At 42.3% G+C, this 144,179-nt stretch overlaps 4 protein-coding genes across 5 annotated transcripts; all 4 read left to right on the forward strand.

The window, feature by feature from the left end:
- The first annotated feature begins 13,878 nt into the window (after positions 1 to 13,878).
- Positions 13,879 to 66,767, forward strand: LOC136956938 (contactin-associated protein-like 5). Its single transcript, XM_067250991.1, has 24 exons — positions 13,879 to 13,963; positions 22,620 to 22,730; positions 23,721 to 23,914; positions 32,719 to 32,866; positions 35,897 to 36,100; positions 36,497 to 36,681; positions 36,932 to 37,075; positions 38,127 to 38,394; positions 39,306 to 39,449; positions 39,791 to 39,962; positions 41,855 to 41,961; positions 42,875 to 42,994; positions 44,082 to 44,282; positions 56,027 to 56,183; positions 57,107 to 57,234; positions 57,446 to 57,616; positions 59,017 to 59,235; positions 59,377 to 59,616; positions 60,985 to 61,209; positions 61,557 to 61,690; positions 62,320 to 62,407; positions 64,301 to 64,504; positions 64,978 to 65,052; positions 65,586 to 66,767. The coding sequence occupies exons 1-24, from the start codon at positions 13,879 to 13,881 to the stop codon at positions 65,786 to 65,788; spliced, it is 3,927 nt and encodes a 1,308-aa protein (XP_067107092.1). The 3' UTR covers positions 65,789 to 66,767.
- Positions 66,768 to 67,645: 878 nt separating this feature from the next.
- On the forward strand, positions 67,646 to 91,522 carry LOC136959321 (trophoblast glycoprotein-like). The gene is made up of 7 exons (XM_067253630.1): positions 67,646 to 67,785; positions 68,903 to 69,013; positions 69,239 to 69,358; positions 70,359 to 70,586; positions 70,812 to 70,917; positions 89,921 to 89,991; positions 90,517 to 91,522. Exons 1-7 carry the CDS (start codon positions 67,646 to 67,648, stop codon positions 91,520 to 91,522), a joined length of 1,782 nt encoding a protein of 593 aa, XP_067109731.1.
- A 10,362-nt stretch (positions 91,523 to 101,884) lies between these two features.
- Positions 101,885 to 124,015, forward strand: LOC136962141 (SH3 domain-binding protein 4). 2 transcript variants are annotated; one of them, XM_067255810.1, is made up of 5 exons: positions 101,885 to 101,985; positions 110,387 to 110,600; positions 110,744 to 113,106; positions 122,219 to 122,407; positions 122,877 to 124,015. In XM_067255810.1, the coding sequence occupies exons 2-5, from the start codon at positions 110,477 to 110,479 to the stop codon at positions 123,099 to 123,101; spliced, it is 2,901 nt and encodes a 966-aa protein (XP_067111911.1). In that variant the 5' UTR covers positions 101,885 to 101,985; positions 110,387 to 110,476; the 3' UTR covers positions 123,102 to 124,015. The 2 variants fall into 2 exon arrangements, with proteins under 2 accessions (XP_067111911.1, XP_067111918.1); XM_067255817.1 differs by lacking the exon at positions 122,877 to 124,015 and adding an exon at positions 122,590 to 122,819.
- A 13,201-nt stretch (positions 124,016 to 137,216) lies between these two features.
- Positions 137,217 to 139,185, forward strand: arl4cb (ADP-ribosylation factor-like 4Cb). Its single transcript, XM_067258789.1, has one exon. It carries the CDS (start codon positions 137,842 to 137,844, stop codon positions 138,418 to 138,420), a length of 579 nt encoding a protein of 192 aa, XP_067114890.1. The 5' UTR covers positions 137,217 to 137,841; the 3' UTR covers positions 138,421 to 139,185.
- The last annotated feature ends 4,994 nt before the right edge of the window (positions 139,186 to 144,179 follow it).

A 144,179-nucleotide genomic window follows, 5' to 3' on the forward strand; every position in this document is an offset into this window, starting at 1 on the left:
TAAATAGTAAAGGAGGAAGTGGTCACTGGTTGTAAGAGTCAGAGCGGCATGCCAGGAAAGAACTCTCAGTTCTCATTAGCGCACTTCTTAACCACCTGGTGTCCCTGACAGGCGTCAGATTGATAATGATCGCATCCCTAAAGACATTCACACAGTTGATAAAGGAGTTTGGGTTTGCGGCCTCCATCTGTGAAGGAATTTGTAACATTAACGTGTTTCTCCAAACGTAACTAAATAAGATTTTATCTGAATTAATGGAGTACGGCCATAATTGACTGAACCCTTTGTTTGTACCGTACAGTATATTTACATTTAGTCATTTAGCAGACGCTCTTATCCAGAGCGACTTACATTAAGTACAGGGACATTCCCCCGAGGCAAGTAGGGTGAAGTGCCTTGCCCAAGGACACAACGTCAGTTGGCATGACCGGGAATCGAACTGGCAACCTTCGGATTACTAGTCCGACTCCCTCACCGCTCAGCCACCTGACTCCCAATATATATAGTATATGCTTTCACAGATCTAAAGCACAAAGATAGTAAAGTGTTTATTGTACGTGATGCCAATCACAGCTAGCTTCATTCTCAAGTGCCGGAATTCATACAGGGTAATGTTATTTCATTTCAGTGGTATTAGGCTGCTCTTCTTCTATTGTATTTTCCCATCTATCTCTTCATGAGGAGAGGAAAGTGGAGGGTCATATAGAGTGCACTCTGCCCATGGCTTGACTATTAAAGTCTCCATGCAGACTGTCTCCTGATTCTACTGGAGCCATGGAAGGGTTCTGTTGTGGATTTAATTGAGAGGAGGCTAAGCTTCCCATTGGGAGTTAAACACTGGAGCCAGCTGACACTGTCAACTTATAGTCCCTCCTTGTAATTGAAACTCACTTTTTGCTGAGACTAAACCAAAAGGGTTTACAATTATGCTTAGATTACACAGCCCCTTGATCCTAAATGGGTTCATATTGTCTGTGTATATTTTATAACTTCCAATCAAAATATAAAGACAAACAGTAATAACTGTCTTTTTGAAAAATAAAATTACGTAACCCCAAAGAGGAAGCATTTGTAGCCTGGTGTCCACATTATAGACATCACAGAAGTTACATCAAATGTATTGTTTAGAGAGGAACGCATTGGATGGTATGGTTTGGTGGTTCCTTAATGGTCTGTGACTGCAGTTCAGTGAGGCCTCTGCTTGAGAATGCTCTCCTCTCAAATGATCCAGCTTTCCTCCCTGGGACACAGAATCATGGTTTGTTCCTGGTTTTGAGTGTAAATAGTGTCCAGAGTATTGTTTTCATATACTTTGTGAGTGCTTGCAATGGGTTAAATTTTTTGGATTCAGGTTTATTTATTAGATGATGGGTCAGATCAGTATTGTTTGGCATTTTTGAAAATTTCACAAATGCACACCCATGCAGAAAAACACATACACACTCGCACACACATTTCTGCTTCACACTTGGTAAATGTGGGATTGTAGGACATGACCACGAAGAATAGTACATTTCTCTGTATTTGACAGGGAGCGCCATTGGTGAGTAAAGGCTTTGACAGTGGGGGAATGTATTTGGCCGGCTGTAGTATTATGACAAATCTCCTTGAGAATGGCTATGCGTGGAGCGATACATCAGAATGGCAGAGAGGAGGAGGAGCTCCTCAGTGATTCCAGCCACCTGCAACAATATCTTTTCCTCATCATTTGGAGGAGGCAGACACACTGCTTTAGAGGCAAACACAGCCAAAAATTCAATTTTCTCTGACTGGAAAGATTTCTGTCATTCACCTGTGAGGAGGAGACATATGCATGTTAAACAGAAGGGTTTCCAAAAGAAGTCCGTTCCAGCAGTGGTAGATCCTTCAGGATGTACCTAGGAATAGCATGATTTTTAAATCCTATTAGTTACACATTAAACAACTCATAAACATGGGTGGCTGCAAAGTAGGAGAATGCTAATCCAAAGCATGCCATTTTTAGTTATCAGTCATGGATCAGCTCCAGCTATCTAGCCTTGAAAAAAATCTTCTGTTTAAAGAATGATGAATTGATCCTGACAGGGCAATTTACTAATTTCTATTTTTAATCATATCTCAGGAAGAGTATTATTTTATTATTCTGCATCTAACCTTTTTCAATAACAATCCAATCAGCCATGGGTTATGTGCTCCGCTATTGCCCTCATTCTCAATAAACACAACAGCCCACAGAGAGATGGTTTGTCTGAAATACAAATACAGCCCAAATCTGAATGTGTGTGCGTGTGCCTATATGTGTGGATATAAAACTGATGTAAAATGTTATAACCGTTTTGGACACATTAGAATATGTGAGCAGAAGTGTTTAATTAGTCCTTTATCACTATAAATGCTGCCAGCTTTTCTGATTTTATAATTCACTTTTTGGCAAACACCCGCATTCTGCATAATAGATCTGTCAGATTGTGTTAATGCAGAGAGGACTGCTGGGAGTCCAGTCATTCAGGAGGACATTTAAGAGTGCCAGGCTCAACATTCATCAGCACATTGATTTTACGCCCTCAAACGATAGCTTTATGACTGTGTGTACTTTCACATGCAGTACAGGAGCTGTGATTGTGAAACTGAACAGTTGCTGCACTTCTTCAACGACAACAAAAGGGTGCATGTTGAATTTTTCGACATTTTCTTTAGCTGTTGCAGGATAACCTTTTTGGGACTATCCTCAATTCATGTGGTTCTTTTAATTCTTCTGTTTTGAGTTGGAAAGCAAGGTTTTCAAAGGAAAATGCATTAATAAAATAAGAATTTGGCCCATTTTCTCATCAAATGTTTGCTTCAAAAAAGAAGGGCAAAGTCACATTGCCCTGTGATTCAAATGCACCTTGTGTTAGCAGACTGCCATTTACAGCATAAAAAACTTCTGCACATTCATCTCAGCCTTCTATTGAAGATACTCCAGTTTTTGCCCAGTTCCCTAGATCATTGGGATGGTTTTCTGGACAATTTAGCAAAGGCGGCACATCCCTGGCGTGATGCGCATAAAGTAGGAATTCATTCCATGGTCATAGCATTTAATTCAGGTTTTACACTGCAAAATGACTGATCTTATCTGTAACAGAAGCTGGAGCCTCTCATCACTGTCTGTCTGTAGCCTGGCAATGGATGATGAGACAGCATCACTATGGAAATTTCTCCTAGCAACCTGTTAGAGGAAGAGAGGCTCAATTTTAGTAATGGACTGAACTGGATAACTTTTCTCTGAAAGTGTTTCTTAGGGTAGCGAAAATAGCATTAAAAAAAGTCCAAAATACTGTGTATATATAACAGACAGCTTATAGTACAGACAATTATGAGGATTAAAGGTATTATTATAAGTTAATGGTCGATATGATTTACATGCAAATGAATGACTCCAGTGAGGATATAGATGAAACCGCCCATAATGGGTCACATTTGACAAGGATTCACTCAGGAGTTTGTGTTCATATGAAGTATAAAGCAGATGGATGTTTTGGAATTTACTATTTCTGCAATGCCATTACAGTTGTCATAATAATGTGTTTTCCTCGTGATAAAAGGTTACACAAAGAACATACATACAAAAAAATATTTTTGAAGCCAACGCATATTCAAACTAAAAATTTATTTTCACCATTGACCTGTATGTTTGACAAGAGAACAGGACTGTTGTATTATCTATCTCAGAGTAAAAACTGTGAAAGATTTACAGTGCATGGAGCCTTTAAATGCTACACTAACACTCTGAAGGAAGGGTCTGGAGTAGAACACCACTTCTCCTGGGGCCTATTAAAGATTTGGAGTGACAACCTGTTCCAAGTTGCAGGTTGGAAATAATGAGACAGACCAATAGATAGAATGGCATACTGGCCTCTGCTCAACGGCATCATGTTTATGTTATTAGCCATTGCTTTGGAGAAAAGTGCATTATGAGCTGTGTGATTGACCACTGTATTTGGTAAGCATTTAAAAAATATATTGTGTTTACCTAGTGTGTGTGTGTGGGGGGAGGGGGGGGGGAGCAAAAAAGCTCTTATGGAAGGAGATCAGAAGTCACAAATGTTCAGATTCAAGTCGTAGCTAGTACACAAATAAATGGACACATCTGGAAAAATAGACACATCTGAAATAAAAAAATCTAATCAAACATAGAGGTGAAGACATTTGTCTGTTTCACCAACTATACAAACGTACTGTAACTTTGGGGGCTGAAGGTATGTGTAATTGTAGCAGTAAGCCAGTTTAAATATGCCCCCCAAAACGTAAATAAGCTTGAAATGTATTCCTGGACACTGGCTAAAATAAGTAACAAGTAACAAACTAGAACTAAACCATTTCCCCAATTTCTGGGGAAATGGTGAATATCAACACCCTGTTGCTTTGTACGCCCTTCTCCTGGTTAGCTCCTGCGATTCCCACACAACAGAATTCTAGTAATTAGCTAGCTCTACAATTTACAGGGGCTAAGTCGGAATCTAGGAGCAAAACGGAGCACAGCTAGGGTTGGGTATTGTTTGGATTTTTACGATTACGATGATGAATCGGTACTTTTAAAATGATTTCGATTCTTGAAACACTGAAAAATGACATCAAAGAATGGTTCTTTTATAGAGTTGAAAAAAAATAGAAAATTATTAAAATTTTACAATATATTAACGTTTTAAAGTAGCCTACTTAAAGATCCTGTAAAGTGGAATTAAAAACAAGTTTCAAGTTCACCACACCACAGAATAATGTGTTATTAACTACCCATCCAAATTCGAATGAAAAAAACACACCAACAAGTATGTTAAATTAGGCTTTGAAATCATAAGAAAATCATCAGTCTGCTCTGTTCGAGACTGGGGGGGCGTGTCGCTTGAAGGAGCTGAAGCTCGGCCCCAGATAATGGATGCTACGTCAAGCCGAACAAAACAGTATAGAATTAGAATGTATTTGTTCAATGAGTGAAACATACAGATGCATATAAATGAAATATTCCCCTGAGCTGTAACACAGGAGTAAACATTTACAGCAGAGACAGCAGACAGTGAGCTCTCCAACTACTTCTAGCACATTAGCTACCATTTCACCAAAATACTATAATTCTACACCGAGTAGCCTAATATCAAGTTAGCGGTTTGCACTAATTATAGGAAAAGTTATCTAGAATAATTATACCAAACACACAGAACTGAGTGATGAACTGCTGGCGGTGGTGGATGGTCCAGGTGCGACCGGAGGATGAACGGCCAGGGGGCGATGCTCGGTACGGCTCTGCGCTGCAAGAGAAGCCGTTGGTGAACCCCGTCTGTCTCTGGTCCATGTTAAAACTGTCCGCCGTGAAATGGTCAGTGGCGCAGAGGCGGCTGTTGGAGTTTATCTGAAGCTTTCCACGTGGCTCTTCACAAAACCTATCCACCTATTTTTCCTTTCATTATCAACAGGGAACTTAAATGGCGTTGCAGCGCAGCTGGAGTTCTTGCATCCAGGGAAGATGCAGTTGCGGGTGGTGGGAGACATCCTGAAGCTAGCTAGCTAGCTGATGTAAGCTACAATAACAGTACAGCAGGAGGAGCCATTCAGTGATCTGACGTAGATGGGGCGAAATGACGTAGATAGGGCATTTTTTGACTCCGCCCATTAAAACCTGATCTGAAAACGGAAGAGAAACTGTTCTTCGGTCTAACTCCACATTTCAGTGCGACAAAGTTTTAGCGCTTTGCACATGCTTTCAGGAACTCATTTCACACGTATATAATGTACTTAGAAGCAAAACATGGAATTTACTTTACAGGATCTTTAAATAAATATTAAGTAAACCCAAGTCACCTAACACACAACTACGATAAATAACAGTTACACTATTAACAAGTAACAACAAAAGTTGTTGAGTTGGTATGCTAACTAAACCAGCTTCAAACTTTAGCAGTTCTTTTGCAGAAAAATTACCATATCTTGGTAATTTTTCACTGGCAAGATACGACACCTCTCCTGACTTATGGCATGTCCTGGACAGGATTAAACTCTCTCAGATGGTGTCTAAGAGGCCTGTAAACACAGGTATGAGTTTGAAAGGGCAGACAAATTGGGGAGGCTGTCCCAGGACCAGGGACTGATGTCCGCAAGCTGTCGAACACGGTGCATCCCTCTGCTTTAGGAAGTATCCTGTGTGTCGGTAGCCTGGTCCTAACCAGACCCTCGCACATTTTATTTGTACAGATGGTCTGGGATCGCTCCATTGACAAGCGTTAACTTCCTTGAAGGCTTAGGCGGGTACTCTGTTGAAGTTTAAAACTATTGGATCTGCCCAGAGACACTCTGATCTGCCACAACCAATCGCTAGCGTTCGCCTTAGCCAACTCCTTCACCACTAGTGTAACGGAGCTAGCTGCCGTAGCTGGAAAATCAAACTTTTCCCGAACCATGTGGGGAGGAGGGCCACAACATCATGGCCAAACTAGCGCACAACATCAATGTCATTGTTCTCAGCCACTCCCTCTGTTCGCTGATTGGACCTACAATTTTTTTTTCTGGAAAACCGACGGATGCACTGAAATCCCAGACCTAGTACAGAAGCAAAATCCAAATTGAGCGGAAGTACGTATAGGGGGGCAGAGCCAGGCTAGTGTGTCGGCGCATGTTTCAATAAATTCGACGTCCTTCCCCCTTTGAACGTAATCGTTTTGAAACATTTGTTGCATTTTGCAATGTCGGAATCCTTGGCTGTGAAATACAGCCACACTTTCGACCGCTTCGCTTTAGCGCATTTTAAAAGAACTACAAGCTAGCTAGCTAACGATAGACTAGCGATCACATGAAGTGAATGGTTAATATGCTTTTCCGTCCGTTTTGTTGAGCCCAGATATGGATGATTATAGGGGCCAAAACTAAACAAATAAATAATTAAATAATTGAATGGTTAAATACTTATATAATACAAAGCTAAAATAAATGACTAATTATATAATTTAATCCCTAATTGACATACAAAATGTATAAATTACAAATAAAATGACACTAAATATATAAATGTTACATGTATTTGTGTGTATATATATAGATCATGTGTTCACATTTATTTATTTATACTTTCATTTATCCACGGTGTAACTTGTTGTAGCAAAATAAATCTGTCATCCCCCCTCAAAAGTCAGGGGGCAGGTTAAAGTCTCTGATTGGTGAATGAACAGTATTACACACCAGGCAGGCTCATCAAGCTCTCTTTGATCCAGAGGGATCCTCTATCGTCTCACGCTGCAGCCTAAATAGGGGTGTGCGATACGGCAAAATGTGGTATCGATCCGATACCAAGTAAATACAGGGCCAGTATTGCCCTGAGGCAAACCTCAGGCAAGAAAAAACTTGAAACTTCTATTATATGGTAAACCACTTTTCAAGTTGTGTATCGATTAGGGGGATTGGAGGGGTTAAAGATCCTGTAAAGTAAATTCCATGTTTTGCTTCTAAGTATATTATATACTTGTGAATTGAGTTCCTGAAAGCATGTGCAAAGCGCTAAAACGTTGTTGTACTGAAATGTTGAGTTAGACCGAAGAACAGTTTCTCTTCCGTTTTCAGATCAGGTTTTAATGGGCGGAGCCAAAAATGGCCCTATCTACGTCATTTCGCCCCATCTAAGTCAGATCACTGAATGGCTCCTCCTGCTGTAGCCTACTGTTATTGTAGCTTACATCAGCCAACTAGCTAGCTTCAGGATGTCTCCCACCACCCGCAACTGCATCTTCCTAATAAACTGTAAGTGTGAATGTAATTACATTCACACTTACAGTTTAGTGCAGTGTATGTTCGCCGTGATAATTAAATGCTAGTGTGATAATAAATGACCAAATCATACAAACTGTCATGATACATTATTTTTATGCAGGAATATCCTTTAAAATAGTATCTGCTGGTGCACATGTCATGCACTAACCTACATGACAATATGATACGTGTTTGCAGTGGACGGATAGCCCCCCCCCCCCCCCCCCCCCCCAGTTGAAATGAACGAATGACTCGAAAAAAGATTCGTTCATTTTACTGAACGAGATTCAAAGAACCGAATCAGTAAAATGATCCGAACTTTCCATCACTAGTCCTTGTATTGGGGGAGGTGAGCAAGTCATCCTATTTGGGGGGAGTTGACTCGTATTTGGGGGGAGTTTTTTCATTTGGGGGATGCACTCATGTTAGTGGGTGTGATTTGCACTTCAGGGCCACCGTACAGCTGTATGTTTCATTGAACAAATACATTCTAATTCTAGACTGTTTTGTTCGGCTTGATGTAGTGTCCATTATCTGGGGTCGTAGGTAGCTTGAGAGAGGCGGCGCCTTCCAGCGTGGGGGCCGACCTTCGGCTCCTTCAGGCGACACGCCCCCCTAGTCTCGAACAGAGAAGACTGCAGATTTTTTACGATTTCAAAGCCTAATTTAACATACTTGGTGTTTTTTTTTCATTCGAATTTGGATGGGTAGTTAATAACACATTATTCTGTGGTGTGGTGAACTTGAAACTCGTTTTTAATTCCACTTTACAGCATCTTTTGTGTGCTGCTGAGTCGTGTTTCTGCACCTGCACGCCGGTGTTGGACCGAATTCTCACTCCCCTGCAGAATTCCACTCCCCTACGCGTGAATGCGCACTGCCTTCCTAGCGTATTGCTAGTTGTAGTTTGACGAACCGAGGCGATTTTTACAAGCCATGTAGCCAGCAAACGTGGCACATTGTAAATGCAACGCTGCAAAGTAAACGACTGAGAGCAAAGCAATAGCCAAGATAACCAGACGTATTGTACAAAAGCATCGACTTATTTTTGGCACAAATGGTACGCTGCAAATCACAAGAACTGCTGCGAAGTAAACGACTGAGAGCAAAGCAATCGCCAAGATCCATTGTACAAAAACATCAACTTTTTTTGGCACAAATGGAACCCCATAGTACACAGGGCGACAGTGCAGATGTTACCAGCTATATTTTCTGCGATACCACCACCCTGGGCTGTATTCATCTTTTTGGTCAGCTGTAACTACCTATTCAAGTAGCAACATGACTTAGACTTAACGTTCACTGAGTCGGTCTCCAGCTTGTATTAATTGAGGCCTTGTTATGAACGCAAGCACGCGTCGTGTGACGTCCTGACGTTTCTGACTGTGGTTAGCTTGTTAGCTACCGTTGGCTTCACTTTCTTCACAAAAACCCAAATTATGGATGTTCATGGAGATACAAGCAACTCAATCGGAATCGGGACAAAGACGAACATTTTGACACAGACGTTCTCTATTTAGTGCAAGTAAGTTTTTTTATGGTTGGGAAAATAATAATAATAGCTATGTGAGCTAATATGAGAGAGAATAGAGGTTGTGACCGACTCAATAATGTATTCAGTTTGCAGACCTTTATTGGGTGTGCTTGCCTTCGGCAAGAGCACAACCTTTGTTCTCTCACATAACCTATATATTTATAATTTCTTTTCCCACCCCTAAGTCTTCATCAATATTTGGACTACATAGACAACCTAGGTGTCAAAAGTTTCGTTTTGGTAGCGATTGAGTTGCTTGTATTTGTATTTACGTTCCGTTGCACGGTTTAAGTAGAAATTACATTTTTGTGGTGAAAAGTGAAGCTAACGGTGGCTAAATTGCTAGCCACAGTCAATGACGCTACTTACGTCACTAACGTCACAAACTCGCTTGACTACCTCTAGCAGAACATTAGTTTAGCAGCTCGTTAACTTCTGGGAGATAGCTAAGCTAACTGCTTTACTGCAAGGCAGCTGCAGAAACGCCACAAGCAAAGAGGCCAGGGTGATAACTATTTACAAATTTGACTTTGTGATATGACACACAATTGTGATGTGTAATGTACAATATAAGCTGATATTATTAAGAAAGTACATCTACTTTCGGAAACAGTAGTCTACTATTTCACTGAAGTATTAGCAGCATGACGTTAGCCTCTGTTGCCCGGGAAACACATACTACAGCGGTCTATGATGCATCTGTTTTCAATCAATAAAATAAACATTCCTCACAAATACATTTTCGTTGTAAGATTTATTATGACATTAGATTACAAGTAAACAATTTGTGGGTGAAATTATCATTACCTGTGGTTTCAAACCAGTGTAGTTCATTGCAACGCTGTAGCCTACGCGAGACACTACAAAAACATCTAACTACACAGCTGTTTTAGGAAGTCAAACGGCGAAAGAACATGTTCAGCACTCCCCTCACTTAAATCAAAAGTCTATCTAACTACTAACCTGAACTTCATTGCCACAGCCTAAACTTTGTCAATCTGTTCATGAAAATAATTTATTTCAGCCTAAACCGTACAATGGAACGTTAAATCCAATTCAACCAACGCAATCGCTACCAAAACGAACACATCAGTAGTCTAGTAGCCTACTGTACTGTAGTAGTACAATTTACCGGGGCAGCTTCACACAGGGCTATATCGCATTTTACATTGTTACTGACAATGATCGCTACCAGTGAGCTTTTTATGAATGACCGATTTTCCACTAAATAAATGTCAATCTTATTTACGTTTTGGGGGGCATATTTTCCGTTAGCAGATGGTAGGACTACTGTTTGAATCGCGATTCCATCTTCTACTGCCGGTAACGTCGTAGAATAATCTTCAAATCTTCTTTATTCATGAATGAATGCAATGAGTAGGCTAAATGCCTGAAAATATTACGAGAAGGGAAAAACTTAAAAGGACGTTTAAATAGAGATTAGGTCCATTTTTACACCGGTCTGCCAAATTTATTCGTTTTGATTCATCGATGAGGCTGCCTCTTGCAGGGGAAATTAGAAGCCATCTATTTCATTCTACACTTCACTCGTATTTGACATAGATTGTCAAATCTATGTAATCTTTATAAATAATAAGTAGGCCTATGCATTTTTATATAAAATATACAGAAATGTCAGTTGTAAAAATTTCATTCAAAAACGGACCCCTGTGCAACCGACGCAAGCAAGCACACCCTACAATTTCCCCAGACATTGTACCCTCTCTAGTTTTTCAAGGTGATATAGGCCTACAGGGAGCTGCAACCTCTAGCGTTAATACCCATTCAGACACAAGATTGCGTTCAAATCAATTACAATGTTCTCAATAAATGTCTAACAGCCTCTGCTTGGTTTTGTTAATTTCCATTCAAACTAGCCTCTTTGGATTAACAGTGAACAGTGGACTGATTTGCCTTTAGCCAAGCTGTCAAATGTATGTTCATGCAGTTCTAATTGTCAAAAACTTTCTTTTGAGTGGATAATGTTATAACAGATATGATAGCCTACGAATGGGCACATTTGAGATATGGTAGGCTATGTTTGGACTCTGTTAGTAGTAGTAGTAGTAGTAGTTTATTTTGAACATGTAAAAAAAATATAAAATAAAAATGTATATATACAGACATGCATACATATATAAAATTTAAATGACAGCTTAATAAGGTCATGTACTTCTCAGCATAATCTTCCAGAATTATTGTAAGGACTCTGCTGACATGCTGTAGGCCCCCTATACGACTTAAAACAAGCATAACATGAATAGAATCTTTTGATACTTAAGGTTTGCAAGCAATATATTCCAGTTAATCTGTTAACCACTCAATGCATTTTTTCTTACGTATCCTCAAATTGTACAGAATAAAAATTTTTAAATGAATAAAAACATATATGTAATGTAATGTTACATAAAAAGCCAGAGTCAACAACAGTTGGTGAATCACATGAAACACATGCAGGTCTCCATGCCGCGGAGATTTATCATTGATTTACTCACACACCATCATATATTCCACTCAGTCATGTTAAGAATTTCCGGATTTCCCATTTGGGCATTTGCCTTCTAGTAAATGGAGGGAGCTATGAGATTCAGATGAAAGCCAGGAGGAAATGAATAGGCTTTTCATCAGGAGACAAGCTGCATGAGAGTAATAAAGAAGGGTTGGACTTGAAAAGGCAATGGAACAAGAAACATTATCTTAGGAAACGAGCCCCATAATCCATGCAATTAAAATGAAATGGCTGACAATGACAGTTAGCAGTTTTTTTCTTCCTTTTTGGTTGTTCCACTGTAGCCCTGTTCTTTGAGTCTTCCAGCTACTACAATCTTTCCTTTGATCTTTAATAGGTTGCTCTGCAACACCATCCAGAAAATGAAAATGAGGAAGACTTTAGTTTTGCAACTGGAAGCAGGGTGTAGACAAAAAAAGTCACAATGGTATTGTGCCCCAGAACAAGATACAAAAAACTAAAACTCGAAATTGTACACCTCAAAAAACAACCATTGGTTTGGAATGTATCTGACCAACACCGAATTTGGTTGATTACGTGAGGTTGTCAGGTGGGAAATGCTGCAGTAAGCTACTAAGAGCTGCACACTGGAGATGGCCTAGGAGTCACATTTCACCTGAGTGTCAGACACCTCTGTGATTGCTGCCTTCTCAGGATCTCCTCTCTGGGACATTACTCTCATGAGAACATCCTGAGACGCAGCCACTGTGGAGAATTTAATTTGGGAAACGGAGAAGCTGCTGAGAGTTTCATCATATGGATGATGGATGAGCTGGAGCTTTCAGATGCAAAGAACTCTCCCACCCAGGGCCAAGCAGTCTCTGCTGATGACGCCCTTGAAATATCGTTCTGTCTCACAATCACAGGGCCCAGGGAACCAGAAAACTCTCTGTGTTAGCTCAGGGTAAAGGTACCTTTGTGAGAGTCCCATTAAGTTCCTGTGGCCTTGCATTTGTCATGCATATTTTTGTTACTGTAGTGGTAGTTTGTCTGGTGTTGGTTCTGTTTGCCATCCGTTGGTGTAAAAAGTTTAATCAAGAGACAGCTCATCTTGTTATTGTTTCTATTCATTAGACAAATATTTTATGTGATTATAAGCTTGTCTTAATCCACCAATGAGACACAATGTTACCTCTCCCTCAAATCCAGCTTAACTAATGAGATACCTTTTGTTCTGTCTACTAATCTAACATGTGGCATTTGACCTCAAAGCTCCATACTTGCAGTGGATGTTATACTCTTGTTTTCCTATGAAAGTACATTTCCATTTACTCAGCCAGTGACAGAACGGTAAACAAACACATAATATGATCTTGGCAATGGATATGTCCTTAGAGTGTTCCTCCAGAAGTTATTCAGTTTCATATCTCGCTTTAAGGTCCATTGTTTTCTCCCTGGCTGTGTTTCTTGCCATGGTTTTGAGACAATATAATGACTCATCTTGAATGTCTTCCAAACGTGGTTGAGAGATTTGAAATCTAATCATTTCTGCATTTTCCTTTTGCTTATTAGCTCTGTTGCTACCCCTTCTCTTCTCCCTAATATGGACATGTGGCAAACCTAATTAAGTAGCGAGGTAGGCCTTCCATGTGGCAGTGCATTGCTAATACATTTTTGCTAAAAGCACTGTTCAGTCTAATAAATATATTGTATACTAGGAAGGAATAGTGAGTTTAAAAATTAATTCTAAAGAAAATCTGCCAATTTAAAACGGGAATGCCTTGACAGGAGGAGCTGTCCAGTACAAAATGCGTAATGCATCAGAGCGCTCTCTCTCTCTCTCTCTCTCTCTCTCTCTCTCTCTCTCTCTCTCTCTCTCTCTCTCTCTCTCTCTCTCTCTCTCTCCCTCTCTTTCTCTCTGTCACACACACAATTGTACTCTGTCTCTCGTCCCTTCTGTCGCTCGCATTGTCTCTCCGTCTACCTCTCTCTATACCTTTTTGGCTCTTTGGAGGAGTGTTCGTAGCAGCACTCTCTTACGGCGGGCATCACGCTGAGTGCATGGTTTCATCCACGCTGGATGCAAAACGAGATATTGTAGGAGACATACTCCGTTGCCACATAAGGATTTAACTATTTAGGCACGATGGAGATGCAGAAGTTGTTTCAGCTTTACATAAATGCCTTTTGTTTATTGAGCGTCACCCACACAGTATTTGCAGCCAGTCAATGTGAGTATGGATGCTTGCTTTATGAAAGACTTACATCGTTATAGGACAGTATTGTCACTTTACTGTATCCTATTTTGCAGAAATTGGTTAAGATAAATATGTGAATTAATATGTTTCCGGACAAATAATCTTGTTGTAAACAACGGCGACATTGTGAATAAAATGTGACTTTTGGCATGATAAGCTATTCAGCCCTAAATGCAGAAGCTTATTTACAGTATTGCGAACATAATCATGTTTGAATATAGCTGTTATGGATCCAGTTTAATATCTTCTGTCGTATGAATTGAAACAGAAATCGCACGCCAAATTAAATTGATACACAACACATACACACGGTGTCTGATTGTATGTGGCAACATGATGAAGTTACGGAATAACTTGAATCATTTGCTGTCACTAGAGGTCGTCGTTCCATACTAGACATTGTACATACGTATCTTGATGTACTGCAGGTGAGGTACAGACAATAACTTGTCTGTACAAGTTATGCAAATGCCGTCGTACTCCAGGCAGTAGCCTACAGCTTTAGTGTTCTGTCGGTAGCGCGCTATGGTGAAACCGGAATCGGTTTGATCAGAACAACAAATGTATAAATAACATACACGAAATACCTCTATCCAAAATCGGCCTTGCTGAATATGTCTGTCATGGTTCAAATCTACTACTGATAAAACCTGCCTTGTTATCCCACCCAGGCTTAGAGGTGGCAGGTCCCTCTCAGCCAGAGCCTGGACCACCCGGGTTTTGCCTATCCTATAAGCAGTTTAGTCCAGCGGTGTAACCCTCTGAAGTGAGCTAAACTGACAGCTGCATTATTCATTTATGACCTTCTTGTGGTTCTCATATGTATCCAATGATCAGGATTGACATGCTGCTCTAGAGATGAAACGTCTAGATTCTCCAAGAGGACAAGCAAATGGCTGTTCTCATATTTACCTTTGAGAAACAAAAGAAGAGGCCAGAGATCAATCATGGCTGGTTTGTGCGGCCCCTGTGTCAGGTGACAGAGATAATGGCAGCCACATCCTCTCAGAGGACCATGTCCTTATGCATCTCTCTCTTTCTATGTCTGCCTTTCTGTCTCTCTGTCTTTCTCTCTATTTCTTTCTTTGTCTGCCTCTTTCTCTCTGTCTTTCCATCTATTTGTCTCGCTCTCCCACAGACATCAAAGGGTATCTTTGCCCCAGTGACCTGTGAAAGCTATTCTATCACTTTTCATGAGGACATTCCTACTCCCTACGATTTGTGTACAGCCACAGACCTAAAGCAACTGCTTTTATCCCTGTGATTGGCAGCATACATTGCAGACCAGATAATCCTAGTGCTTTTTTGGGCCTTCTGTATAATTTAGTTTATCATATTTTTATTAAGGCCAAAGTGTGGGTGCTTTAAAAGGGAAAGTTCCCCACTGGGAGGGAAAGAGGGATTTTGAAGGCTGCCTTTGGCTGGAACAGCAGGGGCTTTCATTACCAGTGCTGTCTCTGATATGACACACTTCACCGTGGGGTTGTGGGTGGAAGGCTGCTCCACTTTCACTGACTCTATCTGCCATAGCCCACACCTTAGACCTACAGAACCTTCCAGTGATTACTTTGAGAACGTTCCATCCCATGTCGTATCCTGCACATGTTCCTCAGCTGTCTCCATTCATCTGCATACTTCAGTTCTATAACATGGCCTGCTTCAATGCACCCCTCTTTGCAGACAATGACGTCCTTGCCAATCCACTTACTGCCTTTAGAGGGACACCATCACACAATGCAATGTGCACTGTAGATGACAGCCTCCCATTGTGGATGCGGGTGCCAGAGTGATGCTTGCTATTTTCCCAGTAGTATGCTGAATTTAAAATGAGCAGTACAGGAACTCACTGAGACTCAACTACAGACTGATACTAATCCAATATATTTCAAGTATATTCTGAGTCATGTTGTGATAGACATGAGATGTCAGTGAAGTAGCAGTTTCTATATGCACTACATCCCTTGTTCGGAGACAGGAAAACCCGCCTAGTTACAAATGACTAGTTCACTTTAGCTAAAGATAATGCATGCCCAAACACACATCACACCTATTAGGTCAACATCAAATATGACTCGGTGATCAAAGCCCCAATGCCACTGGAAAGAAGGCTGATAATTTCACAGTTTAAAATGATCCAATCGCTTTCTTCTATCTCCTGCCTTTCATCACTGCATAGAGGAAATAATGATTTCCATAATTCCGAACCCACACAGACTAACCATAATGCTGCACTACCAGAAGTGATCTTGCTAGGTGATGAAGACTAGCCTATGTATTGAGTGAGTGAACATGATGAGAATGATTATATATGTTTCAGTGAGCTGTGGTGATTACAATACACTGACACAAAAGCAATGAAAAGGATAATCACAGCCAAATCATCCTCATTAATATAACTAATGTATATTATGAGGGTTATTAGGACTGATAAATCAAAAAACATTAAGCTGTTCTAAGTAGTAAGGTGTCATGACTAATATAAAACTCCAGTCAAGTAATGTGTTATACCAAAAACACATTCTCTTTAATACGATGAATATCACTTCAAGTGAGATTATAAGAGATAACTTTGTGAAGCAGGCATGGTGTTTAGGTGGTGTGGCGGGGCCATGCTGATTCTATCCTCAGGCCTGTGTGACTCTGGCCGTGGTTGCCCACATCTTATTTCTTAAACTGTCACAGCCGATACATCACAACTGCTGGACTGGGACCCGCCATGTTGATTACAATTGATTTCCGTCTTTTGAAAGGGTTATTCATGTAGGTGCTTACATGGTCCCCAAAGAGTTCAATTACAGGGGCTTTAATGAAACGATGCAAGACTGACTTGGCTTACTTTTGTTCTGTGGAGGGCGGATGGTTTCTGTGTCTCTCATGTCTACAGGGGCTGTTCTGTCCAGCTTTATGGGAAACCAGGTTTTGTTTCTCTGTAGATACTTATCACATTGGAAAGTGATTTCATGTTGTTTGCAGGCACCTTGTTTAATACGGGAAACAACAAGTAATATTAGTAACACTAAACCTGGATAGTAGCATGTTACCAACATTGGAGTTACATATGAAGGGTTATGTAATTACATGTTTGGGCAGTTTGGAAGCTTGGAATATTCTCCATATGTGTGAAAATGCATGAAGTCTAGCAACAGATCATATACATATTTTCTGGTTTGTACTGTTCAAAACGCAATCAATACATTTGAAAACAGGCAGCAACATTTGGTGTATAAGAGATCAATTTATGGTAAGAAATTCTAATATCAGACATCTAGCAACCGCTAGAAACATACAGTACCTCTTGTTGCTATGGACACAGCACAGAATGTGGCTCCCTTAATTTTTTTTCTTCCTTGTTTGGTTGTATAGCCTAGTGGAATCATACTTTTTCATTTTATCTCCCCACTGTCAAAGAGACCTGTCTTGTGAATACCTAGAACGAGGTCTAATTTATCACAAAAAACACCCCTAACAGATCTCTCTTTTTTTGTATCTATTTTGTATCTCCACCATCTCTCTCTCTTTCCCTCTCTGTATTTCTCTCTCTTCTCACTCCACCATCAGATTACAGAATAGAACAAGCCAGCAGTTGGCCGTAATGAATAAAACAAATGCAAAAACAGCAATGGATATATGATATAACACTGTTTAGAGCAATCATTTCTGCTTGGGCTCTCGGGAATGAGACAAAATCTATTTTGATGAATGTGGCGCCAGTGCCGGCTTTGCATTTCCAATGGCATTGCTCTCACACTGATGGTCCACCATTGGTGATCTATAAAGGCCAATGAATATTCTGCAGATAGTGGTACAGAGAGTAAGTTTCACCCTCTTTCTATTCCTGTTATTACTGGCACAGGACTCAGAAGGATTAACGACACCCACTTCTTATTGAGCGTTCCAGTCAGACAGCGAGGGCTAAGTGAGGCACCAGGCTTGACAACAACAACAACAAGAAGATAATGATTTTGAACTTTTCATCCCCAAAATAGACTGAACCGACAGTGAGGGTTGGGTTCTGGGACTGCCGCTGGTCATTATCAGTCCATTTAGATTCATCTCTGTTGTGTTCTACCATGAAAAGGTTCATACTCAAGAAGGGTTTTGATTGTTTTGATTGTAAAGAACAATGTGTGAGACCGGTCTCTTTACAGCAGCCAGGAATTGTTTCACGATAAAGAGTTGGCTTTAACATCTCAGATTCAGGAGATCAACAAACAGTTAAACGAATGGGTAATACCTCTGCAGTGTGTAATATTCTAACACTGTGTTTGTGTTTAGCGTCAGCTTGTATTTATGCCCCTCCATTATAACAGTTGGTGTTGTTTTCCGTGGCATTGTAGCTGCTATTCCTTGGCCATCATGGCGGTGAGCCAACAAAGCCAAGCTCTGTATTCAAATGTGAGTGGGTTGTGTGTGACATTTCTAGAGAGGCAGAAGTGAAGATGCCCAGATCGGAGCCAGCATCAGGGGCTGCTGACAAATGGAGGCCGAGCTGTCAGTCCACCTCAAATGGGAAGCCTCCTCTACTGTACTATTCACAAGGGGCCAATCAGAACTAACCTCTGGTCTCTTTGCATAGGGACACACAGTGTCGGCTAATGATGCGCTCAGTGTGGGTTGTCTAGCAGAGGTTACACAGGCGTTAGAATAACAGGACAGAGAGATGATGTGTGTAATAGCTTGCCACTACATAGCAAACCCTTCATCACATTCATAAGGAAACAGTGAATTCAATGGTAGACTGACTACATTTAGTCATTTAGCAGACGCTCTTATCCAGACTACTGTTTCACAAAATGGTACGTTATTCAGCCCAGCGAGCTTCCAAAGATAAAGCGTTTTTTTACCCACGGAAGACTACATATCAACTACCTATCCACAAGTAAACAATGCTAGCTTTCTCAGTATATGAAGAACTCTATCTCTTTGATCTCTGTTAGAGTGGGCTATCGAATGCTTTATTGGAAATGAAGTGCTACAGTACAGGACTGTGTTTCTCAATCACTCGTATTGACCTGCGCTTCCTCGAATTCAGCCTGCGTCTGGAGCTAACTGTCAGCCGATACCTGAACCCAGCTCAAGGTCTGCCAGAGCAGAGATATAGGTCTGAAGTCTAGCGGTCCTTGGGAGGTATCGTATATGTGGCTTTATCAATACTCTCCGGAGGCATAGACAGATCCACAACTGGATCACATTGTTGCCGCGACAAGATTGCCCTGGGAGCAAGGCTAGATGAGACAGCATTGTAGGATAGAAGGTTGCTCTTACAGCCCCCCCTCCACAAGTCTACAGCTCTTCTCTCTATTGACCACCCTCCCCTGGCTGGTGTGGTCTGCCTGCTCCCAGGATTCCCTCTGAGCTGGTCCCAAGGTGCTGCCAGTTCATATCTCATCTCCACTGAGTTTCTGTAGAGAGGCTGGGAGAGAGAGGGAGCACCTCCCATACACCTCTGAGGCTTGTTCAGATGATGGGATCTCAGCAAGCAGCTCAGGCTCTCACCACTCTGCTGCAGGTGCACTCAGGCTTGCGCACAGAGCTAAAAATACTCCTCACTGCAAATCATACACCCGTCAGTTTGTTGCGGTAATTGGGCTCGATTTCTTCCGTGGGCCGTTGTTTATTTAGTTTAGCAAGATTAAGAGAGGCTTGCTAATGAGAGTGAGGGAGGTGGGTGGGGGACTTTGAGGAGGTAGGGCACTTCTGAGAAAAGTTTTTTTGAATAGGATGAAGTACACACTAAACTAGCATTGCTAACAGGTTTATGGCATCTGCTTGAATCACCCTCACTATCCTCACACTATTTCAGAGATACTGTTGTTATTAATTTCACATCGCAACTGTCGCGAATCCTGATGATGAAGTAAACAACTTCCAAATCTAGAACCTAAGTACAGCTTTTGAAATCACAACTCCTCACCTCATTTTTCCAACACACTCTTACTGTCATTGGTTTGCTAGGAACATTAGTTGTGGGTCACTGTTTTACATGACAAATATGTTCTTCATGGAGCAAGTTATTAATTGGTGTACATCGTTTAGGGCGGGGAGGGAACAGAGAACTCACACTCTGAATATAACTGTGTTCACACTCATCCATCTTACCATGCATCACTGCATGACGACACACCTTAGGGAACAGGGAGGAGAGCTGCATCTCGTATTTTTATCCCAAACACAATCACTGATAACCTCTAGCGGTCTTATATTAGCCTGGGGGTGTCAGGATGCTTCTGTCGTGGAGGCCTGCCATGTTGACTAGGCTGACTAAAATACCTCAGCATAGCAGCCACATGGCTGCACTGTTCAGACTTCGTATTAGAAAAGGTTGCTTTTAGTTATATTTTTTGTCCTTGTGTTTGAGGTGAGAGAGAGAGAAATAAAGAGAGAGAGAAATTTAGGAAGGGAAAAATGTGTGTGTGGGTGTGTGTGCATTAGTGTGATTTAAGTCCCCACACTTTGCATAGTGAGTGTGTGGTGGCACGATCACATTCATAGCTTCGAAGGATTTTCAATTATCCTACAGGGCAGGAAGGCACGGAGCAGTGCAGCTTTGCAGACAAATCATCCCTGGCTCGTAAGTCTTTGTGATTGACAGGCCGGCATTTGGCTTGCCGCCAAATAAATAGAGGGAGACTATAAACAAAAATACAGTTCATAAAATACACATTTTCTAAGTGGAGGTATGAGATTGTCTCCATTTTCACAAGCCCTGAGAGTTATGTCAGTTCTGTATGCTGTTGACATAAATGGTTATAGGTGTACCCTCTCTTCTGTGTCAAGGTCTTGAGTGCCCTGTGTTTAGGTCCAGGTCTCAAATGGAGAGGGGGGCTGTCATTCCATCAAGTAGAGAGAGGCCTTCAGGGTATTTTACAGAGGTGAGAGTCTACAACTTGACATTTATATGGATGCTGCAGATTCCTGGGTTAGGTGAAAGCTATTCAGATCAAAGGTAGGCTGGGAGGTATTGAGGGGTTGCACGATCTTCAGTGTGATGGATTGTGTGAGAGATAAAAAGAGATAGATTGATACACTGTAGATGAGTGTGTGAGAGAGAAACAGAGAGAGAGAGAAAGAGAGAGGGAGGAGGGAATGGAGGGAGTAATGGCTGCAGGATTTAAATGTAGGTAGGTGCTTTATTGATCGCCAAGGGGAAACTGTGACGTTGCAGAAGGCCAGAAGAGGAAATAAGAATTGGAAATAAAAATAGAAATAAAAATATTATATAATAATAATATACGCAATATACAAAGGACCCAATACCAAGTACACAGGGCTGTACACAGTGTAAAACACAGGGTTAAATCACAGAGAGATTCACATGTACCAAAGGAAGGTTAAGTAAAGTAAGGTTCTACGGTTATACAGTTACAGTCAACAGATACGTAGCTCGTTGTTGGTTTTAGTAACAGTGCTGTTATGAACCTGGTCTGAAAGCCTCTGGAGGAAAGTCTGCTGGTGGAGACAATTTTTTCTATGAATTACGGCTTTAAAAAATGCCTGCTCATACGTGGGTCTTTAAAAAACAGCTTGATCCACTTCACTTCAACAGAAGAAACATCTGCTGGTGAGTGATCTGAGTAAATCAGGTCAAAGACAATCCAGTCAGCTGGCCTGAAAGCCTTATAAAAAAACAGTCAACATGAAAAAAAATATATATATTACAGGACTCCACTACCAACCAACATGCTGTGCTGTTAGCTATGTGTAGTCATTAGCCATCACCGATGTGCAGAGGACATCTCTAAGTTCGAGTGTTTGCCATCCAAAATAAGAAGCCTCTTGTAACAAAGAAGAATGAATGGATCCCTAATGGAGAGAGTACAGTAGTCAATGTAATCAAGCTGCTGGCAGTTCCTATTATGTCCTCAGATTGTCCTCAGCTGCTTTCACTCACTCACTCACACACACACACACACACACATACACACACACACACACACACACACATACTTGTACACACTCACACACACACTTGCACACACATACATGCACACACACACACACACACACTCACACACACAACTCTGCTCAATGGCATCAACAAAGCCTGCTCCTGCAGTAAGTGGAGGAGCTCCACCCCACCTCACTGCTCTTCTTGTCCTGGCAGGGCTGGATCAGGGGAAGAGGAGTCTGACACGCTCAGATCACTGGCCTCTTAATCTCCTCCTGCCTGTTGGAAGTGCTCTAATCTCACACTGCTGGATTAAAAGGAACACACACACATGCAGCCTCTCTGTCACATACACACACAAACACGCAGGGTTACAGAAGGAACTGTGGACTCGACTGTCCTCTCTTAAAGGGTCACTAGTAGAGTTAATAGCCTGTAGAGTGGAGATTTGTGGAGTGGATAAGTGAGCCTGGCCTGGTATTTTAGCAATACCTTGTTCAATACAACACTGAAGTTGGAAAAACTTATATTCTCCAGGTTTTAAGATGATGTTGTAGCATTTCTTTGGTGTTAATCATGGTGTGTTTATGTAGGCATTAACTAATAAACGGTTTAATAATTGATGATGGGGATCTAATAACTCAAATCCTACAATCTTACTCCAGTCCTGAAAACTTTTTAATCCTCTCTAATCTTCGTTTTTGGAGGTTTATAGGTATTGGGTTTGTGTTGATTTTCCAGATCACTGCAACATTCCCCTGGTATCTCTGCTGCCTCAAGTTTCCTTCCAGAGCTCCTCTCAATCCTCCACCAACAGCGCGCCACATTTTGCCAAACTCAACAGGAGAGATGGTGAGTACACCCACAACCACCAGCGACAACGCAACAACTGAACACTGTAAGCCGTGAAATATAGGATTTTAAACAAGAATGGGGGAAAAGAAGATCCTGAGACACACCCACAGGCACACGCCCGACGCATACAGACTCACAGAGACACACACACACATGCACACATTTACAGACACAGACACACACTCCATGCATACACACTGACAGACACACCATAAATTCACACTCACAGGGACACACACAAACACAGAACTTGATCCGATACAGTCGAATTATATAGCTTATGTGAGGTGTTGTGTATGCGAGGTATCTCCCAACCTGAAGTTATTCTTAGTGGTAGCCAACCTCTGCTACATGTACCTGTAACAACAGCACAATTCCACTCCCTGGGGGGCTCCGTAAACGATGCTTCCTCCGTGGTGGAGACTCTGGTTTGATATTCTGCACTCATCTGCTGCCATGGTGTTGTGTCCCAGCCCACAGCGTCTGAATAATGAACCTTCCTGCCAGAGCTGACCTGTATCCTCAGCTTGTTGGGTCTTCTCCTCATTGGACTGAACATCACGCCAACACACGTTTACACCACTTTCTCTACACCGGGCCACAGCACATTCTAAGGTTTAATGTGTATTTGGTCAATGGTGCTTTCAGCACATCAAACACCTCTTAGACTTGGTCTAGGAAACTTTGTCGGTTCACATTTGATGTCAGACAGCCTTGTTTCACCAAAGAGGTGTTAGATATTTCCTAGCCTTTACTAACCAATGACACAAACAACAAACTTATTTTCACACAAACACACGTACACACACACAACAAAGTGAGCACAGGATACTCCCAGAGCAAGCTGCAATGCAGGGTTTTAGCCATTGCAAGTGGAGCCCACAGGCAAAGGCTTAGCTAGACTGGGCAAAAACCACAATTTGATCCGGAGTGCATCGGCTGCTTGCTGAAAGGGATATTTTTTTCTCCCTTGTGTGCTCTACCCAGGAGCGGGAGGCTGGTCTCCCCTGGTGCTGGACAGGCAGCCCTGGCTGCAGGTGGATCTGAGAGACAGGATGGAGGTGACGGCCGTGGCCACACAAGGGCGCTACGGCAGCTCTGACTGGCTCAGCAGCTTCCTGCTTCTCTACAGTGACACGGGCCGGGCCTGGCAGCAGTACCGGCAGGACCACGGAGTTGGGGTGAGTCTTGTTTGGGGGGATCAGTGTCAACTATACAGTGCAAAAAGCCACAGCACATTGATCATGATGATCAAGCCACAGCTCATGAGGTATTAGTCAGTCTGCTTGTGAAAGAAAAGGTTTTGAATAAATGACTCAAGGGACTGCAGCAACTAAAATCAGACAGTTGGATACCTGAGCAACACAAGGTCTGTGGGAGCTGTCTGCCAGTCTGCATGACTTTCAGGCTGTAGAAGAAGCGACATTCACATCTGGAACTCTCTAACTATTCATCCTCGTTCATTTCAAGACGAGACAATCATCAAGTTCTACCTCAGTCTAAGGTTCAGGCTCTGCTTTTCATGATGATGAAAGTGGATCCGTGTTCATATGAAGTCAGTATATGAGATTTTTCCACACACAAGACTAAAGATGAAATTGAGGTCTTCCTCTCGTGTCAGGGACACAGTCACGAGCCTCTAGTGACTTCTAGAAAGCGAAACTACTCTTTCATTTCCTCTCCCGTCTCGATGGACACAGATACAGAACACACGCTCTCCGACACCGTGACAAGTCATCTTCCTAGCTCCTCTCTCAAGTGATGGAGACCGTTTAGTAGAAGGCGATAGAGAGCGCGTGAACTCTCTGCTTTCAGAATACAGACCACGTCCCTCCACTGTGATGTCATAGCTTGGTGCTGCTCAGGAACGTCTGCATAATTGAGTTAAAGTCTAAGAAAAAAGGGCCTGTTTGTTCCAGCTGATGTTGATGTGCACATAAATTCTTTATCGCCCATTGTGTTCGGCCCAGTTATGTCAGGTTTCTAAACAAAAATCTTCAAATTGGTTAAAATAAAAACTGCGAAAGGGTTGGATATGAGAATGGATGCTCTGGACCAGGGAGACAGTTACTGCATGCTGGAGTGTTGGGTGTTGTGGTGTTTTTGCGGTGTATAATTAACTTCACAGCAGGTACCATACTGGAGCCAGTGCTGTACCCTTTATTCAATTATTAACACCATTGTAAAAATAGATTATTTACTCTGGGCTGTACAGGAATCTAGGGATGGGGAGGACAAATGTTCTTATTGTAAGTCACTATGCATAGAGTCAGCTGAAGCACTTACATTTAATATGAATGCAAAACGTTAATAGTGTTTTAGCTTGGAAATGGCCTGGATCACACCTCGTGACCAGATACGCAGAGTTAATGTGCTCTCAGCTGGTTGGGTGGCCTGTTTCAAATATGAATGAAGGATGATTTTTTTTATGCACATATCGTTATGGAAAAAACAGTTTAATGGAACAAATAGTTAATGTTTATTACATTTACTAATAATTCATTTAAACAAATACTATAATTTTTAAATCGATTAATCACTGTTATGTTATCACTATTCCTTTCAGACTATCATTCATCCACCGTCATTGTGGGGACTAAAGCAAACATGTAGCTTTCACATTCAACCCTGTTAAAATGCTTGCACAATTCTTTATACAAACACAGTAACACACCTTTGATTAGAAGCACAACTCTGCTTTCGACTCTAATTGAATTGCCTGTCTAGATCAAAGCCCTATCTATGACATTGAATTTATTTACCTAAAATTAAATAGGAAATTGTTTGTAGAATTACAAACATCGATGGCGTTACATTTGATTTATACTGTATATATTTATTTTTTCTAAATGCTAGGCTCTTTAGTAAAAATGAACACAATCACAACAGAATAGACTAGCCTATCTTCATGAGAGAAATCACACTGTGCTTAATGACCCCATGAGAAACTGTGGTCTAACCCATGTTGAGACCTTGGTGATGGGAGAGTGTGATGATCTATACGGCAGGTATAAATGCCAACAGCCCCCCTCTCTCTGACCCACCTTCCACCGCTCCCTCTCTCTCTCTCTCTGATTGGAATGTAAACAAACTCTTCTGTGGCCGAGCATTCCGCCTTTGTCTGCAACCTTCCTCCAACCACACGGCTCCACAACACTGTGTCCTGTCATGTGGTCTCCTATTGAACAGTGGATGTGGATGGTATTAGGTGTTGAGGTAGGATAGCAGGGGATGTGCTTCTAATTTGAGTTTTTACTCAAATAGTTGAACAGACGTGTTTTGACACAGCCTGCCAGGAGATGTTTGTAATGCATCCCTGCCTACTTGTTCATTCCCTGAGTTACTGTGACTTTCATTTGCATGGCTTCAATTTCCTGTACCAACCAATTACAATGTGTTTAAGGTAATGTTGCCCTAGGCACCACCTATCCGCGCTCTGTCAATTAAAACAATGACGAACATGGATGTCGGGGCTTCGTTGTTGCCAATCACGGACACAGCACCTAGCCTGTTGGATAGTCAGGCCATAACTATGCAAGTAGACAGCAGATGTCATATGAAGCAACCACTGTGCATGACTGACAGCTAATTAGCCAAAGTCTGCCCTTAATGAAGCAACTCCAAAGGTGGCTAACCACAGTTTGAACCTATGACGTTTGGAGGTATTAATTGACGTCTGCCTGGCTTCTGAACGAGTGAGGTTCATAGGTAACGACCTGCTGGATTTCCTGCAGCCTGAGGGGTTGATGAGAGAGCTGAGGTGACTGCTATAACCTGGACTTTCTGCCACTTTGCTCCTGGACCACTGGCATCTCCAGGAACCAAGAAAAAAACTGCCATAAGTTTTATTTTTTATTATTAATATATATTTTTGTAATCATCATCTCTAAACATTGTGGATGTCCCTGCTCATGTCCACTCGCCATTTATTTTCTCACTTTCTTATCTTATGGTAATACCCCCCTTTATCTCTCTCTCTCACACTCACACACATACACACACTAAACTTTACAAGCACAGCTGCAGTCTTTTTTTTATCTCTGCTTTGTGTCGAACCAGGTCACAGGGGCAACATAATTATCTATTCTTGCGGCTCTCCTTCGTCTTAGTCTATGGGAGTCAGAGAGGCTGGGCTGGAACAGCACTACAGGGAGTGAGCTGCTCATATGACAAACAACAGGATGGCACTCCTAGACAAGCCTCTAATGACCCAATTAGTCCAAATCCAGGAAAATGACTGATATATGTGGGTGTCCACTGTCCAGCTGTTTTTGACTTTTGGGAGGCAACAGAATGTCCAAGTATGAACACAAACTTGATTATGAAATACATAAAGATAATAAACAAGATTTTACAAATATTATAATGAGCCATCCATATGTGTGTCAGAATATAACATTTCACCATTAGCTGAGGCAAACCTCAGGCAAGAAAAAACTTGAAACTTCTATTATATGGTAAACCACTTTTCAAGTTGTGAATCGATTAGGGGGATTGGAGGGGTTAAAGATCCTGTAAAGTAAATTCCATGTTTTGCTTCTAAGTACATTATATACGTGTGAAATGAGTTCCTGAAAGCATGTGCAAAGCGCTAAAACCTTGTCGCACTGAAATGTGGAGTTAGACCGAAGAACAGTTTCTCTTCCGTTTTCAGATCAGGTTTTAATGGGCGGAGCCAAAAAATGCCCTATCTACGTCATTTCGCCCCATCTTTGTGAGATCACTGAATGGCTCCTCCTGCTGTACTGTTATTGTAGCTTACATCAGCTAGCAAGCTAGCTTCAGGATGTCTCCCACCACCCGCAACTGCATCTTCCCTGGATGCAAGAACTCCAGCTGCGCTGCAACGCCATTTAAGTTGATAATGAAAGGAAAAATAGGTTAATAGATTTTGTGAAGAGCCACGCTCATGGAAAGCTTCGGATAAACTCCAACAGCCGCCTCTGCGCCACTGACCATTTCACGCCGGACAGTTTTAACATGGACCAGAGACAGACGGGGTTCACCAACACACGGCTTCTCTTGCAGCGCGGAGCCGTACCGAGCATCGCCCCCCCGGCCGTTCATCCTCCGGTCGCACCTGGACCATCCACCGCCGCCAGCAGTTCATCACTCAGTTCTGTGTGCTTGTTATAATTATACTAGATAACTTTTCCAGAGGTATCTCTGCTATAATTAGTGCAAACCGCTAACTTGATATTAGGCTACTCGGTGTAGAATGATGGTATTTTGGTGAAATGGTAGCTAATGTGCTAGAAGTAGTTGGAGAGCTCACTGTCTGCTGTCTGCTGTAAATGTTTACTCCTGTGTTACAGCTCAGGGGAATATTTCATTTATATGCATCTGTATGTTTCACTCATTGAACAAATACATTCTAATTCTATACTGTTTTGTTCGGCTTGACGTAGCGTCCATTATCTGGGTCGTAGGTAGCTTACTTGAGAGAGGCGGCGCCTTCCAGCGAGGGGGCCGAGCTTCAGCTCCTTCAGGCGACACGCCCCCCCAGTCTCGAACAGAGAAGACTGCTGATTTTGTTGCGATTTCAAAGCCTAATTGAACATACTTGTCGGGGTTTTTTTTCATTCGAATTTGGATGGGTAGTTTATAACACATTATTCTGTGGTGTGGTGAACTTGAAACTCGTTTTTAATTCCACTTTACAGGATCTTTAATATACTGCTGTGAGATTCAAGGTTCAATAGTTCCATTGTTGGCTTGGCAAACACATACCTCAGTGAAGACAGTGACAGTGACACACCTACATTTACATTACATTTATGCATTTAGCAGATTCTTTTATCCAAAACGACTTCCAAGAGAGAGCTTTACAAAAGTGCATAGGTCACTGATCATAACAAAGAGATAGCCCCAAACATTGCGAGCAGCCAAAACATGAAGCATACAATGTGAAAAACCAAATAAGTGCCAAAGGGAAGAACCATAAGAACATGCAGTTAAACAAGTTACAATTAAACAACATGAAACTCAGAAAGTGCAAGAGTGTACCTGTAGAAAAACAATCAACAGTAAAATATTTCATAGCGAGTACAAGAATTTAAATCCATTACAACTAACCAACAAGAGCAACAAGTCTCTCATATGTCAGCAATCTGGACTCTCACTCAGACCCAGCAACCCTCTGGTCCTAATGGAAGCCTCCAAGAAGAGATAAAAGACGACAAGAGAACAAGAGGGAAACAGTAAACACAGACATGTATAATTATTGGAACATAAAGTGCCTACTCCTTCCAACTTATTTAGGGCAGTAGGTGTGCCGGCGTTACATACTAAACAATCCCTTTGGTTTCAAGCCTTTCTACTAGTGAGTAGAACTCAAAATTGTTTCTTTCCTTTGTTAATAATATATTTGTAGTGGGCCACAACATAAAGAAAACTTGTTTCTAGAATGTCTGTCTGCTTCATCTCATTAGAGAGAAGCCTTACAGGGAAGAAACTCCATCCTGAACAGTCATTACAGTGTTTTTACTTTTCCTTAATTTTTTTAATACTTGCATTTATTTATGTATTTTATTTTTTCACTATAACAGCAAGTGATGAAGTTGCGAGGGAACTTTGACCCCGTTTAAGATATTTGTTCAGTTTTTTTGTTTTATTTGATTTTCTTCTAAACTAAAGAGCAGAGTTGCAGAAGAGAGCCTTCTCCTCGAGGGGTAAGGGTCGTTTTCACCCACTGGATTTGGCTTTCATGTTGTCTGGAGTATCCGGCAGGGCAGGGTTTGGCTTTTTATAAGATTGGTCCTGTCTGCTCTTCCCACACATACACCAACGCAACTCCAGAACCTCCGCTCCAGGGTTGCCATGACTTTACGTGTCGTGCCGTTTATTGTTTATTGTCTGCAGATACCATTTTTCAGAAGAGCTACAAGATTCCTTTACATTTCCTAAACTTTTCCATAAAATAGACATGTTGTAAAAGGACCGTGAAGAAAGAAGTGTCAATGTTGTTTTCTTTTCCACTCCAGCTGTTTAGGTCCAGTGATCCACTTTAGTGTCCGTACTAATGTGAAGAAATCACTGAAAAGCCTCCACCAATAATTAGCAGTAGAGCAGGGTTGGAAGCTGAAAAAACATTTCCTTACAATGTTTAAATCAAACCTCATCCTTGGTTCAGAGAATATGTCTCATTATTATATATGTCTTATTATTTTCCAAACTACTCACTGTCTGTAACATTAATGTGAGTTCAGTTATTTGCTGTAACAACTGGCCTTACAAATGTTACTTAATTACATTTACATGTTCTAAATCTCCACAATCTGTAGAGATTTGTTTTCTGAAGTCTGCCTGTGTGTGACCAGCTATGTCTCAGGGCTCCCTTGGTTGGAGACACCCACCTTCTAATGCTGTCCCCACAAACAACAGCAACAAACACTCATTACTGCGACAGCATTTAACAGCGAGAATATTATTCCATTTCAACACTGCAACCCTAAACCTATCTCTTCAACGCTGATCTATATTTCCAAGAGTCAGAGAGGATGTGCTCAGACTGTGTCGGTGCCATCAGGCAACTCATCACAGGAGAGGAGGAAAAAAGAGCTCTAATGACAGAGGAGGGAGGCTGTTCAGGAGTCGATACAAGAATATAAATAATGAAGGTTTGGAGAATTTTATGTGGACAGTGACTAACCTGTTTACATGGACAGTTTACATAGACAGTGACTAACCTGTTTATGTGAACAGTGACTACCCTGTTCATGTTGACAGTGACTAACCTGAGCTCTGGGTTTCTTCAGGATCATCTTTTTTGACACATAAAGACGTGGACTCATGTCTTGTAGAGCCTGGGGAGGGTGGGGAGATGTACATGCATGATACAGTATGACACATCACAGCAGTTTGCACCAGGTAGTTGATCGTCGTGAATTAACTAACTTACTAATGACTGGCATCCATTTCACTACACTTTCTTAGCCTTTTTCTGACCCCCATAATCTACACACTTCATATTAAACCATACACATTGTGAATGTCTATGTGATTTAGTTCCTAGCTCTTTTGAGATGATCTGATTGTAAGATTTTGATATCAGAGTTCATATACAGAATATTTTTTGTAGCATTGTATGAGTGCAGTGCTATCCTTGGCAATGAAGCAAATCCCTTCATTGCCCAGTTTGCTGCATTAAATGTATAACTGCTTTTTGGCATTTTAAGGGACCACCCGGACCAGTACATTGAGCAGAAATATCAGAGTACTTGCTGTCCTGGATGTTATTGTCTAAAAGGAGTACTCATCTTGCATAAATCTAACACATTGAAAAATAAAAGACAGGCTGCTCAATCCAAGACCATTTAAGCATGTTTTCTTTTTTCAAGAGAATTTCTTTTCATGTCAAGTCTGTACAAAGAGGAACTAAAATGTATACAACCTTCAACTCACAGCAAGCATAGTAATTATTTGGCGACAGGATAGAAACTATGACTATAATCTGGACGTCATTTACATATCAGCATTTTAATTCCCTTAAACTCTTATGTAATTTCAAAGGATTTGGGAAGAGATAATTTTTCAATGTAATTGACTGCCTATTTTTGGTTTGAGGTGTTGCTGAATTTAATTAGGCTACCTCTTCTCTAGGGCTTTGATGGATAGCTGTGTACACCAGTGATGAATATGTATGCACCATTTTTGAAGCAAACTTGTTTCTCTAATTTAATTTGCTAAAGAGCCTCCTTTACAACACAAGAATGTGTGCAATGAAATAGCTGGTAGGCTCTCAATGGAAATGTAACCCCCAGTGAAATTTGTTAATGCTTATCCTGCATGGGCATGAGTTACAGCGGAGTTAGTAAGTGCTGAGCTTGCATCTCTTCCACGATGCAGTTACCAGGAAGCACTCACAATAACAACGCACCGGCATAAATCACAATAAGAGCTTAAATACTTCCCTTTTAGGATTGTCTCTCCTGTCTCACCTGTGAGGGCACCTGCATCTGCCTGCCCAGTACCTCAGAGAGGGTATTTGAACTCGGGGCGGCTGTTGTTTCTACTTGTGTTTTAATTTGTGCTGTTCCTCCCCATCTACTCACATGTCAAGGTGTTTTCAACTGCAGTCGGAGGGAAATAAATGGTTCAGGTCGACTCTGTTAGGCTATTCACAAAGCCTGCAGCTGCGACGTCAACCATCCATCTTTCTGTTGCTTCGTAATGCACATCATTATCGATTTAGCTCGTCACCTGCCTCATATCTGTTATAAAGGTCTGGTCATCAGTCATCTGGAGTTTCTTCTTGGTAGCTCTTTCTCTCTGTCTCTCAGTCTCTGTCTGAGTGTCTCTTTGTCCCTCCCTCTCTCTCTCTTTCTCTCTCTTTCTCTCTCTCTCTCGTTCTCGCTCTCTCTCTTATTTCCCCGTGGCTACATGTGGCGGGGCTGTTGATGCCGTAGACGGTAGGGAGATGAAAATGAAGAAGAATAATGATGTCTCCCATTTTTACTGAGAGGTTCTCCCATGGAGATGACTAAATGTGATACCAATTGTTTTTTCCACTTGCTCCTTGCCATGGTACTCTCTTTATTTCTTCCACTGAGCTGCATCGAAATGTTGCAAACCAAGTTCTTCTATTTCCAGCCCACATACTGATTCATATCCTCTTTTCATGCATCAAATAGAGCGGTTGTGTGACGAGAAAGACGTGGCATTGATTTCGCTTTGTCAGCAAAAAGCGATTTTCATGCCTTTCTCCAGACCTAAAAGCGCCTTGTCTTTCATGTTCTGATTCAAAGCTTTCACCTTGCACACAAAAGCCTTTTCAATTCCCGGATGGAATAATTACCATCATTTTCCACACTTCCAAGGTCATTTCAGGCAATCCTGGCTCCAAAAAGACTCCCTTGATAAAGATTCTGTAATTGCTGTCTTGTTTGTTTAATGAATGCCATTCCCTAAAGAGTCTCTTTCACTTATTCTGCTGGTCTCAGTATATAACCACCTCTCTTCATCCTGCTCTCTCCTGTATCTGCAGAGGTTTGTGGGGAACATGAACGCTGACGGTGTTGTCCTCCACAAGCTCCCCCACCCCCTCAGAACCCGCTTCCTGCGCTTCGTCCCCCTGGACTGGAACCCCGTCGGCTGGCTGGGGCTTCGGGTGGAGCTGTACGGCTGTGCTTACAGTGAGTACCCCCTGTAGGACCCCCACCCAGGCCATAGCCGCCTTAACCCAAAAATGCCAGGGACGATTTTCGGTCCCAGTCCAGCCCTGCCCAGCACCTTACCTAACACAAGTAACTGTAGGCCCCTAAGTCAGCAGACAGCATCTAGCCTCCCTGTAGGATTCCCATCCAGCACCTAGCCCTATACCAGCACATGTAGATCCTTACACAGCACCTAGCCTCAACTCAGTAGTTAATGAATTTCCAGTCTTTTGAGACATTTGATGAGTCATAACTTACCATGTAAAACACATAACATACCACAACACCATGACAGTAATTTGTTTTCATAAAATGGAACGTGTCATGTAACGGTTGTCTCAGTGTAGGTCAGCACCCATCACTCTTGGAACATTATCTGAACAGGGTGGGGCTCTTGTGCTGACGCTGTGCATAGATGCCTTGTGATTACCTGAGCTATAGACAGGCAGGAGTGTTCTGACATCCATCATCATCAGCGCCAAGCCACCAAGCCTGTTCATGTGAAGCATGTCCTGGTTCCCCTGTTGCATCTTGGTCCAGAGGCTGTATGCTGGAGGACAACCAGAGGAGCAATGCTAGTGTTCCTGTTCCTGTTGATGAGGCTCTATAGTGCCAGTGTGCTGACCCAGCCCAATGCCAGCAGCTAACAGAGACAGACAACATCAGGCCTGCCTGTTCCTGAGCAGCCTTGCTCAGCTTGGGAAGCCAATGCTGAATAAATAAAGAGGGCCGTCTATGGGACGCCTCTGCCTGCCACTCTGCTCTTACTGGATCAGCAGTGAATTACTGCCCTGTGAAAGACCGTTATAATTATCCCTGAGTGAGGGCTTTCATAGTGCCCAGGCGCTGCACAGCATGATCTCTGTGTCAGTGCTGGATGGTGGTTCACTGTGCTAATAAATGCAGAAGGACCCCCACATCTTTGCTTCGTATTGTAATATTAAAGACATGGGCAGACCGTGGGCAGACCATGATTCTCTGGATTGGTTAATTAGACATATTTAAGATTTTAATGTATTTTTTGAAGTCAAAGCATTGTGAGGTATTCAGTGTCATAGCATTGTAGCGGGGTTTGCTCGTTTAAGATTAGCAATACTTAATTTATAATAAAGTATGTAGTTCTTGGGGCACCACCTCTTATTGTTAAAGGGACAGAGGAAACCTTATTGAATAATATTGAATAATAGCCTTCGTAATAATCAGTCTAATCTTAAGTAGTGAATTCTATGAAAGTAGAGCAGATCAGATAACGTGACGGATAACGCGAGTATTATAAACAATGATTTATTTAAGGAAATGTAATTATAATGAACAAATACCAGAGAAGTTATAGGTTAGTTGAAAGTGAGTTGAGTTGAACTGTATACAGTAGGTCCTGAACTATGATGAGGGTTGGTACAAGATGGTAGGTTGAGAGCGTGTGGGGAGGGGGAAGGGAGAGAGAGAGAGAGAGAGAGATAGGCTTCTGGAGAACAATGGGAGAGTATGTTAACTAATCCTAACGAAAGTTAGGTTAAATCATTTACAAACTAAAATCAAACGTAACAAATTAAATCACAATATGCCAATGTTCACAAGCAAGAAATGTAGCAATATCGCAGTTACTGTTGTCAGTTTGAAGAAGAAGAGTCAAAGTTCCGTTCGTCGTTGTCAAACGGTTAGAGCAAAGGAATCTTTCGTTCAAGTTCCTAGTGGTCCAGTGAGTTGCTGATTGAGAAGGATAGGTCAGATGTGTCGCGAACACTTCCGGTGAATCCTTGCGAAAAAGCAAAGGATTGCTTGTGCGTCGAGGTTTTATAATCCTTGAGAAAGGGGGGTATCCTTTTGGAGGTGAACTCTTTCATTGGTCAGTTACTCCCACCTGGGCGTCCATCCTGAGATTGACATATGGGTGTGAAGTGGTTGATAACTTTTCAGAGTTCAGCTATTTCAAATGTCCATGTATTGCTTATACTTCGAAATATAACAATACAACATTAATAAATGGTTTAGTTTGTAGATTAGTATCATTTTGATATCAAGATTGACTGATTTATCATAACAGGGAAGGAAGTTACATTAACATCAAATTATATCAACACAACATTAAAGGGAAAGCATACATTATAACACATCAACTACTGTCATTGAAATAGTGTCCCTGAGCCATGTAGTCCTTGAGAATATGTTTGTAAATCCAGAAAAGTTAGTTCTTCCTTAAACTCCTTTGCCATTTTGGTCTACCTTCTGACCCCATGCTGGGCCAGAAGCTTTGAAGCTCCTGCTCTGGAGATAAGGACAAGTGGGTAAACCCCCTTTCTCCTTGTCGGGGGTAGGGGAAAGGTGTGATGGTACGTGGTTTGTCTGTTGGCTCTGCTACAGCATTGTGAGCTATTCATACTGTGGATTTGGACATGATCGCTAATTTCTGAAATAATTGTTTTCATTATGTGGATCGTAATTCATAATATCAGAAAGGAAAGACTATGGTTTAGCTATAGTAGCTAATAAACGACATAATTTTACAACATACTAACAGCACACTTTTTCGGATGTGTAAAGTGATTTACTTAACAACACAAAACCTTTACAAAACATATGCAGTATATATGGACAGAAAGCAATTAAGAAAAAAGGAGAGAAAAAGAGCGAAAGAAGGACACTAAACATGCAATATTGCACAGCTTCATGTTTATGTTCATGTATCTATGCATGAGTCTCTCTGAAACGGATATAGACTGCCCACAGCATCCTGTGTTCCTTAGGCAGAACATCAATCAGGCAGGCACTGCGTTTGACCCGGAGAGGAGGGATGAAACATTTTCTGTATTCTTTTAAAATAACAGGTGTCTGTCCAAGATTGTACAAGCTTTTCTCCAGATTCACATTGAAATAGCTTCCTGCATAAGGCATTACTATACAGTTATTCCATAGCAGCATTAGCACACCCCTATTAGGTAAAATTGCTTCCATGCTTCAACTGTGAAAAATATATTCTTCCTCCCTGACAATGTCTGTTAATTTCCTCAGAGTCAGACGTGGCGGACTTTGATGGCAGAAGCTCTCTGCTGTACCGGTTTAACCAGAAGTCCATGTCGACGGTGAAGGATGTGATCTCCCTGCGCTTCAAGAGTGGTCAGGCTGAGGGGGTGCTGGTCCACGGGGAGGGCCAGAGAGGAGACTACATCACTCTGGAGCTGCACCGGGGCCGACTGGCACTCTACCTCAACTTGGGTGAGACTCTCACCAGGGGGCCTGGCCTCTAGGAGCTGTGGAGGGAAGGTGCTTCTGGAGGACCAGTTAACATGGAGTTGGGGGAGCAGTTTGGTTAATGGACTGTGACTGGTGGGTAGTGTGTGCCTGTGTGTCAGAGGAGAGAGAGACAGAAATAGAGAGATAGAAAGAGAAAGAGAGTGATAGCATGTGTCAGAGCATATGTGTGTGTGTGTGTGTGTGTATGTGTGTGCCTGTGCATGGATACGAGCGTGCGTGTGGGTGTGTCCTTGCCCTGTCAATGACCACTCCACCTGAGCTCTATTGACTAGTTGGTCTAAGATGGTTAAGGGTTGAGTCAGCAGCTCAGCTGGGATCCAGTGTTCTCAGACAGAGGTTTATGTGCTTGTTTTACAGACGACACCAGGCTACGGTTCAGCAGTGGGCGTGTTGCGGTCACTCTGGGCAGTCTTCTAGATGACCAGCACTGGCACTCTGTCCTCATCGAGCGCTTCAACAAGCAGGTCAACCTAACAGTGGACACCCACACACAGCACTTCAGAACCAAGGGGGAAGGAGACTCACTAGAGGTGGACTATGAGGTTAGTCCTCCTTTCTCCTCAGACTAACTGAACTGAAGGTGGACCACAAGGTGGTTCTCTCCTAGGTTCTCAAGCTGTAGCTGCCCAGATGTCCTCTGACTCTTGCTGAGGAACTGTGGAACATCACGTTACCATCATTAGCAGGAAATCTTAGTGAAGCCCCTTAGGTGTAACCTTCTGCTCTAAAACCATATCAGAAGATTGAATCTCTTTATTTCTGCCGACACCTTTCCCCAACCTTCCCCTTTAGCTGAGCTTTGGGGGCATCCCACTACCTGGAAAGCCCGGAACCTTCCTCAGGAAGAACTTCCACGGCTGCATTGAGAACCTCTATTACAACGGCATCAACATCATCGACCTGGCAAAGCGACGCAAGCCCCAGATCTTCAGCGTGGTAAGACTCTTCATCCTTAGGTACCAAGAGGTAATGAGCTTGTTACTAAAACACAAAAGACAAAGAGAAAAGAGTTAAAACAGCCAGGACGCAGTGGGGTTTTAATTGCGCTGCTGCGCAGAGAGTTTGCAGTTGAATGCAATGTGATTCAATCATGTTTAATCACAGTTGCATTTGAATTAGTCACATGGATTTCTCTGTGGTCCTTAAACTGTGAGTGAAATGGAGCAGGAGAGTGTCAAGAGGGGATGCGAGGGAGGGGGTAAAAAAAGTAGAGTAAGAAATCCAATCTATTCTCTCTCTATCATTACGTCCTATCTGGTCCACACTACTCTGCCATTAAGTCTAAATCTATGAATAGATTCAGCCAAAGGCTTAGCACACCCTTCCTCCTCCTTTCAAATCAGACAGCCAGGCCCAAGAACCACATTCATCTCAAACACCTTTTCCCCTTGAAACTCTGATTGCTATGTTAAAAGGCCTTTACTTACAAGTGAGAGAGTGGACTTTTTTCTTTCTTTCTTTTTTTTTGCCCACGGACGGTCATGATGGAATCTCTAATGGAATTTCAATGTGGAATTCTTCCCCAGGTGGTTTTGGGAGGAATCACATTGAGAGTCAAAGTGGTGCGATTGCTCTTCGCTGCCTTCCGGGCATACAGATTGATAGGAAACTGACCTCAATTTACATAACTGGTCTGGTCCATGTACCTGCAGGACCTTTGCACTTTGTGGAATATAAGTGCAATTTCTTTCTTTCTGTCTTTACTTGCTTCCCAATGGCCTGCTTTGATAGACATTGAGGACCTCAATGATTTCTTAGCTATTTCCTTCCTGTATCTTCAAAGCACTTTAAAGGTTGAAAATAGTCTGTCAGAAATGTGTTATCAGTTTTGTAGAAGAAAATAAGGATATCTGTTATCATGGTTCAGAGATCAACATGACATTCCTTCAGAAACCTTAAATCATCAGCTCTCCATGAGGTTAATTAGCCATTAGCGACGCTGATGATGAAATGTGTAAATAACATCGCCTGGTTCCTTCGTCTCCAGGGCAACGTGACCTTCTCCTGCTCAGAGTCCCAGCAGGTGGCCACCACCTTCCTGAGCTCCAGCAGCAGCTTCCTGTCGCTCCCGGCAACGCCGTCCGCTATGGGGGGTCTGGCGGTGCGTTTCCAGTTCCGCACCTGGAACCCAGACGGCCTGCTGCTCTCCACCCTGCTGGCCCAGGAGCCCCGGAGACTGGAGCTGCAGATCAGCAACAGCCGGCTCCGTCTCACCCACCACATGTCAGCCCAGCAGAAATCCGAGGTGTCCACTGGTGAGGACCAGCCGCTGGCCGGATAACCATGTCACTGAACCCTAAAGTTCCACAACCTCCTAGCAACCTAGGCTACATGGAGTCCATCTGCTCAGAGACCATCTGAGGGGAATGCAGTGTTTGTTTCTATAAAAGACTCCTGGCTCTCTACCAGGGCAGACAGACAGTATTCAACTTAATCCATCATACAGCCGTTGACTGTCTATGTTTGGTTGAGCACATGATTTGCATCAACACCGTTTTTATTACCTTTGCCCTCAATCATCACAAAGCATACGTAATCTCCTCAGTAAGGCTTCAAGGAAAATGTTATCCTCCTAGAGTTTATAAGGTTTTTACCGCATTGCCATGTGAACAATAACCTGGATAATCGTTTTGGATTGCAAAAGCCAGACCTAAAAGCAGATGGCAGACACAGAGGAATATTTAGACCCAGAAGACCGACACAGCTTGAAACTTATCTTCTATAAAAGTCATAATTTAGTTTCATCCCGCCTCTCATTCTGCAATAGCTGGAGCTTAGCTAAAGCCATATTAATATTTCATCTGACAATAGTAACTGGAATATTGTTATAACTGCACAGTGAAACCTAACCTTTGAGTCTGTGTTATTTTACTTTCCTCAAGATTGGTATAGGTCGTAGAACATTGACCTCAGATCAACAAGTTGCAGTTTGAAATCCTCCCTAAGTGTTAAATAAAAGTGTCTGGTAAATAAATAAAATATTTTCTCATGTAACAAAATAGTGCCAAGTCATTAACTTTCTCCACCATGTCCAAATAGCATATGAGGTCGAGTTATAGTTGAATAACTATTGCATCAAAATATGTAAACATTTCATGATCCTGTAATGTTCCTGCAATGTGAAAGTAAAAACTCTCACCCAGAACTGTCCAATGTGCATCCTCAGGTCACAGAGTGAATGATGGACTGTGGCACTCGGTGAGTCTCAGCACGCAGGGTCTGCAGGTGACCATGAGTCTGGACAACGAGCCGGCCTCCACCATCGAGCTGGGGGAGCACCTGGAGGCAGGACACAGCTTCTACTTTGGAGGTCAGATCACACACAGCGACACGCTTCAATCTCAGAACATTCCTCTCTCATATATCTTACTCTCCTTCTCCTAGGAGATGTTTGCAGTGGGACTGTCCACTGTTTGGTGGTCCTGTTGTAGTGTGTGTTCAGAACAATCATGTCCCTGCCTCATAATCCTAGCCTCTATCTCAAGTGCATGCAAGGAGATGATCCTTGCCTCAATCCTTCTTTTAAACATTCTCAAAAAGGAGGCTGAGTGTGGGGGAAGACAGTTTGAAATGGGTTTTTCAAACATCAAAACAGATTCAATGTGCTTGGTACGATTAATATAGTTTCATGTGAAATGATGCTTCCTTCAGGTTGTCCCTCTTCCCAGAGTGTCTCGGGCTGCAGGAACCCCACACTGGCATTCCAGGGATGCATGCGTCTCATTGTCATCAACAGCCAGCCAATCAACCTCAACCACGTCCAGCAAGGCCTGTTGGGAAGCCACAACGAGCTTCAGTTCGACACATGTGGCATACATGACAGGTAAAGCTGTTCCTTTTATTAAACCTCCTCAATAGATAGACTCTCATTTGGTTGAGAAGGCTATAGTGAGATGGCTAAAGATGGTTCGGTAGATATGGTTAGGTAGAGATTATCAGATGGTTAGGAACAGCAGAAATTGAAATAAATGGTTAGGTAGAGATGGTAGGTAATGTGAGCTCTTGCTCATTATGGGGAATTACTTCTCTCCTGCCCTGCTATCCTGCCCACACTTTCCTGCCGTCCTCTCCTGCACAGTCTTCTTGCCATGCCATCCTGCACAGTTGGGGTTCTGGACCTCTCGACAGCTCGGCCAGTCGGCACTCTCTGACAGGGTCGTCCAATTACACACTGTTGTTAGCTGTGTAGCAACTTCCCTGCTAACAAGCAGCTCCTGCCATCAGCTGTCTCCTTCCCCTCAGTCAGAGGTGTACTGTAATATACAGTGATACCTTGAATGAATCCTGCAAGTTATGTGTAGTGTCGTACAGTATGGATGAGGAGACAAACAAACAAGATGTCAAACAAACAAGATGTCAGACCCAGACTAGCTGAGGTTTTTCAGAGCTGCCAGGATGTGTTTTAAATGGCGCAAAGGTGTGAGCTGCAGGCTCATGGCAAGATTAAATGAGATCTGAGACAAAATGTTCTTTGACTCAGAGTACTGTTATCACCTGCTGTCAAAACCCCTAGCATAAAAAAGCATGGCTGTGTAGTCCACAACCATGTCATATCTCCTACTATAAGCGTTTCATGTAGTCATCATGCGGTTGTAAGGGCAAGGTTTATGTTCGGTTTTGTTCAATGTTCTGTAAATCCATTCTGTTGATGTGTGTTCTCACTCCAGCATTGGCGTATCTAAGCGAAGTGCAGCTTCATTAAAAAGAGCGGGAGATTAACCTTTACGAGTGTTAATCTCCTTTCCCTGTGTCCAATCAAACTGCATGGCTCAATTTATTGCAAGTGTGCACTTCTGAGCACTGGCTACTGTAATTTCATGATCTGTAAGGGCAGGGCATCCTGCGAACACAACAATGGGAATAGCTTGGTGGTAATTAAACCAAGGCCTGAAACCTTATCCTTGGCGCGGTCGCCTCGCTCTATGGCAATTAATGGGAGAGAGACGAAAGTGTATGAAATTATAGATGCGTGCTTGAAAGGCTGGCAATTATGCGTAACTCAAGGAGGCTCAAGGAAGGGACTATTAATCAGAAGAAGCGTGGTTTGGAATTTCCGTAAAGCACAGGCTGTTCACATCCCGTAAACAAGCGGTAGGTTGACATGATGACGCTTTCTTTTTTTAGATGCGCTTCCCCGATGAGTGTTTGCTTTTCACTTGCCCCTCAATCTGAGTAGATACGAAGCCAAATTGTATGGGATTTATGAAAAAGACTAAAGAAAGAATAAAAAAGTATTGGATAGGAAATGTTTAAATTGTGTTTATCTTGCTTTCAGACTATTTGGGTGCAAGAGCGTGTCTTGATAATGGCAGGGTAATGAAGAATATTTTTGTAAGCCGGGAGCTGCTTAACTGATAATGAAAGGTTCAGAGGAAGACACACAAATGTCTGTCCTTTTTTTACATAACACAAAAGCTTGGCAGTTCTTTATATGTTTTGTAGGCTTTTAAGGACATCAATTTTGTTGTCAACAAATCTGTCTTTACTCTTTCTTCATTTGATATTTTTTGGGGTTGTTGATTTTATTGCCTGATGAAAGTGTCTGACATTGCAAAGTAAGGAAGGAACCGTCTTTTTACTCTTGTGAGATCACCAAGAATGCTGCCTGGTGAGAAAAGCCCAAACTGGAATGAAGACAGAGTATGTGTAGATAGAACATACAATATCTCTCTCTTTAGCAATCGCTCTTCAACTCACTTTCTCTTTTTTCTCCAGATGTCTTCCGAACCTGTGTGAGCACGGTGGTCAGTGTTCCCAGTCCTGGACCACCTTCAGCTGTGACTGCTCAGGAACAGGATACTCTGGAGCTACCTGCCATAACTGTGAGCCGACACACACCCATACACCTTACACACCCTTTCTGCAAATCACGTGAGAGTATTTTGAGCCAAACAAGCCAGGCCAGACCAGAAGATTTGCCATGTTGTTGTGTAGCTTGAGCAAACAAAGCACACCATCACTCCTATGTCCTGTGCTGTCAACATAACACAGCTCAATTACAAGAACAAACTGCAGAGAGCAACGCTGGTTCAAGCCACTGTGACCTGTAGATTAATTCCGCAGTTCTCTCCTGCCTCTAAATCTTTCAACAACTCTTCAGAAGCTTCCATCCAACATATGGAAGTTTCTCCTTTTTCTCTCTCCGTCTGCCTCTTGACATACCCAGCCTCTCCTTTGATATTCACCTCAGAGCATGGCATGTGAATCCTTGTGTGAAAATCCTTGCTCTAGAATACTGATTCCTTGTTTACACACCAGTGGATGCAGTTGTCCTTGCATGTCGGGGCCAACGTGACGGAAACGGAACACCACCTGAATAAAAATTGCTCTAACAGCACATGCTCTCGTATGCTAAATGTTTTGAGGCTACGGTCAGGTCTACAGTATCCTCACTCTGCTTTATGATCCATAAAATGTCAGAAGCAAGGAGAAACTGTTTCTCGTAGCATACTGTGTTTCCTCTGTGCTGTGCTCTCCGTCTGTGGAATTAGTGTGTAATAATAAATATTTTGGAGATAATCTTTTTCAGGAGGTCATTCTTAAGTGTGACACAATTTTTTATCACATGGACTCTGCAAAATCTTTGCATGGAGGTTTACTTGCATTAGAAAAAAAATACAAAAATACCTTTTGGTGTCTGTTACACAGTGTTTTAGGTCACTAAATCTTTATGTTTATTTGTATTTTTTTTCGGTTGACCATATTGGAGACAGTTTGAGTCTGTTTTCCTTCCAGCTATCTATGAGGCGTCCTGCGAGGCCTACAGACAGGTGGGCAGCTCCTCAGGCTACTTCTCCATTGATCGAGACGGAAGTGGACCTCTGGGGCCCACACAAGTCTACTGCAACATGACAGGTGAGTCAGAGTAAGAGCGAGGTCATGGGCGAGATCATGGGCTTGGCGGGGCAGTCAGTGCCTCAACTCTGCCAGTTTCCCTCAGGGACCTCTGAGATCATTCCACAAGAGGGACACAGTATATAATATCAGCTCTGTTCGCTCACAGATCACATTGCATTGATCCACAGCACGACTGACAGCTGACAGTTCACTACCCAGCAGAAAATCGTTTGGGCTAATTCGATATGGGCCCCGCCCGTGGCCAGGGACAAGCTTCTCCCTCCTCAGCAAGCAGTGTTTTGTGGGCATATCCTGGACATTAGCATCTGCATATCCCCAAAGCATGTCCTAAAATTACACTCGTCCATAAAGGTTAATCCACATGGAGTAAATCCAGCATCCCGAGAGAGGGGAGGGCCAGGGCTTGGCGGCGGTGCAGGACAGAGAGCACATTGTTGGCGCCCAAGACAATATCCATCACCACCCTGTCACCGGCTCCCAGCCATGACCTTTACAGAGGTTAATGCAACATTGAAGTCATTACGGAGGTGGCTGCTGTCTAGTGATAGTATAGCTCTATATCACAATGTGTTTTCCTCTCAACCCAACCCCCCACAACCCCCAAATCCTAATCATTTTGCAGTAAGTTGCCTCAGGTTGACCTCAATTAAAGAATCCATTAGAGATGTAAATAACTCTCAGCTTGACAACCTGGGATGTGAATTATCGCAAAGTGGAGAAGGATTTTCTCTTAGGCAAGGTAAACACAAAATCCCTATAATACATACTAAATGGAGGATGGAAATGAATTGGAGTCTTCACCTCAATTAATCACGTAAACTGTTAACCCATGGAGGGAGCACATATGGGCAATCTCTTCCATCAGCTTCCTATCAGACATGGATTACTGCGCTCAGCGGTGAATAAGTCCCTCAGGAATTCTGTTAATGTATTCACAATACATGTACGTAGTTTCTTTTTTTAAATGTTCTTGTTGTCATGTTCACGTAGGAGGATGTCACCTGTGTCTGTGGGTCACAGGCCAACATATTAGTAGTCAAACATGTCTGCTTGCATCTATGTGTGTGTGTGTGTTTGTGTGCAGATGACAAAGTGTGGACAGTGGTGACCCACAACAACTCAGGTCCAGTGAGAGTCCAGGGTTCCTCCATCCTGAAGCCGTACATTATGAGCTTCAACTACAGCGCCTCGTCTGACCAACTAGGTGCCCTCGTAGCCGGGTCCGAGCAGTGTCAACAAGAAGTGACATACGTCTGCAGGAAGTCACGCCTCTTCAACACCCGAGGTGAGTCAGTGGTGAGCAAGGTTTACATTCCTGAGAGATCCTTCCTAATAGTTATCCCTGTCTCCTGGCTACCTGACTGTTAGTATTCACTGTCTGATCCAGCATGTGACCTCACAGAATATACACACAACGTTCTTTCACTATTTTTCTCATTATTTTACAATAACTTGAAAGGCTATCCCCACAGCTTGTCTCCAGCATTCATCTTCGATTGCTATGGGAGCAAGAGGGGTCCCAGACATCCCACGTTTGCTCCTATATCATGAAACATTCATGGAGTCCCAAATTCCCATATTCCCCTGGTGTCATGTGCTTGCAAACAAACAAGTTCATTATCACAACAGATCAAAGAGACAGAAAAGCAGGCCTTTCATGGAACCATGCGCAACCATAAGAACATAAATGACTTAGTTCTGTGCCATGCCCAGACACAGATCTACGCTACAAAGAAGGTCTATAACTAGATGCTAAATAGCCAGCATCACTTCATGGGCACATATACAATTGACAGAGTCCTATGTTTATTGTTTCGTAGAAGATTCAAGTCAATCTGCATAGGCAAACATGCACCCAACAGTTTATTAGCAGTAGTTGTATTGGTACTTTATTCACCCTGAGGGGATATTGCAGCGTTGCATCAGGCAACATATAAATAGAAGAAACAGAAAATAAACAAACAAACAGGCTACCAGAAAAAAAATACACAATCCAAAATACTAAAATATATATTCAAAATATACAAAATGAAAATAATATAAAATCCCGATGCATAAAATATGTAGAGCTGTTGATTCACAGGGTCATACACACAAAACAATACAGGTGACACACAGAGAGACACACAGGTGATGTAATACTGGACAGTTGAGTGTCAGTATATAAATAATACAGAAATATTGATCCTAAACCAGACTCCTGGGTGAGAACAGGCATCGAGGGGGCCTAGTCCTCGGGAAATTCACAACCATCTCATTCGTCTTGGAGATGATGAGCTGCAGGCAGTTCCTCCCACACCAGCCAACAAAGTCATCCACTTAGCCCCTGTACTCACCCTCCTGACCATCCCTGATACACCCCACAATAGAAGACTCAGTGTAGAGCTTCAGCAGAGAGCAAGCCCCTGAATATGCCGTTTCACAGCATTGTCAAACGCTACACTGCGATTTTATTTGTCTAACTACACTCATTCATTTGCTTTGATGTTAATAGTGTTTTTTGTCATTTGTACACATAATTTAGAGGCTATGTATCACAGAGGTGCGTTTTGTCAAAGACAAACCAACCACTCATGACAGGAAACAAGTAATCACCAATCCCAAGGACTGTTACTGTCAAACCTTGTTTGCTTGTCTTGTTCCACTTACTCATTATCTATAGAAATGCAGTTGTAGAAATATGAATGCAAACTCACGCATTTCTCTTTCCATGACCAGTAATTACACAAACATCCCTTTCAGTCCTGGTAGAGTTGTCACCAACAGGGGACTGCATCTGACAACATAAACAAGTGTGTTGGCGTCATTAGCAACAACACAATCACAGGTTCATTTTATGGGAATTTCTATCAACATGTCAGGTAGTACCAGGTGGGTAAGAGGGTGGTGATACTGCATTCTGGGTAATAATAAAGAGAAACTTTATTAATATTTTAACTGTGGTTTTATGACTGTGAGGCATAACCCCATAAAAGGGTGTCAAGACACTGGGTGATTGGGGGATGAGGAGAGAAGAATATTGGGTAACACTTTATAATAAGTCAACGCTTTTTGGCATTTACAAAGTGTTAACTAATAGTTAGTTAATCCTTTATAAAACATTTTGAAACATTAACAATACATTAGTAAATAGTTAATAAGCTTATTATTAAACACTACGTTGATCATTAATAAACACTGTTAAAAATTATGTATTTTATTCATAATACAATTCATAAGGTGTTATGATAACTGCATTATCATACTTTATAGACAGCTTGTTAATATAGTTGCAAACCAGTAGTTTAAAAGGTGTTAATGGTACATGAGCTGGTATAGAAAGCATTAGCAAATGGTGAACAAACCATTTACAATACCTTTATAAAGCATGAGTAAATAACTAACAACATATTTACTTATGTCTTTAATTAATGTATGCCAAGTCGAATACAGGATGTACACTATGCTTTGCAGATATCTTAACAACTATTTTATAAAGACTTACTAATGATGCAACTTCTGATTAGTAATGCAAGTTATAAAGCATTTACTAACTGTTAGTTAAGGCTTTTGCGTGACCTAATTTAAAGTGTGAACTATTTATGCCTTATTAAGCATTTATAAAAAGACTTTAGGCCTATAGATGTTGTGTTTTTGTTTTTTAGAAGAAATAGCTGTTAATTTATTTACCTGGGTAATAAAATAGTATTTTATTTCCATTAGGAAGCAACACATTAGAATTGGTATAAAAATTGGTTACCCAAAGCTGTATTTTATTTTCCAAAAATGGCTGTAATAAACTGCAAATGTTTAGCTACTCCTCGACAGGTCTGCAAACGCCTTTGAAAGCAGAGATTTGTTAAAACGTTTGTTAACCGAGACCGTAAGTCGAATCTGGAGCAGACGCCATCTTGTCAGAGCAATCAGCTGCACTTGTACTGGTGACGTCACTACATCTCCAAGGCAACATATTAACAACTCTTTTGAGAACGTCTTCTGAACCAATAAGAACAGCATATTGGTTCAATTGCAACAACAGTACGAGCGTTCTGATTGGCTAATGGGTAGTCATGCCAGCCGCGTATTAATGGGCTGTGTCTACTACCGTGCACTTTACTAAGTACACTGCAATACAGTGCACTTACATCTGTAGTGCACTCCATCGCTGAGTAGTGCTGTCTCAAATGGAACACTTAAGTTGACCACTTGGCGGGAAGTGACGGACGCAAATCTGATTGTGACACCCGCGAATCTAAGGCGAATCTGCTGGCGAGTCATTTCGTCCGCCATTATTTTAGAAATTAAATGAAAAGCTGCCGAAAGGGCTCCTCCTCTTCCGCTACGTAGCCAATATGGCGCCCGTTTAGGGCGAGTAGTGTCCATCGTTGTACACTGCATTTTTTTACCGTTTGCAGTGCATCATCCGGGTACTTTCAGTGCACTGAATTCTGCTGGTTCTGTCAGTGTAAGCGCCCTAAGCACTGAAAGTCAGTGCTCGAAGTGCACAAGTGCGCGGCACAGCCATAGTCTTTATATATATCTATGCGCGTATTGACCTCATCTGCGGTCTGATACGTATTCTTATTGCCCTCCGCTGATGTCATCTTCAAAATGAGCGAGATCGAGGAGTTTTACTATCCAGATGACAATGAAGACATCAACAGCGACGAGGATATTCTTAACTTTCTAAAAGAGTAGAAAAGTGTGAACACAGTGAGATAAACGACAAGCGCTAGGCAGATTGCTAGGTTTGGTTGCTCAGATTTCAGATTGGTTGCTAGGTGCTAACACCTGAAACACACCGTGAGAAGACTTGAGACTACATTTACATTACATTTAGTCATTTAGCAGACACTTTTATCCAGACCGACTTACAGTAAGTACAGGGACATTCCCCCGAGGCAAGTAGGGTGAAGTGCCTTGCCCAAGTACACAACATCATAGGCATGGCGGGGAATCGAACCGGCAACCTTCCGATTACTAGCCCGATTCCCTAACCGCTCAGCCACCTGACTCCCACCTGAGACTAGAGCTGAACAAAACAACATGTTTTAAATGAAAAGAGCTAAAAATGCCATATAATAAACAACTTACTAACCTCGACCGTTTGGTCATGCTGGGAAATATCAAACTGAGGTTTTAACGTATCGACCGCTGTCACTCTTGGCTAGTAGAGCTAAGTAGTTAGTAAGACACATGCCTGTCATTACTTCAATAAAATAGTAATTTTGTGTATCACATTGTGTTGTGTCTGTTTCCTTTTGAGAAACGTATGTTCAGCCTTTGTGAATGTGAGGTTCGAGAATGGACAAGAATACCTTAATAAATAACTTATAAATCTTTAATAAGGCATAGATAGTTCACACTTTAGATTAGGTCACGCAACAGCCTTAACTAACAGTTAGTAAATGCTTTATAACTTGCATTACTAATCAGAAGTTGCATCATTAGTAAGTCTTTATAAAATAGTTGTTAAGATGTCTGCTAAGTATTGGTGTACATAATGTATTCGACTTGGCGTACATTAATTAAAGACATAAGTAAATATGTTGTTAGTTATTTACTCATGCTTTGTAAAGGTAATGGTTTGTTCACCATTTGCTAATGTTTCTAAAGCAGCTCATGTACCACTAACACCTTTTAAACTACTGGTTTGCAACTATATTAACAAGCTTTCTATAAAGTATGATAATGCAGTTATCAAACACCTTATGAACTGTATTATGAATAAAATCCATAATATTTAACAGTGTTTATTAATGATCAACATAGTGTTTAATAATAAGATTATTAACTATTTAATAATGTATTGTTAATGTTTCAAAATGTTTTATAAAGAATTAACTAACTATTAGTTAACACTTAGTAAATGCCAAAAAGCGTTGACTTATTATAAAGTGTTACCGAATATTGTACATTGCTGTTGAAAGAGTGTCAAGATTATAATTAGAGAGAAGAGAGGGGTGAAACAGTTTTTCATGTTTCAAGATTGAACAAGTTTGAGAAGCTCTGGCCACCTACATGAGGTATACTGGGTTAAAGAAAGCATTGCAGCTGACTGGTTCTTGATATTTGTGGTCCTGTATGATCTTAGCTATGTACCCATCTCTCTGCAAGGTCAGCAGGTTCTAATGTACAGTCCTGTGGCGATGCAGAGGAGAGAGGCAGGGCCACTTAGACAGACTGCAGTACATGAGGCCATTTAGACAGACTGCAGTACATGAGGCTAGTTTGACAGACAGCAGTACATGAGGCCAGTCTGAAGGCCATCACTCAGCACTCACAGACAGTTGACAGTAGATGCCAGCAAGTTCCAGCAGGGCTCTGATAAGCCTCACTGGGCCACTCTGCAGTGGTGAGCTCCAGACTTTCACCAGGGCTGTGATGGGCACATGCCCAATCCGGCAAGTGTGAGATTGTTCAACGCATGTTATTATGACAATATGACTCACAAATTTACACAAAAGATATTAGAAAATAAATTAGTGTCTTCCTAGAATTTAATGATAATGATGAGGTCTCACCTCCTATATTATGGGATACTATGAAAGCTGTTTTAAGGGGGGAAACTATAACAATAGCCTCACATAAGAAAAGACAAAGAGAAAAAGGCTCTAGAGGACCTACAACAAAAACTGAAGAATTTAGAATCAAAACATGAGACCAATTCAGATGGAAATACATTTCAGGAAATGGAGAAAATCAGAAATGAAATCAGAAGTTTAACCACACAAGACATTAAAAGAAACCTCATGTATCTGAAACAGAGACATTATGAAAGTGGCCCAAAATCAATGAAAATACTGGCATGGAAACTGAAGAAAAAACTATCTGAAAATACAGTTCATAAAATACAACACCCTAGAACGAAGGAGGTCAAGAACAAACTAAGTGAGATTCATGAAGCATTTGAAGCATTTTACAACAAATTATATACAAGAGTCCCAGGAGGTGACATAGCCCAGATTGATACTTTCTTGAACACCCTGAAATTACCCACTCTTAATGAAGAGCAAAACCAAGAGTTAATCGCGGAGATAACAGAAAACGAACTGCAAGCAGCAATAAGCTGACTTAAAGTAGGTAAAGCTCCAGGTTCTGATGGCTACACAGCTGAGTGGTACAAGGAGTTTAAAAATGACTTGATTCCTATCATGCTTCCTACACTAAACTGGGTCCTGGAAAAGGCACAAACACCTCCTAGTTGGAAGGAGGCCATTATTTCTGCCATTCCAAAGGAAGGCAAGGATAGAACGGAGTGTGCGTCATTTAGACCAATATCTGTTTTAAATATAGATTATAGGATGTCCACCTCTATTATGGCCAGAAGACTTTCAGAAGTTTATGACTAAGTTGATCCACAACGATCAGACAGGTTTCATACACCAACGTCAAACACAAGACAATATTCGAAGGACGTTACATATTATTAATCATATAACAAAAAAACAAAATGGAAGCAATAGTAATTAGTATAGATGCTGAGAAGGCTTTTGACTCCGTCGATTGGGTTTTTCTTTACAGAGTTCTATATAGATTTGGTTTCCATGCCAGGATTATTAAAACCATACAAGCATTATACAATAATCCTACTGCAAGGGTCAAGGTCAGTGGCGGTGCGTCAATAGTGGGCGCAAGTGCGCCGCCCCACTTAAAATTGTGAAAATATGTCAAAAGACATGTAAAAAAACATTAAATACAAAATAATAAAACTAAGAAATGTACCGTGTTTACGCGTTAAATGTGTGTGGGAGACCGTAAGCCCCTGACAACAACCACTTAAATGTGACCAAACATAATATATTGCCATTCGTCATTACTGAGAAAAGCCCCTCCTTCAGGTGAAGGGCGCCGTAACAGCAAAGTCTATGGAAGCTAGTTATAGGCCGTAAGGTGAACCCTGTTATCGTCAACCCGCTCCACAGTCTGGCATCTACACAATCTTTAGCTCATAAAAAAGAACGAGTCCTGCTAAGCTACCAAAAAAAAGTTTGTCGCTGAAATTCCAGTCGATTGTCGATGCATCTATGTTTTATGCAGAACTAGTTTCTTCAGAGCGTAATAGGATTTTGGTGGCACGGTTCGACACGTGATCCTTCTGCACCAATAAGGTAGCTGCTTTTTGTCAACATGGATGGATATGGTCAGAAAATGTCTAATATGGTTGTCAAATAGAGGATGGGACCTTGCACGTTAGTGTTTCCTATGTTTATTTTGCCGTGGCGGCCCGCCACGACTACATTTCCGCCGCTATGGTATCAGAAATAGGGCTGTACAAAATTTTAGGACGTCTATGTGATTGTTAGAGTGCATGTCGGAGAATAGCATGGATACGCGCTTCACACCACAGTTGAGATTGTGCGTCTTTGAGAAGTCGTATAGCTAACTTGTCAGTTAATTTAAGCCTGTTATTGCCTATGAGTCTATATTCTTGCTAATTTAAATTAAGTTAACTGGTGATCTGTATTATTCCCCTGCTAGCTAAATTGCACATGTCTGTTGATTCGATAGCGATTGTTGCCTTTGCTTACGTTTGTATTTTCGGTGCATTACTATGCAGAAGTAGTTTTAATTAATAAATAGTGGGTTTATTGTTATTATTTGCTACAGAATGCTTAGCCTATCAAGCTCAAATGAATCAGACAGTGTACATGCTTTCGAGTACCTTAATCGATAGGCTACTGACCAACGTCAATTATTAATACGTCAATTAATTGGCAGCATTTATGCCATTTAGAACATACTTTATGAGTGGAAGGTCTCTAAGTAGCCTAAACTTAGTGCTTTAGGGGAAATAGTACGAAAATATGTGCAATATTACATTAGTTATTAAACTAGGCTATTACATTAACCTGGGGGGGGGGGGGAGACAGACTTATGTCTTTGTTGTAACATTCATTCATTCTTCCACAAATGAAAACACTGATAAACCATAAAAACAATCGTAATGAAAAATATGAAATATGATATATAAAACTGTACAAAACAGAATAAGGAATAACAGATTAAGGACACTCAGTCCTCACTGTCAGTGTCAGGACAGTTATCTCCCAGTTCCTCAGTTTCTTTTGTGTTGGCACAATTACAACACAGTCCTGCAGAAAAACATGAACATCTGCCTGTCTCACACGCACTTTTGCAGCCGTAGTGTATCACATGCAAAACACTCAGGGGCCGAATTTCTGTTACGTGCAAGGTCCCATCCACTATTGGCCAAACATATCCATCCATGTTGACAAAAAGCAGCTACCTTATTGGTGTAGAACGATCACGTGTCGAACCGTGCCACCAAAATCCTATTACGCTCTGAAGAAACTAGTTCTGCATAAAACATAGACGCAACGATAATCGACTGGAATTTCAGTGACTAACTTTTTTTTGGTAGCTTAGCACGAATCGTTCTTTTTTATGAGCTAAAGATTGTGTAGATGCCAGACTGTGGAGCGGGAATCATTTTCTAAAAGACTTTTCGTGGTTCACCTTGCAGCCTATTAACTTTTTGCTGTCATTTCAGCAGGAACAGCTTTTCATTGGCGGATTGAAAGTTCGATTCTGGGGCGCAAATCTTTGTGCCCTAACCAATGACATGGTTTCCTATCGTTCTTACTTCAACGCGATTGGACTGATTCGGTGACCATCAGCGACCTTTAAAATTCCCCTAGTTACCAGAACAAGCATCTACGAGAGCAGCATAGCTAGCGGAAACGTAGGTTTTGTGAATCAGTGGCGGTGCGTCAAAACAAATTCTGTCATAGATTTGCAAAAAAAAACTTTCACAAGTCGTTCGCTGGAAGAAAAAAAGAGGATAAAGGATCTCGGACCAACACGATTTACAAATCCAGCAGCAGGCCAGTGACCGAGGACGAAGCAGCAGGCTAGTGACCGGGGACGAAGCTATTAGTACAATATGGAGGACCAAACCTGCCATATTTACAAATGAATGAATGAATAAACAAAAGTCCACATACATGCATTTAGACAGAAATCAACGAATATATGTATTAATTAATGCACAATTGTCATTCAATAGTTACATATATTTTACATTTATGTATGTATTTATTTTTGTATTCATTTATTTATTTATTTATTTATTTATATATTTATTGATTTATTTATATATTTATTTATTTATTCATTTATTCATTCATTTATTTATTCATTCATTGTTCCCAATATGATAATGAGAGGAGGCCAGTAGGCCTGAACAGCATCGCGCCATTCGGAGCAGATTGTGGCGCTTCAGGGCGCTTCGCAGCCAGTGTGTCCCAGGCGTTAGCTAGATTGAATCTATGGCTCTGGATTGATTGCAATGTCTGAACGTCAGTTTCCACGCCTACTGGCCTCCTCTCATTATCATATTGGGAACAATGAATAAATGAATGAATAAATAAATGAATAAATAAATGAATATATAAATTAATGAATAAATCAATCAATAAATCAATAAATCAATAAATCAATCAATAAATCAATCAATAAATCAATCAATAAATCAATCAATAAATGAATACAAAAATAAATACATACATAAATGTAAAATATATGTAACTATTGATTGACAATTGTGCATTAATTAATACATATATTCGTTTATTTCTGTCTAAATGCATGGATGTGGAGTTCGCTGGCTGGATGTTCAAGTAGCTAGTTAACATGCTTTTTGGTAGTGGATGGGAGGATATAGTAAAAAAAAAACGATATCCTCACTATCTTGTTATGTTTGTAACTTGAATTTTGTATCGTAGTGTCTTGCTCTTCTTAAATACATAGTTGTTTAAATAAAGTAGTGGTGGTTGTTTTGCCCAGTTTCGAAGTGCTGCTTTCTGTTTACAAAAAAAACGCCCTCCCCAGAAAAATTATCACCAGCCGCTACTGGTCAAGGTCAATGGTTACTTATCAAATAGGTTTACCCTGGAAAGGGGTACAAGACAGGGCTGTGCATGGTCGCCAATACTTTTCGCACTTTTCCTTGAACCACTAACCCAATATTTAAGACAAAACAGAGAGATAAGAGGCATTCAACTTGCGGAAAGAGAGCATAAGCTAGCATGCTACGCAGATGATGTACTAATTTATCTTAGTCTGCCAACACACTCCTTGCCCCAGCTAATGCTGGCACTGGAGAAATATGGGCAATTATCAGGGTATAGGGTTAATGTGGGTAAAACCCAAGTGCTATCTTATAACTATAATCCAACATCAGAAATGGAGAGCAAATACCCATGGTCGTGGCACGCAAAATCCTTTAAGTACCTCGGCATAAATATTCCAAAATATCTGTCCAAACTATCGGAATATAACTACTCACCTATACACAAAAAAATCAAAGAAGATATCACAAGATGGAACCTCATACCTTTCTTTAGTTTCAGTTCAAGAGTACAATCTATTAAAATGAACATATTACCCAGATTGTTATATCTATTTCAAACCCTACCAGTAGAAGTTTCTCAAAGCCAGCTTAATGAATGGGACAAAATGTTGTCTAGATACTTGTGGCAAGGCAAGAGACCAAGGGTTCGCCTCAAAACACTACAGTTAGTGAAGGAGAAGGGAGGATGGGGTCTGCCATCCCTCAAGGAATGCTACTATGCCGCCCAGACAAGAGCTATAATATGCTGGTACAATCCCTCATGATGCACAATGGAAAGACATCGAAGGGAAAATATTTCCCGTTCCAATACAAGCAATTATAGCTGATTCTAAACTGCAACACTACATAAACAGTTCTGATAATCCATGGGTCAAATTGACCCTTAAGGTGTGGAAAAATATAATCACAGAATATAAACTTGATGGAGATCTACTGTCCCTTAAATGGTGTGGATATGACTCAGATTTCACACCAAATAAAATGGACACCAGATTCAAGAAATGGAGATATAATGGACTGACAGCTTTATGCAATATTATGAATGGAAACAAACTGTTAAGTTTTGAAATGATTCAAGAAAATTATCTGCTGGAGAAACAGGACTTCTTTAGTTACTTACAGTTGCGGCATTATGTCATAGAAAATGTAAAAAATGTAACAGAGGCAAACTGCAGTCTCATAGAACTGTTTAGAAGAGCATATAAGTCAAATTGCAGTAAAGGGGTGATATCATCCATATATAAATGCTTTCTAGATCTTAAAACTCATTCAACAGCATACATTAAGCAAAATGGGAAAAGGAATCCGGGATAGATATTTCTGAGGAAGAATGGACATTAATATGGGGATACCAATGGAAATGTACCAGTTCAATGAGCTGGCGAGAGTTTAACTGGAAAGATTATATAAGATATTTCATTACACCATCTCAGACATCTCATTATAGCGATAACATCCCTGTTTGCTGGAGAAAGTGTGGACACCAAAGCGCAAACCACTACCATATCTTCTGGGACTGTCCCATCATTAAAGACTTTTGGAAGGCGATACACAATACTCTACAGGACATCTTTCACGAGGACATTTCTTTGGACTTTAAAATCCTGTACCTTGGAATTTTACCTCAGAGTTTGCTGAAAGGGGACAAACACTTGATGAATGCAATGCTGGTGGCCTGTAAGAAGAATATTACTAGAAAATGGTTATTACCAGAGTGTCTTACAATTACATCATGGAGAGACATTGTAATGGAAATCTACAGAATGGAGCAGATTACAGCTCATGTTAACCAGAGAATGGAAACATTTCTCAAGCACTGGCAAACATGGTACAACTATGTCACAGATAAATGGCCTGACTGTATTTCTTTACTCTATGGAAAATGATTTTTCCCTGTTTTTGTTTTGTTTTTGTTTGTCTATTTGTATATGTGTTCCTTTGTTCTCATTTCTATACTTGAATAGTAAGAAAATAAGTATACTGTTTGCCATATACATAGAATCTGAAACATTGAAATATGTATATGTGAGATTCTGAACACTAATACAAATTTAACAAATGTACACAAATAGTGGTTTGTTCCTATATCTGTACTCCCACTGTACATTGCTAAATATTCAAAGCCAAAAAAAAACAGTTTGGTTCACGTGTGTGCATTTGATCTGTGTTTGTAGATGGCACCCCGTTGTCCTGGTGGGTGGACCAAGGTGGAGAGAGGAGGACCTACTGGGGAGGCTTCCTGCCTGGGGTCCAGCAGTGCTCCTGCAGCCTGGAGGAGAACTGCAGAGACATGAACTACTTCTGCAACTGTGATGCAGACACAGACTCATGGTAACATACGACCATCATCTCCACATGCTATATCTCCTGGTGTTAAAGCTCATCACCACCATGAGCTGTGTCTGCCTGTGTTCTGTGTTCTGTTATCAGGGCTAGACTGTATCACTGTCATGTAGTGTGGGTAAACTGGTTGTTCTATTGTTATATACTGTTTAGTAATAATGCTGATTATTGGTTAACTTTCAATGAAGCCACAGCGATGGTAAACCACTATGCTCCTATAGATGGATATACTGTATTGGTACTGTAAACCTTCCAGCAGAGCCTCAGCAGTAAAAGAAAACGTCATTGTTAAAGATGAGGTAGAAAGGATGTAGGCAACATCTTTGTCCTTTTTCTGTGGTGTTTAAAACAGTCCCTGAATGATGACATGCTGCCATTGTAAATGAGCAGTCCCTGTCAGGACTACTATAGTTGTGTATTTTAAGCTCTGTATTACAACTGTTTGCATATACTCATTTGTGCTCTTGTGTTAGTACAGTCTCAGTTGTCCTCCCAGTCAATATTTACTTTTGTCGTGATCATGAGTATTTTATTGCAGTTTTATCTTGTCCATAAAGCTTGAAGAAAAAAGAATTCAATTTTGCTAATGCTGTATAAATGATCAACTGTATAAGTGCATGAATAATGATCAAAGTAATTAAGCTTTAAATACAAATCTTATCATGATTTTCTTTTATTACTTCTTTGGAAATTGCAACCAGTGCATTCATTTATTCTCGCCCGCCACACACCTAGGAATTCAACGTTTGAGAGACTAATTTGCATATCTCCCGAGGCGTGTGTCCGCGTGATGATAGATTGCTCCATTTTCGTTGTGTTTACTCGAAGTTCCAAGCGATGCTGAGGAATAGGTTGTTTTATCTGAGGGTCTCTGAAATTGAGAGGCCTCTGTTTTGTTTTTTCAATCGCAGGTCTAATGACACGGGAGTCCTCTCCTACAAAGACCACTTACCCGTGAGGGAGGTTGTTATTGGAGACACCAACAGGACAGGCTCGGAGGCCGTCTACAGCATCGGCCCACTCCGTTGTTATGGAGACAGTAGGTGACCGCTTCTATCTTGTAGTTGTAACATTGAAAATATTGGTGGTAGAAATGCTATTTCTGATAGACTGGAATGGGAATGGAACATGGAAATGGGTATTGATGTATTGGAGATGTTCCTCCACGCTCTGGTCAATAATGTGTGTTTACCTCTTGAACGGAGCGCTTCTCCTGGGTCCTGCTGACTCTCCTGTCTATTGTGCTGCAGAGTCTGTCTCAAATGCAGCGTCCTTCTACCAGGAGTCGTCCTACCTGCACTTCCCCACCCTGCAGGCAGAGCTCAGCTCTGATATCTCCTTCTACTTCAAGACCAGCATCCCCTCTGGGGTCTTCTTGGAGAACCTCGGCCTCAAGGACTTTATCAGAGTGGAGCTCAGCTGTGAGTCTGACCGACACACACACGCACACATGCACACACACATTTTCTCATTCACAGACACACACACATACAAATTGTCATACATGCACACACACAAGCACACGCGAACACTCGCATTTATACATTTGGCTCTGAAACACACAAATGTGTACACACACTGAGGCATACACACATTCATTCAGCACACAATCACCTACACACATGCACACCCTAATAGGTAGGTATGCAAACTCAACCATAGTTTTTATGAAAACCATGTCTCTATGTTGCAATTGTACAGTACAGAATGTGCAAGCTTTCAATCACTGTCTATGTGATAAAATCCTGATTGCACCCTGGAGGTCTATCATTTAGGTGTCAGGAAGGCTTTAGGAATGGTGTCTTGAGAGTACACCAGCCATGCAATCAGGTGGTCCCTTTTAAGCATCTTTCAAATGGCTGCTGCAAATAATAATGATCCAAGTCAAGTATTAGTAAAATAGAGGTGAGGGCTATGTTTTCAATTGAGTCTTTTAAAAGCTACTAAGGCTTTTTAAATCCAATTTGCTCAAGGCAAAATGAGTTGCAGCTTTGAAATAACTTCAGATTGAACCTAAGAAGCCGTTGAAATTATTGACATGCGGTCAGTCTGCGACTAGATAAATCAAGCCTTTGAGGTGTCAACGTATCATACAGTATTAGCCTGGGTGCGAGCCCAATTTAGCCCCGCCCAGAAAAAAAATTTGGTCGGGAAGTTGGGTCTGGGGTCGCTAGTTTTGGGAAAAACTATGTCCGAACAGGAGCTGTTTCTGACCAATCAAATTGTCAGGGCGGGCTTTATACGATGATGGACAGATGATCAACAGTAACGTAATCAACCACATCACCAAAGATCGCTTGGGTTGAATTCGTTTTCAACAAACATGGCTGCCACCGGAGAGCTGAGATGTGTACATTCTGCCATCGATTCTGTTTTAGAAGACATCGACAGCGCATTAATTTTGAAAGAGGAACAGAGAAACGCGATCAAGGCATTTGTCGATGGAAAATATGTTTTTGCCGTCCTTCCTACGGGATTCGGTAAAAGTTAACATACTACGTTGGTCTGATTGGTTGTAGGTCTATCCAATTGAGCGAAGAGGCATTTTTCTTCTGGGTTCGGTTGAAACACGCCCCATACTCACAGCCCAACGGAGCGGTATCAGACTCATATTCTGACTAGAATTATGAGTATGACAACGTCAGGCTAATACAGTATAGCAAAGTGTGGAAATTGTGGAAAAACAATAAACAGTAAAAGACTAAACACTAAAAACACAAAAATACTAAACGTGAAAACACTGAACACCAAAAGACTAAACACTAAAAGAAGAGCATCTAATTCGGTCTGACCCCCATCTGTGGTGCCTGTGTGCCCTCAGCTCCGTCCGTGGTGACGTTCTCCTTCGACGTGGGCAACGGCCCGGTGCTCCTGGCGGTCAAGTCCCACGTGCCCCTGAACGACCGTCAGTGGCACCACGTGAGGGCGGAGCGCAGCGTGAAGGAGGCGTCTCTGCAGGTGGACCAGCTTCCCCTGCGCTTCCTGGAGGCCCCACCTGACGGACACCTCTGCCTACGACTCAACAGCCAGCTCTTTGTAGGTGGGTGTGGTCATGACTCGCTAGACCCTGCCTCTCAGAAAGTAACTGGCCTATAGAATCACTAGACCCACCCAACCAAGTATTAACTAGCCTATAGAATCACTAGGCCATTAATAAACAACCACGTTCTCTGTCCTTCAGGAGGAACGGCATCCAGACAGAGAGGCTTCCTGGGCTGCATCAGAACCCTGACTATCAACGGCGTGATCTTTAACCTGGAGGAGCGAGCTAAAATGACCCCAGGGGTGAGCTCCGGTTGCCCTGGCTACTGCAGCAGTTCCAGCAGCCTGTGCCACAACAGAGGGAGGTGTCTGGAGAAGAACAGCGGTCACGTCTGTGACTGCACCCTGTCCGCCTACGGTGGACCATCCTGCAAGGAAGGTGGGTAAAGATGGAGGACAGTGAAAACAGCGTACACAATTTGTTCACTCAGGAAACCAGAAACTATTAGCAGTTAATAATATATCATACACATTCATATCAGACCATGTATACAGAGGGTGGGCCTTTCCTAGTAACTGTATCCATGTGTGCTGTGACCTAAGGAATATCTACATGGAGAGCACTTGATTCAGCTCACTTTCTGTTATTACTTCACTTTTCTTCTTATTACAGAGACGATCTGGGTTTACCTTTTGGAGGGGATTCAGTGATCTCTGCTGCACATTTACCTATTTCATCAAAGTGCAAAAGGGGTGTTTTCACAACAGTTCTGTTTCATTTATCATATTTAACAACCTCAACTTCAGCTTAAAGTTGAAAAAGTGCCAATCTTTTGACAGCTACTAAAGCTGTAAATATCTGCCAATGCGAAGACTCCATAGCAGATATGTTATGTTGATTTACATAATATGTTACATGCGAGACTTCTCTGGAGCCAGATATGACAACGCATTTCTCAGCATTGTTATTTGGCTCTGATCCAGATATAACGAGCTGGAATGCTGAACCCAACCAGAGAGGTTAGTTAGGCAGCTTCAAACCAGCCGTCCTCCGTCTGTTGAAGGGAAGGTGTTAAGATCAGTGGTGTTCAAAGAACAGATTGGGCAAACAGCAAGTGAGGAAGTGATCAAAGCAGGAGAGGAGAAGAGAATGACAGATCCTGGCGGCTCTGCTGTCTCCAGTCTGTCTGGGAGGGTCCTTCTCTGACTCCCACACTCATTCTGCCCTCCAGGATCCTGCTGAAACCCTATTGGTCTGCCACAGAATAGAGCTTTACTTTGATCTGATCCTGTCACGGAACCTCGAATAATGTACAATGTATCTTGATGGAAGAACACAACTCTTTGAACTCTCAGGTTTTCAGAATTTAACATTCAGGCATGTCACGCAATACAGTAATACTTTGTAAGACTTGTGTCAGGTCGTCACATTCTTTATCAAATTTCCCATACTGGTTCTGGGTTACATGTTAGATCTATGACTTGAACCTGATATTCTAATGAATGTTTAAGATCAAGGCCTTGTTATTAATGTGTAGAGTAAATGTCAGTGAATATAAAAATACTGTAGTTGAGATGACAATCAATGTGCCTTAGAAGTGGTGTTACACCTTCAGGTCATCTGCTAATAATGCCCCGCCCTCCTTTTATCTCTCTCTCCCTCTCTCTTTCCATTCGCCCTCTCTCCCCCCTTCCCCCCCCTCTCTCTCTTTTTTTCTCCCACCACTGTATCAATCTATCACTGTCCCTCTCTCCTCTGTCTATCTTTCCTCTCTCGCCCCATCCCCCTCTCTCTCTCTCCCTCCAGAGGTGTCTGTGTCCTTTGACCAGGAGTCCTCGGTGACCTACACCTTCCAGGAGCCTTTCTCGGTGATGCAGAACAGGAGCTCCCAGGCCTCCAGTGTGTACAGAGAGATGAGCAGGGCCAGAGAGAACATGGGTTTCAGCTTCCTGACCTCCCAGAGCCCTGCCATGCTGCTCGCTGTCAGCACCTTCAGCCAGCAATACATCGCTGTCATCCTGGCACGCAACGGTACTCTCTGCTCATTATCATATGATTAGGATGCATTTATTCTACAGGAACATCCTATTAGCTTTATTAACTAAACTAAGTTGGATTATTTTTGTTGCCACTCCAGCTATCACATCTAGATACAGTACTGAGGTTCATTGCCACAGGGATAGATGCTACAAATAAGACTTTTCCTAAATGCCTCTCTGCTTACTTTCACAGTAATGGCAATACATTATTACTATAACCACTATGTTGCACATTACATTTAAGCATAGCTGACCATGAATATTCTGTGAATTTAATGTTGGATAGCTATCCACCTTTTTCTTTGGACCCAAAACATATTGCTGTCCTGTGTTGTCCAGGGAGCCTCCAGATCTGGTACCACCTCCATGCCGACAGGAAGCCAGATGTGTTCAGCCCCAGAGCCTCCAGCCTTGCAGACGGACTGCTTCACCGCATCAGGATCCATCGTGAGGGCAGGGACGTCTACGTACAGGTGGGTCAGGACACACTAGACCATCACCTCATCACTCACTGTAGAAACATCCTCACAGGCACACACAGGCCACAGAACACAAATGTGTTTTTACTTTAGAAGTTTATAGGTAGATTAGAAGGTACCAACACCATCACTTCATGGGATGGGTATAGTTCAGTAGTATTGCATTTTAATGCAGATTAAACTGTTTTATAAATTCATACTAATGCTTGGCATGACTTTGCCACTCACCATAGAGTAGGAATCACAAAGGCTACTATGTTTTCTCTGAAGTTACAGGTTAGGAATCATAAATTAGGATGTTGATAGGTTTAACAATACAGAAGTAATGTCAATAAGGACAAGACTAAGGAATTTGTCATATGAGACTAGTGCCGCTATTATTCAATCTGATAACAATTTGTTTGAATGTGAGCAACACTACACTACAAGCCAGATAGACTGGCCGCAAGCTGTGGCTACTCTATGTACTATATGTCTACACTTTATTTATGTGCCTGGGAAGCAGTTTGACATAAAAAAAGTTTTAAAAAAACTTCCTGTTGGGCAGGTTGGAGGCTGAGCTCGTTTCCTGGAGCTCTTCACACTTCCTTACCGAGGGCTTTGTTGTTGTCTCATTCATCCAGATTGACAAGGACATGAACCTGCGGCTCAGCTTGTCGTCGGACGCCGAGTTAATCTCAATCAAATCGCTGACTTTGGGGAAAGTCACAGGTTAGGCATTCTGAAGAATGAGGAAATTTTGGGTTGATGTACTTTGAAATGATGAAATGTTGCACGGTTACCGTCAAGGTTTTCATGCTTCATGGTAAGCCTGAGCAGGACAGGGTTGTGAGGCTTGTAGACAGTGCAGAGAAGCAAGCCATCATTATTTACTCAGAAACAGACAGGAAACAGATACAATTTGTAATTTGTGATTTGCATTTGGTCTAATCCATTTAATTTCCCCCAGTCACTGGGGATAGAGAAAAAATAGGGATACTGTTTCTCTATCACTATCTTGAATATCTCACAAGAAAACGCATGCACCACACTTCTGTGGAGTAAAGCACTCCAGCTTATCATGTTGCTCATTAATCAGGAACTAAATGGAACTCTTAAGTAAATCAAGCCTCATTTGTTGAACAGAGAGATTCACAATAGCTCAGGGAACAAGAAAATCTATGCTAATTGACAACATAATTTGCATTTCAAAACAATTGTTTTCAGGCCTAGCATTAAGGTGCTGCAAATTCCCTGTTGTGTGGTGATGAATAAATGGATAAAAACAGTTTGTTGATAGTATTTGGAAAGTCAAATTCGTTGGGTATTGGTCACTGAAAATATAATTTAACAAACAAGTAATCCTAGCCAGTAAACCACACATTTCAAACAAGTTGTGTCTCAACTCAGTTGTGACAGTTGATATATTATTTCAATCTCTGAGTAGTTCTCATCAAACTAATGAAAATGGATGACAGAATCAAGCGCTTTCACGGAGTACCAAACCTAGTCTACGTAACGTGCCTAATCAAGACTTTTTAAATGGGACAAAGTCATCAGTTCCCTAGGGGATGCCTTTTCTGGTTCGTTGCCACATACTGTACTTGTTTCATTAAAGCACTGCCTCCATGCTTAACGATCAAAGGAAAAGACATTTACCTTCTTGACTGGGTTAAGTCCCCGAGGGATCTATTAAGTCAGAATGAAAGCCGCAGTTCCGCAAACAAAGACCATTGATAAACATGGTGGCGATGATCGTGAAACTTTTTGGAGTAAACTATTTCCCCTAAATTACCCCCCATGAGGAAAATGATGGTAATTATAGATTTCAAACCAATGAGTTAAAATAGGATTGTATGAAAACAATACAAGAAAATATGGACCCCCATGGTCTTATTAGATTATTGCTTTGAGTTAAAAGTATTTTTCAGGGGTTTGAAGTATAAGCTTATTTTACAATACAACTTTTACAGTACAGTGTAGCATGGTTAAACAGGTTCTAACAAAAACTATTGTAGTTCCTTCCATGTCAAGTAGTTATTCCTAATTTAGATACAGCTAATGCAAATCAGAGCAAATGCTAATCAGAACTAATGCTAGTCAGAGCTAAAACAGATTGACCAAAATTCCTGGTTGAATCAGACCTCACTTCCTTGTAGGCTATAGTAAGTAAAAGCCATATTCAAACTATCCATTTCAAGTAAATAGCCACATATTTCTGATGTAAATCCAACTGTAGCCCAATCCTAAAATAGCCTAATTACATTTTAGCTTCCTATCTCTGATTAATGATATTCAAGTGCTAGGAGTAGCCAGTCTTAACAATCCAGCTTCATTCACTGTGCTAGTTATCATGATTAATTTGAGCATGTGACAATGACAATTTAAATAAATGGATAGTTAATCTCTAATTTCATTTGCATACATTTCAAAAGTAATTGTGTTATTGAAAAGAATCAATTGGAACAATATTAATTTAGTCACAAGTGGTCCACTCAGTTGGATATGGCTATAGCATTGACAATGACATATTGCACATAGCCATATGAGGCAGTATTGCATAGACAGACTAAGCCTATGCAAACTGTATCTGAAACAATGAATGAGCAATGTATTTCTTTTCAGGGATGGACTTCGTAGACAAGGAAGTGATGGAGGCAGGTTCAAAAGGTTTCATTGGCTGCCTGTCGTCGGTCCAGTTCAATCACGTGGCTCCTCTGAAGGCTGCCCTGCTAAACCGAGGAAGCTCATTGGTCAGTGTACGGGGTCAGCTGGTGGAATCTAATTGTGGGGCATTGGCTGACTCGACAATCCTACACTCTGAATCAGGTGAGCACGGGACTGTGTAGAGTTTCTGCAGTAGTTGATGGGATGAGTGTCTCATCAGAGCTCAACCATTGCAGGCTGGCTAAGCCAATGGTTGAGCGCTGATATTTGGTAAATCACACAGGCCATGCAAACACATTTAAATGCACAAGCTTATTTTAGGGGGGCTGGTTGTGTTTGGAGGAAGGGTGAACTTATCAATAAAATAAGCGATCACCAGTCGTGTTTCCTTTTGACTTGTTCTAAATGTGTCAAATGAGTTTTGTGTTCAAAACTAATTATCGTTTATTATCTTTACATCTACTTTGCGTCTCTTTGGTGAGAAATCAGCAGGATATTTAGAGAATGTTCCTGGTTGAATACTGTGTTTTTGTGTCATCCAACCAACTTCTGCTCCCCAATAGCAAAAAATTGAGCGATCGATGATCTAATCCATTTCTCCTGATTTCATCCCTCTCTTCCCTATCACCCTCCAGATCATTCCGAGACCGTTGACAGAGGCAAGGAGCCATTAAGGAACGCTTCACAAAGCAACGTGGCTGTAATTGGAGGTGAGTTTTCCAATTCAGAGTTGTTAAAGTGCTCAATTGCCAAAGTCAGTCTGCTGTGAAATGAGCCCCAGCTATCTGTGCCTCTCGTTCTCCCCTCAGACATTTTCTTGGAATAATGTGTGTCTGTCAAGACAGGATAACATGCCACAATTTTGGCAGTTCCAGAGAGAGAAAGAAACTTCCAAAGTAATTACCCAGAAGGCATGGTATTTGCTTCGTAAAGTAAAAGGTCTTGTAAATTGACTTTCCGTCAGATATGATTGTGTGCTGTGAAGATAATGGACTGACTGGTTTGGAATAAAAGAATATACCAAATTACTTTCCTAAATAAAATTCTTAGAGTGCGAGACATTTGCCAAGGAAGTTAGGTTTTAACAATATATTTTTGTTAATCAAACCTTGCATAAGTAAACTTTGCATTGAAGGCGATGAGGTAAAGATATCTACAGTAAATTAAAATAGATAATAGAAAATGGTTTGTATGCCTTGTTGTCAACTAAGATGGCCGCCCCTGGCCCTTCCTGCCTCCTCAGGTGTGGTGACTGCAGTGGTCTTCATCACTCTGTGTGTGGTGGTGGTGATGAGTCATTTCCTGTACCAGCAGCGCCAGGCCCAGAGGAGCGCCAGCAGCATCAAGGAGAAGGAGCAACAGCGGCACAGCCTGGAGACGGCCTACCGGACCGAGCTGCACCTCCACAACCCAGTCAGGGACAACATTAAGGAGTACTACATCTGACACCCAGAGCCCTGTTGTTTCAGCAGTGGACAAAGCTCTCTTCTGTGTTTGTGTTGAGCGGTGGAGGAGGAGCTCCAAGCAGGGCTGGCGCCTCAGCCCAGCACTCTGGATGGGGGAGACTATAGAGCAGACAAGGCCTGCTCTGGCCTTGTAGGTAGGACACATCACATTAGCTGAACATTAGTGACTGAATAATATGGTTGATGTACTGTAAATGTTGGTCACTGAGTATGAACTATTTTGGTACTCTGACCTCTGGAAGACAAGAAGAAGACTTAAGTAAAGTAGTGAGACAGAGGGCATGGAATGCCACACCACTGAATGTATCAAATCCTCTGATGACAGGATTGTTCCTGTAACAAACGCTAACCTGGAAATTCTTCGACTAACATTTCAGCAGCAGTATACTAGACGACACCTCCAAGAAGTGTACAAGTAGGTCAGACCTGTAACATATGCCAACAGCTCCTGCCTACTGAGTACTCTAAAAGTGACTGGCTGTGGGGGAATGGCAAAATGGGAGACGGGACCAATATTGCCTACTATTAAAGAGTGCCTCTTTATATTTCTTTTTCCTCTTTATGTTTATTGTTTTCTTTTTGGGGTGGATTAATGCAAATTCGATATTCCACTTACATGGATCAGGTTCAGTGTGGTTTGACTTTGTTGTAGCCTGTAACATCAGATTGTAGATGGAGTCTCTATTGTACTGAGAAGCTTGATCATATCTGCCAGGTTCAAAATATAGTTAAATAATTAGCTCCCATATCCATTGGATAAGTTACAGTTTCAGAAAAATGTGAAAGTTCACTTGAAAAGTGTCAATGTAACTTAAATGTGCTTGTACAATTTACATAAACATTCACAATTACTGAGTAACGTTGAAACTATTTACATGAAACTGAACCTTAGATCATTGTTTTTTTCTGTTTACAACAGTACTATCATATATCAAATGTATTTCTAAATGATTTGCAAAGCTGCCATTGATAAGGTATTGTATATTGTTTAGATGTCTATTTCATAATAAAGTGAGAATATTCTTCATGTGTTTCTATTGTGCTATTATATTTCTTTACTCAATACCAAAACAATATCCTGAGGTTCATGTTGACCTCACCTGCCTACCATGCAAATATATAACTTATACTGGACATTTGGTACAGTCCATTAGATATAGTTCTACAAGGTGTTAACCCATTGGAAGAACATTGCTCACACAGAACAAATTAGTTTGCCTTGAAGTGTTCAAACGATACGGTAGCAGTTTTAAGATGGAAAATGACTTTTTTGTTGCGTTAAATGGGCCCTGTTCTTATCTTATGACATTTTGCTGAACTCTGTCCTGGTCATCTGTGTGCTGTTTCCCCAATAAGGACCCAGACCAACACTTCAACAGCCAATCAAAGTCCTCTTGTTTTCCAGGTTGATGTTCCAACTGGCCTACCAAACAGTGATACTCCTCATGGTTCTCAAACTAACAGTCTTGTCTTTGGTGTCAAGGGTTGAGTTTATTTTAGGGGAATATTTTACTTGAGCAGTTTCTTCAGCCTGACGTCAGTGACCTGGCTCAGCTTCTTCTACTTCATCAACATTGTTCCCAACCCTGGCAAGTGTTTCATCTGGATGAAGGGACACATCAAGATGGTGGTGTATGTCATTATGGGGCTGGAGAAGCTTTTCATGTTCATTTATGAATGTATCTACATTACAAGTCAGTTCATAGTTAAGAAACAGCCTTTCAATTCCACAACTTTGAATGCAACCCTTGAATCAAGTGAAATCAATGAGTTCTTCAGTGTTAACACAATATTTATGATAATACAAGGGACATATCTCCTGGCATGTTTTGTGACCATGACATATTCATGGAGCAGAACTGTAGTCTACCTGCGCAGACACATGAAGAGCATAGTGGACAGCAGCAGCACCTTCTCCCAGCCGCAGCTGGAGGCTCAGATGAGGGTTGCTGTTCTAGGAAAAGTACAATCTGTGATGTACATCCCCTTTTGCCTCTACACAATTTTCTTTGTGGTCTGCTTCGGTGAATCATTTTACAAATACTTTGATCCCAACAATTACATTTATTTCACAATTTCCTCTCTGTTTGGTGCATGCGGTTCAATGTGCCTGGGATATTCTCAGTCTGTCTTCAGAAAGAGGTTTGTCATGTTTTATGAGGGAGTTTGGAGATGTAAAGTGTAATTCGTTTTTACAACAGGAGTTCAATTACACCTGTACTATATAGTGTATTCAGTAGTTCATTTTAGTTGACGGTAAAAACTAGAATAATTTCCTATGAGCTGTCAGTGTATGTGTATAGGAAGTAGTTTGTTCCATCTATATTAACATTTACAAGTATTTTTCTAAGATAAAGACATTGAACATGTTATTCATTTGAACCTCAAATTAGATGTTGTTCCTTTTGCAACAATGTTATCTTATATTACTTCTTAAAATTTTACTTTTTGAATTATTTGTAAAATTGTAGTTAAAAACATACATGTCTGTTTAATAATAAAGTGAGACAGTAAGATTCTTCATCATGTGTCTCTAACATGTTTTTATCAGTCAATGCCAGGTTGTTTGTTGCTCAATACCGCAAAGCATAATTTTTGGAAGGCTAATTTAAACCACAGCTGCCTGCCTTTGTCCATGCAAATGAAACAAAACCTTTACATGAACAATGGACATTTGGTACAGTCCATTAGAGATAGTTCAACAAGGCGTTAACCCTCTGGAAGAACATTTGTCACACTGAACAATTACTTTGCTTTGAAGAGTTTGTAAGAGGATGCAAAAGCTCCTTATTAAAGACAATTCTTAACTTATGGTAGCAGTTTTTAAGATGGAAAACTATGTTTTTGTTGCGTTAAATGGGTCCTGTTCTTCTTTTGACATTTTGCTGAACTCTGTCCTGGTCATCTGTGTGCTGTTTCCCCAAGAAGGACCCGGACCAACACTTCAACAGCCAATCAAAGTCCTCTTGTTTTCCAGGTTGATGTTCCAACTGGCCTACCAAACAGTGATACTCCTCATGGTTCTCAAACTAACAGTCTTGCCTTTGGTGTCAGGGGTTGAGTTTATTTTAGAGGAAATATTTTTCTTGAGCAGTTTCTTCAGCCTGACGTCAGTGACCTGGCTCAGCTTCTTCTACTTCATCAACATTGTTCCCAACCCTGGCAAGTGTTTCATCTGGATGAAGGGACACATCAAGATGGTGGTGTATGTCATTATGGGGCTGGAGAAGCTTTTCATGTTCATTTATGAATGTATCTACATTACAAGTCAGTTCATAGTTAAGAAACAGCCTTTCAATTCCACAACTTTGAATGCAACCCTTGAATCAAGTGAAATCAATGAGTTCTTCAGTGTTAACACAATATTTATGATAATACATGGTACATATCTCCTGGCATGTTTTGTGACCATGACATATTCATGGAGCAGAACTGTAGTCTACCTGCGCAGACACATGAAGAGCATAGTGGACAGCAGCAGCTCCTTCTCCCAGCCGCAGCTGGAGGCTCAGATGAGGGTTGCTGTTCTAGGAATAGTACAATCTGTGATGTACATCCCCTTTTGCCTCTACACAATTTTCCTTGTGGTCTGCTTCGGTGAATCATTTTACAAATACTTTGATCCCAACAATTACATTTATTTCACAATTTCCTCTCGGTTTGGTGCATGCAATTCAATGTGCCTGGGATATTCTCAGTCTGTCTTCAGAAAGAGGTTTGTCATGTTTTATGAGGGAGTTTGGAGATGTAAAGTGTAATTCGTTTTTACAACAGGAGTTCAATTACACCTGTACTATATAGTGTATTCAGTAGTTCATTTTAGTTGACGGTAAAAACTAGAATAATTTCCTATGAGCTGTCAGTGTATGTGTATAGGAAGTAGTTTGTTCCATCTATATTAACATTTACAAGTATTTTTCTAAGATAAAGACATTGAACATGTTATTCATTTGAACCTCAAATTAGATGTTGTTCCTTTTGCAACAATGCTATCTTATATTACTTCTTAAAATTTTACTTTTTGAATTATTTGTAAAATTGTAGTTAAAAACATACATGTCTATTTAATAATAAAGTGAGACAGTAAGATTCTTCATCATGTGTCGCTAACATGTTTTTATCAGTCAATGCCAGGTTGTTTGTTGCTCAATACCGCAAAGCATAATTTTTGGAAGGCTAATTTAAACCACAGCTGCCTGCCTTTGTCCATGCAAATGAAACAAAACCTTTACATGAACAATGGACATTTGGTACAGTCCATTAGAGATAGTTCAACAAGGCGTTAACCCTCTGTAAGAACATTTGTCACACTGAACAATTACTTTGCTTTGAAGAGTTTGTAAGAGGATGCAAAAGCTCCTTATTAAAGACAATTCTTAACTTATGGTAGCAGTTTTTAAGATGGAAAACGATGTTTTTGTTGCGTTAAATGGGCCCTGTTCTTCTTTTGACATTTTGCTGAACTCTGTCCTGGTCATCTGTGTGCTGTTTCCCCAAGAAAGACCCAGACCAACACTTCAACAGCCAATCAAAGTCCTCTTGTTTTCCAGGTTGATGTTCCAACTGGCCTACCAAACAGTGATACTCCTCATGGTTCTCAAACTAACAGTCTTGCCTTTGGTGTCAGGGGTTGAGTTTATTTTAGAGGAAATATTTTACTTGAGCAGTTTCTTCAGCCTGACGTCAGTGACCTGGCTCAGCTTCTTCTACTTCATCAACATTGTTCCCAACCCTGGCAAGTGTTTCATCTGGATGAAGGGACACATCAAGATGGTGGTGTATGTCATTATGGGGCTGGAGAAGCTTTTCATGTTCATTTATGAATGTATCTACATTACAAGTCAGTTCATAGTTAAGAAACAGCCTTTCAATTCCACAACTTTGAATGCAACCCTTGAATCAAGTGAAATCAATGAGATCTTCAGTGTTAACACAATATTTATGATAATATATGGTACATATCTCCTGGCATGTTTTGTGACCATGACATATTCATGGAGCAGAACTGTAGTCTACCTGCGCAGACACATGAAGAGCATAGTGGACAGCAGCAGCTCCTTCTCCCAGTCGCAGCTGGAGGCTCAGATGAGGGTTGCTGTTCTAGGAATAGTACAATCTGTGATGTACATCCCCTTTTGCCTCTACACAATTTTCCTTGTGGTCTGCTTCGGTGAATCATTTTACAAATACTTTGATCCAACAATTACATTTATTTCACAATTTCCTCTGTGTTTGGCCTATGCAGTTCAGTGTGCCTGGGATACTCTCAGTCTGTCTTCAGACATAGGTTTGTCCTGTTTTATGAGGGAGTTTGGAAGTGTAAACTATAATTCATGTTTACAAGAGGGGCACGGTTGAACCTATACTGTATATGTGTAGTAGTACATTTTGGTTGATGTTAAAACCTATAATGATTTAGAGTTGTCAGTGTACGTGTGTAGAAAGTTCATTTTAACATTAACAATTATTCTTTTAGCATTACGGCAGTGAATCAAACGTTGATTCAGTGAGATTCTGGGCCTCATGTACGTACATTTGCAAAAAAAGCGTTATTATCACCATGGCCAACCCACAGATTGCACACGTTGTGATAGGCTACTTCAGTTTACGTCGTATTTACGGAACCTCCAGTTCATCTGGTAATCAGCGCGTTTCTCCGCCCACTATACCGTAAATTGAGAGCATTTAAACAGCAATTAAATGCGCCTCCTTCTCTCTTTCTATCGGGGATCAGCCACCAAAGTCAAAACAGCGTAAACAAAGATTTAGTGATAACGAAATTGATGTGCTTGTTCATGAGGTAACAGCAAATTTAATATTATACAAGGCCGGAATTCCACACCGACACAAAAAAATGCAATCTGGACCGAAATTACAAATTCCAGTAGCCTAACTGTAATATTGCATGGCTGCTTAATCTGTAACGCGTAATGATTCGTATTCACTCAACTGAAAAAGTGTGATCCTTGTGGCAAAAATCCTTTCAGATCGTCTCCTCGGCCTATGTCTTTGTCTTGCTCGGATTACTGCTGCCATTTCACCAGATATGCGAGGGAACCCGCTTGCATCCAGGTTTAGGCTACACCTGCTTTTAAAGATCCTGTAAAGTGGACCTGAAAACTAGTTTAAGTTCGCCACACCACAGAAGAATGTGTTATTAACTACCCATCCAAATTCGAATGAAAAAATAACACCGACAAGTATGTTAAATTAGGCTTTGAAATCATGAAAAAATCAGACTGGAGACTGGGGGGGCGTGTAGCCTGAAGAAGTTGAAGCTCCGCCCCTCGCTGCCTACCTACGACTCAAATAAGGAGTAGCATGTACCTGCAGAGCCGGAGAGCTGCAGTATCAGGACCGCAGTTTCAGGACCGCAGTTTTAGGATCCTCGTTTTATCTGACAGCGCCACCTAGCAAATTGGGTAACCATGGACCGGAACAAGATAATCTATATTTTCCTGCAGTAGTGAATGCAGGTTATGGCTGGATAAAATCGAGTGAATTCAGGTATATTGGGACATCATTTAATTTGGGACAGCATAAGGAAAAATCTTTTTACTTCTGCCTTGAACAGGCTATGGTAAAGTTAGGGGTGCTAATACATTGCTTAGGAAGCATATAACTAAAGTCACATGATATAACGTAGGTGACATCACACAGGGGGGTGTGGACAGCATCAAACAGGAAGTTGACCCCTGAAAATCAAGAGGTGAGAAGAATGACGTGTGCTTTATGAGGATTTTAATATAAGGCTGTAAAATGTATAGGCTCAATTTAATGTGGACACCAATGTTGAACAAATATGTGTGATGTAATAGTTTACTAAAATAAAAATAAATGTTTTTGAAATTGTTTATATTAATTTAATTTGAACATTTTCTTGGTGTCCCAAATTACCAAACATGGTGTGGTAAATTGGGACAGCATGTTTCAGGTAATTTGGGACAACATTTTTAGGGTATAAAATGAAATATGTCAATAGTTAACTCATAAATAACCTGATTAAAAGTGAAAAAGTCACATTTACAACAACACAAAACCTAAGTGATGTATCCTAGGCAACTTTTGCAGAAGGAATTAGAGCTAACCATCAGAGCTGTGTGTAGTGGGCCTTGTAATTTGGGTCAGATTATTTTATGTCAATAATATCTTGAAACATTAGTAATAATAAAGTTATAATAAAAAGTTAATAACTTATTTTTTAGACTTAAATAATGTGGATACCTTGAGGAATTCAGAGATGTCTCATTTATTGGGTTATGTTTGGAACTTGATGACAAACTTAAACTCAGAAGATAGAATTACAAAAAATGTCTCAATATACCTGAATCCACCCTATATTTTAAATATATACATATCTGATTAATCAAATTCCCCAGTTTTCCTTGTTTCTTGACTCTCTCAAACCATTCAAATAGCCTATCTTGTTGTGATCTAGTGACACGTACTCCTCAATAGTATATTTCGTCATCCAAGTTGCTAGGTGGCGCTGTCAGATAAAACGAGGGTCCTAGAACTGCAATCCTGAAACTGCGGTCCTGAAACTGCAGCTCTCCGGGTCTCCGGCTCTGCAGGTTCATACTATTGCAAGTAATGGACGCTACGTCAAGCCGAACAAAACCGTATAGAATTAGAATTTATTTGTTCAATGAGTGAAACATGCAAAGATGCATATAAATGAAATGTTCCCCTGAAGGCCGAAATATGCTTCTGCGTCTCCGTTTACGGATGGGCGGGCGCACGGATACGCATGGATGGACGGATAGACTTCGTTTATGGTTCTCCGTAGGCTGTGGGTGCTGAAAACAATTCACCGCCGGGAGAGTAGGTGGCGCAACGGTTTTTTGTAAGTCGTCGTCGAGTGTTAATTTACCTAGGTTATAGTGATGGGAAGTTCGGATCATTTTACTAATTCGGTTCTTTGAATCTCGTTCAGTAAAATGAACAAATCTTTTTTCGAGTCATTCGTTCATTTCAACGGGGGGGGGGGGGGGGGGGGGGGGGGGCTATCCGTCCACTGCAAACATGTATCATATTCTCATGTAGGTTAGTGCATGACATGTGCACCAGCAGATACTATTTTAAAAGAAATTCCTGCATTAAAATAATGTATCATGACAGTTTGTATGATTTGGTCATTTATTATCACACTAGCATTTAATTATCACGGCAAACAATTACACTGCACTAAACTGTAAGTGTAAATGTAAAGTGAAAATAACAAAACCAGTCAGTATGATGACTGGAGCGAATATCATTCACGTCTTACTAAAACAGCGGCCACGCGAAAGGGAATGAGGAAACTGTTTCCTCGTCACGTGAAAAAAGGATCCAAAGACTCATAGAAAGACCGAGTCGGGAAATGAGCAAATCGTTTGTTTCCTCTAGCTACCACTACAGAGCCTATGCAGTTCACGTGAAAAATGATCCAAAGACTCGTAGAAAGACCGAGTCGGGAAATGAACGAATCGTTCGTTTCCTCTAGCTACCACTACAGAGCCTATGCAGGTCACGTGAAAAATGATCCAAAGACTCGTAGAAAGATCGAGTCGGGAAATGAACGAATCGTTCCCTCTAGCGTTTCCTGTAGCTACCGCTACAGAGCCTATGCAGGTCACGTGAAAAATGATCCAAATACTCGTACCCGAAGACCGAGTCGGGAAATGAACGAATCATTTATGTTTACTTGGACGAGCCTATGCAACAGTCTCGATGCGCGGCCACGAGAAAATGAATGAATCACTTTTTGAGAGGACTCGTTACTCCCGAGTCCTTGTAAGGATTCGTTCAAAATGAACGAATCGTTCACGAACGACACATCACTGCTAGGTTATCGAGAAGTCGGAGCAAATTTACAAATTAGCCGTTTCATCAATAAAATACGCACATTTTCAGCAACTACACTGCCCATTTCTCGTCACATTTTAATTCAGATGCTGATTTCCATGTACTGTTTAGCTGAAATATGAATTGTAAAAACTTACAGCAATGGCGGTCAAAGGATTCTGTTCGTCCGGTTTATCATGGCAACCCCGCCCCTGATGCAAGCGGTTCTTAATACGGACCAATCACAGCCAAGGGGTATCCGTAAAATGACGGACGGATAGTCAGGAAAATCAGGAGGTGCAGGTAGAGCTCTCCGAGGGGCACGGAGAGGGCGTTCCTTGACGGAGAGGGCGTTCCCTGTCTCCGTCTCCGTAAAAACGCAGAAGTATAAATCGGCCTTTAATACTGACTTATCACAGCCAAGGGGGTATCCGTAACTATCCGAAATTACGACGGATAGAAAATTCAGGGGGTGCACGTCGAGGGCGTTCCCATGTGTCCGTTTTTCGAAAAACGCAGAAGCATATATCGGCCTTGAGCTGTAACAGTAAAAATGGACACCAGAGACAGCAGACAGTGAGCTCTCCAACTAGGCTACTTCTAACACATTAGCTACCATTTCACCAAGATACCATCATTCTACACCGAGTAGCCTATCAATTTAGCGGTTTGCATTAACTCATAGCAGAGATATCTCTGGAAAAGTTATGTAGTATAATTATAACAAGCACACAGAACAGAGTGATGAGCTGCTGGCGGCGGTGGATTGTCCAGGTGCGACCGGAGGAGGAACGGCCGGGAGGACGATGCTCGGTACGGCTCTGCGCTGCAAGAGAAGCCGTGTGTCCGCGTACCCCGTCTGTCTGTTAAAACTATCCGCCGTGAAATGGTCACTGCATTTAGTCATTTAGCAGACTCTCTTATCCACTGCAGAGGCGGCTGTTGGAGTTTATCCAAAGCTTTCCATCAGCGTGGCTCTTCACGAAATCAATCCACCTATTTTTCCTTTCCTCATCAATAGGGAAATGAAATAGTGTTGCAGCGCAGCTGAAGTTTTTGCATCCAGGGAAGATGCAGTTGCGGGTGGAGGGAGACATCCTAAAGCTAGCTAGCTAGCTAGCTGATGTAGGATCCAATAACAGTACAGCAGTCAGTGATCTGACGTAGATGGGTCGAAATGACGTAGATGGGTAACTTTTTGGCCCCGCCCATTAAAACCTGATCTGAAAACGGAAGAGAAACTGTTCTACGGTCAAACGACACATTTCGGTGTGACAAAGTTTTAGCGCTTTGCACATGGTTTCAGGAACTCATTTCACACGTATATGATGTACTGAGAAGCAAATCATGGAATTGACTTTACAGGATCTTTAAGAGGCGCAGAATTTTCACCGCAAAATAGAGGTGCACTTTCACGGGCGGTTTCTGTACATACCGCGGAATACATAATTAGGCGCACTTTACGCATCCGCTCCCATCTCTATTATGGGAAACTCCCACTTTCACCTTGACCCTCCCGTGAATGCATATGCATGACACGGAAAAGCGCAATTTGCAATTTTCTGTTCGAGCACAGGCAGTCTGCGCTTTTACCTCAGTGCAGCATGTTTGTACATCCTACCTCGCCATGCTGTTACGTGCAAATTGCTAAACAAATACGCCTGAAGTGGGTGCAAAAGCGTTAGTACATGAGGCCCACTGTGTTTCAGTGTTTCTAATGTTATTTTAAGTCAATGTCAGGTCATTTGTTACTTAATATCACAAAGCATCAATTTTGGAAGGTTCATTTCAACCACACCTGCCTGCCTTTGTCCATGCAAATGGAACAAAACCTTTACATGAGCAATGGACATTTGGTACAGTCCATTAAAGATAGTTCAACAAGGTGTTAACCCTCTGGAAGAACATTGTTCACACAGAAGAAAGCACGTTGTCTTGAAGAGTTCAAAAGAGGATCCAAAAGCTCCTTCTTACAGAGAAAACTTTTAAATTTAAGATAGCCGTTTTCAAGATGGAAAACCTAGTTTTTGTTGAGTTAAATGGGCCCTATTCTTCATTTGACATTTTGCTGAACTCTATCCTGGTCATCTAGAGCTGGAGGCTCAGATGAGGGTTTCTGTTCCAGGAATAGTAAAGTCTGTGACGTACATCCCCTTTAATGCCTCTACTTTATAATTATTTTGTTTCCCTTTCTATTAACTAAATATTTCTAAATACTTGGTAACAAATGATAACTTTATCTATTCACTTCATTATCAGTTTGGCCTATTCAGTTCAGTATGCCTGGTATATTCTCAGTCTGTCTTCAGAAAGAGGTTTGTCATGATTTATGAGGGAGTTTGGAAACATAATGTATAGATTTTCAAGATGTTCAACTAATCCTTGATTGCATAATGTATTGTATGCTAAATCTGTACACTCCCCTTGTCAAAAATTACAGCCTTCCCTAAACCCCTAAAATAAAAGCTTTTTAATTGAATTTCAAACCTCAAATCTAGTTTGCAGGACGATGAAACGAGTTCTCATTCATCACAAACTTTGTGAATATCTGGGTTTTCCTTCTCCACAGGGCAGTAAGACTGAATGTAATCAGTGGGCAGCACTCATTCTTATTACATGCACTCATGGCTTCAGCAAAGCGATAACCGGGGATCCTGTCATCTACGGCACCTTTAAAGGCTCTCTATCAAAAATCAGTGGCACACATAACCTCAATTTCTTACTAATGTGTTCACTTGTGTATGTTTTTGTGGTTTTGTGGTATGTGAATGATTTTGTTTAACTGCCATGTTAAAAATGACCCTAAGAAAATATTTGTACCCTGGTGGTGTACAGCTTTCATGGAATGATGAATAAAGGTGGTGGTTCACTTTTTCTAAGGTTTGGGGTCACTAGTAAAAGCCATCAAATATCAGTAATAAAATATTATTTTGTGGGGTTTCACTGCTGTTAAACATAGTGGTGGGTCATGTTTACCATGACACAAATTTAAAAGAAACAGGGCCATGGTTTAAACCAATAAAAACAAATCTGCTACTTCTACTACACCATTGTACATCATCTTGAAAGGTATTCTGGCAGCAAGACAGATTATTGTTTTGTAAAGGTAAAACGTTATGTAAATCATTTTGTGACAGCACGCTTAATTTATTCCACATCGTTAGGATTTACATTGAACATGAGGCAGTGCTAGTTAATTTATGATACAAATACTGGAACTGCAGTCACAGAGCAACATACTCAGGATGTGATCTGAAAGACAGAGTTCTCTCGTGAGATGCAGACCGTTCTTCAAGATGGAACTTCCTCTTTTTGATGTTCTGAATGGTTCAACTTGCATTTTGGGCCTTCTGGTAAACCTCTTCTATATCTTATGCTTTCTGACCCAGAGTAGGGATGCAGAGCGAGCATTACGTCAACCTGTCAAGCTACTCTTTCTCATGATGATGGTGTACAGTATATTGCTTCAACTCACACAGATGGTCATAGTTGCACTAAAATTCAGGATGTGTTCCATCTTTATCCGTTTCGGTCTTAATTACACTCTCAGAATCTGTACCTTGTCCTGCATGTCATCGTTCGTGTGGCTCAGTGTCTTCTACTACACCAAGATTGTACCCAACCAACGACCGTTCTTCCTATGGATAAGGAGGAACATCAAAACCCTTGTCTACTGTGGACTTCTTTGTAACAAGCTCTACTTTATACTGAAATGTGTTGTTGATACTAGAAACTCGCTATCCATGTTGACGAACAATGACACTTTAACTAACACATGGAGTCTGGATAGAGAGTGGACTCGCAGTGCTCTCGCTATGATTTGGTGTCACATCTTTTACCTGATGTCATTCGCCGTGATGATGGCTGGATCATGGACAGCCACATTGGTGTACCTGTGCAGGCACATGAAGAACATGGAGGGAAGGTCCTTCAGTTCCCTGCACCAGAAGCAAATGAGGGTCACCATCACAGGGTTGATACAGACCATCTTATTCCTTTCCTGCGCCACATGGCTGGTGCTGATGCAGTTTGGCTCCCTTATGAACTTTATTGATATCAGACAATTAGATTCTGTAAATACAGGCATTTCTTTTTATGTCTTGATCATGAGTGTTAATGTGGGGTTGAGTCAGTCTCTCTTCAGGCAGATGGCATTCAGCATTCTGAGCAAGGTGAAAGCAGCTTTGAGATTTTCTTAGTTATTACGTAAAGGACTCAGTATACTCTTGATTAACAATAGTAGAAATGTGTGCAAGTAAAAGGTGTCCCTTTTTTCCTGACTGAAATTATATTTAAATGTTGTTTGATATGTTTACAGTCTGAAGTAGATTGTAGATGGAAAATAATTTAGCAATTGCCATTTAAAGTTAATGAAGTATTCTTTAAATGAATTTACAGTTTGTTTAGTGCTCAGTCATTTTCTTTTAATAAAAGTTAGCACAAAGGCAAGAAGTCTTCAACATTGGCTCTATGATTGTTTATGCTGTTTTTCAATTCACTGTGGAAAAAAAGTATAATTGGGAGAACATCATACAGTCTAAGAATATGTTTTATTTTAGACTGTATCTGCTGTCTGACCACTGAGCCATACCCACCCCAGAAACAGAATGCGTTCACACACACACAGACATTACACACACATCCTTTCTATAGATGTATTCAATAGACCAGCGAAAAAAGTGATTAGAAATGCTTCCTCTGCTTATTCATCAGATTCAGCACTTTATATAATGACATCAGGGCCACTCACAGACACTTTTCAACCTGCTCTTCTAATGCATTAGAAAAAAATTAGACTTTTACTTATGGGGGAAGTTTTGCAACAACCCAAATAATGAGCTACATGCAAGCTCCAAACAAAACCTCAGAGAAGACAGAAAGAGGAGGAGAGAGGAGAGAAAAGGGAGGTGAGAGGAGGGAGGAGGATGGAAAAAAGAGGGAGGAGAGAGGAGGGAGGGAGAGGAGGGAGGGAGGAGAGAGGAGGGAGGTGAGAGGAGGGAGGTAAGAGGAGGGACGGACATGAGAGGAGGGAGGAGAGAGGAGGGAGGTGAGAGGACGTAGGAGAGATGTAAAAAAATGTTATCACAACAATTGTATTGTTGTTGTTTGACACCATGTTCTCTGAAACAGTAATGTATAGATAACTAAACATTTCCAAAATATTTCCTAAGTTTTGGATTATCACAATTACAGTAAATTACTCGTTTTATAATAATATATAGTACATCAATGGGTGTCATTGGTACAGGACCAGATTTAATCTTCCTCTGTGTATTTTATTTGGTCTTGAATCTGTAGTTGTGCGTGCAAAGTTGCGGAGGAGAGACTTGTTTTCTCCCTAAATGAGAGAGACAAAATACTTGTTTTTCCCCTCAGAGAGATGAGTAGACAGGGGACACCACCCTAAGGAGAGCAAGGCAGCTACACAGAGCTGCACATAGCTTTGAAAAGCTCTAGACTATCGGATCTGCTATTTATTGTCATTTAGGACGATCCTGAGGGAAAATTTCAGTAGTCTCTCCCAGCGTGGGTTCAATTGTTATTGTGTAGATTCATCATATGCTGCCCCCATGAACAATGGACACGTTTCCTTGGGAAGAATACAGTGAATTACTTATCAAAAGGAACATTGTTGAGATCTCAATGTGTGATCAATTTACATGTAAAAATGTTGCACTCCACAGTTTCACTAAAGTGTAGAAATTGTTGGAAAAGTTTTGAATAATGCATAAATGTGCACTCACCCACATGTTTTATTCATACTCTATATATAACTTGTTGTAGCACAATATCAAAATGGCACCATAGAAGGATTGATAAAATGGGGCATTTAAGAAAGAAAAAAGTTAAAATCCATGAAAACAAACCAGATGTGTCTAACTCTAACCAATATGAGTTTATGGCTGTGAACAATCTGTTTCTGACACCAATCAGAAACTTGAGAGTTTATACCAGAGTTCACATGTAAGGGAGCAGCGTGTACTTCACACAGGGGAACAATCACAGCTGAAGAAACAGGATTAAATTGATTTGTTTCTCTTTCACGTTTTTACCAAAAATTATCATTCGCACACTCACACACACTCATAATGTATGTTCACACACATTCACTCACACACATGATGTCCATCAACTCAATGTTCTTAATGGTTGTAATTACAACTATAAACATCAAATATAATCAGCATCTCCTAGGGGGGAAAGACTAATGGATCTGGTTTAAAGAATTGACCTCAGATAGATTATTTCGAGAAGGTTGCATTTATGTTTGAATGATTGCTTGTGTATGTGTGTGTGTGTGGTATGTGCGAGCATGAATATGTGTGTCTGCATGTAAATATGTCTGTGTACAAGCGGATATGTGTGTGTGTGTTGATATTTGTCAAGGCCTGCCTTGCTTGGGGAATAGAACTGTGTTCTCAGTAATCACAATATCAAGCTAACTCCCCACAGGAACCATCATCGGAACACATTGAACCTTACAGTGATAATGGGATATTCTTGTCCAATCGAAAACAGTGCCTAGTACAAAACTACTGAAAATGTGCTGACATCACTGTCTCAGCTAGTTTGAAAAAAAAGAAGAAAAAAAGTGATGGTAGCTCTCTTGACTGTGGTGCTAAAAATGAAATCCACAGAGAGTACTTATTTATTACGCGGTGGTGTTTTATGCACATATTAAATGGTTCACTTCAACAACCCAGGAATTACTTCCCCATTTTGTTTCTGTATAAGTTAGATTTACATGTGTCTGTCACTGATGCCAAAGGTATTTCTTCTTCCTTTTTCTTTTATGGGAGTAGGGTCTAATTGTTTTTCACTTTGGTGTTTTAAACTTGCATCTGATTTGAGCTGGTCGCCATTAAAGCAGGGAGATTGCAGGGCTATTCATCAAGTTGAAGCTCCGACTCATTGCATTGTTTATCATTTTCAACAGGTTCATTTGATTTGGAATAAAAAAAAAAGCTTTTACTAGGGCTGGGAAGACCCTCAACCACATAGCAGTAGGAAAGTAATTATAGCTTGGGTCATAATTTCATATTCAGTCTGGTGTCAGAATTGTAGATAAATGTCCTTATAGAGTCCTCAAAGAGGAGGTGAGTTGTTGATGGTAAAGTCATTTATATGTTACTCTAATGCATGTTGGATGTTGAGTGAGAGCTTGTAGTGTGTGTGTTTGTTTGTGTCTATGTGTGTCCTGCCGTGTGTGTGTGTGTGTGTGTGTGCGTGCGTGCGTGTGCATGTGTGGGGTGGGGTGGGGAGGGAGTGCAGGGGAAGAGGAGGGAGAAAAAAAGCTTTAATCACATTATTTTAAAACCTCAGAAGTCACAGTCAGTAGCTCACTAAGAAAAATCTATTTAAAAGCAATATGGATTTCCGGTGCTTTATGTGACCTACTAATATTTTAATATTAAATGTGTGTTTTGTTTCTAAGGTAAAAAAAAAGCCGGACCAATGATTTACTGCTCCTGTGATGGATGTTTATGTAAATCAAAGGTCAGATGGAGGAATATGAGTCTCTGATGCCATGCCATCAAAATGAAGTGTTTTTATCAACACAGTCTGAATAGGCCTCAACACTACCAGGTCCCCATCCACAAGAGGGGCCCTCCCCTGCAGTACACGTGACAGTGTGATGTGACAGTGTGGCGTGTGTCCTCACCACAGGGGTACACATCAGGTAGTACCATTTCCAGGTATTTTTAGCCATGGAGGCCAGCCCTAAGCAAGGGGAGCGATAAGCCCCTTAGCACCGTGGCACCTTTTCTAAAGTGTGAAGGGAAACATGGCAGGAGACATGACACATCTGGATTGGGACTTTTAGTTCTTGTGTAGGAGACGTGCTGATAACATCTATAGTGCTTTGCAAAAGTCTGAGGCACCAAAGATCTTTCACATAAAAGTTGTTTTGTATTTCTTTTTGTCTTTTGTGTCAGTAGAAAGGAGCAAAGTTAGATTAATTTAGTTTGAGTCTTTTTATTATATTATGTCCTGATCCTGAAGCATTTTTATTTTATTTTGTGAATGATAACCGTATGACCTATGTATTCCACTCCTGAGACCACTAAGAATTGGACCGTATGCAATACTACAGTGTATTTTTCTCTATTTTATATTGACTTATTGATCGCTTCACAGACACATTTTCTGCAGTAATGTCCAATACATTAGTTTGACAATGTGTTCTTTTGCGCGTATGTGGACATCCACAGAACAAAAGTGCGGTGATGTATCAGTGTTGCTGTTTCTGATGAGACGTAGTGATGGATATCATGCAAGATTTTATTCTTCATTGATTTCCCATACTTTGTATTTGGCATGTTCCATTTGCTGACACACAGTCAAAGCAATTTTTATGAGGTTGTGATTTACAGGTTGTGATTTACAGAATTAGGTATCAGAGTGACAAATTGCCAAACCTATGTTGAACCATGTCACAAAGTGACTGCCAAGCCCTGTAAGGTTCTCAAAGACAGCTACAACAGATTGTGTAGCTCTGTTTGCTTGTAGGGGACGGCAGGAAGAGGATGCAAGACAGAGACAAAGGAAGGAATTTAGACATCACAGCGCACTGAAGAGGAGGGAAGCTGGCACCTGAAGGGTTAAACGTTTGACATTTACATCGTAACATTACATTTTATTCATTTAACAGGCTTTTATTCACAGCAACATACAAATGGTGCATAAAATATGTACAACAGGATAATCAAGGGACCAAAGAACAGTTTGTAATGGCAGAACGGCTGTCATGTGTGATAGCTGAAAGGTTACACCCACCAGAAAGCAACTCTACGACCTGCGTGCTGATCGCAGTCTCTCTGAACGGCGAGAGAGACAGGGCGTGGGGGTGGTTAACCACCTGACATGTTCTTCTTTGCAAATGAAGCACTTGTCATTTCAATTCGTATCACAAACAGGGTAGCCTACATCTGGACTGTGGGTATTTATTAAAATTCCCAAGCCTGGTACCATATTACCCTGCTGATGTACTGTTCACATGCTACTAGAGTAAAATACGTCTGGAAGTGAATTGCAGCTGTACTTCATGATATATCTCGCTAACTGTCTCATGCAGTGGGTACTGAATAAGAACAGTGGATTTTCTGAATTGTTCATTAGTTGTACTTATAAAGGGAAGACACAGTGGAATGCACAGCGAATACTGTGTGAAACAATTTAACTTCAATAGCACATATTCAGAAGGTTATTTTAGTTGATAAGAAGTGTGTAATCCATACCAGTGTGTAACCCAGTAGATCACCGACTTCACTTCTAGGCCAGCCAGCGGTGCTGCTTTTTAACAGGAGGCCAGGCATTGGTTGTATTCAGTCTATGGCTATGTAGCTCCTCTCCTCTGAGCATGGACATTTCAGACGCTGTTTTACCGTTTCCCTTGAAAGTCCTTGGTGACACAATGAGGAGATGGCTTCAGATGGCGCAACGCTGAAGAGCCTAGATGAGAGGAAATGAAAAATCCACCCACCGACCCAATTACAAGAAGAAAAAGACGGTTTATCGTCGTTCATCTCACGCTGTTATTGCACCACGAGCACAAGGGGAGCTAATAACAGCGGGGAGAGTTACAAGGTAAAAGATAAGAAAATAACTTGGAAATTACATTTGCCACATGCAATCATTCATATCAGTCAGAAGATAATGAGAGAAAGTTCCCTTCCTTCTGTCACGTTGTCATCCAGATTGATCAAGAAGTTATGAATGCAAATGTGGACTGTATGCTTAGATTGCTATGTGCATAATTAAGGATAGATTGCCAAGATGTTTTACAAGAGCATATGTCAGTGCTGTATGATCTCCTGCAATCTGAGCCTCAGAAATCCAACTCAAAAGGCCACACGTACTTTAAAGTTTAAACTTTTTACTTCTCAAATGAATTTGAATTCAGGAGACAGTACATAAATGACATTCAAAAAGGCTTTTCCTGGAAAGATACTCTCTCACAGCAGAATCACAGAGAGAGCTTTGAAAAGATTTGTTGTCACACACCACTTTTCTGCCATGAACACACCGGACTGTACTGGGGAGTCAGATGGCTGAGCGGTGAGGGAGTCGGGCTAGTAATCTGAAGGTTGCCAGTTCGATTCCCGGTCATGCCAACTAACATTGTGTCCTTGGGCAAGTCACTTCACCCTACTTGCCTTGGGGGAATGTCCCTGTACTTACTGTAAGTCGCTCTGGATAAGAGCGTCTGCTAAATGACTAAATGTAAATGTATTGATTATTCATCCTTTGTAATGTGTGCTGGAAAAGCAGTATGTCACAATGCCCTAAATTCAGAGAGAGAACATTTTAAACCAGTGCAGGGCTTCTGTTTCTCTTCTGGGTGTCTTCAATGCAGTGTTTTACACAAAGGAACTGACAAAGGCCTTCATCCGTCTCTGCTGACGGAAGAGTCCTAACCTCTGGCTTTGTGTGCTCTGCAGAGCACTGAGGGTCCTGGTCCCCTCCACCTCCTGCCTGCCACATACACACAGTGGAGGCTAAAACAACAGGGACTAATGCACAGGAGACACAGAAAGAGGAGGGGGGAGGGCAGAGGGAGGGAGAAAGAGAAGGAGCATTCAAACAAGGGACAGGGAGAGAGAGACAGAGAGAGAGAGAGAGAGAGAGAGAGAGAGAGAGAGGGAGGTGAGATAGGGAGAAAAGGGAGGGAGAGGGATAGAGAGGTGTTGTAATTCTAAATCATTTATGCTTCTGTTTCCCCAGCCTTGACACCGGGGCATGCACAGATGCACATCCTAAATCATTGATTGCATGGAAAGTAGACTTGAATGGTAAATAAATGGGTCCCATAAAACCTTGCAAGGATGGATATTGAGATCATATCTGCTGCTTTTTTATTTATTCGGAAAGTCAGGGAGCATCCCTCTGAGCCAAGGATAGAGAGATCCTCAGGAGTCCCTCCACCTCTCAGGCCCTGCTCACAACCACCTCTATCTGATTAAAGGGTTAGGGTAACACACAGCTCTTCGCTTTTATCTCCTTAAGTATCGATGCTGCTTGGGCTTGTCTTACCAGTTCCTGGCCTGCTTATTGATGTCCATTTCCCTCCATAACACTGACTTTCAACATGAGTACATGACTCCGCAGCGAGCCTTCCTCAGGCTCTTCAGAAGCAGGGCAAAACAAGACCGCCGCCACTGTCTGAAAAGTTATTTAGCCAAACTCTGATCGCCTCCAAACTTCTCCTCTCGGCTGTGACGGATCCCAGAGCAGGGCCAGAAGGCGACAATCTTGCAGGAAACTGTTTCATTAGATGTCCAGAGCTCTGCTGAAACTTGATCTGGCCGGCATACTGTGACATGTGTAATAGAAAGCAGACTGGCAGGGGACTGGGGAACATTGGGGGACCATGGCACTCACACATCACAGGCCAGCCTCAAGCATGGCTAGGATGACAGGTTATCAATAACCCTATTATATGAGCTGTCAGGGACCATGACAGAGGGCACAGACACCATGTCACACAGCAACTACACAAACACGCGTCAAATTCACACATTTTTTGCTTGCTTTGCTTGGTATTTCCATGGCCAAAAGTGATGGTGGGTGTGGTGTTGAAACCTTAGTTTTCCATGACAGGGCTATAGTCATGTCCCCTATGAAGAACTGGAGTGCTGCATTCAGTAAAAACAGCACTTGTTTGTAGCTTTCTTCTTGGTCTATCTGACATAGCAAACTGGATCATACCTTCTGTAAATCAAATAGCACACATGATCGTGATGTTACATAGACAATACATCATAGACAACAAATATATTAAAAGGCACATTTTCTGAAACGTAATAATGGTCAGATAAAAGGAAAGAGAGTTAGCAAGCGATAATAAGTAATAGCAAGCCACACTGCCAAGTGATCCCTCCTTTGTGTGTCTGTAAAAACACTTGTCTGCCGCCACCAAGTATAAAATCTGCATCCGTGGTTCAATGGCGGGTAATTCTCACACAGGCTGACATACTGGCACCAGGAACAGCTTTCAAGATGTCACACTGGGCTTATAATACAGTCCATGTAACTTTCACTCAGCTGGGTATTTTCACGTAGCAACACTGCCACCAACTGGCTGCGGTGGTGCGGACTGGGAAAACAACATCATACATCGCGAAAAGGGCTCTCAAGTCTCACGTATTCGCGTGAGTATATATTTGGAGTATATATTTATACTCCATAGGATGCTACAGGTCACAACCCTGAATGTCAGGAATACTGGGGACATACAGTTAGGTCCATAAATATTTGGAAATTGACACAATTTTCATCATTTTGCCTCTGTATACCACCACAATGGATTGGAAATGAAACAATCAAGATGTGCTTTAAGTGCAGACTTTCAAAGTGCAGTCCCTTAAAAAGGGGGGGCACATATAAAATGTGTTGTAATTCCTACACCGTTCACCTGATTTGGATGTAAATACCCTGAAATTAAAGCTGAAAGTCTGCACTTAAAGCACATCTTGATTGTTTCATTTCAAATCCATTGTGGTGGTATACAGAGCCAAAATGATGAAAATTGTGTCAATGTCCAAATATTTATGGACATAACTGTAACAGCTACTGAAACTCTACTAACCAGAAAGAGGATGTTTAAGAGAGGGCTAGCAATGACTGAGTTCTGCCCATATGGCCGTGAAACAGCAGAAACGGAAGTCTATATAATGTGGGAGTGTACAACAGCAAGAGCGACATGAAGGATATTCCAACCTCTAACAGTCTTACAGGAACCCAGATAACAACGGCACAAGGAATTATCTATGGACCACCGGAAGGCCTTAAAAACGACAGCACAAGAAAATGACTGGAGGATCATTAACATAATAAGTACTCTGGAGTGTTTTGAATATGATCTTGGCACCCTGTAAACCTTTCAATGGTTTACCTTGATTGTGAGGTAACTGATGGACTATTTTAGCTTTCTAGCCCCACTAAAGAGAGATCCTTTTTAGAAAACAAAAACATTGTGTTGAATATCATTTTGTGCTAAATGTGTATTATGAATAATGAAATTATATTTTAACCCCAAATCTGTGGAAACCTGAAATAAGTTATTTTTACTGTTTCAATGTAATACTGTGATGGAAAGTGAAAATTCTCAATAAGAGTATTTTACTAAAGATATCCGTGGAGAGAAACATAACCAAGTATCAAACAATTTTTCGATGACCTGCTCACTTGGAGCTTCCTAAACTGTCGGAAATATTCAATAGTAGTAACTAATAAGGTACTGTAAAGAAAGGTACACTTACACCAAACTTCTGAGAAAACTTGAGAGCCCTGATCGCGAACACACCGCTCATCATTCACCGCTTGATAGAATTTAATGTAAAATACTTTACGAAGGCGTAAACTGGAGGTGTGTTCATATCAGTCACAGGTTAATCCTGTTTACGCTGTTCGCGTCCTGCCATTCACAGGAGAACCCGTGATCTGAGGTGTCATCCCTCCCCAGTTTGATATTCCACACACTCATCTGCTCCCATGGCGGCTGTCTGCTCGCCCTCACAGCCACTGAGTAATGAACCTCTTCTCCGGTAATGTTTCCCCAGCCTGATGGCTGTTGGGCTGTGGGGCCATCGAGAGCACATCTTTATGGAGCATCTAGTCTCAGGCTGCCTCACCTCTGACCCCGGGCACAGGCTGGATAGACTTAGGAACCTGTGACACTTTAACTGATAAGCTGCGTGTTTGGTGATGGTGAAGTGGAAGAATATGTACTACGTTTTATAAATTTCTCAATGTTTGAAATGATGTAAATATTTAAGTACCCTTGTATACTAAATATACTAAGTCTTGAAGTGAAGATTATTCTAAGTGTCGTGAAGGGCTAGATCCTAAGTCCAAACAGACGCACTGGAACTCAGAGTTTGATGCAAAAGTATCTACACAAACGTATCTAAACAAGTGAGTGTGTTCCCGGGAGCAGACTGGAATTTGTCTTATATATCAAAACCTTATCAGTTCTGTAATTTTTCTATTGGTACAATACTGTTTGTCACAGATGCATTATGCATTTCTCACACTATTGGTCTCTTACCCTAGGGGCTTCAGATTACAGAAAACTCCTATTTTTTAGGCTTGCTCTGGCCTTGAAGACTAGCTGCACTGGGTTGCTGAGCATAAGGTCGTAAATCTGTCCCATGATATCTGGGCCTTGTAGTCCTTGATATCTGGGCCTTGATTTGCACTTTGGGCTTAATATGTTCTACATATTAGTGGCAATACTAATCAGTCAACAGCTTTGCATCTGGTTTTCAGTAATATAGCATATAAAGGTAAAAAAGTGATTAAGAGGTTCATTTTCAATCATATAATCCATAATCATTATCCAACTTCATAATTACAACAGTGTGATGTTTTTCTACAACAATGGCTGTGATTGGGTGTGCCACTACTCTAAAGTGACCTCGGGATAAATATGACCCAAATATAAATATGAATATGACCACTGAAGTTCTATATCAGAAACATATAGTGATTTTGTATGTGTGGAGTGGGAGATATACATTGTTTATTTTTTATAAATTTTAAAGATTGTCTCCAGTTTAGTTTAGGTATTGGTTGGTGTTTTATGTCTGTTTCTTTGTATATGGCGCCCATTAAACAGAATGGAAGGACAACATTTATAGGATACAGTACGTATATATAAACATATATTTGTTTCTGAATATTCATGGATTTTAGTGACATTCTTTATACTAAACAAAATATATGTTAGGAAGAAATACAGCCTGATGTGAAACGTGTACTTTCTTTTTATAGTATTAACTTTAATAAAAGTTTCAACAAAAGGCACAGATGTATAAAATATGGTAAAGTGGGTTAGAGTATGTTGATATGTGTAGTTTATATTAATTGGGCCATTTCAAATGATTGGTTGTATGTTCACTGTGTACTGTGTGTAACTGTGTTTTAACTGTTTTGGAAAAGATAATTGTGTTATCTTCCTCTGTTCTTCCACTCCATTCTCTCATGAGATTGAATAAACAACTGAACAAAACTAAAAGTGTTGTTCCAGGATGTGGGGGCAGAGTTTCAGCATGGTGGTAGTGTTTCCAGTCTCATTGGGTGCAGTGTTCCCAGGTGGGAACTGGCCTCCTTCCTGGCATCTCATGAATTATTCACAGCACCATTGTCTGGGTGGCCCTCACCTGTTGACAGGTCCACTGGAGAGGTGGTGGTGGTGGTGGGGGGGGGGGCAGCGACCCCTTTACAACATGTGACAAGTGTCTGGCTTCACCTGTCTGGTCTGTCTGTGTGTGTGTGTCTGCAGTCTACCCTCAGTGCAGACAGCTGCTGGCATAAAGACCTCCAACGTGGGCTGAAACTGGTATTTTATCACAGGTAAGGGTATCATAGCTTCTGTCACTTTACTTTTTAAGGAAAGGTAAAGTCATATCACAGTGTGTTTTTATTGTGCTGTCTGGTGTCTTTCTCAACAATCACCAACTCCATTATTCAGTTCTGTACGCAGTCTGTGAGCAGATGCTTGGCTCAGAACTGTGAATAGCTGTTTTAAAATTTGTTTTTGTGTTTGTATTGTACTGTTATTGCATACAATGCCTATCATTTGTTAATTTTTACAAAATACCTTAATAAGACTTTCACATACATGCACGGACTGTCTATACAGCAGCGAGAAACTGAAACATTGATTTGTTATCATAAAGTTGTAAATGTATACATTGATGGATTGTAATCAGAATCTTTGTCTAGGTTCAGACCTGCCCATTATGCTGTAAGGTGAACTGAATGTATTAAATAATTCACAATACAGATGCTAACTTTTTTTCTTCCTGTCATCAGGGTCATGATGACATCCCCATGTCTTTTTTTCCTCATCCACTACACTAGTGTTTTTCTGTTTAGGATAGTGGGGGCTTGCTATAAAGGATGTGACTGTCTCTCCGATATCAAATACATCAACTGCTCTTCTGGGAATTTCACCACTCTGGTCAGCATCGCCCGCAACACAGAGTACCTGGACCTGTCCAGAAACCTGCTGACAGTGCTGCCGCCAGACTCCCTGGGACGACTGTGGAGGCTGCGGGTGCTGCTACTGAGAGACAACAACATCAGCCTGGTTTCAGATGGGGCTTTCTCTCACCTGCTGGGCCTCCGCAGGCTGGACCTGAGCCACAACCGGCTCTCTGCCCTGGGCGAGGGCTTCTCCACAGGGTTGGGCACCCTCATGGAACTCCTCCTTAGCCACAACTCTCTCACCGTCCTGGAGAGCGGCAGCTTCCAGAACCTGGACAACCTTCAGAAGCTGGACCTCAGCGCCAACCTCATCCATCTGGTGTATCCCAGGGCTCTGGGCAGCATGACTGCTCTGCGGCGCCTCCATCTGGAAGGGAACCGCCTGGCCAGCCTGGGTCCCGACCTGTTCTCCACCCTGCGCTCCCTGGAGGTACTGGGCCTGCGGGGGAACCAGGTGAGCTCCACCGAGGCGGGGGTCTTCACCCCTCTGTCCCGCCTGGCTCTGTTGGACCTGGGGCACAACCGCCTCAACACGCTGGGATTCCGGACCCTGCTGAGCATCCGCACTGCCAGCCTCCATGTCCTGCTGGAGGGGAACCCCTGGCACTGCGACTGTGACCTCCAGCGGGTCTTCAGTAAGCTGAATGCAGTCCAACGCCTCTTCCTGGACGACCTCGGGGCTCTGCGGTGCAGCGACCCGGCAGAGCTGAGGGGCAGGTCCATGGGCGACGTGCAGGCGGAGCTCTGCGTGGGTGAGACGGTGACCGTGCTCATCCTGACTATTACTGTGGTGATCACCGTGGTGGCGGCCATTATCATGGCAGAGAAGAACAAGAAGAACAGTAAGGAGTGGACGGAGGAGAGCGTGGGACTGGAGGCCTACTGCGACAACTAGGCCTGCGGCAGGCTGATGAGGAAGAGGAGAGAGATACCATGGAAATGCAAATTGTATTCTATATGCAAGAGAAGTGTATTCTATGTTATAGTATATTATATTCTGTAGATTACATACTGTATATTACATATTGTATTAAGCTTTTACAGTCAGAACAAAATTCTTCCAGATTGTATTCGTGTTATTTGGAATCACTAAAGACTCTTTTATTTCTCAACAAGATTTGGTGGCCTTTGTTATAAAGCTTCTGTAACTATTGGAAATGTCTTCCGCCAATTTAATACAATAAATGAAAAGGGCCAAAGGCAGACCTTCCTGCAGGGAAGGCTTTGTTGGCATGGCTAACATTAGGGGTTAAAGAGTGTGTCCTTGTGAAACAATCATAAAAAGTAGCGAACAATAGAACATTTTTTGTGCTGGGACTGACTGGCAAAATACAGCCATGCATATTTCATAGCTCCACCTTTCACCTCAGGCATACAAAAGGGAAGGTTAGATGAAGATATTTTCAATGTGCAGCAGTTGTCAGTCTTTAGAAATTGCTTCAGGGTAAAAACCCTTTTGGTTCAGAAAAGAACTGTACATCAGACTGCTGCTGTTTAATTTACATCCAGGTTTCGATATTTATATGTATACAGTTTTACTAACCATGAATGTATGATGAGTTATGAAAGCTTTACATTCTCTCAAAGGAATCACATACAAATTAATGTATTCTACATTCCTATCATTGTACTGCAATAAGCCTTTTTCTCTTGGTCTTGTGGGTATTGTAATGGAATGCTTGTTAAAATAGTGTATGTCTCGGGCTGTGTGAATTATTTATTTTGCTCCAGTTCGGGCTACATGTTTTATCATTGTGACCCATATCGATGTTACTGGCCCATGGATGGCACAGATCCAGCATGCCTCCCAGCTCAACGTTACTTCTTGGACCGTTGTCAAGGTAATTAGACTGATGCTAAGGTAATTCATTCTGAAGCTGGCTTTGTCCCCAACGTGTGGACAGGAGCAGTAATATCGAAAACCGTTTTGCAAAAGATCTGAAGACTCATTGGCCTTTATTTATGAATGGCTTCAAAGTTTGTGTCTCATTCAGTCAAATAGAAAATGTTTCTGTATGGAGAAGCATATAAATCATCTCCATCCATATCTGGTGATATTGTAGATCACATAGAGATGTGGCTTCTATAGATACAGGCAGTATTCTTTGTGAAAGGGTCAGGCTTGGGGTTCCTTTCTCCAAATAAAGTTAACTCAAGTAAACGCTAACTCAAATGATCCTGCTCCCACAACTCCAACTCAAAAGGTCCACAAATTAAGTGTTATGTTATGTTGGAAGTACAGTGCATCAACATAGATACAGTGCTGTGTGTAAAATGTTACTGTGTACTGGAATAAACCTTGTTAGTGCCACCTCCACATTTTTGCTAACCTTGCAAAGTCATATCAATAAATACCAAATTGAATTAGTTCAGGAACATCAGAAATTGCGTGTGACATCTAGATGGAAATCCTTTCTGACGTGATTTACTGTATTTGAGCAACAGAGGGCACTAAACATGAGCACAGCGCATGTAGACTTGCATGTATCAAAACACTGACGGATGATGTGCATTTCTACCAGTAGATGGGAGTATATCATAAACTATGAAATGCATAGGCCTCCCCATCTCTGAACCAGAAAAACAAACTTTTCAATGAATAACATAATTACAGACAGACGGATAATGTGTTTTCAGATGTCCCTGTGTTGTCCTAGACCAAGGGCCTCAGCTCATCTCTGCTTGCTGTTCCATCTGTCTGCTGTGGTTGAATTAGCATCTGAGCTGGACATTCTGGGAGTGGCTCAATCTAGCACAATTTGGCTCAACAATCCATTTTAAGACCATTAAACATGGGATTAAATCCACTGGAGTGGGCCCTATGCCAACCGATGGTGGCCTGATCACAACAATAACCACTGTAGAGGCTGTCAGGTGACAGGAAGGTCAGGAGGTCAACAGAGTGTGAAAGTGATTCAGAAGACAAATTGTTCATCAGCACTTTTCATCATTAGCATCATTACTAATACAACACATGCTGATTTAGCAGAAGCGTGGGTAACAGGGATGTCATGACAGGGCTACGTTCACTGACAATAAATGAACATGGACTAACATCAAGGTCTCTGTGTGAAGAGTGGCAGTTTAATGTAAAATGGTAAAAGAGGAATGGGGTGAAAAAGCAAATAACTGCTTTTCTAATGACTCGACTGATTTCTCCCAGAGTCAAAATAAGCTTTCTCTAAAAGCTCCACACTGCTGCCTAAGTTGAATGGTGGAGCACCCCACTCAGCATAAACTCTCCATGCCACCTCCCCGCCTCCCCCAGCCTCCCCATTACAATCTCAAACTCCCCACACCACATCCCTGCCCTCCCACTTAGGACCTTAAGGGTGAAAACATAATGGACAGAGGTGGGCTATCTGAAGCCTAGCCAGCCTCATTCTAATCAGGGACCATCATTCTCTTTGGGCATCTCAGCCACAGAGGGACTATTGCACCAACTCAGATCTGAATACGGGGAGGGCAGTGGGAGTCTGAACCCTGGGAACAAGGTGGCCCTACGAGGAGGACAGTGGGAGTCTGAACCCTGGGAACAAGGTGGCCCTACGAGCAGGGCATTGGGAGTCTGAACCCTGGGAACAAGGTGGCCCTACGAGGAGGACAGTGGGAGTCTGAACCCTGGGAACAAGGTGGCCCTACGAGGAGGACAGTGGGAGTCTGAACCCTGGGAACAAGGTGGCCCTATGAGGAGGGCAGTGGGAGTCTGAACCCTGGGAACAAGGTGGCCCTACGAGCAGGGCAGTGGGAGTCTGAACCATGGGGACAAGGTGGCCCTACAAGGAGGGCAGTGGGAGTCTGAACCATGGGAACAAGGTGGCCCTACGAGGAGGGCAGTGGGAGTCTGAAGCCTGGGAACAAGGTGGCCCTATGAGGAGGGCAGTGGGAGTCTGAACCCTAGGAACAAGGTGGCCCTATGAGGAGGGCAGTGGGAGTCTGAACCCTGGGAACAAGGTGGTGGCCCTACAAGGAGGGCAGTGGGAGTCTGAACCATGGGAACAAGGTGGCCCTACGAGGAGGGCAGTGGGAGTCTGAAGCCTGGGAACAAGGTGGCCCTATGAGGAGGGCAGTGGGAGTCTGAACCCTGGGAACAAGGTGGCCCTATGAGGAGGGCAGTGGGAGTCTGAACCCTGGGAACAAGGTGGCCCTATGAGGAGGGCAGTGGGAGTCTAAACTCTGGGAACAAGGTGGCCCTATGAGGAGGGCAGTGGGAGTCTGAACCCTAGGAACAAGGTGGCCCTATGAGGAGGGCAGTGGGAGTCTGAACCCTGGGAACAAGGTGGCCCTATGAGGAGGGCAGTGGGAGTCTAAACTCTGGGAACAAGGTGTCCCTATGAGGAGGGCAGTGGGAGTCTAAACTCTGGGAATCCCCCGTATCGAGCTGAGACCTGGGGAGCAGTGCTGAGACCTGGGGAGCAGTCATCTTCTCCTCTGGAGCGGGGCTCTGCAGAAGATAGGAACTTTTTTGTTTTGTTTATGTGCATACAAATATGTATGCACAAATATGTATGGACACACACACACATAAACACAAAAAGACGTGTCACCACAGATGCACACAACCACATACATTCACACACAAAGGGATGTACACACACCACACACAAACACACACGCACACAAACAGAATAGTGTACACAATGCTTGCCAACTGGTGTCTCACCTCAACCAGTCTCTCTGCTCGTTGCTCCTCTCTCCCTGCTGACCAGTCTGTCACAGAGGGAATCCTCTTTGTAAATCCTGCATCCTGGCAGACAATCTGACTCTACAATTACACTAAGCTGTCCCTCTCTTGACGGTGGCCGTGGGGTGGCTCTCAGGATGGCAGCGTTGGCGGGTCTGGTCAGAGCAGACTGACCGGCAGTGCTGGGGCTGGCCAGGACCCCAAAGCTGGGTGTCAACACTAGACACACACAGTAAACACAGATTTGCCATTGATTATTTCTCATCTGAACTCGGAATGTGCGACTAAACAGTGTTCTTGTCTGAACCCCGAAGTGATGGTTGATGACCATGTACTTTCCAGTCACTGTCAGATGTGTAATTTTGAAGTACAAAATCAAGCTCAAAAACTTGAAACAAGACAACCGTGGGAGGTATTGCTTCAATAAGCAGTTCCCTGTTCTGGTGCATGAAGGACTGTTACCATGGCAATCCAATCGGCCACTTACATTTAGTCATTTAGCAGACGCTCTTATCCAGAGCGATCCACTTGTCCCATGATAATCTTAAAAACTGTTCAGAGCGTAGTGATTCTGTTGACACCAGCACAATAGCCCATCCAGTCAGGATATGGCCAAGAGAAAAAAAAGTGGTGGAGGAAGAAGGTGGAAAGGGGGAGAGCAAGAGGAGGAGAGGAGAGAGGGAGAGGAGGAGGAGGACAGAGAGAGAAGAGCAGAGGAGGGAAGATAGGGGGTGGTGAGAGAGGGGAGAGGAGCAGGAGGAGGAGACAGAGAGAGGGGGGGAGAGAGGGGGAACGGAGGGGGGGAGAGGAGAGGAGGAAGATGGATGTGTGAAAGCCTTCAGATAACTTTAATTCCCACCTTGGCAGGGTGCGGTATTGGTGTCTGGTGCCCCTTGATTGACCAAAACTGTCAAAAGCAAACCCTACTCTGTAGCAACATTAGCAACAGTAGGCCACATCAAGACCCGGGCTAGACACTAACTGGCCCCTTAGTTCTGCCAGGCCAGTCTCCATTTTCTAAGTAATGACTGGTGCTTTTGGACACAAGTTTGTCTACAATGTGAATGCACATTCCTAACCAGCATTTACTTGCGTTTAACTACACAGCGCAGTTGCTTGCATCCAACCTTCCACAGAATTGACCATGACCAACCCTGACCTCAACCCGAACCCGTCAGCCTATAAAGTGTTTGCAATTGAATCTCTTAGAGCAATTTTCTCAATTTCTGTAAAGCAGTTGGTATAAAGGAACATCTACAGCAACTGCTGTTTCTTTAAAGAGAGATCCAAAGATAGTCGATGATACAGGTTCTGCCAAGTAGGGAACTGTGCCTGCCCGCTCAGCTTCCCCATGCTAACATTTCTTGCCTGAGAGGGCCTTCCTGGATGCAGGACAATCCCTGAAGTGAAGTAAATGTAAAAACAGGCAGCTTTGGCTGCAGTCAGGAAGCAGTTTGGGTACAGTACAGTAGGCTACATGTCCCAACCATAGTTCCAGTCGTGGGAAAAAATCTAACTGTATACCAATTGTTGGGTGGGGTCGGGCCATGAGAATGTGATCAGCAATGTGTGGATTATCCATTGTGAAACCACTAATTTCTCATAGCTAGCCAATTTGCCATGCTCTCGTATTGCATTGATTTTGAAATCAGGAATCCTACTTGGAACGATGACACAGCAAATTAAACACCCGGCTAATGTAGGCAACACCTGATATATTACCCCAATATCCCAGCAGGCCTTAAGAAACAAAATTAAAAAAAACAACCCCTTGCCTTCTGCACTTTTTTATCCCATTGCTCTAAAAGCTTCCAGAAATAGTTCTAATGCGTGTCACTTATCTGGCCATTCCACTGTTTGGATGGAGTGCCTGTCTGCTTCTGATGGCACTCAGATGTGTCTCCTTTGTTTGGCTACTGGCGTGACTAACTCCGTCTGACTCTGAGAACGAAAAAAAGCGTTCCTACCACAGAAAGGATCATAATAATTGGATGTGCACAGAGCCAGTCTGTTTACAGATGATTGTGAATGTCATTAGCATCGGGTGTTATCACAGTTGCTCATTTCTGAAGGGTAATGTGTTTACGGTAGAGTTAAAACGAAATTATAAATCAGGTAGGTCTAAACAACATTTGTTTATTGCCTGTCACTTAACTTAACATCAGAAAGAATAAAGTGTGTGTCTTCTTGTTTGCATTGTGTGTGTGAGAACTATTGTGTGTGTGTTTGAATCACTGCATGTGTCTGTTTGTTTGTATGTTCAAGGATGTTTAAATATACTGTATGAATATGTGTGTGTATATAAGTGTGTGTATGTGTACTGTGGAGCATCTCTGAGCAGATAAAGGTAAATCCAGGCCTGGGCTAGCTTCAGGGGGGCTAGTTTGAGCTGCCTCTATCCCCTGTGAGGACTCTTGAACTCTCATCTCCTGGGAGACATGGCGTACTACCTCAGGTGCTGTGATCAGCATGCTAATCACCATGGGCCAGCGGGAAGGCATGTTTCCTATCACCATCCAGAGTACATCCAGAGAACGAACAGGACACGATGGGGCTGGGAAAACTAACACAGCAGGACAAATACAGTGGAAGTCAATGTAATTTAATCAAGGATAAGATTAAACACTCATTGGAAAAGTATTGTACTCCCTGTACTGGCTTGTATGTGTTTCCTCTGGATAAAAAAAGCACAATATGCTATCTTCTGGAGAGGCACACATACTGGGCCAGATTGTGTTGACCTTTTGAATGTAATTTTGTTTGTGTCGCCTTAAGAAGTTTTCGTTATTGCAAATAAATGGCTTCACAAAGTGAACTGGATCTCCCATCAGCAATATCGTGACAAATTTCATTGTTATATTTTCCAAATGAAATAGAAAATTGAGGAAGGTCCTTTGTGGTTGTAGTGCATTGTTCATATCTCCATTTGCACCTCTGCGTCTGATAAAAAGATTATGACATTCAACTATTATGAGCTCTACCAGTCCCAAAGCAGTTTCCCCTTTTTATATTGACACTTATCTATCCAAGAAACTGAATGTGATTTGAATATGTTAAGGGCTTGTTGTATTTGTGACATCTCACTTCTCCCTCTTGGAACAGATAATTTTGAGATTGTTGAACAGCAGATGATAAGGACGGCTCTCAGTGACTACATTCTGCTTTGCATAGTCATAGTTGTGGAATGTTTTCTTTCTCCTGTCAGGCTCAGTATGTTTGGCTGAACTATATATCTGAAGGCTCCTTCTCCTCTGCTCTGAGGCCAATCTTGAATGTGAAGGCAGAAAAAAGATCAGTTTGGTAATGCTGTGAGGTTAGGGACAGGACACAACAAGAAACTGAATTTACATAATACACTCCAAACAGTCAAACGATATGGGAAGCTCAGGCAAATTTGGGAAATGGAAATATTTGAGCCAAAATGTACACCATTAAAATAATCTGCTGCGTGTGAAGGGACTGATAGGGGGTCTCAAAGCAGGCCTACTGCACTCTCAACAGGAGGCCAACATATCCCTCTCGAAAGGCTTCATCAATATTGTATGTTGTTTTCAACATTTCAACAAGTCTTTTATCAATTATGGTTACCCATTTTGCAAAGTTGATCCATCCCAACCTTGAGCACTTCACAAACTCCACACTTGAAAGCTTATGAGTCAAGCATTAAATGACCTAATTCTGTGGCCCCTCAATGCCAGATGAAAGGTGTCCATTTATCTGGCTTGTCCACACAGCAACCAGTGAGACCCCCAACTGATGCATATGCCAATGTAATTGGGAATTTGTCTTTGAAAGGGCCGTGTTTTCAGTACCACCAGCTAGTTGTACATAATTTGATCACACTCTTCACCCACAGACAAGTTTCCAAAACAGCAAGAGAAAGGAACAGCTCAACACCTTTGAAACGAAACACTGTGTGACCTGTTGATATTCATACAATTGATCAGAGAGTAAAGCGTTCTGTCCTGAGTGATATAAAACAGCTGAGAAGTATATTATTTACCTGCCGCATGACAAGACAGATGACACACTGTTTAAATTTCCAGCACAACAAACCCAACATACCCAAAGCTCAATCTGACATGACACAGCATGATCTCCTTGCCCAACAGTGTAGATCTCCATAACTGGCCTCCATGACACCACCCTAGAACTTATCCAGCTCTCTCACAGTCATAAGACAGCGAGGAATTATCCCTGTGGACCTATTGTAGTCATAAGGCTGTTGGAGCAGCTTATGAAAAAGTGTGTGATGTCTGTGAGTCATCTGAATCACAGTTTCAACATACACTATATTGCCAAAAGTATTCACTCGTCTGCCTTACATTTAGTCATTTAGCAGACGCTCTTATCCAGAGCGACTTACAGTAAGTACAGGGATATTCCCCCTGAGGCAAATAGGGTGAAGTGCCTTGCCTAAGGACACAACGTCATTTGGCACTTCCGGGAATCGAACTGGCAACCTTCAGATTACTAGCCCGCTTCTCTCACCGCTCAGCCACCTGACTCCCTGCCTTCACACACATATGAACGTGACATCTCATTCTTAAACCATAAGATTTTATTTGAAGTCGGCCCACCCTTTGCAGCTATAACAGCTTCAACTCTTCTAAGAAGGCTTTCCACAAGGTTCAGGAGTGTGTTTATGGGAATTTTTGACCATTCTTCCAGACGTGCATTTGTGAGGTCAGACACTGATGTTAGACGAAAAAGCCTGGCTCGCAGTCTCTGCTCTAATTCATCCCAAAGGTGTTCTATTGGGTTGAGGTCAGGACTCTGTGCAGGCCAGTCAAGTTCTTCCACACCAAACTCGCTCATCATGTCTTTATGGCCCTTGCTTTGTGCACATGAATTCAATGATTTGGATAGCTGAGTGAAGACTTTTGGTAATATAGTGTATGTCTTAAGGCTTATTCCGGACGTTACCACCTCTACTTGATCATTTCTTGGGAATAAGACCTAGCGAAATCCCTTTTGGGTGCTAAAGGTGGTTAACATAATTGTTTATCAGATCATTTGAGAAACGTTTCCTGTGTGTCTTGAGACAAGGCAGATATATTTTTTCACCATGGCCCCACATGTCACCCTGCAGGTTCCCACCTGCCTCTGTGTCTGGGTGAGACCTGTGTTATTAAATTATACTGAAGGCATCGGGTTTTGTGTCACTGTTGAGTGAACTGCCACGGTGTTTCATTATCTTATTGCTGCTCCATGTTTGTGTCAGTCTCAACTTGCAGCCGGAGACACACGCAGGCTTCTCATCTTGATTTGTGATAGACACCAACTTCAAGCTTAATTACTCAAAACATTCCTCACTTCACATTAATCTGAAGGGTTGCCTGGTTTGATGAGCTGATATTGATAAGAGGTTTCACATCAGGCAGCTGCCAACTTTCTCTTTTATTCATCAAATTTAAAAATTATTAGATTAAGCTTAACTTTCTGAAAATGTAGCAACATGAGAGTTTGGAATAATGAGGATGTTATCTAAGAGTAGCAGTTTGTGGAGATAAGATACAAAACTGTCAATATATTGAGCTTGGATAAAGAATGCTCTATAAGGTATAATGCAGTCTTTGCCTTTTCTGATGTTCACAGTTCATCATAGTATTCCATCAGGCACAAAACAGCTGCTGAGGATTGATTTCCTTTGTTTTATTCGTGTAGAAAACAATTACAATATATCAATTCATGTTCAAGATACACTAACTAAAATGAAATGTGTTACTATGCAAACCAGACAGGTTTCACATGATGGCCCACACTGATCTGAGTGTGAAGGACAATCAAATGCCATTGTACCCCTTATAAGACATTACTTTACCACGGTTGCCTCTGGGACATACTATGGGCGTTATTCCTCTGGCTTGTCTTGAACAACATTGCTCCGTTGACAATAAAAATATACACTTGGAAGACTTTGAGGCCTCTGGCTCAGCCTTAAATAGATGTTGACGAAGTATACTTTGGTTGTGATTTCCATCTACAATTTATGTCAGAGTCAGACATCACGAGAAGTAGTATTTCATTCACGCTGCAATGCGGTTCTCACTGTTTTAACTCCCACAAACCGAACCGACACTGATCAATAATTCTCTAAAAACTTCCAAAATAAATGTCAGTAATAAAATGTAGCCTAAGCCCTACACCAACTGCTGTTTCTCTTCCCTTCACGTATCAAGCAGAATTAAGACACAGATTGATAGTTGTGCGGCATAGTAAATTGGATGTGGTAGTCATTAAGATAATTAAATTAGCTGTAGACATCGCGCCTATTAACAACTACGTGTGCAACACATAGCAATTTAAAAACTGCAATGCGATGCAGTCCATTAGACTTTCATTTTTCCATTTGTTTATTCAGCGAGCACATAACCACCTTTGACGTAAACGATGAATAAGTCATCGAATAACAGAAAAAAGCATGGTTCCAATAATTCACAGAGAAAAAAGTTTGAAAAGTAATCTGAAACTGTAATAACATGATCACTACAGGTTCGATCCACGCCCCTCCCTCTCGTGGTGACATCAGCAGGGTCTTGCTCTACTCCCAGCGTCGAAGACTGGATTCACAAAGAAGTAGCACTAGATTAGAATTGAACTGAGAACCCTGTATAACTACGCCTGCTGGATGCATTTGCTTCATGGGACACATTTTACGGGACTTCCATAAGGTGACGTCTATTTTACAATAAACAATTATACATTACACTTAAACTACTGGAAATATGATTGATGCTCCTAGTGTTCACGTTTTAAGCCCCAAATTGTCGAGGTAGTTTCGTTCTCTGGGTACTGTAGCTGTTCTGGGTTTTACTCTGATTGAAAACTTTCCCAAACTGAGACAATGGTTCTTGATGCGATATGCTGATACGCTTTTCTTTGCTTCAGTAATTTTTACAAGATGCACAATGGTCTGAAAGGAGGGGTTGCACTCAATCGGCAACTTGCCTGAGTTGCTTTTTAGCAATAACTATTTGTCCCTATAGTATCATCTATGTTTACTCATCGATTAGATTGGATGTTGAATATAACTGACCTGAACCTGGAATGGCTCAATCTGATCCCTAAAAGTCGCGCTGGCTCCTGAAGCCTTTGTGTAGTTGTAGTTTCTTCGATGTTGTCTTAATCGCCAGTAGAACAGAAATAGCACCTTTGCTGAGTTTCGTACTTGCCACATAGATGCATTCAACATCCTTACTTCCTCAGATTCATACTGTTCTCGCATGTGTGACATTCGTTGCCATGGTATCAAACAATTCAGCTGCCCCGATGTAAATGAGTTCCCCTGTGGCTGGTGGGCTGTGTCGAGAAAGTAGGCTACTGTGAGTACCGACATGATTTTGTTCCATGGCAAGTTTTCCAAACTGCGCGAACCCCAATCAATTAAAAGTCACGTTCGCGATGAGAAGCGTAATAGGCTAGTTTAATTGTCACAAGCTGTAGGCTAAATGTTTTACTGTTGGTATTTTCAAACTAATAGCCTACTTTGTGCTAGCTCTTCCTTTTAGTTTCCACAGAAGTGTAGCTACGGTTCGAAAGAAATGAACAGGCTTATGGTACCAGGACGGATCTGTTCTGAGTGGCGTGGGTCAGAGCCATGGCTCTGGCCTGTGTGCTCTCTGTCCATTCTAAATTTAGTTTGACGTCAATCGGTGTATTAATGGAGACACATGGGAGATTAGTCAGGCTTCTTGATGAGGCATTATTCTCCCGTTGGAATATAATTATTAATCATAATGTGTAAAGGTCCATCCCCCTTTAGTTTTATGCTGCCCCTTTTTATGTCGTTCTTTTACGGTTTCAGGCGTTGAAACTTTCAACTGCCTGTTTCAAAGACACATAGCTTTTTTCTACTCTATTTTTTTCTGACTTTTATTAAGTTCACTATAAATAATATATGGCTGAGTTCTTGTATAATTTAGACTGCTGAGGCATTACAGAGAGCTTGCAAAGTCACAGAGGCCAGATGAAGCTCTTCTAAAGGTTAATCAGTGAAATGCTCTAGAGACATCAGAAGACATGGACAGGTGAGGGGTCAGACCCTAAAATAGGCTACTGTCTTCCCTACAGTAGCTTTTCGTCGTTGTTTGTTTTGTTGTTTGTTTTGGTATGTCATGGTAAGTAATTAAAAATTATATTGAAAGGAAGGTTTTATCTCCATAGTGGAAATCTTGTTATCCCCGCATAACAATTTGTTTTCTGTTTCAATCCTGTGCTCTGGAATGTCACCGGTGCTTAAAATGGAATTCATTGTGTGAATGAATGGACCTGTGATTGCAGATGATGTGGTCCGTCAGTGTGAACAGCGTCTCCCGGTTCATGTTAAGCATGGGCCTGAGTCCAGCTGGCTACAGTACTCGTTACCACACACAGTGCCACCACAGTGGGACGGTTGGCATCAGCCTGGCCAACTATGGTGGCTCTAGATGCACCTCCCTGTTAGGGATAATAGCCAGTCATTAGCAGATGTGACTCACACCAGGTTTGTAACGCTATTGTCCTCTCAGCCTAAATTAATGCGACAGTTTTTCTTTAAGCCTTTAACAGTTTGTTTCTCATGGATTACATTAAATAGACGAGTGTGGAGCCCAGTCACTTCACTTCATCATTTGTTACTTCCCTTTTTTACATATCTGAAATTTAAAGGAATTAGTTTGTTACAATGTGTTATTGTGAGTCCAGATTATATATCCCCTTTCGGAATCCATTGTTGCCATTCCATTGTTCCCAGTTCGTGACTTGATTGACAACACCAGAAGAAGTCCCCTAAAATTCAAGTAAAAAACCTGGGAATGACAGTTGAACATGCCCCTTAACCCCTTTCTTTGTTATGGAGAGAATGATAGGCCTTCCTTCTCTTCTATGCTCTTGCTTGAATAAGGCAGGATTTCATTTGAGCCCCTGCATTCTCTAAATTCCATCTAACTTCATCCCTGTGCCGTTCCATGCTGGCGTGTTTATACTGAGAGATGAGAATGAAGTGGATACTGATGTCTACAGCTTGCAGTTCATGCTTCTGTGATATACACATTCTTTCCATACACACCTTTGAGTTTTGCCAACTTTATCTTTGAAAACATCTCATGCACAAGAGATGGCATGACAATGGCCTCTGTGGTAGTCTAATGAGAGGGAAAAAGAATAGAATCCATGTCTGAGTTGTCTGTGTCCCTGGACGTGAGTGCACAGCCAACCATTTAACAACCGAGTAGCCTCGCCTCTGTGTGTGTTTGGATCATGAGACTGAGATGATGTCACCCCTGACACTCACCAGTCTCGTCAGTACCGGTCAGTTCTCTTTAGCAGAGCCCTTTTGTTCTTTATTGTCATTTTGTATTTTGTCTAGTGTCACTTATTTAACGCAATAGCTCCATAAAGCCTGTATTCAGACTCTAGCTTCCCCATACCAAAACTAGTTTTCTTGTTCTACTTCCAAATGTTGAGTCTCTCATACTATCTTCTGACCACTGTTCTTTCACAGGCTATTATAACCCACAAGGCTATCAGGCAGACTGAAATGCTTGGGCAGCTCTTTTTAAACAGCCTGACAACTCCAGTACTGAAACAGTCATGGGAGATATGTAACAGCTCTGCTGGCTAGTAGTTCTTATCCATGTTGGGGGGTAAGGAGTGGAGTCACAATGATTCCACTGATACAGGCTGATGCCTCACACAGGTGTTTTCTGTAGGAGTTTCTAATTGAGAGCTGAGGTTGTTTCCATAACTTTGGATCTTCATCAGAGCAGTGCAAAGTTTCAAAAAACTGAAAGGACTTGGGGCTTTTAGATTGAACATTTTGTTTTAACAAGCCTCATAACATTTTAAAATGTTTTCCTCACTGTTTGACCACTGAGTTACCAGAAGCTGGGAAACATCAGTGTTCTAGTATGGAAATCCAACTGTTTAGAATATGATCTTAAATTGAATTTTTGCTGAACCTAGTGCATCGTAGCAAAAAAAAGGGATATTCAGGTCCCAAATGTGGTATTTAGTGTACACAAGAGCTTATTATTAGCTACCACTGCCACAGACAAGAGACTTGGTTTTGACCAGCCAAGGCCAGAGTAATGTTGACCTAACGCTGAGGAAAGAAGTGCACTCCACAATACCATCCTCTGTTTCCTGTGAGTGTGTGCCTCTCAAAACACCTGGCTGAATCACACACAGTACTAAGGAAATTGTCACCATAGTGACTCATTGTGTGCTGTTTCGATGGCTCCCAAGAATATTTGACTTCCAAATCTGGGATTTATGGCTGCAGGTAGTCTAGATTCTTCTAGGGCACCGTATGAGGGGAGAGAGCCAGTGCACAAAAGGCAGAGCGGGTCTTGACTGCAGTTGCAGGGAAGCGTGTGGGAGGAGGCATCAGGCAGACCCTCATCACAATGGCATTTCCTCCTTGTTGTTGCTCCTCGGGCGTTTCCTGTCCAGGACCTGCTCTCCTCAACGGGCCGGAGCCTCGTCTGAGCCACAGAGAACACCGCCCCGGCCATCCTTACGTGGTAACCTAGAACTCTAGGCTTACCTGTGTGTGTGTGTTTGTCCTTACCCCACACTGACCATAGCTAGTACTGTGTGTTTAGGCTGTGTTCCTGTTCGTCAGTGTTCCCAGGTTTCTTTCCTGTGGGTTAGTAATGATGTTATAATATCCCTAACATTAGCTCCAGCAAATCTCCTGCCCCCGCTCTCCACAGCAGTAGGCCCAGTGACTCAACAAATAGGAAGAGCAAACAACAAAGACAGTTTGTTCTGACTCCAACTGTGTTCACCGAAGGTCACCAAAAAAGTTTTTACATTTTATTATGGGAGTGGATAAAGTTCACTGTCCATATTGTGGACTATGGAACTCTTGTGTGTCATGATTCTGGGTTGGGGTCGTTGTAAGGAGGGGGGGCTGAATTCCACTCAGACAAGACTAATGAACATCTGCTTATCAAGATGGTAGACATGTACACTATTGCAGTACATGTCCACGGATTTCATCATGTCCGTCTGTTGTTGCTAACACAGCATTGTTATTAATCAGTGTTGTGCGCAAGTTGATCAGCTTGGTCCTGTAATCCAAGTTGAGCTCAATACGCGCCTGATCAAGATGGAGCTTGAAGCCAGCATCACCATCAATACCGAGCCAATACCATGTCTACTCCGACTGAAGGATTGGCGTACGTGAATAATTTAACAATACGCTTCAACATTCCTGAATAACTTGTCTCCCTGGTAGATGGTTGATTGGGGAAATGTTTTACAGCTACATCTAAAAAGTCTAATTTTTTTAAAGTAAACATTCAGCAGTTCAGGTAGAAATTGACATTCTCGTGAGGCATCATATTTTCACTATTTTAACAGTCACACAACATTCTTTACAAACGTTGTTTAACTTGGACAACCCTTCTCTTTGAAGCTGTAGAGGAGGTGCCCCCCCTCCTCCCCTCACATCTCTCAGCTCAGAAAAAATACATTTTCTGGAACTTCTTCTGATTTACACCTTTCTTGCGTGTTTAATATTGTTCTTGATTTATGCTATGGTTTATACAGGCAATCAATTTTTTTTGATAGAATAGAAGTGATCTTTCCGTTGTTATGTTGACCTGTCAGCACTCATGTCGCAGTGTACTGAAGGTGATAGTTCCCCTCTCACAGTGCTGCCCATGCCTGCATGGGGGGTTATAACAACCTCCAGTTTCACCTTTAAAATAATTTGTAACAAGCAGGCCTGCAGGTACAGCCAGGTCCATTGAAATTATCCGGTTGTGCTCCTCTTGACAATTCTTAGCAGCCTATCTAAATCCATAATAAATGATCTAACCTATAAGAAATATGCCCCAACCCATATGAGCTAAAATGTGTATCGACAATATAGCCTGGTATTAAACAAGAATTTTAAGAAGAAAAAAACGGGTGGAACGATAGTGTTCTCTTTTCTCGGCTTTTACACAAAGCCCATTCTCTGGGGAGACCAAGGGACAAGTGTGGATGACACTTTCATAGTGGGCTTCCTCTGTGGGGAACTGCTCTTTTTTTACTGTTCTCATGTCCTGAATCATAGTGTAATAGTCCTCTCACTGCCCCAAGTGATGTGTGGTGCATACGCGGTGCCACTTGCTTTCTGGGTGTTTCAGAGTTGTTGCTTGGTGGCACAGGTCACACAAACAAATTAACATCTGAGGTCAAATTTACGAAGGCTCATAAGCATAAAAATGGGTGATAAAACATGCGTAGGGGTGTTTCTACAGTTTCAGGTTTATGAAAAACCTATTTGTAAGAATCTGCGTACCTCTGCGCATTAGAACCCATGCACACGCTATGTTTTGAGTTTGTTTGATATGGTGACACCGCGTGACTGAAAGGCGAAGAGAAAAAAGTGCATGCATAATAAATAGGCTAACAGTTTACTTGGTGTACAATGGGTGTAAATTGTATAAGAAAGTTATCTTGCTCTGGCCTATTTAGGCAAGCAAGCAACACACACATAGGTCAACAAACATAGACCTACGTATATGCATGTAGCAGCCAGCTATCGCTGTTTAATGCCTTCAATAAATAAATCCGTTTTCACTGCTTCTTCCTGTGATTGTAACAATATTAATGTGTCTGGTGAAATGGCATGCAGTACAGGGAGGTTAATCAAAAATCATTGCACGGTGATTGAAGGATGTTTAATTCTGCTAAGACACGATTACAGAACTTGACTGAGTCTGTCTGTATTAGCTATGGTGTTGATTACCATCGCTAATGGAAATATGCTCTTGGGCTCTGTTCATTGTCATCCTGACACTAAGCTATCACGTGTGAACTCTGAATGCACTTTAGCTGAAATTGGATGTTAGTGCTGGTTTGTCGTGCTGTAAGTGCTTCAGGTCTTAAAATATGTATTCTGGTTTGGGAGTCCCCAATACTGAATGATTATTAGAACGCATTTAAATGTGGACAATTCCTGTCACAATCCCCTAATCAGTTACATGGAGCCGTACCGTATATTCTGCCACAATGTGAACAAGGGTGCCTGAGATAATGGCTAACACCCAGTGGAACTGTTGTGACATTCTGTTACCGGGGGCAACAGCCTGGACCTCGTTGGCTTCCTCCATTGCCTTTGCTGCTTGTAAGTCTTCTAACACGTCTTCAATCATTTGCATCCAGACTATTGTTCCCACCAGTTTGTTGCTTTACATCTTGCTTCTGTTCAGATGTCTCCTCCCACGCTATTGTGCTCTTCCTATCCTCCTATCCATGTGGCTGTTGTAGAGGTTGAACTACCTCGGGGTGGTCAAGGCCCGAGGGCGTGCCTGCGTATAGCCATAGACCACCCAGGGGTCGCGTCAGAGCAGATGGAGGTGCAGGATGTAACTGTCCTTCAGTGTCTCCACTGAAGAGAGGGTTGCAGCTGTGCTATTTTATGATGCAACTGATTTTCTTTCCTAGTCTTCCTCTTTGACTCTCTGGACCAGCTTACCCTCCCTTTAAAATCACTCATGCTCTATTAAGAAAAACATGGCTTTGGTATGATGAGGCATCTCCTTAATGAAGCTCCCTGTCCCCTGACTTGACTGTTCTGAATAATAGATTGGAAGCAAGAAGCCAGGAGGAGTTTGTTGGTGTGTGAAGACGGAGAGCTGAGTTCTAGTGGCCCACATCCTGCCTCAGAGATGGGACCAGACAAATGGGGCAGGTTAGGATCTGTCTGCTCGGCTCACTGACCTCACCTCTGGCATGTAGCTTTAGAGTGTAGATGTGGACTGGGTGTAAACAAGAGCCTGCTGTGTAAATTACAACTTTGCTTTGCTTAATATTCCTAGTATAATAAATATTGACTTGTAGACTGCAAAAATTTGCTCAGAGATCAAAACCATTACTACTGCAAGAAGCGACTTGTATAGTCTACTATGCTATGTCTTGGTCATCTATAAAGTATTTAAGAACAGACTTGAAGAGACAAGTCCAAGAATGTTCCCCTCTTGTTTTCCCCCAAAGTTTGGTGTGTGAGCGGACTCTTGCCAAGCATCATTTCAGCAAGCCAGTGAAGTTAGTATTAGAAACAACATCAAGAAGTCCAAATGTCTGAAAATCTGTCAGACGTGAATTCATAAAGCCTAACAGCCAAAATATTTACTGTGAGTCATTTGTCATTCTGTTTGTGTCTTTCTCCCAACCATGTGCGTCTTCAAAGTGAGCTTTTTAATAGCTCTTTTAGTGCAATACCCCCCTCCCACAAGGACGAAATCTAGATGATCTGTGTCAAAGGAAATGAATATGTAAATGAGTTCAAAATATATATTTTCACACACACACACACACACACACAGCAGTTTCTCTGATACCACCCTGATGGGTTAGATTTCTGTTGATCTCAAAGTACAGAGAAACGAAGTAGTGAAAACCATAAGCTTCAAAGTTGAAACCCTTGGAGACTGTGGACTTGATATTACAAGGGCAGTATAAGGAACTAAGGACACCGAGGCGAGAGTAGAAAGAATATACAGTGGAATATTGCTGCTGTGTGAATAATGTATTGATCATTTACAGGGCAACATACAGTATAATATGGTATACAGTACAACATTTCATTCAAGGTGCTACACCAAGGAGGGACATTGTACATCTATTTTCAGCAGTGCCTAGGGTCTTCCATGAATGTTCAATGACAAGTTGTGGCATTCCAATTAAAATGATAATGCTCACCCAATGAGTGTGATATTGAATGTCTTATGCACCTACTGTGGGTGTGAGGGGATTAGCTGTGAACCCGCCCACCCTGTTCCTCCCCTTGTCATGGGCCATAAATGTTTGGTTGGATGAAGTGTTTGCTTCTTGTAATGTTGACACTGTATGTACTGAAGATTTTGTAAATATCTTGAGGCGGATGACATCTCAGTCACTTACATTCTCTCAGTTTTGTAATCCATTATCTCTTTAATTATATTAGGGAACTGGTTACCAGCCTAAATCCTTTTTGGTCAATTATTTCTTTATCAGAGGGCATCAGGCTTGTTTAATGAGATTGCCGAGTGCAAGTAAAAGCTAATTAGAAAAAATAAGCCTCAAGCTAATGCAGGCTTTACTTTTTTCCTCCAGATGCTATGGAAATCTGTTGACAATTGACTGTGCCACTGGCTCAAGGGAAACCAGAGTACATACGTGGGGTGTGCAGGGAAGTACCTCAAAATGGCCGCCCATCGAATCCGAGCAACCAACCACAACAATATAGCCCTCCCACGCTGCAGGTCGGAGGGGACACTCATAGACCTCAGCGACGGAGTGAATGAAGCCAGTCTTACTGATGTCAAAGGTTATTCTCTTAACTACACACTTGACTAGTACATTTTAAATGAATTATATTACATTACATTAAAAAAAAATCACAACCATTATAGCCTTGAATTTCTATACATTGATTTGTTTTACACTTTCTTTTTGTCTTTTATTTTGTAGTGCCTTCTCCCAGTGCCTTAAGACTGAATGCCACCGCCTCCTTCGGCACAGCAAGGGAAGTTGTTGCCATTAAGGATTACTGTCCCTCCAGCTTCACCACTCTGAAGTTTTCCAAGGGAGACCGTCTCTTTGTGCTGGACACATCGGGTGGAGAGTGGTGGTATGCCCACAATAAAACAGAGATGGGTTACATCCCAGCAGCCTATGTCCAGCCAATAAACTACAGGGACTCTTCCTTCAGTGACAGTGGAATGATCGATAGCTTAGGAGATAGCAGCGAGGAAGCAGCCAAGGAAATGGACCTCCTTGGCGAGTGGACGGGTGTGTTCTTGAAACCAACGGCCTTACAAAATGGAAATCCCTTTGCAGCCACCCGGACCTCCACCAACCCCTTCCTCAATGGGACCCTTCAGGGTTCTCTGGATCAGAACAGTAACGAGAAACCGGTTGACCTTCTCTTTTTCGATACCATGGCACCCTCCATGCCAAACTCTACCAGCAGCACTATTAACATCAACGGCTTTGGCAGTGGGATCTTTGATTTAAATCCCATCAGCACCAACCTTGGGGGTGGTCAGACATTACGCAGAGACAACCCTTTTTTCAGGAGCAAAAGATCATACAGTCTCTCTGAGCTTTCCATCCTGCAGGCTCAGTCCGATGGCCCTCAGGTGTCTTCAAGTTTCTTCGGGGGTCTTAAAGCTCCGGTGCCAGAAGAGTTCAAGAGCAGAGAAGACTTCCGAGAAGCCTGGTTGAACCACCGCAAGCTGGCCAGGTCCTGCCACGATCTAGACTCCCTAGGTCAGAACCCTGGCTGGGGACAAACACAGCCGGTGGAGACAAACATAGTGTGTCGTTTAGACAATTCGGGAGGGGCAGTTCAACTCCCTGACACCAGCATCAGCATCCACATACCTGAGGGTCACGTCATCCCAGGAGATACCCAGCAGATCTCCATGAAGGCTCTACTGGACCCTCCCTTGGAGCTCAACAATGACCGTTGCACCACTGTCAGCCCTGTGGTGGAGATCAAACTGAGCAACATGGAAACCAAAACCACTGTTACCCTTGAGATGAAAGTTTCAGTTGTGGTGAAAGTTGAAAGTAGACAAAACACTGAGATCATGTGTGTCCGGAGTGACTGCAAAGAGGGCCCCTACATGCCAATATCTCAAGCGTACTTGTTCGGTGACACCGTCCAGGTCTGTCTGGATAACCTTGAGCCATGCATGTATGTGTCTGTTGTTGTTCAGTCTAAGATGTTATCGCCTGAAAGCACAGTTTGGGAACATGTGTTGAAGAAGGTCACTCTCGGTGTCTATGGGCCAAAGCACATTCATCCCTCCTTCAAGACTGTTGTGGCCTTCTTTGGCCATGACTGTGCACCAAAGACGTTGTTGGTCAGTGATGTGGGAAAGCAAGCACAGTGTACACCACCTGTTGCTCTCCAGCTCTGGGGTAAACATCAGTTTGTCCTGTCCAGACCTCAAGACCTTCGGTTTGGAGTTTACTCCAACATGGCCAACTATGAGGTTAAGGCCAGTGAACAGGCAAGAGTAGTCAGGGGTTTCCAGGTGAAACTAGGCAAGGTTAGCCGGCTTGTCTACCTTATATCCTCTCGGAGTACTGATGATGTCTCCGATTTCACCTTGAGGGTTCAGGTCAAAGACGACCATGACTGTATTCTTGCCCAGTTCTGTGTTCAAACGCCAACACCTCCGCCCAAAACTGGTCCACGAACCTCAGCACAGAGGCGCTTCCTGAAGAAGAAGGAAGTAGGTAAGATTGTCTTGTCTCCACTGGCCATCACAACCAACTATCCAGTGTTCCAGGACCGCAGAATCAACAACCTGAAGTTTGGGAAACTGATCAAAACCGTCATCCGCCAGACAAAAAACCAATACCTACTGGAGTACAAAAAGGGGGACTTTGTTGCCCTGTTGAGTGAGGAAAAAATAAAGCTGAAGGGCCAGTTGTGGACTAAGGAATGGTACGTTGGATACTATCAGGGTAGGATGGGGTTTGTCCATGCAAAGAACGTTCTGGTGGTGGGGAAAGTGAAGCCCATTTACTTCAGTGGAGCTGAATTGACAACCACACTTCTACTGGAACAGATCCTGAAACCTTGCAAGTTCCTCACCTATATCTATGCCTCTGTGAGGACGATACTGATGGAGAACATAGGCAGCTGGCGGGCGTTTGCCGATGCCCTGGGTTACGTCAACTTACCATTGACACACTTCTGCCGCGCCGAGCTGGACAGTGAACCTGAAAGGGTGGCGTCTGTGCTCGAGAAACTGAAGGAAGACTGCAACAACGCAGAAGGCAAGGAGAGGAAGTCCTTCCAGAAGGAACTCCTGACTGTAAGTTTTCAACTTGCACCCTGGCACTCTGTTCCTTCTTCGTTGTACTGACTAAGCGCTTTCTCTCATCTATTGGGCAGTTAAAACAAATATAGAAGCAAATATTTACACACTGTTGTCTCTATTTGAGCTTTTGTTTCTGTTTCCTTGTGTTTTGTCCTGCATGCTCGGTTTGTCTCTGTTAGCCTTGTGGGTCCACATTTGTGTCTCCGTCTAGCCTGTATTTCTTTTTTCTTTTATTTTTTCTCACCCTGATTGTAGCTTCAGCCCTTTATCACCATACAGCTGCTTGAGGCTATGGTCCAACGGGCTAATTCTGTTGAGAGTGCAGTCAATAAGTGCTGTGTGGGCACCAGAGTCTTAATGAGGACCAGGGAGTTGTGGAGAGCAGCAGAATATTTTGGCAGGGTCCAACCCCCACCCTCCACCCTGTAAATCACATTGAGTAAGAGATGTGTGCTGCTGCATTTGTAAATTCAACCAATATCTCAGTATAACCTTGGTGAGGCTCAGTCTCCATATTAGCCATTGTTTTATGAATCAAAACCTACACCGACTATCAAACTGTTCCCTGGCCAAGATCCCTGCATACATCATTCGTTTTCTTTGGTATATTTGTTATTCACACAGATATAGTGGGAAAGCTCATTGTCATAAATCCAAACTGAGAACATTCATCCACATTTACAAGGAAATTTGTCTTTCGAAAACTTTCGGAAATGTTAAAACTTTGTCTTTCGTGTGTATGTTGACATTGAGGCCAACACATACAATTATACTCCATATCGCCTCCGGCAAATAAACTGCAAGTCCCATTGTGAATTGTTTCCAAGCAAATATTAAACCGTCTACCCTCACGGAGACTCTCCCTCTTTGAATGGGTTACCTTTCAAGGTGTAGAAGGGAAGGTGTAGACATGCAGCTGAATTTAAATTGCAAGTGTTGTCGTTTTTTAGGTCCATATCGTTCCAAGGTGATGGTTTCAGGGGTAACCTATTCACTTGACTGACAGGTATATTTTTCCCATGCATATTATTAACCATCCTCTGACTGAGATCATAACGTTTTTTATTATTTATTTTCAATCCTTCAACCTTTCTTCTTCTGCCATTCTGTCCCTCAGAGGTCATGGTGGTACAGACTCTGAGCTGGGATTGAACATAAACACTATAATTTACGTGGGGTTATAAACAGCAGTTACTACCATTTATAGACTAAGCGAACATTCAGTGTGCAGGAGAGGAACATAATATAAGGTGGTAGATAAAATGTTAAATGACATTCTGCCTCACGTTTGTTGTTTATTAAAGACAAATCCATTTGTTTAGTATACTTTCCATTGTTCAGATTAAATAAAATATGAATTGTGGAGGATTCAAACTGTTTTGTTACAGATTCCAATCAGAAGTATCTCAAATAAACACTCCCACTGCTTTCAGAGTGTACGGTTTGGCGACTATCAAAGCCTTCCACATTGAACACTTTCTTGGTTTATTTATGTCTAATTGCCTGGGATAAATAGTTTGTCTCTGGAGTCCTTGCTACTTCTGTAAAAAAAAAGAAACAGACTTAGTAAAGTTCAAGTTGACATCCATTGAGAGGATTTTCGCTTTTAACAAGGCCATGCTGGGAAATCCTCACATCCGCAGGTAACGTAGAGAACAAAACCAAAAATGAGTACAAGAGAGGCATGCGATAAAGGTAGCTAAAAGATAGGGTGCATCAAGCCTCTGCAGGGTAGATGAGAGAGAGAAAGGAGAGAAGTACCACTATTTTACAATAGGCAGGCAGCCAAGGTACGGGGGGCATTTTCAAAGGGGCTGGGGAGAGCTGACTAACTGGATAGTTAGAGACAGGTGTCATAGCTTCACTCAAATATAGAAATGAGTCTTGGGTCTTGTGCACAAATGCTACTAATGGGTCATCGCACTGCATTATAGAGGCTGTATTTTAGATGTAAAGTGTCTTTTTCAAAAGGAGCCTATTTCTATTGTCAGTGTTTCTACTTCTAGATAACTGATTTCACACTACAATGTGTGGGCCTCTGTGTCTCGTAAGAGTGCAGAGGCTGTCAATTTAATTACCATCTACTATCTCTCTGGGCAATTATGTGTTTTCTCTGACACAGAAAACAATCCCTCCTGATTTGCTTGTCTGTCATTTTTTGGGGTTCTGGAAGCTATTTTTAGAGTGGAAGGAATTAAATCAAAAGGATTGTGTGTGTGTTTGTGCACCTCTGAAAGATAGTTGACAGTCTTTGTTCTGAATCATCTGAATGCGAGCACATTTCTTCCTTTATTGTTCAGGAAGAAAGACATTTTTAGTTAAGCTTTATCCAGTTGACTTAAATGTGGAGTGAAATATCCCTCTTCCTCTGCCTCACTCTTCCCCCATCTGCCCTGTCCTCCCATTGTCAGCCAGTGAAAGAACTTTACTCTGCCTATAGTTATGCATAACAGCGCTTTCCAATTAATTGGAAACACTTTCGATCACTTTACAGATATGGAAAGTGGTTGTGCGGCCTTGACCACAAATTAAACTTGTACCTCCAATTACAACTGCAGACGATGAACTGGGTTCTGATCAATATTCAACAGCACTGATGCAAATTTAACTGCTGTAATGAAAGCAGCAGAGCTTATGGGTCCATGCTAAATCATAAGGGTCAGTAATATTTAGAAATTGCGCTAATTATACTCTGTGTTTGTGTTTCAATTAGACTGTCAGCTTGGTGTCCCCGCTAAGCTGAATCACTGTACAGCTCAGAGCTGTTTCTGGGATATTGTCTCTATGTTCCAGTGAGTAACTCAGTATTCAGTAGTTATGCGATGAAGAGGCTTATGATAACTCATGTGATTTTGATCCAAATAATGTATCTAATAATTGTTCTTAAAGGCCTGTGTACTGTACTAACCCTGGCAGAACAGGACTGTTCTCACTGATTTTTGGCAGTGGAATGCCAACCTTTTAATGGGTTAGATCTATCATGTGGCATTGCCGTGCCAACAGGTCGATAGGTACGAGGTACTCAGGATCATTTGTTCATGGAGCTTGGAGCAGAACAGCTGTGGCCTGACTTTCTCCAGAGCAGCTTGCAGCAACATATTGTAGCTTGGATAGCAGAAAGAAGAGATGTTACTTAAGTAAAAAAACAAATCCTGGTTGCCAAGTTGTGGTTGAAGTGTTTGACTCATGACGTTATCTGTTTATTAATTTCCTCTTAACTACTCCAGTAAGTGTCATGGTAACAGGGGAGGCAGCCAGGCACCCCTGGAAAACAGGATTAGAGAGATCAGCCCGGTGAGGCAGAGGTGAACCCAGGGCTGTCAGTCATGTTCGACTGAGAATTTTCACTGCCCAGGGCATTTCTATCTTAACCTACTCTTGACCATCCATTTATTCAACATAGCTCAGGAACAGAAGAGTTCACGTAGTTTTGAGCAGGATGGTTCTCAAGGAAGGGAAAAAATCACAGGCTTTAAAGATGCTGTGAAGTGGAATTGAAAATTAGTTTTAAGTTCATTACGCCACAGAAGAATGTGTTGTTAACTACCGATCAAAATTCGAATGAAAAAAACACACCCCAAGTATGTTGAATTAGGCTTTGAAATCATGAGAAAATCAGCAGTCTTCTCTGCTTGAGACTGGGGGTGCGTGTCACCTGAAGGAGCTAAAGCTGTGTATTTCACACGTATATAATGTACTGAGAAGCAAATCATGGAATTTGCTTTACAGCATCTTTAAGGCAATGTGTGTGTGTGTCTTATGTACACCTGCTGAAGTCCTGCCTCTGATCCGGCTCTTTCTCCAGCTCATGTGACATCACAGGACCAACCCCAGGGCCCCACAGGGCCCTGAACCCCTTCATTCCCAGTAAAACATCTTCGGGCCTAGAAGATCAACACCCTGCAGCTATAGAAACATGACACCACATGCATTAAGTGTTTACATATAGCCACGTAGCATAGCACACATGCATGACAAATGAACAAAGACAAAAAGCCCACAGTGCCTACAGGTTTAGATAACTCTCTTTAAACCTCTACAAATGGCAAGCTTTTAATAGTTGTAGGTTTTAATTTGTTACGTCAATATGCAGAGAGGCAGTGTGTCCCCAACAGCACTTGATTAGCCTAGATAAAGATAGTTCCCTAGGAGTTAGGCTTGGCCTGAAGCTCTTATTAAACCTCAGACATAAAGCTGTGTAGCTCTAGTTCAGACATAGAGATGTGGAGCACTAGATCAGACTGCAGGAGGTTAAACCACTCCTGAGTTAATCATCCCTGTAAAGACCAGTAGGATTAAGTCTAGTCTGTAGTCTGACTACTGCTGACAGTCTCTCTGTTTGGGTTGCCTGTCTGTCACTTACGGTTTTGTTTTACTGTCTGTCTGTCTGCCAGGGGCATGTTTGCTGTCTGTCTGAATGCTGCATAGCTACTGTATCAGGGCAGCAGCAGACTGGCCCTGCCTGCTCGTCTTACGTAACAGCCAGCCGATCTGAGTGTCTGAGGTCTGTAGTGGCAGTGGGTGGGAGCCAGGACGTGTCTCTGTGTTGGGTCATGGCCCCACAGATGTTTCCTGTCTCATTGTTTAGAGGCTAAATAGAAGCGCCAGTTATGGACCAGGAGGCGCCGTGGTTCACGCGACCGCCCCTCCCCCCTGACTCCTCCCCCTGACTCCCCTATCCTACCCCCAACTCCGCCCTCAACGTCTTCTCCTCATCACCCCAACCCCCTACCCCAGACTTTCCCCTCAGCCTCCCCCCGGCTTCCTTCCCCCTTCCTCCTAACCCCTCACCTTGACTCCCTTCTCACACTCCCCCCTTAGCCTCAACCTTCCACCTGCCTCTGCTATGAGCAGACAGGACCCCCAGTGACAGGCAGGCTGGAGAAGTGTGGCGTGCCTGCTCTCTGTCAGGTAATTCACCGGCAGAGCTGTGAGTGTTGTCAGTGATGTTTCAGACGAGCTCTGAGTCACATCTCCCTCCTCAGTTAGTGTAAGGTTAGAAGGAACATCTGTACCGGGGCTCTTGACTGTGTGGCGGGAAATCTTCTGTGTGAGGCATGTGTGTGTGCAAAATGGATATTCTGCTGCTCACACAAAAATCCACCCCACCACCTAACTCCATCCTACTCTTTAGAATTATTTACAAAGAGATCCCTAAACTTGATAGCAGCAGGGAGTAGTAATAACAGTCTATTTTGGGAAGAAAATGGAAAGAGGCCACTGGGACTGACGACTATGCCCGAATAAGTCTCTACTTTGCTTATTCTGTGTACACATATCTCCACTTCCCCCAGCCTTAGGCCTGGTGCCTCCTCCATCTCCCCCAACGCTGGGCCCAGTGCCTCCTCTACCTCCTCCAGCCCTGGACCCGGCCCACACACACACTCAAGCCACCATCTGAAACTTCTATCATTCTAACCCTGACAAGCAGCTGATTTAGTAGTCGCACTTCTACAAGGAAAAATCTCTGAAATAAAAATCCTTCATACGCAAACAATCAACCAATACAATAATGTAACCAAAATGCCTAGATGATATTTTAGGAAAACCACATCATAAAATATGTATTTACCTGGCAGAAATTCTGTGTGTCCTAAGGAGAGTTAGTGACCATGAGTCAGCCAGCATGGTCCTGAACATAATTGGCCCAATTCTAGCCAAACTCCTTCAAAATGATCAAAATTGTTCATGAATGTATGCATGTATTCAATTAGATGTATATTAGAATAACTATTAGAATAGCCTTAATGTTAACTATATTATGATATCAGTCAAGCCTCCCCCTACTGTGCCCTGACTTCCCCAACCTTGCCCAACACTGCCTCCCCAGAGCCTCTTCAAATACCTCTTCAATACCTCCCCCAACAATGCCTCACCCTACCCTATTTACTCTCAACCCTGTGCCCCCCTGTCCTTGCGTTACTCAATCCCTGTGCCCCCAGCCCCCCCCCCCCCCCCCCCCCCGGACGCTGCGCTGCCGATTCCCAGTGATACACCCCATTCAGCAGCAAGCTACACTAAAGAGCAGGGATCAGCCTAAGATTAGCCTGCAATTAAAAGTGACGCTGGCAGATTAACCAGAGTACCAAGAACAAAGAGCCAAAGGAGAGCAGGACCTGGGATTACTGACTCAATCAATCTGCTCCTCATCAGCTAGTTACTAATGAGGAGACACTATGTGCTGGTAATGAAAACACATGTTGCTTCCAGTATTTAATCAATGTAGGATATTCATCCCAGAAATCGGAGTGTCGTCCCTCTGAATGTTCCTGGCTAAAAATACTAACGCCACAGTGTCTCGCAAATGTGAATGTTTGACAAAAGTATTGGCATTGACAAATGTTGTCAATTCAACAGTTCTCATTCAGTATTTGTGGATAATTGTTTCACATGTTTCTATTACTGGAAAACAATAATAGACATTTCATAGGTTTTTAAAACTTTTATCGGCAAAAACGTTCAAAATATGCAAATAGTCCCCTCTTTACAGCAATCAATCTGCTATCTAATCATAATGATTAGTGATTTCACCTGACTATAACTAGTTCACACTTTCCCATGTGCTAATGATACGACGTGAAATTATATTAGCAGTCATTTGGGGGTTTTGTGATCAATTTCATTTTGAGGGGGCCAATGAAGCTTTTATTTAAAATTCATCTGATCACTCTGCACAATAATTAAGTATCAATGTGAATCAACACCACAACAACTGAAGCAGCAAACTTTGCAAACACAGAATGTCTGTCACTACCAATACTTTTGGCAGACCCAAACCTACATAGCAGCTTTCTTTATCCGATTTAAACAAGCTGTATTGGTCAATCATGTTTGTAACAGCAACTGTTCTATAAGTGGAACATTCTGCTGGAGGTGAGACAGGAAGTGGTCTCCTTTATTCCTGAGGATATTTCCTGTTGCTGTTATCCCAGGAGGAAGCAGGTGGCGGGAGATGGTCTTATCTCTAAGAAGGACTGTTCCCCCAACAGCACTCACAACATCCCCAAAAACATTACATTCAGCTGAGCTGCCATAACAACAAAAACATGGAGTTTTTGTTTTGTGTGATAACATGTAGCCTATTTAGCAAAGTTCAGCTACGAATAGTATGTGAGGAAAAAGTAAAATATGTCTATTAGGTTTTGTGAGCCCCATACAAAAAAAATAATTTCTGTGCTGGACAATTCATACCACGGTGTCCTTCATTCTCCATAGAAGAAGCCTGACAGCCACACACGTAAACACACTCTCCCAGATACAATCTGAATGGGAGCCTCTGTGACTGTCCTCCTCAGAGATGTCCAGAAGCTGTCATGGATGTGAGACTGGTCTGAAGCAGACACTCCGCTCCATGGTGGCCTGTCACAGTGTGATGTGGACACTGTGGCCGCAGATAAACATTCCTGTATGACTCTGGGCTTATAGATCAGACCTGAGCTGTCAGAGCGTGACAGGGGGATGGAGAGAGAGAGAGAATGCAGAGGAGGGGGGGTTGGGGGAGAGAGAGAGAGAGAGACTGACAGCAGGGGGGAGAGAGAGAAACTGCAGAGGGAATGCCACAGACCCCCCCCCCCCCCCCTCCTTCTTTCCCTTGCTGCCCATATCCTGCCATTCCACAAATTCCTGCCTGTGGAACTAAAGCCCAAATAGCAACTTTGCTTGGCAGTCCTTTAGGGTCCCAGTTCTGCCCAGACGGGGTTGAATCTGCAGCTTCATGATTAGTACCAGTTTAGCCAGGGGTGCTGGTGTTTTCTGAACATGGAGAGATCGATGTGTGTGTCGTATTAGATGTGTAGATGTATATGTCTAAGTGTAGAAGTGTGTGTGTGTGAATGTGTATACATGCGTGTGTATTTGTGTGTGTGTGTATTTGTGTTCATCTCAGCTTGGTGTGCGTGGGTACAGGACCTTCTTGTTTGCTTTCTCCAACATGCTTATTGGGCACCCTGTTAGCATGCCTGTGTTTGCTTCCTGCTACTGACTCACCTGTCTCCACCATCAAACCACTCACACATGCCTCTAATAAGGTGGAGGGCCCTCTGGGCTCTACTCCAAACCCATTACAGTCCCAAAAACAGAAGCCACATCAGCAGTCTACTGTAGATTTCAGCCCTCTATTTCTATACTGTTTTTTATGTCCAGCTTTAAAGAAAACAGGGGCGTTAGAGGGACATGTTAGCGATTTGTCCCCCCTTAATATTTGATCTTTTTGGAGGGATTTCTTTTGGTTTTGCGCATTCTACTCCCAGTTCGCTCCGACCAACTTCTGAGGTGTATAGAGCTAAATTCCTGACTCCCTTCCACCTTTTAGATCTCAGACGTACATTAGTTAATGAACATGTAAGTTTTTTTTTAACTTTTTGACTGCTGGCCTATATGTGTTGTTTGAACAGACATAGTAGCTCTTCTCAATGTAGCCTAGCAAGAACAACAACTCACAACATTAGCAGGCTAAAGTGTAAAGTGTATTGCTAAAGTCATGTGAGACAAGCAGAGTCTGTAAAAAGCAGTGGTCTTTCAAAGCAGTGGTCAATTCAGTTTGCAGTGAATTGACGACTACTGGTGGCCTAAAATAATTTTTGTAATCCATTTTTCAGTCTGTTGTATTTTTTTATAAAGCTGTTCATGTTATTTCCTAATATGCGCTCTCTGTCTCCTTGTTTACCTGCTTAGCTTGCAAATAAAGTGATGTGTATGCGTGTCTGTGTGCATGCTTGCATGCGCACGGATGAGAAAGCGATTTTCATTCAATTTTTATTCTGGTACGGTCAACATGACCCTTACATAGTATCCTAACTCAACCTCCTCCCCTGTAAACAGTAACCCTAGCAACAGATAGGATGAGCCAGTCATGGTTCCTGTGCTACTCAAGGATAGTGAACTGAGTATAACTCGGTGGTAAAGGCAGTGACTGTAGATTGAGGTCACTTGTAAGTTTGAATTCCCCCATGTATGTTTCAATAAAAGTTTAACATTATTAACCTTGTCACATTGTCATAGAGTATTTGCCCTCACTGTGTTAGCTGTTATCCTGTGCTAAACGTCATCCCTGCCCCTTTTTTCCCTAAACTCGTCAATTGTCTTCCTTCCTCCCTGCCCTTCCCAGGCCCTGCTGAAGCTGGACTGCCAGGGCTTGGTGGCTAGGCTGGTGATGGACTTTGTGCTGCTGACCACGGCGGTGGAGCTGGCGGGGCGCTGGAGGGAGCTCGCTGAGCGCCTGGCGAAGGTGTCCCGCCTGCAGATGGACGCTTACGAGGCGCCACACAGAGACAGGAACGGAGTGGTGGACGTAGAGGTGAGGCGCGGAGATGGTAATTGGAGGGAAATGGATGAGCGTGTGATCGGACAAGTAACTGGGATCGTTCCGTTCTGACTTGGTGTTCTGTTGACAGAGAGAGTGTCCGTCTCTCTCTTTCTCTCCTTCTCTCCCTCCCCCCCTTTCTCTTCATCTCCTTCTGTCTCTCCTTCTGTATATAGGAAGCGTGGTTTAGTCTCCAATGTATGAACAAGGAATCTGACATCTAGCTGGGAGTGTTTAGTTAGGCCTGGTGTTGTGTGTTGATACAAGAAGTTGATGCATTATCCCGCACTGTGAGTCTCCTTTTATTCTTTATCAATCTAATGTACACTTGTGGAACTTATTCTCCTTTCCTCTGCTCTGTCGTCTTCTTCCGTCCTCTGCTCTACTCCTCTCTGCTCTCCTTCTCCTCTTCCCCTCTTCTTCTCCTCTTCCCCTCTCCTCCTCCTCTTCCTCTCCTTTCTAGGCCATGTGGAAGCCGGCGTATGACTTTTTGGTGACATGGGCAGCCCAGATTGGGGACAGCTATCGGGATGTGATCCAGGAGCTCCACCTGGGCCTGGACAAGATGAAGAACCCCATCACCAGGCGTTGGAAGCACCTGACTGGCACCCTCATCCTGGTCAACAGCCTGGACGCACTCCGAAGCTCCGCCTTCAGCCCCATCTCTCAGGATGACTGTGCCATCTAAACTCCAATCAAAATAACCCCCACCCCTCCCTGAACACCGTCAACTGTAGATGTCATCTTACTGGCTCTGCCTCTCGACTTATGATTATTTTGCAAATCCACTCCCCTCCTTCTTCTTCCTTGAAGTTACTACACTTAAGTGCCCCGCTCCCCCCCAAACCCATTGAATACCACTAGATCCTACCCTCCGAAACAACTTCTCTTCATAAACCACCAGTTGCTCACTCCCACACCCCTCGACTCGTCTTGGCCTGTCAGTATTCAGACTTTTTTTCTGGTGTTTGTGCATAGTGTGTACTTTTTTACTTCCAATATGGCAGTTTTTGTAAAGCCCTTTTGCTGTAAACCGGGAGCTGAGCAAATCACTAACAAATCACTTTTGTCCTTGTAAGCCCTGTATGTGTGTTTTTGTTTGTCAGAGCGGTAAGTACAGAGTGTTTATTTACGTAAAAGCCGCTGATTTAGTTCTTATGAAATGTCTCTTATTGTCCAGGGTTCCCTTCTACGGGGGTCCGTTTTATGTCACAGTTATTTTGTGTGAATGAAATTGCAACATTTGAACTTAAGACATCTTTTTGTTACATCCGTTCTTAGTTAACATTCAATAAATACATCTGTAATGGATTCTTTGTTACTGTCAGCCATATGGTTGACATGTTTCTTACCGTTTTGGAATTTTTGTACCAAAGCTTGTAAAAAAATAAAATTGCTCTCTCTATATATAAATATAAATATGTACACCGATACAAACTTTCTATGTCAAGCCACTGATGTTACAATGCCAACTATGTGTTAAACGTTCTGGATCATTTGTTTTGTCCGTTATTTCTGTATGTCTTAGTGGTGCTTTTGCAGTTTACTGATTTATTTCATTTCTTTCACCCAACTGCATACTTGTGGAGAAGAAAATATAAATAAAATGTAAATATTTGTACACATAGTTTACATGCATTCACTGTCTGATTGCTTTGGCCCACATTTCACTCAGTTATTGCTTTTGAATTCAATTACTTCATCAGAAGTGCAAAGTAAACCCTGTTTATCTTGAGACCAAGTGACAGCCTGTATGTTCTATGTAACATCAGGGTCCCTTATGCTGACCGCTCCAAAACATCCCAGGCAGAGCTGACAGACAGAGAAGCAGCTTGAAGCACATAACAACAGAAGAGAACGAAGGGAGGAAAGCAGACCGCTTGCTGCAGAGGGAGGGGAGAGGGAATGTAACAAAACGAAAAGGAGCGGTTGGCTAAGAGAGAGGTGGGAGAGGGGAAGAGACTGAGTGACTGGACGTCAATTATGGACAGCAGAGAAGCGGGCTGTAACGGGTCAAGATGCGGACACCCTGAGATGAGAGGAGGAGGAGGGTGCAGGTTGCTGCCTGACCCTGGATGACCTCCAGCAGCCTGCTTTCTTATCTATGTTTCTGCAGAGCCAAACATTTCACATCACTCCATACCTTGGGATGTTGAAAGAGTTGAGCCGTTAACAGCTTGAGCAAAACGGTTCCATGGGAGAATCTTAATTCTCTTTCTCTCTCCCTCTCTCTTTCTCCCTCTCTGCCTCCCCCCCCACCACCACCACCACCACCACCTTTCTCTCTCTGGACCATAAAAGCAAGCAGGCTTTAATTAAAGACACAGATTAATGGAGGAGAAAAAAAAAGCAGAAAAGGGAATGGAATTAATTACAGCTGAATGTGAGCAGACATGCATCAACTGTCTGCTGGGAGGGTCGGTAATGAGCCCCCCCTGGGGCGACAAGGGGGAAAACACGCACACACACACACACATAACACACCCTAAAACCTTTTTCTGCAAGCACTCAACATGTGGTGTGTGCCTCCCTGGCAAGGCACTGGAGACGGTATAAGACTGGTGTTCACGGTCGGAGTTGACCTGATGGTCAGACACAACCTGACACTTGACTGAGGGCCACTCGTGAGTGACCTGTGACTTACCTGTGACTGAGGGGTATGATTTGGTTGGATAGTACTGATGTTTGTACAGAGGGAAATGTGTAGGGAGGATCTGTCTGGCATGTCTACCTAAATTACCCAGGAGAGGATTATACAACATGCCTGGATGCTAAGGATGCTGTTTAGAATGCATGGGTGATTTCCTTCTCAGGCAGAAGAAATTCACAAGAAAAAAAGACCCTCCCCTCCCCTGAAGCTAATCAGGAGACCACACACACACGCGAGCACACACACACACACACACAAGCTGAGGGAGAGGTATGTGTGTGTCCTCGTTGCAGCCCAAGCTTGGCTCATTGAATGGTATTTTCATAGCTTTGATCTAAATCTAGCGCTTTGTAATGACCAGACACATTGATCACATGGCTCAGAGCTGCAAATTGTCACACAGAAAAATGGTCTCACAGAAATAAGTGCTACTTTGCTCTTTACTATACTTTCTACTTTGTACAAGTTTCTCCTCCTCTCCTCTGCAATGTTATGTTATGCCATGTTATGTATGTTATGTTATGCTATGCTTAGTGATGCTATGCTATGCTATATTCTACTCTGTTCTGCTCTTCTCTGCTCTACTCTGCTCTACCCTACTCTAGAAGCAGACAGGAGTGAGATATCCCCAGACAGCCTGGACCTAGGGCCCTTCTACCTGGACTTTCACATGATTGTTTTTCTCTCTCCCTTTAGCTTTCCCCAGTTCAAACATCTGTTTGATGGAAGTTGGACAAAATGAAACTACCTGATGACAGCTTCCAATAACACAGTGTAGCCAGCAGTGACATTATCAGCTACTTTCTATTTCTCAAAGCATCCTCCAATGATTGTCTTGCCTAATATATTTCAGAACAGGTTACTGAGTTCAGAAAGGCAATTTATAGTAGATTATAAGCTTTCAAACTGGCTGGTGATATTACTGAAACATTCCGGTTGTGTTTTTAAAATGTGAGGTAAACCACATTTCAACCAACAAGATGTAGAGCTGCTGTTTGCAGCTAAAAATCAAACCCCAATTTGTTTTGGTGCAGCTTTCTTGGCTGCCTCCTCGTCTCTGCAGGAGCCGATTTACAGGTCAGTCCAGGGGAGGCCGCTCAGCATGGGGCAAACGCTGATGCTAAGTAGAATAGAGCCATCTTTCATATAATGTTTTTCGTTTTTTTCTACTATCATCACAAATTTTTGGTTTCTCCTGGCTCGTAAAATAACACTCTGGTTAGCATTTTCTCTAAATGCCTTGGTTTAGTGTGGGCTGCTGATCCAGCTCTGATGTTTCATACAAGGCAGAGATAGCACATTTTTTCAAAGCCCTCCTACTGGTGAGCTGGATAGGGACAATATCTTTCTGATAAATATATTCCTCATTGACATCCTCCTCATGAAAGTCTTCCTCCGGGACAGAGAGGTATGAGGTTGCATCCATGTCCAATGTTTCCTTGACTCTGGTCCCTGAGGGGTGTCCTCCCCTCTCCTCCCCTCCTCCTCTCTCAGACTATCTTTAGATTGAGATGCGGGTCTGTAAGGAGGGTCTGTATCACGACAGGTCATATTGTGACATTTCCCTGCTGTTGTCTCAGCAGATTCCTCCATAGAAGACGTGTATGATTTCAGATGACATTATAAAGAACAACCACCCACTTGTTCTGTGAGCATGTTGTTTGACTGGCAAGATGGTCGAGATTGAAACCTGGCAAAAGAAACTGGCCCTTTCTGTGTACACAATACTGTGACAGCCTCCCCTCCCTACCACACACACACTTACACACACATCTTATTTCTCTGGTGTGTGTAACAGCAACTGACACACTTAGCCCCTTGTGTGCACCTGTATGTGAAGAAATAGGATTGAGAGAGAGAAGCTGAGGGAAAGAGAGAGAGAGGGCAAGAGAGAGGAAGGAGGGGAGAAGGGTTAGAGGGCAAGCAGAAGAAAGAAAGCAATGGATGCTAGATCAGGAGCAGCGTGGAGGTGTAGGATAGTTTTCACCTCCAATTATTGCTGAGTTGAAGGGGGATAAGTGGTGGGTTAGGAGATAAGAAATGGGTAAACGGTTTCAATTCCCCTGAAATGACTTCATGTGACTCAAAACTACATCTACAGTACCAGTCAAAAGTTTGGACACATTTTCCCATAAGGGGAAAAATGTGTCCAACCTTTTGACTGGTACTGTATATCCATGCCCATTATGTTTTTTTTATGGATGATGGCAATATGTTACAATGGAATTTTTGGGTTAAAGGGTTGCCTCCAAAACAACCCTTACTGGAATTGGTTTCTGGCTGAGTACAGCAATGCGGAGATATGGGGTATTTAACTATGAAACTTTGCAACTTTAAAACTTGAACAATCCTCACAAAAGATGATTTTTTCTTATTTATCGATGACAGGTTGATTGAACAACAGTTTGTAGTCACCAAACCACCTCAGATATGATTGTTTAACATTTCTCATAAAGTCAATGGTTAAATCCGTAATAGTAACCCTCTTCTCCAAAAATCTGGCACCAACAGCTCTCCCCTCCAGCCCTGACCAACTCTGTTCTCTTCTTATTAAAGAGGGCTTATAGGATGGGAAGCAGGGATGGAGTTCTGTCTTGGTAGAATGGGATGCCTGTGCTGAGCGGGGTGTCGTGGGCTTTTCTCTCTGTGTGATTGCATGTGAATGTGGGGTAATGAACTTGTAGGCTGGATTTCAAAGGATTCAGATGATTAGACTCTCGTTAAAGCGGCTCCTCTCTTCTCCTTGAGGGCTGGGCCTGCCTGTTAACCCTACATTCATATAAAACATGAATATCCAAGTTTCTCTCAGATTGTGTTTTTATCATTAAACCTCTAGCTGTAAATAAAAGTGAGTAATCTCACCTGTGCGTCACCTGTGATTAATTCTGTGTTTTACAGTTGTATAGCCCTGTGTATGTTTGGTAATGGGCATTTAGTATTTTGTATATTTTTGTATATTACTTCTTGCCTGCTGCAATACCATAATTTCCTCTTGGGGATTACAGTTTTTTTCGATTGCTAGACGACAATGGGCACAACTGAAGCCACATGTGCAAAACTCATACTGTAGTCTGCACAGCCGCAGTTCATGTGGACCAAACTCTAGTTTGTTTTTCATTGCTTGAACACAGTTTTTCAAAACTCTACACACTTATCCCATGGCTTTAACCACAACACTGTGGATTCACAGCCCTTTGTTCAAATGCTAACACACTGCTGTCAAAACTGTTAACCACACATTCAAAACTGAATGGAATTCAGGTGCATTCCAAACACTGCTGATTGCAATTTCAGCTGAAAGCCTAAGCAGGTGTCTTGTTTTAGACTTGTTATGTAATGAACACACATATATAGATATATGGGTACAGCTCAGAAAGACATATTTTGGAAATGGAACAAAGAAGACGGGTTGATAGAGGGAGAAGAGTGGCAGGGAGAGGGCGGATGCGTGGACGAAGACAAAGAGCTGTTATTTCAGATGAAATAAGGGCTACACTTATAGACCATGTTGTGTACCATGGTCTCTCATTGAGACAGGCAGGGTTGAGGGTGCAACCCAATCTGCAAAGATCCACAGTGGCATCTGTAATGCAAATATTCCATAAAACAAACAGGTGAGAGTTGCATCCTTACAGTAAATGAAAACATTACAGGAATGTATTTTGTATTGCAATTATAGAATATTTATACAGATATATATTACAGTAAGTTTTACATTTAGTCATTTAGCAGACGCTCTTATCCAGAGCGACTTACAGTAAGTACAGGGACATTCCCCCCGAGGCAAGTAGGGTGAAGTACCTTGCCCAAGGACACAACGTCAGTTGGCATGACCGGGAATCGAACTGGCAACCTTCGGATTACTAGCCCGATTCCCTCACCGCTCAGCCACCTGACTCCCAAGTTTTGACTATAAAATATATTTTTACAACAGGACCCAAAGGCTGCCCCCAACAGGAGGAAGAGGAAGAATATTTTCTAATACACAGGAAAATTCTATTGTTGACATGTTTGTTGTCTACAATGCAATAAAACTGTGTGAGATTCAAGATAGAGTGCTGGCGGATAATGATATATTTGGAAATGTTGATTCTGTCAGCACAACAACTATTGCTCGAGTCCTAAAGAAACACCAAGTGACAATGAAACAGTTATACACTGTACCGTTCAAGAGAAACAGTGAACGGGTAAAAGAGCAAAGATACCAATATGTCCAGGTAAGACGTCTGAGGTTACATACACAGATATACAAAGTATTTTTTTTAAACACTAGCATTACTACAGAAACTGTGCACTTACTGTGTTTCAGAGAGTAATGGAGGTGGAAGCACTGGAAACACTACATTCATTTGTATTTATCGATGAAGCTGGATATAACCTTGCCAAAACACGGCGCAGAGGAAGAAATGTTATAGGTCAAATGGCCACTGTGGAGGTTCCAGGCCAAAGGGGGGGAAATATCACCATGTGTGCTGCAATGGCCAATGATGGTTTGCTTCTCAACATACCACTCATTGGCCCATACAACACAGAAAGGCTCCTAGAACAGCTCTATGCTGAGCTAGTGCCAGCAGAACAGGGGGAGCCAGTAAGAAACCCCCAAGTTTTTTTCATAGTTTGTGATAATGTTGCTTTTCAGCGCTCTGCAGCTGTCACAGATTAGTTTGCAGCACATCGCAGATTTATGTTTTTTTTACTTGCCTCCATATTCACCCTTCCTCAACCCAATAGAGGAGTTTTTCTCTGCCTGGAGGTGGAAGCCATGAGTTCCGGATGTGAGGACATGAGTCCAGAGGACTGCCAGGGATGGATAAGGCACTCCAGAAGTTCTTCCCCAGGTGCATGGCAAGAGAGAACATTCGATGTGATGTTGATGAAAACCTTTGGCCTGATGCTAGAGAGAGGCAGGATTAGCCCCTAAATTCTTTCTTAGAATTAGTGTGTACTTTTAGTTTCTACCTTTTTTTCTCATGACTGTAATTCCGTAAATTACAGTACTACAGACAAAATAGAAATATATATCTATTGAAGCAAACTGCTTATTTTCATTTTGATCAAAGAATTGTTATGTTCTAAAATTAAAATAAATCATGTGAAAGAATGTCACTTTGTATGAAGTCACTCAAATTACAGTTTTTCTGAATTGCTAAAACACTAAAACCCATTGGCTGAACAAAGTTCTCAGTTGCCTGAACTCATGTAGCTAATTGTGCAGTCTGTTGTCAATACCTTAAACCATTTCACATGGTAAAACACAATTTGCAGAGCTCACATAGACTTTTCAGCAAAACTCTAAATTCATTCTCATTCTCAAAACACATTCTGCACTCTAATGCACATGTCATCCATACTGGTAAACACAAATGGCAACAATCAAATACAAATAGAGAAAACATGTCATTGACAAAACACAACCACTCAAAATTGATTTCACTTGTTTCAAATGATGTGACACAACCAATATAAGCTAGTTCAGAGAGCAAACAGGTTGTTGAAGGTGGGAAAATATTGCTTGTGATGTCGACGAAGTGCTCTGGCCTGACCCAGCCCAAAGACAAGAAAAAGCACATTGATCACATGTTTACTCCTTAGATTTTTGTCCCTTTTACTGTAGTATTGTATACTGTAGTACAGTGCATTGTAGGCTGTATACTGTAAAATGAACAAATTGTATGGCCCTGAACATTGTGCTTTCCATTTGTTACAGTAACAGTACTGACTGCTCAATAGATTTTGACTGGTTGCAGGTTCATATCAACAAAGAACAAGAGTGAGTTGTGAGTAGTGAGATGCAGGGTACAGTACTGTATAGGGATACAAGGAGGAGAAAGAACAAAAAATAGCAAAGAGCAAAGCAGAGTAGTAATTTCTGATACATTTTGAGCTACTATGATAGAACATGTTGTCGTTCATCAAAAGACAATGACGGATAAATATGAAATTTGTTTTGAGATTACGTAAAAATGTACTTCTCCTTGAGAACTATATGTTTTGAACAATGTGTTTTCAAATTTGTTGTGTATTGTTTACTGACTGCTTGATAGTGTATATCATTTTGATCACTTTGTTTATGATTTTGAGCACAGGTAAATCTGTTTTGAGGTTTCGAAAGTTTCATTTTGCAAGAAGATTCAGAGGTTTTGTAAATAGTGCTTGAAGATGAGGTTTTGTGTTTACAGTTTTGAGAAAATGGGTGACTGTTTCAAGAATCTGTTTTAGCAATTGTGAAAAACTGTAATTGAACTGCAAAAATAAAAAGTTTATATTTTCTGTATTGGTGTTTGACGCTAGTGTTTTTACTCTCAGTGTCTTCTGAATGACAGTGTGTGTTATCTCAGTGAGGATTGTTTATAGTGTATGGCTGCACTGAGCCTGTTTTGAGACGTGTGTTAAGAGTTGTGTTGCTTGGAGTGAGTTTTGCAGGTGATGTGAACTTTTTAGCTCAGGTGACTGTTGGTCATGCAGACTGTGGTTAGAGTTTTGCACATGTGGCTTCAGTTGTGCCCACTGTCGTTTAGCAATCGAAGGAACATTGATTTATGTGTTGTTGAGGTCCGTGAGGGTGTGACAGAGAGATCGGATCCTCCTCAGGAGACTGGTGCAGAGAGTTCAACTGAGAACATTTATGCTATCAGACATCCTTCTCTTTCTTTGTTTCACCACCTTTCTCTCTTTTGCTCTCTCTTTCTATTTCTATCTCTCACTCTCCGTCTCTCTCTCCATCTCACATCATCTGTCTTTAAATCTGCATGTGTTCTGCATCTTCCTGAGCTGCATGTCTCAGTGTAGTATATTTCTCTTGGAGGCTGAACAGACCACCTACTGAACACTGTGCTCCTCGTAAACACTGGTGCCATGGCAACCCCTTGAGTGCACTGAGGCAAATCTCCATAGCCTTTGTGAGTGTGTGTTTGTGTGTAACCGTGCGTATGCACGCATGTGTGTGTGTGTGTGTGTGTGTGTGTGTGTGTGTGTGTGTGTGTGTGTGTGTGTGTGTGTAAATGGTGAGCTGATAAGAGGAGAGTTAGAGCGTGCTGGGGAGAAAGTAGAAGACCATGTTTACACCACACTGGGCATCAGCAAAATAAAATATAGAAGGGAACCAACACTTTAGATTTATTACAGTGACAAAGCGTGTGTGGAATATTAAATGAATGGAGTTAGTCAAGGAACATGAATCACTGCCTGAATGAAACGTACAATATGGGCAGTCAACATAACTTCTATTACAACTTGATAGTTCATTAAAAGTTAAAACGGCAGACGCCAACATGACTTGACACTGATAATTTCTCATCTTAAATTTCTCAGTTTAGACCGCATGATATGCAGATCAGCCGAGCCCCGCCTGGTGAGGCTGTCCTACACAGCCCCGTTAGACGCTGTGTCCACCTCACAGCTCCAGCCTCCTCTGACAGCTGTGTGGGAGCCTGCAATCAGAGAGAGATTTGTTTTCATTTGCACCTCATTTCCAGGTCTCACCCCAGAACACTGGTGTCAGAACAACCATGGTGAGGGACAGCTGGTGGAGATTGTGTTTGGGTGTTTTCAGTTTTCACCAGTTCAACATCTTTAGCTACTGTTCAGATGTTAGCTTGAACCTTGAAGGCAACATGTCTTACCCTGTTTATCTCAACTCAATGCATACACACCCACCCACAAACACACACACACACTAATACACAAACACACACCCAAACATTAACAACCATCCAGCTTTTCCATTTCCATCAAAGCACTCACTGCTTTTTTTCTGAGACGCAGAGCATGAAAGTAAAATTCCTTCTATCTTTCTCTCCTTCCTGTTCTCTGCCCCCTCTCTCCACCGCCCTCCCCCACCCTCTCCACTCCCTCCTTCTCTCCCCCACCCTCTTCCCTCCTTCCTTTTCTCCACCACCCTCTCCACTCCCCCCCCCTCCTCCCTCCCCTTCCTCTCCAGAAAGCACTCTAATGCTTTATCTGAGGGTAATAGAAAGGATTCTCTCTTCAGGGAGAGAGCCAGCGTGTGTCAGCTCTGTTACCTTCAAACACTGCACACCAGGCAGCCACGACCCAGCCCCGAGGTTGACATCCAAAATACATCCAAAAGAGGACCACCGTGTGCTGCTCCATCAGATGTCATCATGGTCGGATGGTCCTGTATTGCAGGTGACCTCGTTCGTGCTGATGCTCCTTTTGTTCAGAGGAGAAAGGCTAGAAATGGCGTTAGCACACAGAAATGTCACGGTGGCATACTAGCAGGTGGGTTGAGGCTTGGACCTTGCACCATACCAGTTTCATACCTTGATTCATACCAGTGTGAAGGATCAGGTACTTGCTTTACCCTTGAAAAACTCAATCATTAATATTCCATTATCTAGGCCATTAATCCATAAATGACCCCACACCAAGCACGCTCTGTCAGACTGGTTAGTAATATACAGTCACACTTTATCTTTATTACATTGTTCTTCAGAGTGTGTGTGTTCTTCAGAGCTTGTCGTCCCACTTCCCTGGACAGGATGAATCTTGTTGCGAAAGCTGAGTGTGTGTTGTTACCAGAGCACTTCAGATCCATTTGGTTCACAACATAATACAGTTTGGTGTGACCTACTTCTGTTTCTGAATGTTTCATACCTTGTCTTTGTGTGACACTGGAGAAGGAGGAGAAGTGATGTCTGGTGAAAAGGTGTTTGTCGTTACTGGGGGTGTAGGGACTCCTTGCTCTCCTCCACACCCTGATCCTCAAGACCTGGGCGTCCACCACAGAACAAGACCAGGCAAAGCCCAAACTTGTGAGGAATGGAAGACTCCCTCACCGAACATTAAGATAAGCAGTCGTGCATGAAAAAGTAAATCAACGTGTCCACTATAAATCCAGCAACTATTCAAAAAATCTGTATTAGTCAACATTTAAGCTATATCTTTTGAGATTCTAGTTTGATGACTGATGGTGGTTTTCTGAGACAGAAGAGGATAAGATATGAGAAGAGGGAAGGATATGAGAGGAGGGAAGGAGGGAGATGAGAGGGAGATGGATGGGTAAGGGAAAGAATGCTGGTTCTCCTTCAAGAATCTGCTCTCCCTCACACTGCCGCTGCCAACTGAGACCAGTCACCTGGGAGAGAGAAGGAGAAACTGAGAAATGGGGGGGAGAGGAGGTAAAGAGAGACATAGAGCTAAGAAAGTCAAGAGAATTGTGAGAGAGACACAGAGAAAGAGAGATGAGAGAGAGAGAGAGAGAGAGAGAGAGAGAGAGAGAGAGAGAGAGAGAGAGAGAGAGAGAGAGAGAGAGAGAGAGAGAGAGAGAGAGAGAGAGAGAGAGAGAGAGAGAGAGAGAGAGAGAGAGAGAGAGAGGTGATGCAACATGGCTGCAGTAACTGGTCCTTCTGGGAACAGACACTCTGACACACCTGGGGCGAGGGAGGGTGTGTGTGTGTGTGTGTTTGTGTGTGTGTGTGTGTGTGTGGTGGTGGTGGGGGTTATTGTGTGTGTGGGGGATTGTTTGCGTACGTGTCTGTATTGTACATATTTTGGGAATGTGTGATCAAGTCCAAACATGTACATCTGTATGTGTGTGCATGTGTGTGTATGTGTGTAACAGTGTACATGTCTGTGTTTTTGCTGCTGCAGCAATGGTGACTGGTACTTTCTGTAACGATATCTGACCCAGACGGGTTCTGGGGTCAAGAAAAATATGTGAAGTGTATACGCTGCTGTTCTGCTGCTGACAGTAGACAACCTTGGGGGGGAGATGACCTTTCACCACAGAACATTCCAGCATGGTTCTCATCTGGACTGAGTACCATCCAACTGAGATAGCTTCAGGTTACCATGATAACTTGTTCACTCTCCAAGAAGAGAGGAAGGACTCCAGATACAGCAACATGGCCATCATGAGTATTCTACAGACATCTTTTAATGTACATGTATTATTTACCTAATATCCAGCTGAGTATGAATGCCAACAATTTGTGCAAGCTTTCCAGTATGGAGGAAAGTTCAAGGAAGATTGAGAAAACTTGTTCTGGGGTGTTTTTGTGTCATGCTGCCTTCTACTGGACAAAGAATCCAGTGCAATCATAACTGTCACTTCTTTCGAGTTACAGTTTTACAGAACATACAGGAGTCATTTTACAGGCACCAAGATGATACTTTATTAGAAATTATTAACTAAAATGACTGACTTTGAATGTTATGACAGTTTCTTAATTAATGGTATGGATCTGTTATTTTACTCATGTTATAGCTGACTAATGTCTTATTAGTCTTATTACAAATTATGTAAAATCATTATCTCCTCTCATCCATTGTCAATAATTACGTTCTACAAATTATTCATTCTTATCTAAACTCTTCTTTACTATTATATTGACTATATTCTTCTTACGTGTCTCCTTCCAGAGCCTAACCTTTCAGTCTAAACACTTGTCAAGCCTCCAGAAGGAAGCTACCTCCTGAGAGCTGTGGTATTCCCACTACCCTTTCCCTCCTAGCCCCTCCAACTCCATTAGCCTACAGATGGGTGCTCGGAGAACCGGTCCATTTGGTTGGGTCATGTCGGGAGAGGAGAAAGATGAGATATTACAGCAACCAGCCTCCATTACTGAGGGAAGGAGAGGAGGGAGATTAGAGAGATTGCTCCAGTTTTCATTAGGACTAACAAGAAGGAGAGATGGGGGTAAAAAAAAAAAGCTAGTTAGGTAGTTATTAGGTCACAGAAAAGAGAGAAAGAAAGCGAGATAAGGAAAGAGTGAGCGAAGAGGAAATGAGAGTGGGATGAAAAAGAAAGCAGTGAGAATAAAAAGAGAGAGAGAACAAAGATTCATGTTCAACTATAACCCCCAAACTTTCCAGACGCTGGTTCTCCTCTCTCTCTATCACCATCACCAAGTCTGGCAGGGAGAGATATGTGGAGGCTAGACATTTACATTTAGTCATTTAGCAGACGCTCTTATCCAGAGCGACTTACAGTAAGTACAGGGACATTCCCCCGAGGCAAGTAGGGTGAAGTGCCTTGCCCAAGGACACAACGTCAGTTTGCATGACCGGGAATCGAACTGGCAACCTTCGGATTACTAGCCAGACTCCCTCACCGCTCAGCCAACTGACTCCCCTATAGACATAAGGCTACATGGGAAGCTGATATCACTGGTGGCATTTGAAAACACATTTTATTCATATTGAATAAACCATTTTAAAGGTTCCCATATTTCCGGAAATACGTATAACATAAAGAAAAACGTATGGACAGCTATTGGCAAAGTGGAGCAAAATGCAATTCTACAGTTATATAATCGCACAGACACGAAGCAATTCCAACACATACTCCAGTTTATTGGAGCTGCCATCACCAAATGTCCACAAGGTGTAGCTAGATTTAAAAAATAAAATAATGCCATCTCACATGTAATAGTAGGCTATGTTATCTGTGTATCGTGTGCATGCTTTCTTTCTGACTAACTTATCCTACCAACGCTGGAGGACATGTGCGATGCCGGTAGACTAATCATTGTTGAAGCAAATAAGACAGGCAATGTATTTGCAGTCAGATCGACAGGCTAACGACGCACCAGCCTGCTTTTTGAAGGCATTTCTAAATTCAGGATTTGCAACTGTACGATTTCATCGGTAGGTGGCATTGTCGCCCATCTATCCACAATCTATAATCAAATAGCCATCATGATGATAAGGCAACATGTTTCCTTCTCCAAAGTTTAATTCTGTATAGACTTCAGTTGCCTTGATGATGCCAATAGCCAGTAGACCTATTCACTTGACTGCACTAAGGCAGGCATTGATTCCCACATAGTCAAGATAAGATGCAGCCCCAAATACAGGAGTCCATGAGTTTGAAATGCCGCATTTACATTTAATTAGTTGCCTCACTATAAAAATAAAATAAAAATTGTACTCAGGTGCTTATGGTCAGTTTTACGCTATATTTCAATGATGAACCGATTTCTAATTCAGCAGTCCTTTAACATCATAGCCTTATTAACATAGTGGCCTAAATATAGAATAGATTTTTTCACTTGATAGCATGCTGTATTTTTTGAAGACATGGGCAATCGACGAATCGACGAAATTGTGCGGTTTGTTTGGCACATGGCTTGACGGGGGTGGAGCATGAAGAAGGCTACTGCGCTGTTTTGCAGTCAGTTCCCTCTCCTTCACACCACCAGTGTCTACGCAGCGGCCGCAGGGGAAGGACCTCGAGTGCTGTGACGTACCGTAACATGGATCCAGATTTATAGGTGGAATTAATACGACATTGTATGGACATTGTATTGATCTCTCCTGGGACTACTGACATTCATTCATACCTTGGATGCGAATCATATTAGGCGAATTGATTGGATTTGTTTTGGACAACCTACGGGGGTTAGTCTACGCGAGGAGACAAGTGCGCAGATATAACCGGGGAAATAAGCCAAGAACGACAGCAAAAAAGGTGTTTTGGTGAAAGAAACAGTACTGCTCTGCAGCTGTCCGCTGAGTGTGAGAAATTCTGCTGTCGCAAAATGGAATCTTAACTTGAGTGTGTGAGGAGAATGTTAATGAACGTCGCGCTGCGTCCTAGCGACGCGGGCACTCTCCCTCTCTGCTGCTAAGGCGAAAGCGGAGCCAATCTTTTAACCGGAGCGCGCAAAGGGGCTCGTCAATGACTTAAAACTGTTATCAATATCATCGTTCTTTTTCGTCTTATGAATTCGCTTATGTGTTTTTGAGCATTGGAACGCTATATTCTGAGAGGGTGCGCAGAAGGGTCATACGGTCCTTCCACCTGCCATTGAAAATGGGCAACAGTTTCTCCAACATATCTGCCTTCCAGTCCCTGCATATTGTGATGCTGGGGTTGGATTCCGCTGGCAAAACGACTGTTCTGTACCGACTCAAATTCAACGAATTTGTAAATACTGTGCCAACGATCGGATTCAACACGGAGAAAATCAAATTGAGTAATGGCACGGCAAAGGGGATTAGTTGTCACTTCTGGGATGTCGGAGGCCAGGAGAAGCTACGGCCTCTGTGGAAGTCTTACAGTCGTTGCACAGACGGTATAATTTATGTTGTAGACTCGGTAGACGTCGACCGTTTAGAGGAAGCCAAAACAGAATTGCATAAAGTCACAAAATTCGCCGAAAACCAGGGAACACCCCTGCTGGTGATAGCCAACAAGCAGGACCTGCCCAAATCTCTTCCAGTTGCGGACATCGAGAAACAGTTGGCTCTCCACGAGCTTACACCATCCACCACCTATCACGTCCAACCTGCTTGTGCCATAATTGGCGAGGGACTTCACGAGGGCATGGACAAACTGTATGAAATGATAGTGAAAAGAAGGAAATCTTTAAAGCAAAAGAAGAAACGATAACGACCGTTTAGGTTGTGTGGACATGACAAGAAAGAAATACTGTTAACTAAATGCTATTCGGGTATGCCATTGTTGCCCTATGAAAGGTTTACTTTGCAGTGATCTTTGTATTTCCTTTTCATTTTGTTTGTTGTCCAAGTGGCTGACGCTGTGAACCCTACTGAATGATGCTTTTGCACGTATGAGGGTGCCTCTCTGAGTGCGGGATATTTACCAAGGTTAACCAAAAAAAGAAAACTTGAAATTACTTTTATCGATCTTACGAACAAAAAGCATTGATACATGACAACGGGCTGGCCCGTGAATTGCTGCTTTACCATGCATTTTCAACAGTAGCTCGACATTTTATTTTGAAGAAAAAAAGCTTCAATCCAGTAGCATTAGTACTGTTAAGGACATTCAGACATTCTATCAACAGGTCTTCGAGGAATGCTTCTGTGGAGAAAATAAAAAGTTTTATTTTGCACGAGAGGTGGGTCATTTTGACCCCGGCTCATTCAGAAAGAGGCTGAAGCTAAGAGATGTTGTTTTTTTGAATCTCTCAGTGATTCAGATTCAGTAAACCGGGTTGAGGAACGTTGAAGTAGCCTTTACTATGCGTGGTGGACTAAGGAGAAAATTGCCTGCTAAATGTAGTCCACTACTTTGCACTTTTCATTTCCTAACAAAAATAGTAGAGTACTACACTGTATAGCAAAGCAAGCCCAGGCTGTTTATGTACTAGAAAGCCAAAATTGAAGTATTTTTTGATCATTAAAAGATTTAAAAGCATGGTGACTGATGTGTTTTATGTTATTGTGATAGAGCTTTCAGTTCTGCTGTGGTGTAATGATGTTAGAAACAGATGGTCCAGATACGGACTATTGAACTGCTGACCTTTGACCTGGCTGCATGGTTTAACCTGTGCTTACACTCCCTGGAGAGAGTCATCCTCTGTAGGTGTCTACTAGAGAGGGGAGGAGAATCCTGACAGTCCATAACCTCATAGCCTTCAACCACTGTGGAACTGAAGGTGGAAATTAACCCAATGTTTATCCTCAGAGTTAGGGAATGGGAGGGGTGGTGTTTGTGTGATTGGGGTTTGGGGGAGGGAGTGTTGGAAGGGGGTGGGTGTTGTGTTTGGGGGTGGGCTTGTGTGTGTGTTGTTTTGGGGTGAAGAGGGGGATAGATGTACAGGTGTTAGTCTGTTCTCTCAGCCATTTGGTAGAGCCAAGTGAGGCTATCTAGTGAAATGTGACAGAAGTATGCAGTGTTGAATGTGTTCGTGGTTTGGCCTTCACTTTGTCATTCACTTCCTTGTCAAATGCCTCCGTGGAGAGTGTTCATGAGTTTGTATTATTGGGTGTTACTGGTGTTCTGTCTCTGACGATCACTCACTCTCCTGGAAAGCCAAAGACATGCAATCTCTTTTACTCTTCATCACACAAACACACACATACACATCCTTTTTAATTCACTTGCACACACACACACCCGTGCACACACACTTGTTAGTCATTAAGAGAATCCGTTGGAGTGTAAAGAGAGAAGAAGAAAAGAGGTCTTGTAGCAGGGTGGCCATTCCTAGAGTCCCGAGGTGCTAGAGCCTGTTGCGTCAGTGTGTGAGGCAGCTCTGTGCCAGAGAGGTGTCCCAGGGTCAGGGGGTCAGGGGAGGTCAGGCAGCAGGAGATGACCCATCTGTAATGGCTGAAACAACTCCGATCAGTCCCCTGTCACTGCTGCACCTCTTACCAAACACCAAATTGTAAGTTTCAGGATTGGACGCCTCCCGTACGCGTTTGGTCGTCTTGGAGAGATTAGGAGTAGGATAGGGACAGAGCTGTCAGTTCAGCCCTCGTTAGCAGGGTAATGGCACGTCCCTTTCACCTGATCAATAGCTTCAATCAATGAGGATTGCTGAGTCACTGAAAACGAACACAACAGGCTTTGGCTCCTGTTGTAATTTTATGAGAAGTGAAGTGATGGTAGGAATGCATTGTGGACTGGAGTGTTTTTGTAGGTGTGCCAAGTGTTATTGGTTTTGATGGTTAGGTTCAGAGTATTCTGAGAAATGGACACTGGAACACTTCCTGAAGTGTTTTATTTGTTTTACAGCATGGTGCTAACAGAGTATTTGAAAGCTGATAGATTTCACAATCAACTGGCCATATGTGCGTGTTAATGAGAGGGATGGGTGAAAGGGCAGTTGACTAAATACCTGTTTGTTTTCACACTCCTGATCTGTTTACTTCCCCTCCTCTTTTCTCTACTGCATTACTCTTTTTGTCGAGTTGTGTTTCATCTTGGACGTCTATATCAACGTTAAAAAGACAATACCTTAAACACCAGAGTCCAGAGATTTTTTTACAATGTGACCCAGTGCTGGAAGACCTCTTCTGAGAGATGGAGCTTGTTCGTTCCAGAGAAGGGAATTTTTGAAAGGCAGTTCCATCCCAGCTCCTCAACCGACAATTTCTCGTTTCACAGTCGACGTCTCCAACAGAGCGCTAATGAAATGTTAAATGTATCCTTTTAGTAATTATTTGGTGAGCTTGATTCTTCTTTGCTCTATTAATGATTCTCCTGTCATGTGACAAAAAAAAAGAAAACACGCATCACCACACAGGGTGTCAATAGCTCGCTGTTGCCACGGAGACAGACCGAAATACCGTTCGGAACAACAAAAACATATTTTAATAAGGGGATTATTATTTCATGAGCTGGGGATGATGCAGGGCGTGTGTGTGTATGTGTGTGTAGGGGGGGGGGGGGGGGGGTTGCTCTCATATCTAACAATGAGGGCCATTGTGAGGACAGTTTAAACCTGGCCTTGCTCTGTGACCAACTTCCTGGTAACCCATGTTCAGATCAGTTAGACTGGGCTGAGCAGGGTGCTGCTGACTGGGTTAACATCTTGATCGCACCAAATGCTGCAATCGAAACAGAACACTTCTCTCATACACCAAGACGCCCAGGTGTCGCACACATCACCCCTCCCGTTCCTCCCGTTCCTCAGCCTCCCCCCAGCCTCCCCCCTCCCTCCTGTCTTTGTGGCAAGTAACACTTGTTGTTACTTCAAGGACACTTTGTACTTATATATTCAGATACAATGAAAACAACAGATCTGTTTTAATTACAGTGTGTATTTCTGCCTTGAACTCAACTCGAACATCATCTTCCTTGATTCAAGTTTTTTTGATTGTGTCTTCCCTCCCTTCCTCCTCCTTCCCTCCCTCCTCTCTGCGATGTTGCTGCCCCACTCAGCTGGCTAATTATCTTCTTAAAACTGCTGGAGTTGATGTGTCAAGGGGAGGGAACTGCTACTCCAGAAATAACACACTCACTGTGTGGTAAATCATATCAAAATGCCATTACGATTTCACCCTTACTTATTTTACTCATTTGAATCGCTTTTGCTAAAGATATTATCTATCCAACCCACATGTTACTTTTATTTTCACATTCTAATCTAAAAATGGACTAGCACACTATTTTTATAACTGGTAATAGCGTTTTTGTATGAGTCATCATCTGATATCATACAGCACTACCTGGGCAGCAGTGCCTCAGGCCCCTGCAGAGGCTCTCCTCTTAGTGGGGCTGATACTGGGTCCTGGCTGGACCCACACAACACTCTCCTGATGCTGTGTAGTCCCAGCTGGGTTCTCTCCTAGAAGCCTGATAAGGCACATATTGTTCAAGAGGTCTGTGGCATATTTAGGTCACTGTGGTATGTGTGTGTACTGTATTTGTGTTCACCTCAACATAAATCACAAATGCCTTCAGACAGACCAGCCAAGACTTTTGGTTCTCAGTAATGTTATTTAGTTGACGGCGATGTTTCATTATTTATGTTGGCTGTATTGAATTCCAAAATATATAGAAAGGAATGAGGACACATGCAATGTACCATGTTGATAACACCCATTGTTCCCCCTTCCAATGTTAGTCAGTAATAGGCTCTCCCAGGGGCAAGGCCTGTCATTTAAATGTGTTGATGGTGTGGGAGAGGGAAGGAGAAAAGGGGGTGAGGGAAGAGGGAGATAGGGGACAGGGGAGAGGGAAGGTGGGGGGAGGGGAGGAGAGGAGAGGGGGAGACAGATAAAGAGAGGGAGGATGGAGAGAGGGACGACAGTCAGAGGGCAGAGCAGAGAATGGGGGATGGGAGCCAGGGTCTCGAGAACACAGGCAAACAGGCAGACAATCCGACTGACAGGCAGACATATATACACACAAACACATACATCTTCCATTGTGGGTCAGTTTAACACCCTGGTTTCCTGCGCAGCAAATTTGACACAAAGTGTTAATTTGGGTCAACTCTCATGAGATGAATAAGTGAAATGATAAACACTCCTGTCCACTCTGATATGTGCACGTGGTGTTAGGGCCAACGCTGTTGTAAAGGAGTCCTTAAGACAGTCTCAAAACGTGATGTGGCCATGAGACTATTTATACAATTCAGGTACAAGTTCTGTGTGTGTGTACATGTGTGTGTAAGCCAGGCTGGTACATGTTGAACTTGCTTCCAGTCTGTCTGCTGACTATTAGTGTTTGGATTGGTGGTAATCATTAACCTTGGTGAAGATTCATGGTGTAGTGGTGGGTTGGTTTAGGTTAACCCTACAGTAGCTGGAGTTAATCAATGGCTCAACCGTGCCACAGAAAGTTGAAAGGAGCTATATGTACTGTATGTTCATAGATAGACCATGGAAGCACAGACCTGGGAGCCAGACTGTCCCTGAATTAAAATGATTATGTCCCAGTGAAGGATAAACTATGATGCTGACACTGGAGGCGTAGGAGACGAGATTAACATAGGAAGCCAAGCAAAGTGTTCCCCAACAAACACACACATACACACACACACACACACACACACTCATGCACACACCCAGCTCACACGCTCCAATGTCAGTGGTGCTACGCTCCTTCTCAGACGAGTAGAGGAGAGGTAGGGGAGATGGGGGGAGAGCAGTCGTGTGTTTAAACATCATCAGTCAAGGCCTAGAGAACACACTCTGTCTACCAGTTCATTTGTCCATGACCTTTTCAGTGGAGCCAACAGATACTGGCCCCCGCCAGGATGAATGACCAGGCACTCAGTCACCACTCTCTCCCTGCCTGCCTGCCTGCCGGAATGAACGAGGAGGAGAGTAGAGTAGAGTAGAGTAGGAGGAGGAGGAAGAAGAGGGTGGTGGAGGAGGAAGGAGAGTAGAGGAGAAGGAAGAAGAGGCTGGAGGAGGAGTAGGGAGGGTAGAGGAGGAGGAGGTTGAGAAGGAGAAAGAGTGTAGAAAAGGAGGAGGATAAGGGTAGAGGAGGGTAGAGGGGGATGAGGGTGAAAGGGGAATATTTACACAAGCACTGCCTGGAAGTGAGTAAACTGTGGATCAGAATACCCCCCATTGTACCCTGTAATTAGTACACCGTACACCTCCCTCAGGATTACTGTGGTATGACGGGGGGGGGGGGGGGGGGGTGTATGTGTGTGTGTCTTGTACATGTGCGCGATGACGTGTGTGAGCATGCATGTCTACATGCCTTTGTTTAGCTCTTTTCCGGAGAGCTCTATGGTGTTGCAGAGCAGACTGATGGATGTGTGGGGGGTGTATGGTTTATCCAGACGTGTTCTACAGAAGCATGGCCCTATATGGGGTGGAGGGAACACCATTAGAATGTGCACCAGCACTCATCACCCAGTCATCTTCACAACAACTCTCTCCCTGTCTCTCTCACTCTCGCTCTCAACTCTCTCCCTTTCCCTCAACAGCTCTCTCTCT

Source organism: Osmerus mordax, chromosome 2 (genome assembly GCF_038355195.1).
Source record: "Osmerus mordax isolate fOsmMor3 chromosome 2, fOsmMor3.pri, whole genome shotgun sequence".
NCBI lineage: Eukaryota > Metazoa > Chordata > Actinopteri > Osmeriformes > Osmeridae > Osmerus > Osmerus mordax.

Bases quoted from the DNA above. Each gene is read 5' to 3' on its own strand.
- LOC136956938 (XM_067250991.1), top strand. From the start codon at position 13,879: ATGGAGATGCAGAAGTTGTTTCAGCTTTACATAAATGCCTTTTGTTTA. The intron at 41,962-42,874 runs GTGAGCCGACAC...TTTTCCTTCCAG, and splicing joins TGGAGCTACCTGCCATAACT to CTATCTATGAGGCGTCCTGC. The intron at 62,408-64,300 runs GTTAGGCATTCT...ATTTCTTTTCAG, and splicing joins GACTTTGGGGAAAGTCACAG to GGATGGACTTCGTAGACAAG.
- LOC136962141 (XM_067255810.1), top strand. From the start codon at position 110,477: ATGGCCGCCCATCGAATCCGAGCAACCAACCACAACAATATAGCCCTC. The intron at 110,601-110,743 runs GTTATTCTCTTA...TTTATTTTGTAG, and splicing joins CAGTCTTACTGATGTCAAAG to TGCCTTCTCCCAGTGCCTTA. The intron at 113,107-122,218 runs GTAAGTTTTCAA...TGCCCTTCCCAG, and splicing joins TCCAGAAGGAACTCCTGACT to GCCCTGCTGAAGCTGGACTG.
- arl4cb (XM_067258789.1), top strand. From the start codon at position 137,842: ATGGGCAACAGTTTCTCCAACATATCTGCCTTCCAGTCCCTGCATATT.
- LOC136959321 (XM_067253630.1), top strand. From the start codon at position 67,646: ATGACATATTCATGGAGCAGAACTGTAGTCTACCTGCGCAGACACATG. The intron at 70,918-89,920 runs GTACAATCTGTG...GTGTGTCTGCAG, and splicing joins GGGTTGCTGTTCTAGGAATA to TCTACCCTCAGTGCAGACAG. The intron at 89,992-90,516 runs GTAAGGGTATCA...TTTTCTGTTTAG, and splicing joins AAACTGGTATTTTATCACAG to GATAGTGGGGGCTTGCTATA.